Source organism: Zootoca vivipara, chromosome 1 (assembly GCF_963506605.1).
Source record: "Zootoca vivipara chromosome 1, rZooViv1.1, whole genome shotgun sequence".
NCBI lineage: Eukaryota > Metazoa > Chordata > Lepidosauria > Squamata > Lacertidae > Zootoca > Zootoca vivipara.
Genome location: NC_083276.1, coordinates 6,215,451 through 6,359,629, shown reverse-complemented (window position 1 = coordinate 6,359,629; position 144,179 = coordinate 6,215,451). Strand labels below are relative to the sequence as shown.

The following is a 144,179-nucleotide window of genomic DNA, read 5'->3' as shown; positions in this document are numbered from 1 at the left end:
TAAAGGTAAAGGTAAAGGGACCCCTGACCATTAGGTTCAGTCGTGACAGACTCTGGGGTTGCAGCGCTCATCTCGCATTATTGGCCGAGGGAACCGGCGTACAGCTTCCAGGTCATGTGGGCAGCATGACAAAGCCGCTTCTGGCGAACCAGAGCAGCACACGGAAACGCCGTTTACCTTCCCGTTGAAGCGGTACCTATTTATCTACTTGCACTTTGACATGCTTTCGAACTGCTAGGTTGGCAGGAGCTGGGACCGAGCAACGGGAGCTCACCCCCTCGCAGGGATTCGAACCGCCAACCTTCTGATCAGCAAGCCCTAGGCTCACAGCGCCACCCGCATCCCTGCCTTATACTGAAGCCATCTTCAAATATCTCAAAGGCTGTCCCATGGAAGATGGAGCAAGCTTGTTTTCTCTTGCTCTGGAGGGTAGGAATCGAACCCATGGCTTCAAGTTACAAGAAAGGAGATTCCAGCAAAACTTCAGGAAGAACTTTCTGATGGTGAGAGCTGTTTGACGGACTTTCTCTCTGCATTTTAATGTTGCATTGCTGGCCTTGAGGCAGAACTGCTCGGCCTCTGCCAACCTCTGGAGGGCCACAGGTTTCCCATTTCTGCTCTAGAGCCTCCCCTCGCACCTGGTCCCCATTAACCCCAAATACAGCCCTCAGCAAAAAACAAAAAAAAACAAAAAGGTGTTTTGCTGGAGCATCTCAGGAAAAGCTCCCTCTTCCAAGTTAGCAGTGACGAATACAGTGGTGCCTCGCTAGACAAATTTAATTCATTCCACGGGTCTTTTCTTATAACGAAAAATTCGTCTAGCGAATCCCATAGGAATGCATTGAAATTTTTTTGCATTCCTATGGGAAACCGCGTTTCGCTAGACGAATTTTTCGTAAAACGAATTCATCTAGCGAGGCAACCTCCACTAGAAAAAAAACTTTCGTTAAGCAGAAATTTCGTTAAGCAGGGCATTCGTTAAGCGAGGCACCACTGTATAGGATTTATAAAAGGGATGGCAAAGGCGACAAACTCCCATCTCAGAAAAACAGTGCAGGAGATAGTCATGCCTTGGCCTGACCACCAGAGGTCTCTGCCGTGCAGCAGGAGGTCCCTGCTGCTCCACCTACCAAATATAGCCCGCAAAGCTCTTAATCAGACTCTCGAGGGAGGCATTCCATTAGGATTACCGCGCTGGAAGTTAAGCACACGTTCTGGGGCTTTGCTGAATCAAGGCCTAAGTGCGCTCAGTCTTCGCCGCACGCCGACAATCTGGGAATACGGCAGCATCTGGAAAACAGACCCTATTTTTAACCACAAGTCTTTCTGGTATCGATATTCCAGATTATATATCGCAGAAATATATACCTTTCTTTCGCTTCTAGTAGGCCGCCAACCTGCGTCACAAGTGCCGGAAGCGGCCGAGGCGACTAGACGTCCCATGGACTGTCCCCCCTTGGCCAGGGCCTGTGTGCTGTAGTGGTTAGAGCAGGCATCCCCAAACTTCGGCCCTCCAGATATTTTGGACTACAATTCTCCCATCTTCCCCGACCACTGGTCCTGTTAGCTAGGGATCATGGGAGTTGTAGGCCAAAACATCTGGAGGGCCGCAGTTTGGAGATGCCTGGGTTAGAGTGTTGGACTAGGACCGGGGAGACTGGGGGTTCGAATCCCTACTTGGCCATGAAGTTCACTGGGTTAGCCTGGTCCTGTCCTTGCCTCTCCAGAAAGATATGGAGGTCTCATACACCCCAGGTAGTGTGGTTGCTGACCTTGAGCCAGACATCTTGGAGAGTGAAGCCAAATGGGCCTTAGTAAGCATTGCTAATAACAAGGCCAGTGGAAGTGATGACATTCCAGCTGAACTATTTAAAATTTTAAAAGATGATGCTGTTAAGGTGCTACACCCAATATGCCAGCAAGTTTGGAAAACTCAGCAATGGCCAGAGGATTGGAAAAGATCAGTCTACATCCCAATTCCAAAGAAGGGCAGTGCCAAAGAATGCTCCAACTACCGCACAATTGCGCTCATTTCACACGCTAGCAAGGTTATGCTTAAAATTCTACAAGGCAGGCTTAGGCAGTATGTGGACCGAGAACTCCCAGAAGTGCAAGCTGGATTTCGAAAGGGCAGAGGAACCAGAGACCAAATAGCAAACATGCGCTGGATTATGGAGAAAGCTAGAGAGTTCCAGAAAAACGTCTACTTCTGCTTCATTGACTATGCAAAAGCCTTTGACTGTGTCGACCACAGCAAACTATGGCAAGTTCTTAAAGAAATGGGAGTGCCTGATCACCTCATCTGTCTCCTGAGAAATCTCTATGTGGGACAAGAAGCTACAGTTAGAACTGGATATGGAACAACTGATTGGTTCAAAATTGGGAAAGGAGTACGACAAGGTTGTATATTGTCTCCCTGCTTATTTAACTTATATGCAGAATTCATCATGCGAAAGGCTGGACTAGATGAATCCCAAGCCGGAATTAAGATTGCCGGAAGAAATATCAACAACCTCAGATATGCAGATGACACAACCTTGATGGCAGAAAGCGAGGAGGAATTAAAGAACCTTTTAATGAGGGTGAAAGAGGAGAGCGCAAAATATGGTCTGAAGCTCAACATCAAAAAAACCAAGATCATGGCCACTGGTCCCATCACCTCCTGGCAAATAGAAGGGGAAGAAATGGAGGCAGTGAGAGATTTTACTTTCTTGGGCTCCTTGATCACTGCAGATGGTGACAGCAGTCACGAAATTAAAAGACGCCTGCTTCTTGGGAGAAAAGCAATGACAAACCTAGACAGCATCTTAAAAAGCAGAGACATCACTTTGCCGACAAAGGTCCGTATAGTTAAAGCTATGGTTTTCCTAGTAGTGATGTATGGAAGTGAGAGCTGGACCATAAAGAAGGCTGATCGTCGAAGAATTGATGCTTTTGAATTATGGTGCTGGAGGAGACTCTTGAGAGTCCCATGGACTGCTAGAAGATCAAACTTATCCATTCTTAAGGAAATCAGCCCTGAGTGCTCCCTGGAAGGACAGATCGTGAAGCTGAGGCTCCAATACTTTGGCCACCTCATGAGAAGAGAAGAATCCTTGGAAAAGACCCTGATGTTGGGAAAGATTGAGGGCACTAGGAGAAGGGGACGACAGAGGACAAGATGGTTGGACAGTGTTCTCGAAGCTACGAACATGAGTTTGACCAAACTGCGGGAGGCAGTGCAAGACAGGAGTGCCTGGCGTGCTATGGTCCATGGGGTCACGAAGAGTCGGACACGACTAAACGACTAAACAACAACTGTCCTTGCCTCTCAGGCTAACCTGTCTCACAGGGTTGTTGTGAGGATAAAACAGTGGTGTGGCATGGGTTTCCAGTTCCCGGGGCCACTCAGAGCAGGGTGGGGAGGGGAATGGGAGATCGCAGCTGCAGAGATAAGGAAATTTCATTGTCTGGAGAGGTCACTTCCTGGTTCACATGGAGAAGCCGTTTTCAATGGAGCCCAGCGACAGAAATGTGCCGCTATTTTGAGGCATCACTGGGTGTTTTGCGCCTGGGCCAACCCCCCACCCCAAGCTACGCCACTGGGATAAAACGAGGAGTTGGAGAACCATGTGCATCACCTTGAACTCCCTTGGACGAAAAAGTGGTATATAAATGTAACAAATAAATACACTGACTGGCAGCAAGGGTTTCAGGCAAGGGAGTCTTTTCCCAGCCCTACTATACTATAGATTATGCTATAGGGTGAACTTGGGACCTTCTGCAGGCAAATCAGGTGTCCACCGCTGAGCTGCAGCCCCCTCCCCATGATTGCAGCTTCCTGCCCACTCCCAAAGCTCAGTACAATGGAATCAGCGTTGGAAGTGCTGGGGTGCAACTCGGCTTGTATTAGGGCTGGTGGGTTTGCAGGGGGAGAAAGCAGATAGAGAGAGGAACTGCTGAGCTTCCTAAACTCAATAGGAGTATAGCATCTAGATCAAGAGAAGTAATAGTACCACTGTATTCTGCACCTGGAGTACTGTGTCCAGTTCTGGGCACCACAGTTCAAGAAGGATACTGACAAGCTGGAACGTGTCCGGCGTGCTATAGCCCATGGGGTCACAAAGAGTCAGACCCGACTAAACGACTAAACAACACAAAAGATTTGGCAGAGGACTTCCTGTCATCTCTTGTATGATGTTAGCCGCTCTGTGCCTGGCTTTGGCTGGGGAGGGCGAGGTACTACTACTACTACTACTACTACTACTACTACTACTACTACTACTACTTATTATTATTATTATTATTATTATTATTATTATTATTATTATTCCCGTTAGGGAGGGATCAGGCTACAAGTTTTTTAGGGATGCTTTGGTCCATACCTCATGCAATGCTTAACCTTCCCCACTAGATGGAACCAGATGGTGACATTTGGCTCAGCAGCAAGTGCAGAGTCTCAGCGCCAAAAGGAAAAAGAGATATCTGGGACAAACGGTTTGTTTGTTTGCTTTTGTCTGTCTGTCTGTCTGTCTGTCTATCTGTCAGTCTGTCTGTTTGTTCAACTTGTATACAGCTTTGGATTTCAACATATATCTCTAAGCTGTTTACATATATCAACAAAAATGTTGTTGTTGTTTAGTCGTTTAGTCATGTCCGACTCTTCGTGACCCCATGGACCAGAGCACGCCAGGCACTCCTGTCTTCCACTGCCTCCCGCAGTTTGGTCAAACTCATGTTCGTAGCTTCGAGAACACTGTCGAACCATCTCATCCTCTGTCGTCCCCTTCTCCTTGTGCCCTCCATCTTTCCCAACATCAGGGTCTTTTCCAAGGATTCTTCTCTTCTCATGAAGTGGCCAAAGTATTGGAGCCAGTGATGCCTCCAGTAATGTCTCTGCTTTTTAAGATGCTGTCTAGGTTTGTCATTGCTTTTCTCCCAAGAAGCAGGCGTCTTTTAATTTCATGACTGCTGTCACCATCTGCAGTGATCAAGGAGCCCAAGAAAGTAAAATCAACAAAAATAAAACAATACAAATTCTGCATTCAGTGCTATGATTAACAATGATGATTCTAAAATCATGGAAGGGTTCCCAACGGTCATCTAGTCCAACCCCTTGCAATGCAGGAATCTCAACACATGGTCTCCCATCTGATTTGAAACCATACCAGACACTACTTAGCTTTGCAACCGTGCTATCAGTTTCATTTCTGCACCACTCCAGGGGTGGGGTTGGGGATAATTATCCCCACATTTTAAGTAACATAATTGCACAACAATAAATCTTCAAAACAATGTACGGAAGGACATAAATAAATGAAAACCACAGAGGCAAATAATACACCAAACATCAAAACACAGCAGCATCAAAATGCAACGTAATTACAGCATAATCTCATAAATGGGTCGTCCGTCCCCCCATAGGATAGCATGTAATACAGCCAGGAATTCAGAAGCTGTGCTGTTACCCACAAGTGCTCAACAACCACATTCTCATTGCACCCACCATATCACCCCCTTCAATTCTCAGTTCTGCAAAACACACAACCAGTAATCATGTACAGAAAGATTGTCATCTACAGAAACGGTAACTCCAATAACTGTTAGAGGAGGGACCCCCAAACTCATAGCTGTCAACCCTCCCTTTTTTTGCAGGAAACTCCCTTACTCCAGCGCCGTTTCCACTGCTATCCTGGATTGTTAGATATACCGTAGACCAGGCATAGGCAACCTTGGCTCTCCAGATGTTTTGGAACTACATCTCCCACGATCCCTTGCTAAGAGTACCAGTGGTCAGGGATGATGGGAATTGTAGTCCAAAACATCTGGAGGATCGAAGTTTGGGGATGCCTGTAATAGAGGATTCAGGACAGATAAAAGAAAGAACTTCTTTAACCATGGCATAGGCAGCCTTTATAACAGGCATAGGCAACCTTGGCTCTCCAGATGTTTTGGAACTGCAACTCCCATGATCCCTGACCACTGGCCCTGTTAGCTAGGGATCATAGGAGTTGTAGTTCCAGAACATCTGGAGAGCCAAGGTTGCCTATGCCTGCTTTATAACTTGCTCTGTGTGTGTCATGATTGCCGCACCCAAAACCAGAGCTTTTCCAAACTTTTCAAGACGGTAACACACTTTTTAGCCATGCATCATTAATTACACAGTAATTAAGTTTTACTAGCAAAACAGAGGTTAAACCAGGGCCGGCTCTACATAGACCCCCGGTGCATAGCTGCCAAGTTTTCGCTTTTCTCGCGAGGAAGCCTATTCAGCATAAGGGAAAATCCCTGTAAAAAAGGGATAACTTGGCAGCTATGCCCCGGTGGCGCAGTGCACCACGGCGGGGGGCTGGCAAGCTGGGCGCCGGCCTGGTAAGGAGGGCGCCGCGCGGCAAAGCCGCGCGAAAACCAATTGCGGCCTGCGAGGGCGGGGCGGGCGGCGGAGCGATCTCCGCCCCTCAGCACCAGGGCGCGCGATCTGCTCAAGACGGCCCTGGGTTAAACTAACCCCTTTCCAGGCTTGGGAAGAGAGTGGGGAATGTTTGCACAACACACTGCTGAAGAGATTTCCCCACCCCGGTCCAAAGTTGGAATCTGCCATGCGCATTAGGGATGTGCACAGAGACATAGGAAGCTGGCCTATGCTAGAGCTGGGTGATAACTGGTTTTCAATATCGCGATATATCACCAGCTAAAGGAAGGTGAACAGGACAATGTCCTGGAAACTGCTACTACTTAGGGGTCTAAAATTGATAAATGATATCTCATGGTCACTTTCAGCAGCAGGCAAGCCAAAATGCATCCCAACAGCACTTTTGGTTTGGGGCTTGGCTACCAAATGGTGAGGGATGCGGGTGGCGTTGTGGTTTAACCACTGTGCCACTTGGACTTGCTGCTCGGAAGGTTGGTGGTTCAAGGCCCTGCGACGGGGTGAGCTCCCATTGTTTGGTCCCAGCTCCTGCCTACCTATGACCTGGAAAAACTGTCTGTGGAAGGGGACAAACGCTGGCTCCCTCAGCCTGTAAATCGAGAGGAGTCGTTCGCGACTGGACTTAACTGTCAGGGGTCCCTTTACCTTTACCTTTACCAAATGGTGGTATTCAGAACAATCCAGAGTATGGTGATGAGTCATAGTGAATACAAATAATCTGGGACATTGTGATTTGCGATATATTGCCAGCTCAAATATTATGAAACAGTTATCACAATGTGAACTTCAAACCGATTTTGGACAATATACTGATATATTATACTGAGTCAGACATCTGACTCAGCATTGTCTACACTGACTGGCAGCAGGCCTGCCTGGAAATGCCAGGGAATTGAACCTGAGGCCTTCTGCATGCAAGACAGATGCCCTCTGCCACTGAGCCACAGCCCTTCCCCAGCTTCCTGCCCCCGCCGGCGCAGCTTGAGAAGGCTGCTGTTCCCAGATCGATCTCACAAGCTCCAGCCTCCACAAGTCCAGCCTCGGAGAGAATCCATCTAAATGTCACGGACCAAATCCTCAAATCTCCAAATAACGAAAACAAGGCGATGCAAGTAATGCAATCTGCCGGAAGTTGGCTGCAAAGTGACTTGGATCTCCGCTGGCTTAGGAGAAAGTGTCCATTAACGAGGGATTAACATGAGTGCAAGGGAAGCGCATGGCCAGAGTGCTCCAAGTAGGGAAATAGCTGTTTCGTTTGCCTTTGGGGAGGGTGCAGGGAGGCAACGCTTGAGACGTGCTCCCCTGTGGCAGGGAACCATTTCCTGAATTTTGATGGGAGAAGCAGGGAGGTCCAAACTGATCTCTGCCTCACCGACTGCCATAAAACCATTTCGAAAAGTTGCCAAAGTTCTGCAGTCAAACAGCAGTCCTCTGTAAATGCCCTTCTTATTGTGCATTCATGGTGATTTGTGCTCCTGAAGCTATCAGGATGGTTATATGTGATCTAGCTTTAAATATTGTTTGCACCCGCAAAATGTTCAGAGCCAGACAAACACCCTTGTTTCCAAATTGTGCACGTCCTTAAATACTGCAACTTTCCAAACCCAAAATGTTCCTGGGTATGTGTATCTGAAGAAGTGCGCATGCATACAAAAGCTCATACCTATGACAAACTTAGTTGGTCTCTAAGGTGCTTTTCCCAGTCGTGATGTATGGAAGTGAGAGCTGGACCATCAAGAAGGCTGATCGCCGAAGAATTGATGCTTTTGAATTATGGTGCTGGAGGAGACTCTTGAGAGTCCCATGGACTGCAAGAAGATCAAACCTATCCATTCTTAAGGAAATCAGCCCTGAGTGCTCCCTGGAAGGACAGATCCTGAAGCTGAGGCTCCAATACTTTGGCCACCTCATGAGAAGAGAAGAATCCTTGGAAAAGACCCTGATGTTGGGAAAGATTGAGGGCACTACTAGAAGGGGACGACAGAGGACGAGATGGTTGGACAGTGTTCTCGAAGCTACGAACATGAGTTTGACCAAACTGCGGGAGGCAGTGGAAGACAGGAGTGCCTGGCGGTCTATAGTCCATGGGGTCACGAAGAGTCGGACACGACTAAACGACTAAACAACAACAACAACAAAAAGGTGCTACTGGAAGGATGTTTTTATTTTGTTTTGCCTGGGTATGTGTGTCGTTGTCCCCCTTTTGCTCGCCACCATGCCTTCCACATGCGCTGTGCCGGGAAGATTTTGGGATAGTGTCTCAAACACATTCCTAGCATGGTCACACTCCTGTCTCAGCAGTGTCACCGCTGGCTTGGTCCTGTCCACAGCGGGGAATGGTGGTGGGACAACGATGAGTGGTCAGAAGAAGAAGACTGGGAAGAGGAGGTGTTGGCAGCTGACGATGTAACAGGGTTTAGCGAGCAGGAAGAGTCTGTGGCAGAGAGCAGCCCAGAATCAAAAGTTGAAGCAGGCAAGGAGGGAGGCCAAGAGGCAGAGGTGAGTCGGGCTGGTGAAGAGTCCCAGACGTCTCTCCCCACCCCCCGTAGCATGCTCCCATCTCCCCTAGTCTCCCAGGACCAGGAGACGCATGAAGTGGGAAGAGCAAAGGCAGGCATGCTGGCGTAGTCTCCAATAGCTTGGGAAAGTCATAGAATCATAGAGTTGGAAGAGACCACAAGGGCCATCCAGTCCAACCCCCTGCCAAGCAGGAAACATCATCAAAGCATTCTTGACATATGCCTGTCAAGCCTCTGCTTAAAGACCTCCAAAGAAGGAGACTCCACCACACTCCTTGGTAGCAAATTCCACTGTTGAACAGCTCTTACTGTCAGGAAGTTCTTCCTAATGTTGAGGTGGAATCTTCTTTTTTGTAGTTTGAATCCATTGCTCCGTGTCCGCTTCTCTGGAGCAGCAGAAAACAACCTTTCTCCCTCCTCTGTATGACATCCTTGAATATATTTGAACATGGCTTAACCTTCTCTTCTCCAGTCTAAACATGCCCAGCTCCCTAAGCCATTCCTCATAAGGCATCGTTTCCAGGCCTTTGACCATTTTGGTTGCCCTCTTCTGGACACGTTCCAGCTTGTCAGTATCCTTCTTGAACTGTGGTCCCCAGAACTGGACACAATACTCCAGGTGAGGTCTGACCAGAGCAGAATACAGTGGTACTATTACTTCCCTTGATCTAGATCAGGCATCCCCAAACTTCGGCCCTCCAGATGTTTTGGCCTACAATTCCCATCATCCCTGACCACTGGTCCTGTTAGCTAGGGATCATGGGAGTTGTAGGCCAAAACATCTGGAGTGCCGCAGTTTGGGGGTGCCTGATCTAGATGCTATACTCCTATTGATGCAGCCCAGAATTGCATTGGCTTTTTTAGCTGCTGCATCACACTGTTGACTCATGTCAAGTTTGTGGTCTACCAAGACTCCTAGATCCTCTTCACATGTACAGTACTGCTCTCAAGCCATCCTGTATTTGTGCCTTTCATTTTTTTGATCCAAGTGTAGTACTTTACATTTCTCCTTGTTAAAAGTCCCAGGAGAGGAGGAAGCTTAGGCAGCTGTGGGAAGGCGAGGACCTTCAGACTCTGCAGCTGCCTCATAGGGGCCAGAAGAAGAGTTGCTGTGCTCATTAGGCATGGCACTCCCAAGCAGATCCTGTTTCTTCTAATGAAGAGTTTTCACTTACTCTGTGTGGTTTACTGCTGGCTTGCTTCAGACGCATAGGCGGCTGCCTATGTACGTAGCCAGACCATTGATCCAGCAGGCTCTGTACGGTATACACTGCCTGGCAGCGACTCTCCAGACTTTCAGGCAGGGTGTCTCTCCCAGCTCTGCCTGGAGATGGGGATGGAATCTAGGACATTCTGTATGCAGAGCAGATGCTCTCCCACTGAGCTGGGGCCCTTCCACAAATCACAGAAAACGGGTAGAAAGCACCTGAGATGGAAGGCTATTTTGAAAAGGGGGGTCCTTTAATTCTGTGCGCCTCCAGGTGCAGTTCAGAGAGCTGCTTCGCAGACACAGGTCTCCCCACCTCAGTGTGAATGAGGCCGTACAGCGAGTTGCTGACATCATCATCTCCCTCTCCCCACCCCACCCTGCCATTGCCCCTGGCTTTGTGGTGCCAAAGAAGACTTTTGAAAGAGCCTTGAGTTACAGAGAGAGAAAGAAAATATCTGTGGAAGAAAACTGCCTTGAGCTGTTCTTTAAGTTAATTATCACTTCTTTGGGTACCCCGAATGGCTGTTCAATGACAGTGTCAGCGAGTGGAAAGAAGCAAATTACTTTAATTATGGAGTAATTGCACAGAGTGATGGTAATTAAATCTTGATCAGTTTAAGTGAGCGAATTAATTGCTCCCAACTTGGAATGCAAATCACAGCGAGAGGAGTTGTTTTGTAGTTTAATTAACACCAGCCACTAAATTCTTATCATATCTAAAATGCAGCCCATTAATGAGTTTGAATCTGGGCTCACCTTAATAGGAACTAGGACAGAATCCCTGCTGTGGAAGGTAAGGCAGGCTGGGTGAAAAGGGATGGGAAACTTAATATTCTTGTCAGTTGTGCAGATATTAGTTGCCCACTCCACTATGCCTTCCTGTGTAATGTGCAAATAGAAATATTTCCATATAATTAGCTTTTGGACCCCTTTCTTTTCAAAATTCCCTGATCTGCTAAAGACTATCCGCTTTCAAATATGATGGGCCCCCTCCCACCAAGTCGCATGTTTGCAACAAGATCTCTTCTGCCTTCTATCCCTCTTCTGTAAAGAAACCCACCCACTCATTTCCTGATACCTGTCTCTCCACTTCCGGAATTTCATGCCATTGCAATAAACGTAATAAAGTTGATGTTGGCGAGGAGGGGCATGGCTACTACCTAGCAGCATCACCCAACCACCTCTGCCAGCTTCTGCCAATCTTCTTCCTGCCACCTTCCACAGGTCTGTCTCACTATAGGGCAGTTTGGGCAATCACTCGCAGCCGGGTAAGATTGTCTTCCATGAACACAGTCTTAACAGTGAGTCCATAAGTGACTATGGAGGCCAATTCTAGATCCACACATCCTTCCACAATGGGGACATTGGTTCCCGGGTGGGAGCTGATCACGGTGAGGGTTTGCCAAACATGCTTTCCTTTTAACACCTTTCTCCCTTTTGTCCTGAGTTCGTGCTTCTTCAAAGTCCATGACGCCTTTGGTAGAGACTGTTTTCCAATTGGAGCTCTCGCAGGCCAGTGTTTCCCAATTGCCATGTTTATACTAAAGGTAAAGGTAAAGGGACCCCTGACCATTAGGTCCAGTCGTGACCGACTCTGGGGTTGCGCGCTCGTCTCGTATTATTGGCCGAGGGAGCCGGCGTACAGCTTCCAGGTCATGTGGCCAGCATGACAAAGCCGCTTCTGGCAAACCAGAGCAGCACATGGAAACGCCGTTTACCTTCCTGCTGTAGCGGTTCCTATTTATCTACTTGCATTTTGACGTGCTTTCGAACTGCTAGGTTGGCAGGAGCTGGGACCAAGCAACAGGAGCTCACCCCGTCACAGGGATTCGAACCGCCAACCTTCTGATCAGCAAGCCCTAGGCTCAGTGGTTTAACCACAGTGCCACCTGGGTCCCACCAGGTGTTTATACTACATACATTGTTTTAAGATTTGCCTGGAGAGAGTCTTTAAACCTCTTTTGTTGGCTACCAGTATTACGCTTTCCATTCTTAAGTCCAGAATAGAGTAGTTGCTTTGGAAGACAATAATCAGCTTTGGGTGTACATCTGTTCCAGCTCCCCCAAAAACAATTATTTAATTTTTAAAAAGGTAAGGGAACTTAGTTCCCCCGAGTTCCTGCTAGAAAACCCTCGTGGGTATATAGATTTATTATGATTATTATATTTAGTCACTCCTCTATTGACTCCCGAGACAGACGGATGCCGCTGACAACAATTTATATTCCACCTTTTCCCCAGACTGGGACTCAAAGCTGCTTGCAAAAATTAAACCAACACCGGTAAAATGCAAAAGGCTAAACACTTATAAAAGAGACTCATCAAAAAGAATCAAATAGAAATCAAAACAAATCTAATAGAATCAAAACAATATAAAAAACAAATGTATTGAAATACAGATCATAAAAATAGCATGGCACTATTGAAGCACATTTCTTAAGAAAACAGTCAGTTCCCAAAGGCCTGGCAGAATGAAACAGTCTTCACTTGCTGATGGAAGGACAACGAAGAGCCAGCCTAGCTGTAGATTATGCCAGTGGTTCTTCAATGTTTTTTCTCTGGACCACACTTTCAGAATAAAAATTTGCTCATGCCACACCGATTTTTTTTATTGATAAGAAATACATTGGGAAACGAGAAGAAGCAACACCTAGCAGTGCTTGATTTATAACGCAGAACACAACTACTTTATAATACGACCGCGGAAAATCCAGAAAGTATAAAGCAGCTACATGAGTACACAAATCATTTCCAAAATATAATTATAAACGAGCCTCTTACATATGGACTTTAAGTATGTACACAAACTCAACGAAAGGTGTGAACTTGCTTTTGCCAGGTAATCTCATTTATAATTTGGGACAAAAAAAAAATGCATTTCTTCATCAACGCAAAGAAGGCTTTCTCTCTCCTGATCTTTCATATTTGTCAGAGTTGAAAAGCGCTGCTCACAGCAATATGTTGTGGAGAACTGCAGAAGAATAGCCAATGCTCTCGAAGAGAGGCATGGATCATGTTTTTGGTTGGACATCCAAAAAAATTATTTTGATGCTATGCTATACTATACTACACTACACTGACATAATAGAATCATAGAATTGTAGAGCTGGAAGGGACCACAAGAGTCTTCTAGTCCAGCCCCCTGCAATGCAGGAATCTTTTGCCCAATCTGGGGCTTGAACCCTGAGATTAAGAGTCTCATGCCTTGTTCAAGCGTTTCCTTGATTGTGCACGAATCTTGCCGCCACACCCTTTCAGAACCAGTGGACAATGCCCATCCCTATGGACCCAGCTCTGGACAGCTCCTGGCCCCAGCTCCTGCAGGTCCAGCGCCCCACTCCTTCTGGGCTGTGGCCTCTGGTCATTCTCCCCTCAGGGCTGGCAGAAGAAAACTACAGAGAAGGGTGGAAGCTCAGGGCTCTCCCCTCTGCTTTTCATGCAGAAGGTCCCAGGTTCAATCCCCAATGGCAATGTCTCCTGCATGAAACCCCAGAGAGCTGCTGGCAGTCAGTGTAGGCAATACTGAGCTAGATGGAGCAATGGTGCGATTCACTGTAAATCAGCGCCCTACGTTCCGGGACGATGAAAAGGTTCAGGGACGATGCACCTGCTTCTGTTCAGAAGTGCTCCAAACGCTCAGGACAAAGGGACCAAGACGTCATCTTGCTCTGGAACCGATCTCATCTTTGGGAAAGTGCCCATGTTTTTTTGGGGGGGGGGGTTGAGTAGGGGGCAAAACATCTGGATCCCCTCTTCCTTTTATCTGCCCATCTTTGAGAGATTTGGTAGCTTACTTTTTATTTTAGTCTCTTCCAACACATTTCTGCAAAGCTGCTTTGGGCTGAGTGCTTCTTAGTCTCCTTTCCTGTTTCTATTTAAACATATAAAAATGTTTTTAAAAGCACATTGAGGGTGGAGGGTGGGTGGGTGGGGGCTGCCTAAGAGCGAACTGGAGACGTGCCGCATTTGAGTCTTGTTTACAACGCAGCTCAGTGGCACAATAAATTGCAGTAGATTAAGATTTCCACTAAACTGCATATGTGTGCGTATATGTGTTCGGGTTATGTTGTTGTTGTTTTTTAAAAAAAACTCTTCTCAAAGTGCAGAATCTATTAGTTCACAACCTTATGTTTCACTCAGAAGAAAGTAGCTTTGCACTCCATGAAATGTGTTAATGCACGGATAGAACCCCTCTTATCCTTTCGCTTTCGCCACTTCCAATCAGCAGAATGGATTATGTTTTTAATAATCTGACATTAGTATTAAAAGTGATATTTAAGGCATTAGTCCCTGTAACTGGCACAGAGCGTGAGAGGGCCGCAGCAACCCCCTTTTCTCTTTGGCGACAAAACATATGTTTACGAAACAATGCATTAGCGAAAAGGGACCAGCCAAATACGCGGAGATCAACGGAGGAGACTAGATTACGCTCCGAACATCACTTCCCTTCTGCTCCCCCCCTTCCTCCAATTAGTGGAGAAAGAAAAATTTGAGAGCCATTATGAAACTGATTGTGTAGAAAAGGATTACAGAGACAGTTCGTGGCTGGTGGGCAGGGAGGCCATGGCTACGACTGGAGGACCAAAATTTGGTTCGGGGCGGGGAAACCCAAGCGCAGCCCTTTGGGAACTCCGTCTGTCCCTTGGGATTCTCCCCAAACTACATCTCCCCTGCAGCCAGCTTCCCCCCACTTACCTGGCCCACTCCTCACCCTCCTTAAGTGCCAGGCTAGAATGTGTCCTTGAACTCTGACCACACCTCTTGCCTGCCTGGATAGTGGATGGAGAGCTGTGTGCGTAGAAACAAACCTGCTTTAGAATGGTAAAATTAGCACCCGTTGCTTTGTCCACCTTTGCTTCTAGCCCTGCCCATCACTGGCACGTGTTCCCCGAAATGTTGCCCAAAAGGGAATGGTCAGGGGAGGGTGCCAGGAGAGGATCAGTAATAACTCACATTGTGTCCGTGAAGTTAACTTGTTATTCAAAGAAACAAGACAACTCAGGATGCCAGGCACAGCAACTCTTGCCCCAGATCTTGCCCCAATGAGGCAGTTGTGGAGGCTGAAGGTCCCCACTTTCCCACACCTCCCCATGTTTCCTCCTCTCCCAGGTGCTTTCTAAGCAATCTGAGATTCTGTCTCTGCTCTGCGCCCTCTCCATCCCTCTTCTGGTCCTGGGAGACGAGGGGGGAAGGGAGCTGGTCACAGCAGGAAGGCAACCTGGCATCCTCACCAGCCTGCTTCATCTCTGCTTCTTGGCCCCCCTCTTCTCCAGCCTCTGCTTCTGCACTGCTCTCTGCCACAGACTCTCCCTGCTCACTGCAACCTGTTACCACTTCACCTCCTCCTCCCAGTCTTCTCCCACTGAGCCCTTGGGGGTTCCCCAGCTGGTGCCTGCCTCCATTCCTCTGCCTCCAGCCAGTGCACAATAGGAATGTGGACCTTTGGGAATCTTTCCAGCTGCAAACTTCAGCATTGCCCAGTTACTACTGGCATTATAGCAGGGGATAGCCGTACGAGATGTTGTTGTCAGGTGGGAAGAAGACGGGCCTAGGAGCTGGCAACGTCATAACCACTCAGGGCATCTTCTCAACTGGATTTTAAAAAGAAGAGCAAGGTAGAGCTGAGACCAGTGGTTAGTTGGCAGCTAGTGCAAAAATTTTCAGCAGCAGCATAACATGACAATGATATTCGGCCCTGCTAAGCGGTTGGTTTTATATCCCCTTTTCTGTCCTGGCGTCCTCTAAAGAATCCTGGGAATTGTCATTTGACAAAGTACTAAACATTCTCCCGGAACTTGAGACGCTGGGGAATTGAAGCTGAGACCTCGTGAATGGGGCAAAGCGGGTCCACCAGTGAACCCTGGTCCTGTTAAATGCATTCAATATCTGTGTAAATATAATAAAAAATATAATTAAAAAATATAATTAAAAAATTCCTTCTAGTAGCACCTTAGAGACCAACTAACTTTGTCATTGGTATGAGCTTTTGTGTGCATGCACACTTCTCTGTAAATATAGGCACTGCTCAGTCAGTGTAATGTTAGAGGAGCAAGCGATAGAGCAAGCGATTAGAGATTAGAAACCCACAACCTCTCCTGATCAAGCTTGTAATTGAGAGTATGGTTCATTACGACCCCTGGAGAAGGCCGTTATGGGAAGATGACGGCACAGATCACATTGGAAGATGAGGGAGAGCTCTGCCAGTAGAGCATGAAACTCTTGATCTCAGGGTCGCAGGTTCGAGCCCCACGTTGGGCAAAAAGATTCTTGCAATGCAAGATTTCTGCATTGTAGAGGCTTGCATCAGATGGACCTCTTGCTGCTTCCCACAGGACCAGGTGGGCCATTGGCCTGATCCAGCAAGCCTCTTCATATGTTCTTATCTCTCCAAATAGAGGGCTGTTCTCTGCAGAGTGGGAAACATAGCCACCCTATTTCTTAAGCCAGTTTAAGTGTGTAAATACTGTTTTGTCTTATGATCAGCCTGTTAGTTCTTTTTAATGACTCGCCTGTCTCCTGCCCCCACCCCCCACCCCAAAAAGTGCCTCTGAGTGTTTTCCTATTAACCTTATCACCTGATGGGCGAAAGAAAAGGTTTAACGGAAGCTTAGGCCTAATTGGATGGCATTTCTTTATTTCCTTATGTAAAACTGGTTCTGGTCCATTGTTTTTATTTATTTGCAATAACTGTGCTCATTGGAGTTTGTAATGACAATGGCATGGGTGAAGAGAATTTGCTCTAAGTATTATTCTCTCTCCCTTCCCTTATCTCCTGCCTCTCCTCTAAACTAGGCCTCTCAGGAGAAAAACTGCAACCGAGCCCGGCAGGAGAGGCACCTCGCTGAGTACACACACAGTTGGTTTTGGAGATGCCTGTTCCAGCTGCGTTTGAGATTGCTTTACAAATATCTTGTTTATTTTCCCCTCCCTGCTCTCTTTCCACCTTGTGTACTTGCTAATACAGAGCAGGAAGGGGGAAAGAGGCAAAACAGCGAGAGAGAGAGAGTTGGGCATCCTACAGAGAGAGAGAGAGGCGTTGCCATAAAGCAGGAAGTCCCCGATTCAAATTTTGCTCACTTCTAAACTGCAGGTTGGAGACAATGCCGGATTTATGTATAAGTTAAACAAGCTATAGCTTAGAGCCCCACTCTCTTGGCCCCCCCCCAAAAAAAATGTAAAGAAAAACAACTGGATGTACATTTCCAAAATATAAGATAAAAAAACAACCTACCTACAGCAACAGTGCTTTGTGTTGTGTAGGCTCCTGTGATGTAAGTCATGGGCCCCGCCAGCTAGCCTGGTCCCTAAAATATCACTGGTTTGCTCATTTCTATATAAAGGGGGCCTACATTCTGCATGGACGGGTTGCATGGCAACAGGTGCAAATGGCTTTAGATACCTATTAAAGGGACCCCTGGCCATTAGATCCAGTCGTGACCGACTCTGGGGTTGCAGCGCTCATCTCGCATTATTGGCCGAGGGAGCCGGCATACAGCTTCCAGGTCATGTGGCCAGCATGACAAAGCTGCTTCTGGCGAACCAGAGCAGCACACGGAAACGCCGTTTACCTTCCCACCGGAGTGGTACCTATTTATCTACTTGCACTTTGACGTGCTTTTGAACTGCTAGGTTGGCAGGAGCTGGGACCGAGCAGCAGGAGCTCACCCCGTCGCGGGGATTCGAACCGCCAACCTTCTGATTGGCAAGCCCTAGGCTCTGTGGTTTAACCCACAGTGTCACCCGCGTCCCAGATACCTATTAGGTCCATCAATTACCATATATAGCATATATTCAACACAAAAACCAGCGACAACTTGTTGTTGACAAAGGACAGCTGGACATATAAAGGGCCCCATTACCTTCAGTAGCTGAGGGCCACATCAAACCTAAATCCGGCACTGCCTCCTACCCCTTCAAGTGTCCCTATTTTCCAGGGACAGTCCTGGATTTGCAGAAAGTGTCCCTGTTTCTGATTTGGTCCCGGAATATCCTGTTTTTCCTTAAGACATCCCTATTTTCATCGGAGAAATGTGGGAGGGTATGGAGTTATGCAACCCCTGATCCAGGGAGATAAGTAGCTAGACATTAGACAACCTTTAGAAGACACCTGAAGGCAGCCCTGTATAGGGAAGTTTTTGAATGTTTAATGTTTCATTATGTTTTTATATACAGTGGTACCTCGCAAGACGAATGCCCTGGAAGACGAATTTTTCACAAGACGAATGCGTCCTGCGATCTGATGGTGACTCGCAAGATGAATTCATTTTGAGAAAAAATCGTCCTGCGAATCGCGGTTTCCCATAGGAATGCATTGAAATTTAATTAATGCGTTCCTATGGGCAAAAAAAGAAATTTCAATTTATTCCTATGGGAAACCACGATTCGCAAGACGAATTTTTCTCAAAACAAATTGACTCGTGGAACGAATTAAATTAGTCTTGCGAGGCACCACTATATTTTGGAAGCCGACCAGAGTGGCTGGGGCAACCCAGTCAGATGGGCGGGCTGTAATAATAATAATAATAATAATAATAATAATAATAATAATAGGGATGTCCCTATTTTCATCAGAGAAATGTTGGAGGGTATGCTACCCTATGAAAGCGTTATTCAAAACAGCGGTTTACATGGCCTGTTAAGGAGCAAAATAACATCATAAAGTTCAAAACGGTAACAATTGCACGTTTAATCAAAATCCAGTTAAAACTCTTTGGTTTAATTAACCCAGCAAAGCTGATGCTGACTCAGTGATGCCAGCTTTCCAAATACCTTTTTTTTAACACCTCCAGGTCCCCCCTCTGCTGCCCCCTTGCCTCTTAGCACCCTCCCCAGGTAATCCTCCCCCCTCAAGGGGCTGTACCTCCCTCTTTGGGAACCAATGTTGCAGATTAATGGTAACAGCAGATGTTGCTTTAGAACAGGCACCCCCAAACTGCGGCCCTCCAGATGTTTTGGCCTACAACTCCCATGATCCCTAGCTAACAGGACCAGTGGTCGGGGAAGATGGGAATTGTAGTCCAAAACATCTGGAGGGCCGAAGTTTGGGGATGTCTGCTTTAGAACCAGACCTCCTGGAAGCAGAACTCTACTAATGGGATACTTCAGCTGGAGGAATGGAGGGGGCGTGAGATACAGTCCTACCACTTGCCTTGCACCTAGTGAAAGTTCCCATTTCTCATTTCCCTTTGTTCTCCACATTTAAAGCTGTAGGCCCTGGTCAAGCCAAAGGAAGTTGTGGCTAAGGCTGCATGCTCGCTAACCCATCTGCAGCACAGAAATGTATTTTTTTTTTCTAAGCCCAGGATCATTCATATGCCATCTTCAACCTGCTGCTTTCAATCTAGATTGATTCTAGACCCTGCCGTCCGTAAGGTTGGGTGCAATTATTTGATACATGCTGGGGGGAAACCCCACCCCTTGAGAAGGCTATCCACACCTTTCCCTCCTTGCACACGCCCCAGCTGAACGAAGAAGGATGCAGGGATGGAATTATTGGTACGGAGGTGGAATTAATGTTAGAATCGTTATTATTAATGGCGCCCCGTGTCACAAGCACAATAGCACAACCTGATCACACACAATACTGGTAAGAAGCAGTTAAGGGGGAAGCTAATGGCTGGCTGTTAAGTGAAAACCAACTCCACGTAAGGTGCAAGGAGGGTTCTGACCATAGCTGCCAAGTTTTCCCTTTTCTCGCGAGGAAGCCTATTCAGCATAAGGGAAAATCCCTTTAAAAAAGGGATAACTTGGCAGCTATGGTTCTGACATGCACCGTAAAATAAAATAAATATTGGGTTGAGTAAGTGGTTGAATGAGAGATTGCGAAGTGTTGGAGTGGCAGAAGGTGTTTGGGTAAATCAGGGGTGCCCAAACTTTCTTCAGAGAGGGCCAGATTTGATGAAGTGAACGTGTGTGAGGGCCAACCACAGTTGAACTTTTTTTAGGATTGAAGTGGTTGAGCTTTTGTTTTGTTTTGTTACAATTCCCCCCCCCCCAAAGTTGTCACAGAATCCTTGGACTCTGGCCCGTAATGCATTACATGGACCGATTGGAAATTTGGTGTGGGCCTCTGTGCTTGGACCCCCAATGGCAACTTCCTCCCTAGTATAAACCCACCCACAAGGTCACTGGACAAGTGTGGATGCAGCCCACCCCCCACCCCAAAAAAGTAGGACCACCTGCATCTGTTTTCAGTGCTTTTCAAATGGGCACAATGAACGCTAATGCAGAATCCATCTGCAATGGGCTTTCCTTTTTGGAATGAACCCAGTTTCTCGCGAAGTTCTTTTCAGGGGCAAGATAATACTCAATAGGTCTAGATTGTGTGCGGACTACATGGAATGCCCCCCCCCCAAAGTGCTCAGTCTCCACTGAATGAAATGTGTGTACGGTACATAGCCTGAGGTTGCTATAGCACGCCCACTTGGGAAGTCCCAACTCTTTGGGACTTCCTTCTGGTTACATATACAGGATTGCTCTGCAAGGCTCCAATCCTGAGGACATTACTTGGGAGTCAGTCCTATTGAACCCCACAGAACAGGCTTCTGAGTAAATGTGCTCAACTGGGCTGAGTGTCTCATGGACAACAGTAATCAGGCTTAAGTCAGCTAAGACCAGCTGCCCCATGGAAAATAGAGCAAGCTTCATTTCTGCTGCCCCAGAGGGTAGGGACTGAACCAGTGGGTTCCAATGACAAGAAAGGAGATTCCAACTAAAGATGAGGAAGTGCTTCCTGGTGGCAAGAGCTGTGCGGTGGTGGGACGGACAGCTTGGGAAAGATGGTAGACGTTCCTCCATTGGAGGTTTTTCAACAGAGGTTGGACGGCCATCTGTCAGGGATTCTTCAGCTGTGAGGAATGGCAATTCCACGATTCTATAAGAGGCATTGGGATGCGGGTGGCGCTGTGGGTTGAACCACAGAGCCTAGGGCTTGCCGATCAGAAGGTTGGCGGTTCGAATCCCTGCAATGGGGTGAGCTCCCGTTGCTCGGTCCCAGCTCCTGCCAACCTAGCAGTTCGAAAGCATGTCAAAGTGCAAGTAGATAAATAGGTACCACTCCAGTGGGAAGGTAAGTGGCGTTTCCGTGCACTGCTCTGGTTCGCCAGACCACATGACCCGGAAGCTGTACGCCAGCTCTCTCAGCCAGTAAAGCGAGATGAGCGCCACAACCCCAGAGTCGTCCGCGACTGGACCTAACGGTCAGGGGTCCCTTTACCTTTATAAGAGGCATTGGAAGGACAGAAGATTCCGCCTAAATAACAGAGTCATAGGATCACAGTATTGTAGAGTTGGAAGGGACCCTGAGGGTCATTGAGTCCAGCTCCCTGCGATGCAGGAATATGCAGCCGTACCCTACGGACATTGAACCTTCAACCTTGCCATTATCAGCACCAAGCTCTAACCAATTGAGCAATCCAGTCTTGTGCCATCTTACGGCTTATGCACATGGTCTCAAAGACCACCTTTCGGTTGCCTGTACCAGGATTTTTGGGGGTATGAATGAACCACATGGTTGATATCTGAGTTTTGCTGGAGCTAGAATCTGCTTTCCGCCTAACCAGTAGTAGTGAGGAAAGGTTTTCCAAATCTATTACATTCCGCTGTGCAATACAATGTGCATTTGGCATACCACGATTTTGAGTTACAGGTAGGTAGCCGTGTTGGTCTGAGTCGAAACAAAATAAAAAAAAAATCCTTCAGTAGCACCTTAAAGACCAACTAAGTTTTTATTTTGGTATGAAGAAGTGTGCATGCACATGAAAGCTCATACTAAAATAAAAACTTAGTTGGTCTTTAAGGTGCCACTGAAGGAATTTTTTCACAATTTTGAGGTTATACTGGGCTTCCTTGCTTTCAGAGCCTCCTTCTCGCCCCTCACCACCTCGTTTTCTTCCTGCTGTTGCCTTTCCCCATTTCCTACGCTCTCAAGTCCCCTCTTGCATCTCTTGCTGATTTTCTTAAAGATACTGTACTCGACTTTTTATTGACTTGTTCAGGGTCCTAGCTTTGGCCGTTCCTTAAACAGATCCTTTTCCCCCCAGATTCCCCCAGTTCTGTTTCGCTGACTCTCCACTAGAGGGTGCTCAAGTGTCACAAGTTTTAGAGTCACAGCGCAAGGTGAAGTGTTAGAAACTTAAAGCTTAATCTCAGGACTAGCACTATACCTAGAAGGTCAAAGTATTTTCCTGTTTTTTCTTCAGCTTATTTTATTTTATTTTAATGAAAAACACTTTAATTATAGAAAAATACAGAAAGCACCAATCCAAACCTACAGTAAAATATATTAATTGTATCAAATAAGGTTAACAAAAAAGCACACCTCTAAAAATGTCATCAGTCCATCTCATTTTCCAAAAACCTGCTAAATGCTGACTCAGGCTTCACTGACTGGGTGTCCTTCGGATCCTTTGGACTAGCTTTTGGACTACAACTCCCATCATCCAGTGCAACAGTATGATATTGGGGCTGACGAGAATTGTAGTCCAAAAGCTCCTGGAGGGAAGTGGATGTAGACAGATTGCTTCTGTCTCACTCCTCCCCAATGGTGTGTGTGGCATGTGTGTCTTAAATTTCCCAGAATGAAAGATTTTCCAGAAAAACTTGTAGTGCTTATTTTTCCACATAAAAATGTCCCTTTCATAAGATTGTTAGTAACAATGAATGGATGCAAGTTGCAAATACAATGCCAGGCAAGCCTGACATTTTCAAAGTTTCTAACTTTGTTTATCCTTTCAAAAAGTTTTCTAATGATAACCCTTAAGACTGTCACAAAAAACTCTCACAAAACTTAATTAATTTGATTTGTTCCATGGGGGGGGGGGGAGGGAATTACTGTAAACGTATCTGTTTCCATGTTAGATACTGAAAGTGAATAAACATTTGTTACCCCCCCCCCCAAAGAAAGTTTCTACCATTGTTTCCTAAATGCAAGTAAAACAAACACGCTAAATTAGATCACTCTATACGGCATCAGAATTTCTGTTGCAAACTGTTAATTACCCCATGCAAATGACCTGACTTGCACTGAAAATTGTTCAAGTCCAACATTTAATGGAAAACACACATGACTCACCATCTAGGTTGAATCTGACCCCCGTCAGCACTTCTAAATGCTTCACCCATTCATTTAAATGGAGGGAGCTACATTATATGCATTGAAATGAAGGTGTGTGTGTGTGTGTGTGTGTGTGGACACACAACACACATGAGCACCTGGGCACACCCAGACCTCTGAACCAGGGTGGCTACCTTAGATGGTCCACGATCGCCCACCTGCTCAGAATTCGATATGCAACATTTCAATCAAGCCATCCCTTAATCTTCTCTTTTTCCACTTCCCCCTTCTCTTAAATAAAAAATAAAAAAATAAATGAATGCAAACCTAATTTCCCAAACGTCTCTGCTTAGATTTAATCCACATGACTGTTTTATCATCCCGGTTATGTGCTCCTCTGCTATATCTCTCAGCCCTCCCCCTCCCCATTTGTATTCAAAACCCTTTCTTTAATCTCCTCCAGTACTCCAGGTACAGCTTCTCTAGTCTTTTGTTACAATCCCATAATGATTTCTGTGAATGTGTGTTTTATTCTTCTATCAATACTTCCCTGTACTCTATTTGCTTTCTAAACTACTGCCACGCGATGAACTACTGTTTTTTTTCTTTTTTTAATATCCTTTACTACAATCCTCGACCAGATCTCTCTCTCTCTCTCTCTCTCTCTCTCTCTCTCTCTCTCTCTCTCTCTCTCTCTCTCTCTCTCTGTGTGTGTGTGTGTGTGTGTTTTTCTTCTTCTTGGATATCCTTCTGTTTGGCATATAAACATCCTCCATACGAAGCACTAAGTCCAGTGTCTGAAAATGGGAATTTAGGTGAGAGAAACACACACACACACACACACACACAATCCCCCAACAGTTTTACATATTTATCACATGCATATGTTGTCCAAGGGAGCAGGGGTTAGTTGCAGGACAATTTTGCAAGAAGTTGAAGCTGGTCCATTAGAGAAAATGAAGCAGTGTCTCACTCACTTTAGTCCAAAGAACCTAAGGACAGCCTGCTGGATGAGGCCAATGGCCCATCTAAGTCTAGCCTCCTGTTCTCACTGGGGCCAACCAGATGCTCCAGGGGGAAGCTTGCAGGCAGGACCCAAACACAAGACAAGAGCCATCTCTCTTCCACTGACGGGTTTTCAGAAACATCCGTGGAGGCAGAGCACAGCAATGATGGCTAGCAGCCATTGACAGCCCTCTCTCCTCCATGAATTTGTCTAATCATCTTCATCTAAGCCATCTAGGTTAATGGCCACCACTGCCTCCTACGGAAGTGAATTTGGATATTGAACATTTGACTCTAGCCCTTTACTTCATGCTCTTTCTCTCTGTCTCTCTCTCCCCCCCCAATTTGCCTGAATTTACTTCCTGCTGAATTTACCTGTTTAACATTATTCTGTATAGTGACAGCTATTTCAGCTATGCAACAAAACTGGTTGTCAAAGGGGAAAGGGTCAGGGGACTGTGCACTTTCAAGGCTTGTTAATTCTCCCGGAAGAAGTCATAACTGTATTATTATTATTTTAATGTTCCCTTCCAAGCAATCCTTCACAAAGAACTTCCTGACAGTAAGAGCTGTTCGACAGTGGAATTTGCTGCCAAGGAGTGTGGTGGAGTCTCCTTCTTTGGAGGTCTTTAGGCAGAGGCTTGACGGCCATATGTCAGGAATGCTTTGATGGTGTTTCCTGCTTGGCAGGGGGTTGGACTGGATGGCCCTGGTGGTCTCTTCCAACTCTATGATTCTATATGATTCTATGAAATTTCAGCTTGTTTGCACTGAGAAGTCACATTAGATCTGCTCTTGGGTGCTTAGGGCAAGTCTTGTGCTTTGTCAAAAGGAGGCCTTAGGCAAGCCAGTCTCTCAGCCTCAGTCCTCCCATCTGCCAAATGGGTATAATGTATTGTAATACCATACTTTTACATACTTGTTTTAAGCATTACCAATCATTAGAACTAGACGAGGTATAGCCAATGGGACACCTTAAACTTGTGGGATGCAAAGGGTTAAGTGCAGTCAAGTCACAACAATCCCTAGATAGTCCACTTGGAGGACTGAGGAGGAGGATATGACTAAGCGTAGTTTCCTCTTCCTTCACATGCAAATGAGTTGAGGAAGTGGCAGATAAATCCTGAAGGAAACAGCCATTTTCCCTCTCTTGGACCAGACCTCTTGGACTACACACATCTTAGTGAGTCTCTCCCTCAAGGCCTCCAGCCTAGAGAGAGAGATGAGATGGAGTCTCACTTCTTATAAGTGAACTTCACAATGTATACATTACCTTTTAACTAAGCAAGTCTACCTCTTGAGTGTGCTGTACCTCGAGATGCTTGTAAGTAAACATCTTTTATACTTTTAAGAGCATTGTGTTGTGTCTTTTCTTTTAAGAGGGAAAAAGGGGAAATACCAGGAAAATACACTTTATTTTAGTGGCTTAAATCAAGCCTGCGCAAACGTTCTTCTGCTGTGTATTTTGCAAAAGGGGAATGTTTTACTCTGCTAAAGTTTTGTGCTTGCTAGCGCAAGCGGGGATAGGATATATTAAACAATATCTCCTCATCCACATTCCTGAACATTCCCACAAAACTACCATCAGCAGCCCTAGGCAGAAGGGCCAACAGTCAGTGATGTGGGGAGTTGTAGTTCAGCAAACCCTGGAGAGCATCACATTGGACTAGGCAACACTTGTGAACTGTTTTGAGATACACTACTAGAAATGCTCATTAATATTACTTGGGGAGTATTACATGGGAATATTTTTTTTCTCCATCCCCGATGCAACTCAGGTAAATATAAAGCTGATTTTCAGTAGATTGAGGGCAAGAAAATTGTACATGTGGAATAAGTGGCTGGGGAGTCGTTTTTTCTCCCTCTCTCATAAATATGTAGTAGATCTCGGGCCCAGCTGAATGTCGGAACACAAAAAGTGCTGCACTGGACCAGGCCAGTGGCCCATCTAGTCCAGCATCCTGTTCTCACAGTGGCCACTCAGAGATCTATGGGAAGCTGGCAAAGGGCCTGAGCGCAAGAGCAATCTCCCCTACCATAAAAGAGATTTGGTGCAGATGCGTGTACGCGCATGCATCCTCTCCCCACGTTACGTGCGCGCTGCACGAATTCGCGGCGATAATACAGGCCAGTTGCGGGCCTGAAATCAGGGTGTGGTGGTATAAATATGCCCCGCAGTGAGTTTTGCCATTGATAGAACCGCGCACCAGGCGCAATTGGGAGCTTCATTTGCGCGTTCTCAGTAGCAAAGTGATGCAGCTTGCCCCTGCGTGGCACGTGGGAAGGAGGTGCAAAGAAGGACTGCTCTGGACGCGGCGATCTGGGGCCTCGAGGAACCCCGCGTGGGAAACACGCCGCCGCAAAAGACTCCCCTTCTTAGCGACCCCGTTTCCCCGCAATCTCCCGGGTCGGCTCGTGCCTGCAGTACCGCTGCCCGCCGGGCGGGGGAGCGCGTCGCCGCAACCAGGCAAGGCAAGCGGAGAGAGCTCCGGCGTGGGCGCAACCACCGCGGCGCTCTGCGAAGGGGGTGCAGGAAGCTTCCCTCCTCCGCGTCCTCGGGGAATGGAACAGGCCCGCGTTTGCCGCGCCCACAACCCGGAAGCCAGCAGGCGAGCGGGCGGGAAGACTGGCTCGGCGCGCGCACGCGCGGCTCCGATCCATGGGGCCGCTGAGTGGGGCCGGCGCGGTGGGCGCGGGGGTGGCGGCCTTGTACGTGGCGGCCCTGCCCCTCTCCGTGCCCGGGGGAGACTCTGGTAACGTACCCGTCCCCTCCTCTCATCCCCATGATGCACCGCGGGGCAAGGGGCGGGACCATCTTTGCTAAATCTGCATATATTTGCATATTCTAATTTATGTTAAGATAGAGCATCCTTGATTTGTGCGGGTTGTTTCCCCCCCTTTGTCCTTCCCCCTCTAATTATTATGTATTACATATTTTATTATATATTTATTGGTTTCGTAAAATTTATGCATCTCAACTTTGGAACTCTCTGCCTATTGAGGTCCAAGCAGGCGCACTTTTCCTATACTGTAGTCAAGTTTTCAGCGCCAGCTAAAAATATTCCTCTTCAGACAAGCCTTGGTTCTTAGGAAGCAGAGGTGACCTTAAATCTGTTTCAATGCTTTAGCTTTTGCAAATTTAAAAGTAGAGTTGTGATTTCCCCCACCCCACTTCACACTCAGTTATTGCTGCTTTACCTTTTAGTAACCGCCCCCCAAAAAATAAAGGGGGGAAAAGCAGCGTATAAATTTTATGAAATATAAATGTGAAAATTGTAGGTGGGGGAAAACACGCACCTCACAGTGGTTTTTACAAAAATATAATGCAATCATAGTATCACAAAAAACCAACAAATCCCCCCCCCCCCGGGTAAATTAAAACAGAGAAAGTTAAAACCACATAAAATAGATTTAAAACTCATACACCTGGCCATAGCTGTCAAGATCTCCCTTTTTTAAAGGGAAATTCCCCATATGCTGAATAGGCTTCCTCGCGAGAAAAGGGAAAACTTGACATCTATGCACCTGGAATTGCTAAGTGGAGCTTTGCTTTTGCTGGGCAATAGTGGATTCTCTCTCTATATATAATTGCATGGTTATTATTATTATTTTAAGAAGAAACATTTGGGTTATTTCTTGTGACGGTCCCTTCCAATTCTACAATTCTATGATTCCGAGGTTCGAAAGAGCAGCGATGGCACTATTGATCAAGCGTTGGCTATGGATTGGAGCTGAGCTTTCCAGTTTTTTAAAAAAACACCCTCTCTCTCTTCTTCTCAGCCTAGCCTACCTCAGAGGGTTGTTGTTGTGAGGACTTCAGATGGAATGACCCTCCCCCCCAAAAATACAGATGCCCAGAGCTTTGTTTCAGAAGTGCACCTGCGTCCCTCCATTGTTTCTTTGCACTAACCAAGGAGGTTAGATTGTCCTCAGCCAGGGCCAGGGCCTTTTCAGCTCTGGCCCCGGCCTGGTGGAACGCCCTACTGCAGGAGATCAGGGCCCTGATTTGACATCTTTCCGCAGTGCCTGCAAGACGGAGCTGTTCCACCTGGCCTTTGGGCTGGACTCAGTCTAACCCCCACTATCATTCATTTATTTATTTGATGGAACCCCTTATATGGGATTTGCATATAAATTTTCCCTCGGCTCTTTTTGCTGGCCCATGTGGGACCAGCATGGATAGTTGGCCCCGGTGAATATTTGACGCCCCCCCCCCTTATGGCTTTGATCTATAGGCTACCACTAAAACGAGGCTGAATTTTAAGCTGCATTTTAAACTGTATTCTAACTTATATTTTAATCAACTGTTTTTTTTAGTTTTTTTTTTACTGTATTTATATTTAGTGTTAGCTGCCCTGAGCCTGGTCTAGGCTGGGGAGGGCGGGGTATAAATAAAAATTTAGAGGTAAAGGTAAAGGGCCCCCTGACCATCAGGTCCAGTCGTGTCCGACTCTGGGGTTGCGGTGGTCATCTCGCTCTATAGGCCGAGGGAGCCGGCGTTTGTCCGCAGACAGCTTCCGGGTGATGTGGCCAGCATGACCAAGCTGCTTCAGGCGAACCAGAGCAGTGCACGGAAATACTATTTACCTTCCCGCTGGAGGGGTACCTATTTATCTATTTGCACTTGACGTGCGCTGCAGCAAAATGTTGCAGTATGGCTTGTTCCTGTTCAGGATGCTTATATCTCCCGCCTTACTTGGTGTCCCTTTCTAATCTTCTTATTAGGTAAAGGTAAAGGGGCCCCTGACCATCAGGTCCAGTCGTGTCCGACTCTGGGGTTGCGGCGCTCATCTCGCTCTGTAGGCCGAGGGAGCCGCTGTTTGTCCGCAGACAGCTTCCGGGTCATGTGGCCAGCATGACTAAGCCGCTTCTGGTGAACCAGAGCAGTGCACGGAAATACTATTTACCTTCCCGCTGGAGGGGTACCTATTTATCTATTTGCACTTGACGTGCTTTCGAACTGCTAGGTGGGCAGGAGCTGGGACCGAGCAATGGGAGCTCACCCCGTTGCAGGGATTCGAACCGCCAACCTTCTGATCAGCAAGCCCTTGACTCTGTGGTTTAACCCACAGCGCCACCTGGGTCCCTAAATAAAATTTTATTATTATTATTATTATTATTATTATTATTATTATTATTATTCAATAGTTGGCAGTTGAATGTGTGTAATGGTAGCTCCTCCTCTGAAAAGCGTTGAGGTGAACCGAGGTGAGTCGGCCAAGGACCACATTGTAAACCCATCTCTAGATGTTGCAGCCGTCATGCGTAGGACATGCATGTTTGAAGCAGGCAGGTTTATAGCAAGTGACGGCCATGCGTTGAAGCTTTGGCTTCTTGGACAGCAGACAGGATGGCAGAATGCTGCATATTCAGACGTTTTGAAAAACAGTTAAATACATGAATTTTTCTTTAGTTTCATAAAATTTATACGTCGCTTGATTGTAAAAAACAAAACAAAAACCCAAAGCGTTTCCGAAAGGGTAAAACAATAAAATCAAGAATTCTCAACCCTACTTTGAAGCGTTTAAAGAGGTCACTATTAATGCCCATTTGGTAGGTTCAAAACTCTCACACCCACAGCATAGATTTAAAGCACATATTATTATTATTATTATTATTATTATTATTATTATTATTACGGTATTACCTGACTTCCACCTCTCAGAGTTGCTTGAAATAAAACATCATGTTAAAAACACGTTAAAACAGCTTAGAGTCACGGGAATAGGGTGAATTCTAAAATTATACACCTCACGTGTCAAAAGCCGGGGTGAATTTATAAGGAAAGTGCCAGAAGCATGTCTGTGGGGAGGGAGTGCCACAACTTTGGGGCTACCACAGAGAAGGCCCCGCGAGCTTCTAAAGGGCAGAGGAGAGCCGCTCCTCAAGAAAGTCTCCCTGTGTGGGATGATGGAAGTTTACAAAATTTGCATGGCATGGAGAAATTGGATAGGCAAAAGTTTTTATCTTTTCATAGCACTAGAACTTGTGGGCTTTCAACGAAGCTGGCTGTTGAAAGATTAAGGACAGATGAGAGAAAGCCCTTCATGCGGGACATAGTTGAACTGTGGAACTCCCTTCCACAGGAGGCAGTGGGGGCCACCAACTCGGATGGCTTGGATGATTAGACCAGGGGTCAGCAAACTTTTTTCAGCAGGGGGCCAGTCCACTGTCCCTTAGACCCTGTGGGGGCCTGGACTATATTTTGAAAAAAAATAAAAATGAACAAATTCCTATGCCCCCACAAATAACCAAGAGATTCTACTTATGTAAAAACACGCTGATTCCCCAAAAACACGCTGATTCCGCGGCCCAGATTTAGAAGGGGATTGGGCCGGATCCAGCCCCTGGGCCTTAGTTTGCCTGCCCATGGCTTGGATTAGACCTTCAGGGAGGAAAGAGCTTTCCACGCCTCCTAGCCATGATGACTCTCCTCTGCCTTCACTGTTGGAGGGGAGCAGTGTTTCTGGAATACCAGTCACTGGAAACCGCAGGAGGGGAGAGGGTTCTTGTGCTCGAATCCTGCTTGCGGTGGTCGGCCGCTGTAAGCCTGCTGGAGTACAGTAGGTGGGTCACTGGCCTGGTCCAGCAGGTTCTTTCTTATGCCCTTATGGTTGCTTCTCATTGGGCTGTTGGGGGAGTTCCCCGTAAAGGTATTTTGTGCTTCTGTAAATCTGACCTTGGGATTCAGCAATACTGACCTTGCATGCAGTGGGATGGGAGAAAAAAAGGAAGTGCTTCCTGTTTTGTGCATTCTGCACATCACTGAGCCATTGCCAAGTAGCAGCTGTATGGATTTCCTGGAAAAGTTTGAATCGGATTCTCCCAAAATCAGGAATTTTTCAGTTTGCACCAGGAAAATTTCCCGCTGCATCAGAGAGTGGTAATAGTTTAGCATTAGTTTGCTTCGCTCATGCTTAGTAAACAAAGAAATTTTGAAACTGATCAGCTTTTAATGATACAACCATTCATCTGTCGGGGTTGTTAGTGGGACTGTGCAAAGGTCAGTCTCCCTTAGCAGAACTTTGCTCCTCCCTGGTCCTTCCCCACTGCCCTGCCACTCTAAGATAAACCAAGGTTTGTCTCAGAGTGTCATCCGAACGGTACGGCTCTCCTCACCAACCAGATAACAAGCTTACTGCCTTTATAGGATTGCAGTTTAAGCTGCTGAGATACTTGAGCGTTAACGTCGCTGCCACAGAGTGTGGATTCGGCAAATACCGAAAATATAATTTGCAATTGTCTTTCTCAGTTCAGTCCTGCCCTTCCTACTCGATCTGTAGCAACGTTTTGTGATTTGCACGTACAACCAAGATGGAGCGGCGTTTAAGCAAATTGTCCCCCAAGTGTAGAAATGCATGACAGGCAAACAGTCTCTCAGGTACTCTTGCCTGGAATGTATTGGGAATCCAATAGAAAGTAGTACTAGGAGATTGTTGCTTGGCCCCATGGCGTTTGAGTTGTGGGCTCCTGAAAATTAGTCCATTCTGTTCCCCTTGGGAAACCCTTGGGATCTGTCATTTGGGGATTTGGAGCACGATGTCATCTGTATGTTGTGGACAAGCAGCTATTATCTCTCCATTCCCTCTGAATCAGGAGAGGCTGTCAAGGTGTTAGACCAGTCCCTGGAAGCAGTGGGGAGTGGCTGATTCCTGTGCCTGGAAATAAAGTATTCGGTGTGTTCTGGGAGGGGCTGCACAGATCTGGGAGTATTCCTGGATTCCAGATTGTGCACCAGACTCTCTCATGTCTCGCCAGAGTGGTGCATGCTCTGGTTATCTCCCGCTTGGACTACTGCAACACGCTCTACGTGGGGCTACCTTTGAAGGTGACTCGGAAACTACAACTAATCCAGAATGCAGCATCTAAACCGGTGGACTGGGAGCGGCCGCCGAGACCATAGAACACCGGTCCTGAAAGACCTACATTGGCTCCCAGTACGTTTCCGAGCACAATTCAAAGTGTTGGTGCTGACCCTGAAAGCCCTAAACGGCCTTGGTCCAGTAGACCTGAAGGAGCGTCTCCACCCCCATCGTCCAGCCCTGACACTGAGGTCCAGCTCCAAGGGCCTTCTGGTGGTTCCCTCCCTGCGAGAAGCGAGGTTACAGGGAACCAGGCAGAGGGCCTTCTCGGTAGTGGCACCCGCCCTGTGGAACGCCCTCCCATCAGATGTCAAGCAAATAAACAACCACTTGACTTTTAGAAGACATCTGAAGGCAGCCCTCTTTAGGGAAGTTTTTAATGTTTGATGTTTTATTGTATTTTTAATATTTTGTTGGAAGCTGCCCAGAGGGACTGGAGAAACCCAGCCAGGTGGGTGGGGTATAAACAATTATTTGTTTGTTTGTTTGTTTGTGTGGCCAGAGTATTTATGCCCAGCTTTGGCCGGTTTGACAGCTGTGGATGCCGCTGGACTGGGATAGCGTGACCTCAGTTCCCCATGCCGTAGTGACCTCCCACTTAGACTACTTCAGTGTGCTCTTTACGGGACTGCCCTTGAAGTTGGTCCGGACGCTGCAGCTCTGCACTGGCTGCCAGTGAGTGACCGAGCCCAAGGTGTCAGTGCTAGAGTCAAAAGCCCTAGATGGTGCGAGACCCAAGTACCTAAAATAGCGACTCCCCCAGTAACAACTGTCTTGGGCCCTACAATTGGCCAGGGGAGACCCAGTGGTAGTGCTGCCTTCTGTTACCGCACAGTTGGCATTGACCCATGGCAGGGCCTTCTCGGTGGTGGCTCCTTGTTTGTTCCCTGCCCTTCCCAGTGAGCTCCCTCATTATTGGCTTCCAGCGGAAATGTATAAAGGCATCTTTGCCTTGATGGCTGGTAGATGCTGGCCCGGGCAACCTTGAAATTAGCCACCGCTTTTAACGTTCTTGGTGCTTTTTAAGTGCCTTTAAACGTTTCAAGTTTGCTTTTATTTTATTTCAAACTGTATGTTTTTTTTTTATAAATAGCCAGCTTGATTCCCTCTACTGATGGACTCCAGGGGTTTCATTCAACATAGCACGAAGCAAAAATTCCATCAGTGCTAGGATTGGTATCCATTTCACAGCCAGTTAGCTCGATAAGTAGATAATCTGATTTCTTGCCGCTCTTCCCAGTAAGGTCCCAGGGCGGTTTGCAACAACTTTTTTTAAAAAATAAGTTAAGATTGGTTTACAACAAATGACAACCGAGAGGGTCCTAAAATGTATCTCATGTTTCAGAAGCCATGGTTACAGGTGTGTCTTCAGCCATATGATGAAAACCACCTAAATAATATGTCAGGTGCAGCTCCAAATATTTATTGGTGCCGGGCTCTGGAGCCTTGCTTTGGACGCTCGTGTTTAATTCAGACCTGCCCCAAACTACCATACTATCCTTCCTACAGTAATGTGAAATAGATTTGGCTAATGCCACCTGACATATCTTACAGCGCATCTGATCGCGTGTACAGTGCTTTGAAGATGCCACCGGCCGAAGAAAGTGCTCAACGAACATCCTTGACACCACTCTTCTCTTTCATTTTTTTAAAAAAATTGCAAAACAGACGGAAAAATAATTTGGAACAGGGCTTTTGGTACACAATAAATGGAGGCCAAATATAATCGCAACGCAGCAGAGAATTCACAAGTCCCTTGGGAATAAACCGCCACGGGTATACGGCCCTGTTAAGGTGGTCCCCCTGCTTCAAAATGCGAAGCTGCAGATATTTTGGGAGACAAGGAACGGTATCGGTAAATCGGTAATGAGCTGAGCTGCTGGGGAAATGAAGTTTGCATGGTTATTTCACATCCCCTCCTGCAATACTGTTTGCGTAACCCGAATAGTTCCAATATTATTATTATTATTATTATTATTATTATTATTATTATTATTATTACAACGCACCTTCATTTATCTGCTGATAGAAGTGTCGAGAAAAAAAACACGTAACAAAAGATATTTTGTGCAACGACATCAGAGGGGGAAGAAAATATTCTTGGAAAAATTTCATGCTGTTAAATCTCTACAGATTTACACTTTTATCCAGTCAAATTAATGCAAAACCCCCAACGCAAGGGTTTGGATTTTCAAAACTTGGGAGGAGTGTCGTTCCCTAATAGTAATTATTGGTTTTACATTATTTTTTCACAGGGGAGCTGATCACGGCCGCCTATGAGCTTGGAGTAAGTATTAGTTTTATTGTTTAATCAATGCTCTCATTAACAGTTTTAGGAATTAAGGAAGTTTAATTAAGCATGGAGTTAAAGTAGATTAATTTATTTTCAAACCACAGTTTTTGCTAACTTATAAGTACAGCACGCGACAATTTACTCCCAAGTTTTAAATCCAATTAAACTAAATTATAAAGCAAAGGCTTTACTGTATATACAGTAGTTGGCTTATTATCAACCCAAATTTTGTATAAGCTGGGGAGAATAAAATAAATCGGGTTAACAATTTTAATAAGTTTTGTTATTTAATAAACTTTTATTACGGCGTGTGATCCCCTTTAGGCGAGACCTTAGGACTGTCATCGCGGTGGTAATCCGATAGCAGTGTGGTCTTTCAACTTGCTAACCAATAAAATAGTTCAGAATCTGTTCTTTCTCTCTATTTCGGTCGTTTTGTATATGCATATATATATATATTTATATGTATGGAATCCCAGCCTTTTGAATGACCCTAATATACTATGAACCCAAACTTCAAGCCATTTAAAGGGACAATGGCGATGACTCCCACCCTATCTCTAAGTGGTCCATTCATCTCCTTGATGAGTGTAGCAAATCCACTAAGGCAAATATTTCTGCAAATTTTAGAACTGGCACTTTAGAGAGGCAGAGAGAAAGAGATGGAGAGGGGTGGGGGATAAAATCTGCTGCTTCTTTTTTTATTATGTGTTTATTATGAGGCTGATAAGGCACTTATTTCTCTATCAGTGTGTGACATCTTCACTGCAAAGCCTTCTCTGTTTGTTTACCCCCACTAGGTTGCTCACCCCCCAGGCTATCCTCTTTTCACTCTTTTGGCTAAACTGGCAATTGAGCTGCTCCCTTTCGGCTCGGTCGCTTTCCGAGTGAACCTGCTCTGCGCTGTGCTCGGAGCCGCCGCAGCTCCGTTTTTCTTTTACACCGTGGCCAGGTAAAGTAGATACTGCTGGTATATTTCCCCGCCCCCCTGCTTTCGGGGATCTGCAGTTAACGGGGGGGGGAGGATCTTTAATTGTGGAGATGAGCTTTTCCCCGAACACAAAAGTGGCGGCGGCAGTGGCTGCTGTCTGTGACAGGCTATGCATGCAGAACCTAATAAAATGCATAATTTTCCGGGCAAAGGCTGGGCTTGACAGGACATGACGCTAGCTCTGTGTGAGTCCAAGGGAGGACTCCCCCCCCCCCCCCGGCAGCACCTGCTTTCCTGGAGCGGCAAACTGCTTCTGAAACACAGAAGGAGTTTCAAGAACAGTTTGTAACATGGGTGTTTCGGGGATTCAGTTTTGGGAAAGCGGGGGGACGGACGGGGGACGTCAAAAATTGTGCAGGGCTAGCGCAGGTTCCGTGCATGAGTCTAAGCTGCCCTTTGGATCCCAAGCTCAGTCAGTTGTGGGAAAACCACAGAGCACCAAAGAACTAACATCGCTCTGCCCTGCCGCATCTCAGCTCTCGGCCCCATTCCAGAAGCGGAAGCTGGCGGATGCTTCCTCGTGGAAGGTGCCTGCTTGGGGTCATGGAACAAACCAGGAAGCCTTTGGGAAATGGAAAAGCACCGTATCAGTAGGGCTGGGCAATATATTGATACAGAGTTTTCCAAACTATCAGTGTGTAGGTGTGTCGTGCAAACGTTCCCGGCGCTGGAAAGGGAGCGAGCGGCCCGGCGGTTTGCTTGCAAAACTGAAAATTGCTGTGCTGCAAAAGGATGACACACTAAAAAGTGTGTCACCAGCACGAAAGGTTTGGGAAGCTCTGTATTGATATATCGTCCAAAACCGGTTTTTGAAGTCCGTACCGTGATAGAGGTTTCATCGTTTTTGACCCGGCAAGATACCGCGAATCATGATGGGCGTTGATTTTTGACCTGGCAGTATATTGTGAATCATGGTGTGTGGGTGCGTCTGCTACGCAGAAATCACAATGTAGGAAAAACCGTGAAGCCGGCCAATGTCTCTGCGTAGCTCCATCCTTATTGCAGACACTGTGATATATCGCAGTGTTTAGCTGGTGATATATCGTGGTGTTGGAAACTGGACATCGCCCAGCCCGTGTATCAGCATGGCAAAGTGTGTCATGCAGATTGTACAGCTTTTGCACTCATCATCCTGGTTGCTACTCTTTCCTGTGGGGAAATGGGTTATACTAGGCAGAGGACCCATTGCCTGAATTTGGAGGAACCACGCGCATCGGGATGCACGCTTGGAGTCCCTGCACTCGGACTGCTTCCCCGTGGCGTGTTCCACTTGCGTAAGCAGAGCTGGCCCTGCCTGCCGTATGAAGGAGGGGAGCCTTTGGGGGCCGGCAGAGCTCAGCATGCGCCCTGGATGTGCATTTAGCTGAGGCATGATGTGCACTTGCTGGCCCCGCAAATCCCCGAGCATAAAGCATTTCGTTTTTAAACATCTCTGCAAGAGCGTACCCCAGACTGAATTTCTGGGGGTGTTGGGGCATGATCTTCGGAACATAGGGGTCTGCTGAGTCCATGCAGCTTAGTATTGCAAACACTGGCTGGCAGCAGCTCTCCAGGATTTTAGGCAGGGAGTCTCTCCCAGCCCTACCTTTAGAAGCTTGGGGATGAACCTGGGACCTTCTGAATGCAAAGCAGATGCTCTGCCTCTGAGCTACAGCCCTTCCCCCTGATTTTAGAAGTATGCAGCTGATCTAGTTATTAATCTTTTATACCTTTCCTTTCCCCTCTAAATTTCCTACTTGTTTTTGCCTCCCTCCCTTCTGCACCCACTTCCTCTTTCTCTCTTTCTCTTAACCTTTTTGTAGTTCGTAGTCATATCCTTAGTGGGAAACCGTCATTCATAAATTGCCTTCTAAAACAATAATAATATCTGCGATCAATCTAAGTGAATTGGGATACATTCCGTGAACTGTTTTGCTTTAAACAAACGGCACGCACAAGGAAATATCTGCTATATGCTAAAAGCCCTTCCCTTCTTTGGTTTAGCAGTACGACTCTACATTAAAGGTAAAAAACAACATTCGGCTGAATCGTCAGGGTTGCTGAATTGTCCGTTTCCACCCCAGCGCTTGCTTCAAACTGCTAATTGATTCATCTGGCTACAGTTTATATAATTTAAATTTTGCATTGGGCCTTGGAGTCTTCACAAAAGTTAAAAGCACACGCGCAGACAACAACCCCCCCCCCCCCCCGGAAAAAAACCAACACTAATTTATTTCAAAAAGAGTGGCAACATTGTTCAGTCTCGTTGATGCTGATCAGATTTATCTAACCAGAAGTAACAATGTTTGTCATTACAAAAAGACACAGATGTCTTTTTTTTAATAAGTTAACAATGCATGCATCAACTGTACTGGCAAACTTTTAATTGCTAGCGTTACGAAGGGGAGGCAGCTGCCTGCTGATGGCTTCTTTTGCGTTATTCCACCTGTGTGGACAGTACAGTAACTTGAATACTGTACCGACCAAATAATATTGAGATGCGGCTTGGATTGGCAGGGGCCGCAGTGGAAATGGGAGATCATCAGTTGGAAGTGTGTGTGTTTGTGTTGGGAAATCTCCAGGTTATACCGACTTGCGAGAAAATATGAGCGATCTTTCCCTTTTATTGCATTCTCTGCTTTTAAGCATGTGCAAAAGAAAAAAGGATTTTGGGGTGGCCTGGCTTGGTTATTTCTTAAATTTATACCCCAGTCCTTCCTTCCAAAGGAGCCCAGGATAGCAGGCGCTACAGTAATTCAAAAATACATTTAAATAACGGTACTGCATTAGCTTCCCCCCCATCTTTCTGTATCCCAACTCACAGGTGAGAAATGGTATTTTGGATGGTTCAAACCATCTTTTTGGGCCGGCTTTGGCCAGCCCACTGGCCTCCAGAGAGTTCGGACTGCGCTGGCTGTGCTGTCAGGGGCTCACGGGAGTTTATATTAATTGTTTCAGTCTCAGGGTGACTCAAGAAGATAACATACAAACCGGTAAAATCGTCGAAAAGCCAGAAATGTAACCAACACACAAATTCCCCAAATGCTTACCCAACAACACAGTAAGGACAAGCCTTGCCTGACTCTGCTCAAAGATGACCACAGCTGTAGAGGCTAGCTTAACCACAGAAGGCCTGGGCCGATGGAAGTGTATTTGCCTGGCATCTAAAAGCTGTCACTGGCAATGCCAACTGTGTTCCCCTGGAGAGGAGGATTCCAGAATCTGGTGGACACCCGAATGGGTGGGAGACTGACCCCTTCTCCCTCCTTACCATGATCCCAGGCAATTATGATATGTTTAGGAGGGACAGCCATGTGGGCCTTCCCCAAAGGATCGCCGTAAGACTGCGAGTGGCCCCTGTTACGTACACATCAGCATGCAGAGGTATGGGTTGGGATGCTGGTGATAACTGATAACAAAGTGGTGCTGCAGCAAAATGTTGCAGCATGGCTTGCTCCTGTTCAGGATGCTTATATCTCCCGCCTTACTTGGTGTCCCTTTCTCATTTTCTTATTAGGTAAAGGTAAAGGGGCCCCTGACCATCAGGTCCAGTCGTGTCCGACTCTGGGGTTGCGGCGCTCATCTCGCTCTGTAGGCCGAGGGAGCCGCCGTTTGTCCGCAGACAGCTTCCGGGTCATGTGGCCAGCATGACAAAACTGCTTCTGGCGAACCAGAGCAGCACACGGAAACGCCATTTACCTTCCCGCTGGAGCGGTCCCTATTTATCTACTTGCACTTTGATGTGCTTTCGAACTGCTAGGTGGGCAGGAGCTGGGACCGAGCAACGGGAGCTCACCCCGTTGCAGGGATTCGAACCGCTGACCTTCTGATCAGCAAACCCTAGACTCTGTGGTTTAACCCACAGCACCACCTGGGTCCCTAATCTTCTTATTATCATCTTGTTATTACAATCAATACCATTTTTCTCAAGTGTTAAAAGCACTTTGAGCACACTATCTATTTGTAAGTCTTCCAGCAACCCTGTAAGATAAGTCAACATTGCCCGTGTTACAGTTGGAAGGACTGAGGGTTATCTGTCTATTTTTCTATGTGAGGGCATGCTTGTCTAAGGCCACCTGTTGAGTTAATGAGAGGTGACTTCCTGATTTGGAGCTGCAATATGCATCATTCTGACCACAGTGTTAGGGCCCAAGGCCAGTTATATCAGTCTTTCCTATCACCCATTCTCTCAGTTGGGCATCAGCCGGGTGGGGAAAACCCAAATGATAGGCCTCGCCCACCTGGGCAGTCCCATGCATGAAACAGACACACGATTGTATCATAGGAGAAGCAGCATCCACACCTCTGTGGCTTCCTGTGGAAGGATTGTTCTGTTTGACAAGGGTCAGAGAAATAGGGCTTTTTTAATGACTTGGGGATAACAGTATAGAGCATTTCAACAAACAATATACAGGGCAGTGATATACTGGCACGCTGCAAAGTCATACCAAAATTGATCACCAAAGCAACTACTCCAGAGTAGAATCATAGAATCATAGAGGTGGAAGAGACCACAAGGGCCATCCAGTCCAACCCCCTGCCAAGCAGGAAAAACCATCAAAGCATTCTTGACATATGCCTGTCAAGCCTCTGCTTAAAGACCTCCAAAGAAGGAGACTCCACCACACTCCTTGGTAGCAAATTCCACTGCCAAACAGCTCTTACTGTCAGGAAGTTCTAATGTTTAGGTGGAATCTTCTTTCTTGTAGTTTGAATCCATTCCTCCGTGTCCGCTTCTCTGGAGCAGCATAAAACAACCTTTCTCCCTCCTCTATATGACATCCTTTTATATATTTGAACATGGCTGTCATATCACCCCTTAACCTTCTCTTCTCCAGGTTAAACATACCCAGCTCCCTAAGCCGTTCCTCATAAGGCATCGTTTCCAGGCCTTTGACCATTTTGGTTGCCCTCTTCCAGCTTGTCAGTATCCTTCTTGAACTGTGGTGCCCAGAACTGGACACAGTACTCCAGGTGAGGTCTGACCAGAGCACTGATACAGTGGTACTATTACTTCCCTTGATCTAGACGCTATACTCCTACTGATGCAGCCCAGAATTGCATTGGCTTTTTTAGCTGCTGCATCACACTGAGTAAGGAGTGTGGACAAGCAAACAAATAAATCACAGAAATAAATGTGATTTCTTTCTGTGATTTATTTGTTTGCTTGTCCACACTCCTTACTCTGGAGTAGTTGCTTTGGTGATATATTTTTTTATCACTTTACAAAGGATTTTGCATTAATCCTGCCTAGCCACTTAACAATAGTATGTTTGCTGCCATCAAACCACGGTCTGAAACCATGGTTTGTTGTTGGCACAGTGATTTTTTTTGTGCCAATGAAATTTGGTTTGTTTTAACAGTGGCCTGGCCGCTGTGTGGAATCCAAGAACTTTCCTTAACCACTGCTCATTTTGCCACCTCATCATCCCTCACCAATGCAAGAGCAGCTGGAAAACAAACCAGATTTTTGGAGAAACAAGCATTCGTTTGTTTGATCATCTGTGGGACGTGATTTCTTAAACAAACCATGGCCTAGTGTTGCATGCGAACAAGACCAGTGTCAAGGCAATTTTTAAGAAACCCTGTCATGGGACTGTGGCAAATCAGCAAAGGCTGTTTCACCCACATCAATATGCAGTTTCTGTTTGGGCTATAACCGATAGCACTCTGCCAAGAGAGTTTTCTTGGACTAGGGGAGCTGGTATGGGTGTGCGTGTAAACCAATCATTTTTCCAACTGAAACTGAAGTTTTATGAGTATTTCCGTACAGGGGCTATTTAGAAGATGCTTCAAATAAAGTGTATCATTCTCTCCCCGCTCCCCAACCCTTATCATGCTAGCAAATTATTTAGTTTGATGGCAATGCGTCGGCCTTACCGAACTGATGGCACAACCCCATGGGCAGACGTTGTCAAGAGTGGCTCCTCTTATTTAGGACCCCAGTTATTCATTATTAACCATTCCTATCTTGCTTTCAAAGCTCAGGAGTGCTTTGGCAATCCTTATTCCATTCATTTTTCGGGGGGTGGAAACCACCCACCCTTAATAATCCCGTTTAATGGGTGTGGAAGTGAGGCCAACCGATACCAAGTTGCCCCGGGATATTCAATAGGAAATTTCATGGCTGGATGATGTGCGGGACCCAAGTCGCCCACTTCCGAATGCCAGCAGTGTAGCCACGCTCGTTTTTATGGCTTTGGGGCTCTCCTAGGGAAATGCCGAGCGCCACTTTCTGCAGACGACTTGCTCCGGAGGCAAACCGGGCACCTTAAACCAGCCGCCTTTTAATTCCTTACGAGTGAAATTTTAAGGCAAAGGGAATATTGCGGGGCTTGTGCGCTAGCCGCCTCCTGCGAGCGGAGAGGAGAGCAGCCGGCCTCTTTTGAAGCTCCTCATTACACATTTTCTTTTCTACCAAATAAGAATTAACATTGCTTGAAACCCAGACCTGCTCCGCCAAGCACTCCTGCCAGGCTCCCTTGAAAGAGATGCGAGGCTGTTCAGGGAGAAGTGCCTGGTGGACTCGGAGGCCGCTGCTCGCTCCTAGGCTGCGATAAATGTTTTACATACTGTGTGCCTCCGGGCAGAGCTTCCTTCAGTGCCTTATTTGCTTAAGTACACCTCTCTAATATTTTATGAATAGGGGCTTCCCCTATCAGATAATTCATCCTTAACTAATTTTCAGCGTCGTTAAAGGAGTAGGGTTAATAGCAATAATATGGGGGAAAGGGCCCCAAAGCTTTTCAGAGGAAAATATATAAAGCGCGAATTCTCAAGGCAAAGAGTGCTTTTGTCATATCGGCTGGGAGCAGCGTTGAGCCTAATGTTGGAGAAGAATAAATAATAATACTCCCAAGTTCCATTAGTGGTGGCGCAGGGCGAGGGGGGGGGCGAGGCGAGGGGGCAGAAATCCCCTCGTCTGTACATTTTATTTTATATTAATCTCTAATGCATTCCTAGTAATGCCTGTCTTTGTAAGGATACGTCCTCATCCTCTGTTTATTCTAAACATCACAGGATGAATCCTTACGAAGGAATTACATTCGCGTGCGGGGTTTTTTTTTTGGTTGTTGTTGTTGTTGTCCTACAGCAGAAGGAGAAAAATAATAAGCAGGTAAATTGAAAATAAAATCGCAACGGCCAAGCTAATTTTGGGAGGTTTTTTAAAAAAACATCTTCTTTAGGGCATTCACAGTTCATGCCTCAGATGCCAAGCATTTGAAACGCTGTATAATATTCGGGGATGTATTTACTGGAAAACAGTGGCCAAATGTGTCATTCAAACACCTTGAAGATCGGTTTTTTCTTCTTCTACACACCCACATCCATACACCCAGTCTTTTAGGAACATGTCAATAAGGCTCTTTTAACTGTCCTTTTTAGTGTGCATTCATGATTATTTCTGCTTATGACGGTATTTGGGGCAATCACTGTTTCGTTACTGTTTACTCTTGCAAACGTTTTGGGGCAGACCAACTGTTTCGTTTCCTTTCTTTTTTAAATACAATTTTTATTAATTTCTTTTTAACACAATATTTCAACATACCGATAACAAAGCAAATAAATTCTTTGCTCTACTGAGCTCGTGACTTCCCTCCATCCCTTCAGCAGGTTTTTTTTTATTTTCAAGTCTTTGTATCACACTTTATATCCTCTACGTCCAACCTTTATATCCTTATAGCCAACTCTGTCTCTTTGGTCAAAAAGTTTTAGAATTTACAATTTTTCGTTGCAGAATTCATATCAGTCCTGCTAGCGTCTTCACATTTTTACAAGAATTATTCATATACCCAATAAATCCAACTGTTTCGTTTCCAGTCTGTGTGTGTCCTGTAGTTTCCTGCAGAATTTCCATGAATGTTCCAGGTTTTTAATTTGTGTTGTTTTTTGGCCCACCTTCTTTGCGCTGCAGCGCAAGGGTGCCGCTCTAGACGTCAATCGTGCTGTGACATTGGGAAGCATTACCGAGCAACTCTTAACTCAGAAGGGTGCTTGGACTACCCACTACAAACCCGCTGATAGTGCACTTTTATTGCATCGGCGATAACGTTGCAGAATACACCCACGAAACAGTAGTGGAGGGGTGCAGTTGCAACTTCTTATACATCACCTACTCTGTCCCAGCTCGCTGCAGCTAGTAGGCCTTCTCTGGAGTTTTGCAATTTGAGGACAGCGCTTTCCTGCCACGTTGTGGGCCTTGCACACCAAAGGCAGGCATAGATCGCAACTTCATACCTCAGCTGTTGTTTTTATGCATTTCCTCCCCTGGTGATGCTCTTTTTCTTTTCTTTTTTAGTGAAAAAAAGTCTAGATGAGCTCTGTAGAAGAGCCACAGGAATGCTTGAAATCCCTTTGGGACATTCTTGCATATTTTTTTTTTATTTTAACTGCCTAAAGAGTTTGCCTTCTCCTCCTCTACCCAAAGAGATTCAGGAAAGAGTTAAGGCAGCTTTTCCTGACCTGGTACCATGCAGATGATTTTGGAATGCAACTCCCATCAGTCAAAAACATCTGGCCGTGCACCAGGTTGCCAGAGTCCAAGGTATGTCATTTCAGGGTGGTGGGAGCAGGTGATACCCCCCCCCAAGCCCTCTCCAAATACGAAATCAATCCCCTATATTTGCATACGGTAGAGTAGCCTTTAAAAAAAGTCTTCCGGGATCTGTTTTGGGTGGTGGGGCTCATAAACAAGAATATATATATATATATCAAAAACCTTCTGTAATCCAGTAGGTGCATGCAAATATACGAAAAGCCTGTCGCTTGTCTTTTTTCATTTTTTTAAAGGCAGCAAATAATTAATGAAGTGCCGATCCTCCAGGGAACAACCGCAGTTCAAGTGGCAAATCTGTTTCCCCCCGCCAGACAATAGGCACCCTTCAGAAAGGAGCAGGCCATCTCTATGGTAATCTGGAGCCGAGAGCGGCCTATTGATTTGGCAGAAGAAGACATTATACAGTGTCAGTTGGGGTTGTTAACAATTTCATTTGTTGCGTGACCTGAACTTAACCTTCTGGAAACCTTTTTCCCCCCCTTCCGTGTGCATATTAGCGCACGGAGGTCTGTCGGGCGTTTGCAGCGCCGACAGTTGAGTACAGTAAAGAATCGTTGCTTGGCTTCTCGTTGGCATTTTTGTTTTGTTTTTTGTGTATGTTATTTTAATTTGGTTCTGTTGTTTTATAACCAACCAACCAACCACCTCTCTCTTCCCCCCCAAACCACCACTTTCCACAATTTCCTCTCTGCATATGCTATGTAAATCAGTTCTTTTTAACAGATTCTGGTCCTTTGTCCAGCCTTGTGTTTTGAGGCATCTCCCCAAGTTTTCTCTTCGTTTGCAGGTCAAGATAGTTTCATTTTAATGCTTAATTGAAGGAGGCTTTTTGATTCGTACAATAGTTTCATTCATTCCCACTTAAGAGGACATTGTTCTACACGCAGGATTAGTGTTAACTGTATTCTGACACTTTGTTCTTCTAATCACGGTTTGAATTCTGCCAGGTATTTAGGACTCCTCCCCCCCCCCATTTTTTATGTGAAAAAACCAACAACAACCGTCTTCGTTTCCATCTATACTTCTTGCCTGAAATAGGTGTTTCCTCCCAGAAAAATCTCTTTCAGTTAGCTCCTTAATTTATATCAACTTCAATTTCTGTGTGAGCAGATTTGATATGAAAACCTCTGTTTTTAACAGCTGTTACCGATTAGGTTTAAAACGACTCAGCTCCTGAATTTGCTATCTTTTAACCTTTTGGTATGTTTTTTTTAAAAAAACAACAGCGCCGGTTTAATTTAAGATATCCTTTTGACAGAGTGGGTTTGGGTGGGTGTGCTGGCTCCCCAGCCCTTTTTCCTTTTGAGGAGGGGGCGCCTTTTTATGTTTTGTATGTTAATGTTTCAGCACTTTCCAAATTAGGTTGCAATGGTTGCTCATTGGAAATCCTTCACTCTCTCGCTTATTTTTATATTTTATTTTAAAAACATTTTTATTGATTTGTCAAGAAGTGCAAACAACGAAAATAAAGTAAGCAAAGAACCAGGAAATGTAAGCCATAAAGTGGAAGGGGGAAAGTGCAAAGGTAATAGCACAGCTCCAAAGAAATAATTGAAGTATTGACTCATACAAGGATTCCCTTTGCAAATAACGAAGAAGTGGAAAAACAAAAGTGTTATCTACCTGTGAGTTCCAACATCATTGAAAACAAAAGTTCTATAGAATCTTAGATGAACCGTAATATTTGCCTGTTCTTCCTCCTAAGTGAAATCCTTGCATTCTTTTTTATTACTCAGGGATGGAGTTGTAGGGTGTTCAGTAATACACATTTTAGCAGTTGTGAAACATGTGCTGCATTGCACATGGGGGAAGAAAGGGGGGGGAAACAGAAATCTGCAGACCTCGGATGTAATTCTTTCACAAAATGCCTCTTCCTGAGGTTTTGCAGCTGTACTGGAGAATGTGGCGTTCTCCCGAGACTGCCGAAAAAAAATAAATTCACATTAACCAACATTCCCAAAGTGGAAAGTTAACATTTGTTCCATCCAGGTTTGAAACTGCAGGATGGGTGTTAGGTTATAAGGCCACTCTCCGGTTTGTTTTGCCTGTGTGTATATTCAGAGAAACAAGAGCATAAATTTAAAGCAAACATAACTTTTTGCTTGTGTGTGTGAAGGGAGAAATCACTACAAAATTCTCTTTTGTTTATATTGCAGGAGACGTTTACATTTTCTTTTTCTAGGTAGAAATACATAGCGAGAGGAAGCTTTGCCCCCCTTTCCCTTAATTTTTAGCTTTCATTCTTGGCGTGTGGAAGCTCTTGAAGCAGAAGCCACGACATATTGGCTCATCTAAAATAAAAAGCAAGGCGTCCACAGGGCAGCTGACAAGCCACATCGATCCTCCTGCCTGTTTGCACCCGCAGCCGAAAGTCACAGAACAGCACTGACGTTTCCCCCTCTTACCCTGAAGTGAAAGGAATCTTAAATATGCTGGGGGGGGGGTGTTTTGAAGAAGGCGGCTTCTCCAAAGTTAAGCCGCAACTGTAGAAATCAGAAGGTAAATTTGGTTTCGAGGCACTTCCTCCCACAGTCTGCTGGGCTGGCAAAGCGAAAGGCTACCCCTTTGCTGCGAGTTTGCAATGCACCCATTTTGCAGCGCTCAGGTCCTGAGTTTAAATGGGATGATTTGACTCCCGGTTTGGAATTATTCCCAGGAATTGTTTGGCTTTCTTCGCAGAATATGAGGGTGCTTGCCTTTGTTTGACCATTAAGTTGCGACTCCTTCCTTCTATGGCCTGGTGAGGCCGCTGTATCAATTCCGCCCCCCCCCCCAGCAATCCCGAAAGAATCCTTACCTGCCTACTGTCAGGCAAATTAATTGATCAGATTTTCCACCTGCCCAGGTGCCTCCCTTGCTTTCATATGCCAGCCTGGAGCAGATGGAGACTTTACTCTTTAAGCTCAGAGCTTATTCTCTTCAAACATTGTGTCTCTGACCATCATCCCATTCAGCGACGAACAGAAAATTAAAACGCCGCGCTTTGAGAAGGGAGTGCGGAATCTTCCGATTTAAGGTATATTTGGATACATTTCTCCAAGATTAGACTATCCCCTTTGTCTGCGGTTCTTGCAAGGCTCTTTATAATTTCGGGAGCAGCTAATACTTAAGTAACAAGTAGCTTCTAAGTTTTAGCAAAGTGGGGGTGTGGAATAATAGGCTGTAGAAAGCTCTTGTGTTAATTTCCCTTTTAGGAGACTATCTACCATGACCCCTTGGCTAATTGATCTCTCTCTCTCTCTCTCTCTCTCTCTCTCTCTCTCTCTCTCTCTCTCTCTCTCTCTCTCTCTCTCACACACACACACACAGAGATTTTTTCCCCTCTCTCTTACTTGCAGCGAAGTTGCATTGAATTAGACTTTATAGGGACCTTAACAGATTTCCCTCATTTGCATTTGCTTAATTTTTTTTTAGCAGATGCTTTTTTTTTTTAGACTCAAGGATCCACGCTTCATTTTTGGGAGCGGGGAGGGGGGGTGTTGGAAAGAAAAAAGCAGGCCAGCGCACCCCCTCCCACCCTTAATTTTCTTCCCCCCCCTCCCCAAAAAGGAGTCTTTCGTGACAGCTAGTCAGAGTTAGAATTAGTTCAAGGAAATGTTAATAAAGCACAGCCTGGCCTAATCCTCTTGATATCGCCAGGTATCCTCCTGTTCACGGGTTAATTGCTTTAAAAGCGGAGGCAGTATTCTGAACGGTGGGCTGCTTCACCTTTTCACAGCTGTTCCCATTGAGTGACAACTAAATCCCATGTGTAAGATGGGGAAGAGCTCAATCTCCAATTGGGAGAAAATTTATGTAAACCGCAATCCCTTCAGAATGTGCGGAAGTCATAGACTTTCTTGATTTACTCTGCTTTTCCAAGAAAGCTCCATTGTCCCCGTCCCTAAGTCCCATCAACCCTTTGTAGCCGAATATCACAGCCGAGGCAGATAGCTTGAAATATATAAATGCTATCATAGCTCTGATTAATAGCACCGCTTATGAGTCAGGTCTGATAACGCGGCTGCTCTCCACTCAATTTCAGATACCGCTAATGGAATCTGTCTTCTGCAATTGTAATGTTAGAAGGTCTAATTTGCTATGGAGCTTGGATCTGTCACCAGTAGGGGATTGCGGGGTCAGAAGGGAGCTGGCAGGTTTTTGCCCTGAAGCTTGTATCTCTCACTTTGAAAGGCACAGCCCCCCGCCTGTTAGTGAGCTGATAGGCCCCTCTGTGGGGTTTATGCCACTTCACACAATAGAGAAGGGCTTCCTAGCCTGGCTTCATAATTGTGAAGCGAGCTCATATTTCCACAGCCCTCTCTGCTGCATAATTTCTAATAAGTGGGGTTCTTTTTTATTTTTTACAAATGTCAGATTATGAAAAGTTTCCTCAATTACAAAAAAACTTATAAAACATTTAAATTGCTTAAATCTGTTTCCTGCAGAGTTTCCTCTTTTTTCCCCTTCTTCCCACCCCCCTTCCTACCCCATACCCCTAACTTTCCTTTCCACCGCTTGGCATCCGGGCATCTCTACTTAAACTACACCAGTCGAAGCTGTAATAAAGTGCAGGTTGGTTTTTTTAATCATTAAAAAAGAAGAAGTATGTATAAGATTTTTGAAAAACGCGTGACTCGGAACGATAGATTGGGTTGTAACGTCAGCCCTGGCTGCCTTAAGGAGAGAGCTGCCCGCCGTAGAATTAGGAGCAACTTCTGATGGCACCATTTGTGCAACTTCTGGGAGAAAGTGCCCATCGGAGTGTGTTTGCACTGTGTGGCTGCTTTCACTTAATACTTTTCAGGGACTTCTCGCACGAGAGAAAGCTCCACCGCCTTCAAACATTCCGCAGAACCATCACTCCAAAGCAAGTGTTATCTAATCACTGGGCCTGCTGAAATTTCGCCAGGTTTCATTGATAGAATTGGAAAAGAGGGAGAGACTGACTTGTTCTAAATTCCATATGCAAATGGATTTGGCCTTGGCAATGGCAACTGCTCACAATTCTCAGCCAAGTTTCCATAGGACAAGAGGTTGGATGGTCATCTATCATGGATGCTTTAGTTGAAATTCCTGCATTCCAGGGGGTTGGACTGGATGACCCTCAGGGTCCCTTCCAGCTCTACAATGCTGTGATTCTGTAAGCTTCTGGGTTGTGTCCTTGTTCAGTTAGCCTTTGTCAGATAATGCATTGATTAAGTTAGCACACACACACAAACACGGGGCTGCCTCTGGAAGATGGCTTGGAAACTTAAGCTGGCACAGAATTCAATGGCCGGGTTGCTCACCAACACAAGATGGCTTGGGCACTAAACCTGGTCCAACTGCACTAGCTGCTAGTTAGTTTCTGGGCCCAATACAAAGTGCTGTTTTTGACCTAGGTAAAGGTAAAGGCACCCCATGACCATTAGGTCCAGTCGTGACCAACTCTGGGGTTGTGGCATTCATCTCGCGTTATTGGCCGAGGGAGCAGGCGTACAGCTTCCAGGTCATGTGGCCAGCATGACAAAACCGCTTCTGGCAAACCAGAGCAGCGCATGGAAACGCCGTTTACCTTCCCGCCGGAGCGGTACCTATTTATCTACTTGCACTTTCGAAACTGCTAGCTTAGAACTCCAGGGACCACCTCTCCCCATATGAACATACCCAGATCCTGCAATCATCACCTGAGGCCCTTCTTTGTGTGCCTCCTCCGTGAGAGGCCAGGAGGGTGGCAACATGAGAACGGGGCCTTTTCTGCAGCGGCCCCCCTTTTTGTGGAGCGCTCCCCCAAGGAGGCTCACCTGGTGCTTTCATTACATATTTAGGTGCCAGACAAAAAGGTCCCCCTGTAACCAATCCTTTGGCCTTTAACTATCTGTGGCCTTTTAGTAGTGGGTGGGATATTTAGACCTCTTGGTCTAATGCAGGGTTCCCAAAGCTTGGGTCTCCAGCTGGTTTTGGACTACAGTTCCCATCATTCCTGACCACTGCTTCGGCTAGCTAGGCATCTTAAAGGGGTCAGTGCTTAGGTGACCAATTCATCAGCCGCCTTCTCCTCCTGCCCCTGGTGCCCCAACCCAATGTAAAGTGGGCAGGAAGCATATTTTGGCCTGTCACACACCGTGCATTTAAAATGCATTTAAAGCACATTGCTCCCCCCCCCGAATCCTGGGAACTGTAGTTTGTTACAGCTGCTGGGAATTGTGGCGCTGTGAGGAGCAAACAAACAACAGTTCCCAGGAATCTCTATGGGCGAGGAAAGGTGCTTTAAGTGTATGGCGTGTACAAGGATTTTTGAGGAAGCAAAATCTGGTAGGGAAAACCTCGCAGAGGAGTATTGCACCATTGCCCTGTCATCCCAGTCGCCCCTTCTGGGAAAGGTCAAAGTTCAGTGGGTGAAGTGCTCCTCCTCTTCCTCCTCCAGCTTCCTGCCCAGCTTGTCATCACCAAGGCAGAATCAGGTGTGTGTTTTGTAACTTTCTGACACCAGTCAGCATACCATGGAAAGACTAGTGTAGCGGCAGAGGACACACACCTGGCATTCAGAAGGCTCCCAACATCTCCAGGTGAAGGGCTCAAGTAGCACACCTCTCTGGCTGGAACCCTGGAGAGCTGCTGCCAGCCAGTGCAGGCTCTACAGAGCTAAACAGTCTGACTCAGTGTGCATCAGCGTCCTATTTACCATGAGGGGGCCTGTTTGAGAATCATTGAATTGTAGAGTTGGAAGGGACGCTCAAGGGCCATGTTTTCCAACCTCCTGCAAAGCCGGAATCGCAGCTAGAGATGCCCGTCCAACCTCTGCTTAGAAACCTCCAAGGAAGGAAAGTCCACCACCTTCCACTGTTGGACAGCTCTCACTGTCAGAAAGTTCTTCCTGACGTTGAGTCAGCGTCTCCTTCCTTGTCATTTGAACCCATTGGCATTGGGTCCTACCTTCTTCCGGAGCAAGAGAAAACACCTTCCATGTGGCAGTGGCACTGTTGTTTGCATCCATCTGTCTCGAGAGACAGCGGAGTTCACCTCCGGGGCTGAAGTCACACTGCTGGAGAATCCAGTGCTTGCTGTGATTGAAGTGCCATATTTTTCGCTCCATAAGACACACCTTTTTCCTCCTAAAAAGTAAGGGGAAATGTCTGTGCGTCTTATGGAGCGAATGTGTGGTCGATCGCTGGCTCCCTTTCCGGCCCTGCCCCCTTGCCCAGGCCGCTATTGTTGAATGTTCTGCAGACGGGGGCTGTTTGTTTCCCCAGCAACATGTGACTGGCTGATTAGATTATCTGTCTGGAAACTGTAGAAATGGCTCCCTTTCCTTTCCTAAAGAAGCTGCAGAACTGTGAGTTGAACCCCATAAAAACAGATTTTTTTCCTTTGCAAAGTAAGCTCAACAACTTTGAGCTGATCCTCAAAAAAATGGGGCTTTTCCCCTTTGCAAAAGAAGCTGCAAAACTTTGAGCTGATCCTAAAAAAACCCCAGAGCTTTCCCCCTTTGCAAAGGAAGCTGCACAACTTTGAGCTGATTCCCCCCCCCCCAAATGGGGCTTTCCCCCTTTCCTCCTCTAAAAAACTAGGTGCATCTTATGGTCAGGTGCGTCTTATGGAGCGAAAAATACAGTAACTCATAACTGCTTCCTCCTGCATTGTTTTTGCTGCATTAGCAGCACTGAATGGTGCAAGCTCAGGCAGTGTGTATGGAGGTCCTGGGCTGCCCCCAGGCGACAAGACCCCCCCCCCGTCAGCCTCACTGATGGGGTCCAAAGGAAAGCAGAGCATGGCGTTTGGCACCAGTTGGGCTGTAGGAGTTGCTGGAAGGAGACATCCTAAGTGCCATCCAGCTGCCTTAGGGAGTCCACTCCTGATTTGTGTAGGGCTTACTCCTTAGCCCATGGGTAGGCAAACTATGGCCCGGGGGCCGGATCAGGCCCAATCGCCTTCCAAATCTGGCCTGCGGACAGTCTGGTAATCAGCGTATTTTTACATGAGTAGAATGTGTGGTTTTATTTAAAATGCTTTTATTTGTGGGGCATAGGAATTCGTTCATAATTTTTTCCAAAATATAGTCCGGCCCCCCACAAGGTCTGAGGACCGGCCCCCTGCTGAAAACATTTGCTGACCCATTTTTAAAGGGATCTCAGATGACAGGCGACTGGGAAGACTTTTCTGTGCCAGAGACCCTGGGGTGTTGTTACCTGTCAGAGTGGGTGACATTGGCTAATGTTGAGGAGGAGGCACACAAACGTAGTATAAAGTAGCTTCCTATCCTCACTGCGCAGATGCAACAGCCCTGCAAGGGAATTTTATCTGATGGCCCCACCAAATTTTAAAGGTTGGGGCCCAGTTCAACAAGTGAGAAGATGCAACGTGCAAAGAGGAGACCTCGGCTTGAATCTTCGCTTGGCTAGGATGCTTACTGGGTGACTGGGTCAATCATACTTACCCTAACTCACCTCTCAGGGTAGTTGTGAGTTCCGAAAACTTTTGTTATTGTGCAGGATATAAATTTATAGAATGAATAAATTAGTAATACATTAAATCAATGGTTCCCAATTGCTGGTCAGCAGAGGGGGCCTGTGGCACCGTTCACATAACAAAAACAACCCAACAGATATCAAAATTTTCTAAAGTTGGGGGTCCGTGGCTTGGCTTTTGAAAAATGGGGTACACAGTACTTACCTAATTGGGAACCGCTGTATTAAATAAATGGTGTCAGCTTTGCAAATAGCGATAAACATTTTATTTCAGCAAGCTTGCCCAGGCCTGGCATACAATTTTAGGCACCCATACTTATTTTAACCAATTTCTACCAATTTTTATCTGTGTCTTTTCACAGTAATTATTTTTGCTTGTAGGTTTCACCTGTGTTTGATCTGCAGTTTTATTCTGTGTGGCTACTTAGAAAGTTTTTTGATTGAGTGGTTAAATAAATCTTCCAAAACAGATCGAATAAATAAATGTGATTCTGGAGCCATCTCACATATTGGCCCACAGCGCTTCGTAGCTCTTGAGCTGGGGTCAGCAACCTTTTTCAGCCGTGGGCCGGTCCACCGTCCTTCAGACCATGTGGTGGGCCAGACTATATTTTTCCTATGCCCTACAAATAACCCAGAGATGCAGTTTAAATAAAAGGACACATTCTACTCATGAAAAAACACGCTGATTCCCGGACCGTCCGGGGGCCTGATTGAGAAGGCGATTGGGCCACATCTGGCCCACGGGCCTTAGGTTGCCTACCCCTGCTCTTGAGAAATGTTTCCTGGCTAACTTTTCCCGCTACTGCTCATTTTAGACTTCTGATATAATTTCTTTTAAATAATAATAATAATAATAATAATATTAATAATAATAATTTATTATTTATACCCCGCCCATCTGGCCGGGTTCCCCCAGCCACTCTGGGCGGCTTCCAACAAAACATTAAAATACAGAAATCCATCAAACATTAAAAGCTTCCCTAAACAGGGCTGCCTTGAGATGCCTTCTAAAGGTCTGGTAATTGTTGTTCTCTTTGACCTCTAGTGGGAGGGCATTCCACAGGGTGGGTGCCACTACCGAGAAGGCCCTCTGCCTGGTTCCCTGTAACTTGGCTTCTCGTAGCGAGGGAACTGCCAGAAGGCCCTCGGCGCTGGACCTCAGTGTCCGGGCAGAACGATGGGGGTGGAGACGCTCCTTCAGGTATACTTGACCGAGGCCGTTTAGGGCTTTAAAGGTCAGCACCAACACTTTGAATTGTGCTCGGAAACGTACTGGGAGCCAATGTAGGTCTTTCAGGACCGGTGTTATGTGTCTCAGCGGCCGCTCCCAGTCACCAGTCTAGCTGCTGCATTCTGGGTTAGTAGTAGTTTCCGGGTCACCTTCAAAGGTAGCCCCACGTAGAGCGCATTGCAGTAGTCCAAGCGAGAGATAACCAGAGCATGCACCACTCTGGAGAGACAGTCAGCGGGCAGGTAGGGTCTCAGCCTGCGTACCAGATGGAGCTGATAAACAGCTGCCCTGGGCACAGAATTGACTTGTGCCTCCATGGACAGCTGTGAGTCCAAAATGACTCCCAGGCTGCGCACCTGGTCCTTCAGGGGCACAGTTACCCCATTCAGGACCAGGGAGTCCCCCACGCCCGCCCCCTGTTCCCCAAAAACAGTACTTCTGTCTTGTCAGGATTCAACCTCAATCTGTTAGCCGCCATCCATCCTCCAACTGCCCCCAGTTCTGGTTGGTTTGGGTTTTTTTATACGTACAGCTGCTACTAATTGTTCACGTCAGGTGAGAAGAAGTGAATCTGTCTCTTTCAGGACATATAAAAAAAGGACTTCATCGCACAACAGCTAGTTAAACTGTGGAACTCCTTCCCGCAGGAGGGCAGTGATATCCTGTGACCTAGATGGCTTTAAAAGAGGATTAGACAAATGCATGGAGGAAAGGGCTATCGATGGGTTTTTCCCAGGATGGCTACGCTCTGTCCTCCGCAGTTGGAGGCAGAAATGCTTTCCAATACCAGTTGCTGGAAACTGCAGGAGGGGAGAAGGCTCTTGTGTTCGAATCCTGATTGCGGGTTTGCCACAGTGGGAACAGGAACCTGGATTAGAGGATCCGTTGGCCTGATGCATCTTCTGATGTCCTTATTAGTAACTGAATATAAGACATTCCAGCATTAGGCTACAATTGGTGACTAATCTAGAGGGACGTTGTCTGTGCATAGGGCACTTGTGTGTTTTAGGGATGGGGCGGAAGGCCCCACTGGCGTGTTCTAGTGGTTATAATGTTGGAACGTGATATTTAATTTTTTTTAAAGTGTTCTTATTACATATAGACATTGTAATTACATATAGACATTGTAAGCCCTAAATGGCCTCGGTCCAGTATACCTGAAGGAGCGTCTCCATCCCCATCGTTCTGCCCGGACACTGAGGTCCAGCACCGAGGGCCTTCTGGCGGTTCCCTCGTTGCGAGAAGCCAAGTTGCAGGGAACCAGGCAGAGGGCCTTCTCGGTGGTGGCGCCCACCCTGTGGACTGCCCTCCCATCAGATGTCAAAGAGAAAAACAGCTACCAGACTTTTAGAAGACATCTGAAGGCAGCCCTGTTTAGGGAGGCTTTTAATGTTTAATAGATTATTTTATTTCATTTTTCTGTTGTAAGCCGCCCAGAGTGGCTGGGGAAACCCAGTCAGATGGGCGGGGTATAAATAATAAATTGTTGTTGTTGTTGTAAACCTCTTTGTTATATTTTATGATATGTTGTTGTTTAGTCGTTTAGTCGTGTCCGACTCTTCGTGACCCCATGGACCATAGCACGCCAGGCACTCCTGTCTTCCACTGCCTCCCGCAGTTTGGTCAAACTCATGTTCGTAGCTTCGAGAACACTGTCCAACCATCTTGTCCTCTGTCGTCCCCTTCTCCTTGTGCCCTCAATCTTTCCCAACATCAGGGTCTTTTCCAAGGATTCTTCTCTTCTCATGAGGTGGCCAAAGTATTGGAGCCTCAGCTTCACGATCTGTCCTTCCAGGGAGCACTCAGGGCTGATTTCCTTAAGAATGGATAGGTTTGATCTTCTTGCAGTCCATGGGACTCTCAAGAGTCTCCTCCAGCACCATAATTCAAAAGCATCAATTCTTCGGCGATCAGCCGTCTTTATGGTCCAGCTCTCACTTCCATACATCACTACTGGGAAAACCATAGCTTTAACTATACGGACCTTTGTCGGCAAGGTGATGTCTCTGCTTTTTAAGATCCTGTCTAGGTTTGTCATTGCTTTTCTCCCAAGAAGCAGGCGTCTTTTAATTTCGTGACTGCTGTCACCATCTGCAGTGATCAAGGAGCCCAAGAAAGTAAAATCTCTCACTGCCTCCATTTCTTCCCCTTCTATTTGCCAGGAGGTGATGGGACCAGTGGCCATGATCTTGGTTTTTTTGATGTTGAGCTTCAGACCATATTTTGCGCTCTCCTCTTTCACCCTCATTAAAAGGTTCTTTAATTCCTCCTCGCTTTCTGCCATCAAGGTTGTGTCATCTGCATATCTGAGGTTGTTGATATTTCTTCCGGCAATCTTAATTCCGGCTTGGGATTCATCTAGTCCAGCCTTTCGCATGATGAATTCTGCATATAAATTAAATAAGCAGGGAGACAATATACAACCTTGTCGTACTCCTTTCCCAATTTTGAACCAATCAGTTGTTCCATATCCAGTTCTAACTGTAGCTTCTTGTCCCACATAGAGATTTCTCAGGAGACAGATGAGGTGATCAGGCACTCCCATTTCTTTAAGAACTTGCCAAAGTTTGCTGTGGTCGACACAGTCAAAGGCTTTTGCATAGTCAATGAAGCAGAAGTAGACGTTTTTCTGGAACTCTCTAGCTTTCTCCATAATCCAGCTCATGTTTGCTATTTGGTCTCTGGTTCCTCTGCCCCTTCGAAATCCAGCTTGCACTTCTGGGAGTTCTCGGTCCACATACTGCCTAAGCCTGCCTTGTAGAATTTTAAGCATAACCTTGCTAGCGTGTGAAATGAGCGCAATTGTGCGGTAGTTGGAGCATTCTTTGGCACTGCCCTTCTTTGGAATTGGGATGTAGACTGATCTACTCCAATCCTCTGGCCATTGCTGAGCTTTCCAAACTTGCTGGCATATTGGGTGTAGCACCTTAATAGCATCATCTTTTAAAATTTTAAATAGTTCAGCTGGAATATCATCACTTCCACTGGCCTTGTTATTAGCAGTGCTTTCTAAGGCCCATTTGACTTCACTATTTTATGATATAGCGACGTGCAAATATTTTTTATAAATAAGACCTTGAGCTGGCTCCCTGGGAAGAGCACAGAAAAATTACAACATATTACAGTACTTTGCTTTATCACATATTTTAATCAATGGCTGTTGCTGTTTTACAGTGTATTTTTAGTTACAGGTAGGTAGCTGTGTTGGTCTGAGTCGAAACAAAATAAAAAAATTCCTTCAGTAGCACCTTAAAGACCAACTAAGTTTTTATTTTGGTATGAGCTTTTGTGTGCATTAAAGTTGGTCTTTAAGGTTCTACTGAAGGAATTTTTTTATTAGTATATTTTTAATTACATATTTTGTGGGTCTTTTATATTTTAATGCCTGTGTAACTGGCTTGCATACTTTTAAACTGCTTAGAAGTCTTCTTCTTTTTTGCCATTAAGTGGTATATAAATTAGGTAGTTGACTAAACAAAGCAAAATGAAGCAAGTATTGCCCTCCACCCTTCCTTATTTTTTCCCATCATGGACTGACTCGACTTAACCGTCCAGAGGTCCTTTACCTTTCCTTACCTACCTGCAGCAAAGTCCATTAAACTGAGCCTCAGTGGTTGCTGCTGTCTGTGCTGTTGTGTAGTCCAGGCCTTAAAAAGGGTTATGGTGGGGGGCAACACGGTCTTATAGCTGACCCCCATTTTTTTGCCCATGCTTGTGTGAACAGCAGCATTAATGTGTGCCTGGGTCAAAAGTTTTGGGGTTGCTTTTTTTTAAAAAAAGCTAAACCTTTGGCTGATATTTGACGGGAGGAAGTGTGGTGCAAGGGGACCAAACTCCTTGCTTTACATCAATTTTTTTTTGCAGGGAGGGGGACAGAGAGCAACAATCACCAACATTTCAGCGAGTGGCTGCCGTTCTGGAACGCTCCAGAAGGAAGCTACATGTGGACACGTTATCAACTGAGTCCCTGTTGGTGTGGCGGTCCGCCATTTTGTTTCTCTCAGAATATCCATTGGGAGGAAGCTGTGTTAGCGTAGCTGGGAGGTGTCAGTGAATTTCGTCCTCGGGAAACACCGAAACACTACACCTGACAGCCAGCCTGCTAACAGGACCATAGGGCTATGGGGCTGGTTTTTGGCGCAGAGCCAGCCAGCCCATGGTGGAAAAACGGCCCCAAGACCCTGTTCTCTCATATAAAAATACTAGTAAACTATCATTAACTTTTGCACAGGCCTGTCAAGTCATGTTTGAATGCAACCTCAAGGCCTAAGGTTTTTTGTTTGTTTGTTTGTTTGTTTGGAAAAATAAAAATGAGACATTGCATTGGGAGGGCCTGAGATGGACCGAGATCGTGGTGAGAGGACTTTAAACCTTTGTCCGCTCAGCAGTCCCGGTGGAAATTGAGGCCTCTGTGTTTATAGTGTCAACCGGGCCAATGGGAGGTTCCCCCTTTGTATCTGAAGAAGTGTGCATGCACATGAAAGCTTATACCCAGAACAAACTTAGTTGGTCTCTAAGGTGCTACTGGACAATTTTTTATTTATTTCGACTGCATCAGACCAACACGGCTACCCACCTGAATCTAGAACCAGTTTCATCCTCAGTCCCCTCAACCACACTTTTGCTGAACCTGGGGCTGCTGCAGGATGCTTGGGAACTGATGTGAAAGCTATTGCAACGGGTGTTTTTGTGTGCGCGCGTGTGCATGGGAGAGAGAGAGCACTCCAGCTCTCACTTGCTCTCCCCGAACTCTCCACCAATGCATCCTTGCTTTCCCAAAGCATTTCAGAGACGAACGCTTGCAATCAAAAACGGATCCAGAAGTCCAGATTAAGGCATGTTTTTATAAAGACCCCAAACAAGAAAAGCTTTGCAGTGGGTGCGTTCCCCCAGAAAGGTGTATTTTGCGGCTGCTGTGGGCTTCAAAGTGGGTGGGGGTGGCAGCCCAGAAGGAGAGCGAAGCCGTCTCCTTTTTTATTTTTCCATGTGAAGGGTGGGATGTGTACTAAGAGTTGTTGGAGGAGAAGACACATTTTCTTGTTATCTGTGTTTCCAGGCTTTCTGGCAAGCGTGCTGCAGGAATCTTTGCTGTGGGGATGTTTTCGTTTTCTCGCCTCACATGGCAGTGGTCCATCACGGCAGAGGTTTTCAGCTTAAACAATCTGTTTGTGGGGCTGCTGATGGCTCTCTCCGTGCGCTTCCGGGAGGCTGCCACCGCCAAGGAGAGATCAAAGGTAGACCGCTCAGGATCGAAAAGCATCACGATAGATTATTTCTCTCCCCACCTCCACCATTAATGGAGGCAATCCGAGTCTACAATTTCAGCCTTCCTAGATGTTTTGGACTACAGATCCCATCAGCGCATGGCCGCGATGGCCGGGGGTGATGGGAGTCGTAGTCCAAAACATCTGGAAGAAGCTTAGTCTAGGAAAGTTTGTATCGGGCCGAACTGCACATGATGGTTTAAGACACCTGGAACAGAGGAAACTGTCTGCTACTGAATCAGACCATTGGACATCTAGCTCAATATTGCCTGCTCTAACTGGCAGCAGCACTTTCCTTGCCCTACCTGGAGGTGTTGCCAAGTTTTGAACCTGGGGCCTTTTGCATTTAAAACAGATGCTCTACCACTAAACCCGGATTTGTTCCTGTAGGAGCATGGGGAACTTCTTCTACCGCATAAGACTGCTTGTTCATCTAGTCTGCTCTGACGGGCAGCAACTCCTATGAACATGAGAAGAGCTCGGCTGCTGGATCAGGCCAAAGGCCCATCTAGCCCAGCATCTCTGCTCTTATTCCTGGAGACTTCCACAACACCTGCTACCCAAGCCTCTTTCTAAGCCCAGAGATGGCTGGGAGGTGGCACCAGTGCTGTAGAATTCCCTCCCTGCTGAAATACGAGAGACTCCCATCAGTGTCGGCATTCCGCTGGCCCATGAGGACGCAAGCATTCCCTTGAGCAGAATTTCTCGTTTTATTGTTTCAGCTGTTCGTTTTATTTTTACTTGTTTTACTTGTTACACTTTTTTTTTTAAAAAAAAATTGATTCATTGTTTATCTGAATTAAGTATCTTTTTAATGTCCTGGATCTTAGGCAAGTCAATAAAAAAATTACAATTTTTTTTGTATTTTTGTAACAAAAAGCTCAACAGCTTTTGGGGTGTCCTCGTTTTTAATTTTTGAAATATTCATACCAAAGGCCCATTTAGTCTTATTTCCCGCAGTGGCCAACTGGTAAAAACAACAGTCCTCTCCCTGTTAATACCATTTAACCTCAGTCCCTGGTTATTAGGGATGGGGGCAAAATTCAATTCAGCTCACCTCTGAAAGCGATTTTACCTAATTCCCACTTTCAGAAACACTATGGCATGGCTGCCCAACTGGTTGGCCGCAATCGACTGGTCGACCCCCGGGATGTTTGAGTTTATTGCGGTAGATTGCGGGTTCTTTTTTCTTTTTGGAGGAAAAAGTGCATGATCGGAAGATGGAGTTTGACTTTTGACTTTCCTCCCCCCAAAAAGCTCAACAACTTTATCCTGAACCCCCCAAAAGGTCAACATACCTCCCTACAAAAAAGCTCAACAACTCTGATCACTGCCAATTCTATTTTCCTGCGAGTAGATCGCAGTCCCTTGGGAGTTGAACGTCCCTGCACTATGGTAACCAAAACAAAGTGATCCTTTGAAATTTGCACTTCTCCGAAATGTGCAATGCAATTCTCCAGCAAAACGTAGTGTGCACAAAAATGCATATATTGGACTGAAGCGTGTATAAAAATGCACTGATTAGTGGCAGGGGGGAATTAGAAATGCATTGTATTAGGAAAATGTCTTTCCAGAAATAATAATAACAATATTGCTACTACTACTATTGATTTATTTATAGGCTACCCATCTGACAATTATATTTCTATATAAAATATTCCCACAAGCATCTGGTTGGCCACCGTGGGAGCAGGAAGTTGGACGAGCCAGATTCAGCAGATTCTTCTTACGTTCTGAAAAACCAATTTAAAAAGCCACGATTAGATGCTCGTTTCCTTTCCTTTTTGCAGATCTGTAAAGTGGGCGCCTTCTGCTGCGGCCTCAGCTTGTGCAACCAGCACACCATCGTCATCTATGTGATTTGTGTTGCGCTGTGGGTTTTCTCCCGCTTGCTCAGGGAGAGGGTGAGTACCCACAAGTGCACTTTGGAAAGAAGACTTGGGTGGCCGAGAGAGTCCAGGGATGAGCGTGGCTAGACCCTCTTCGCAGCCTTCTCTCTGTGGCGCTGTGGTCTATACCACTGAGCCTCTTGGGCTTGCCAATTAGAAGGTCGGTGGTTCGAATCCCCACGACGGGGTGAGCTCCCGTTGCTCTGTCCCAGCTCCTGCCAACCTAGCAGTTCGAAAGCACGCCAGTGCAAGTAGATAAATAGGTACCACTGCGGCGGGAAGGTAAATGGCGTTTCTGTGTGCTCTGGTCTCTGTCACAGTGTTCCGTTGTGCCAGAAGCGGTTTAGTCTTGCTGGCTACGTGACCTGGAAAGCTGTCTGTGGACAAACGCCGGCTCCCTTGGCCTGAAAGCGAGATGACCACCACAACCCCATAGTCGCCTTTGACTGGACTTAACTGTCCAAGGGTCCTTTGCCTTTTACCTTTTACCTGGGCATGCAGAAAGGGGCAGAGCTTGCCACCCAAAGTTGCAGGAGGGAGATTCTAATGGCTCAGAGGAGGTAACTTGGAACTGGTCCCGTGCAGTGCAACTGACCGACTGCAAAATGGAAGACATCTGTGGGCGGTCTAAGGAAGTGCCATTCTCCTTGGGGCCTCCCCATAGAAGCAAGCCTACAGTGAAGAGTTAGGGGGTTTGCTAGTTGGTTCCAGGAACCCCCTTTATTGTGAAGAGGGGGTGTTTTGGGGAGAGAGCCAAGTAGATGTGTGGAGTGTTGGGTGAGAGCCAGGAAGCTGGGAGGTGTCTCAGAAGGAGAAAGCACTGGGATTAATATGTATTTGTTAGTATTAATGGTTTTAGTCTGTGTTTTTGTAACGTTATTTGTTGTTTTAGTTTTCTATACACTGGTTGGAAATGTTTTTTTTTAACATATTCAAACCATATATAAAAATATAGCCTTTATGTTTCTATATTTGTTGGAAGCTGTCCAGAGTGGCTGGGACAACTCAGTAAGATGGACAGGGTACAAATAATAAAATCATCATCATCCCCATCATCATTATTATTTCCGACAGCAAAAATAGGTCTCTGTTCCCAAGGACCTTACAATCTAGAATGGGTTGCTTTTTATGTATTACAGTACAGTTTTTAAAAAACAAAAACGAAACAACAACCATGCAACCAGTCTTCAGAGGTTCGATGGATGGTGGCTAACAGATTGAGGTTGAATCCTGACAAGACAGAAGTACTGTTTTGGGGGGACAGGAGGCGGGCAGGTGTGGAGGACTCCCTGGTCCTGAATGGGGTAACTGTGCCCCTGAAGGACCAGGTCTGCAGCCTGGGAGTAATTGTCCATGGAGGCACAGGTCAATTCTGTGTCCAGGGCAGCTGTCTACCAGCTCCATCTGGTACGCAGGCTGAAACCCTACCTGCCCGCAGACTGTCTTGCCAGAGTGGTGCATGCTCTGGTTATCTCCCACTTGGACTACTGCAATGCGCTCTACATGGGGCTACCTTTGAAGGTGACCCAGAAACTGCAATTAATCCAGAATGCGGCAGCTAGACTAGTGACTGGGAGCGGGCGCCGGGACCACATAACACCGGTCCTGAGAGATCTACACTGGCTCCCAGTACATTTCCGAGCACAATTCAAAGCGTTGGTACTGACCTTTAAAGCCCTAAACGGCTTTGGTCCTGTATACCCGAAGGAGCGTCTCCACCCCCATCATTCAGCCCGGACACTGAGATCCAGCACCGAGGGCCTTCTGGCGGTTCCCTCATTGCAAGAAGTGAGGTTACAGGGAACCAGAAAGAGGGCCTTCTCAGTAGTGGCGCTCGCCCTGTGGAACGCCCTCCCAGCAGATGTCAAGGCAATAAACAACTATTTTACTTTTAGAAGACAACTGAAGGCGGCCCTGTTTAGGGAAGTTTTTAATGTTTGATGCTGTACTGTTTTTAATATTCGGTTGGGGAAACCCAGCCAGATGGGCGGGGTATAAATAATATATTATTATTATTTTTTATTATTTTTTGACTACGGCAGACCAACACGGCTACCTACCTGTGACATTATTTATTATTATTATTATTATTCGTTGCCCCTGAACATGGAAGTTCTGCTTTGCTAATAGTTATTGATAAGCATCTTCCTTCAAGAGCTTGTCTAACTTTAGCCTCAGAAAGGATGCAATAATCCTTTCAGTTGCCCTGTTGGCTGTGTTTACCTGTCACAGTAAACTGTGGTTTGCCAGTGTTAGGCTTAGTGGGATGTCTGAACCAGGGGTTGTGGTTTCCTCTGCTCCCAAAAAAGCCATAATGTAAAGTCAAGATTTGTTCTTTACTTACTAATTGTGGTGTGAGCAAAAGAAATGATAGTCAGTGCTTCAGACTAAACGCTAAGCTGCAGGCCGTGGTTTGTGGTTCCTCTCACCCAGTGGAGAGGAGCAAAGTGAGAACAACCTGTAAAACATTAACCATGGTTTACTGTGACATGCAAGCAGAACCGTTGTCTTTTACAGTTAGACATACACCCATTCTCTTCTGAAGCCTTCTGTGCGGCTGTGTCCTGGCACTCCAGAGCTAGAAAAATAAATGGGATCAAGCTATTGACGAAGAGCATGTTGGGGGGGGGGAACCTTAGTTATTTAATTTAATTATGGGCGAAGGGGGTTGTAGATGGAAAACCAGCCAAGTGTTATCATCGCAAAGTGGTTTATCTCCGCATTGCAGCGTTTCCCACCACCCATGGCACAGTTTCAGTGGCGAGACGTGCCACAAACATGATCTTTCGGGGAGCCTCTAATATTATTTGCTTCACTTCAAAAATTCATCCTGCCATGCAGAAGAGATCAGAGTGATGTCATTTCCCCCAAGTAATCCATGGAGACGGTGCTGTTTTCAACATCGCCTTTCGCGGAGACTTAACGTGCAAATTGAGAGATCAGTTCTGTGTGTCAATATATATATATATATATATATATATATATATATATATATATATATATATATCCCCATATATTTCCTTTGCCTTTCCTCCCCAACCCTTGATGTCCGATGGCGAAGTTCCGGCATGACCCAACCGAAATAATCATGTTGGTTTTTTTGGTGCAGGAATTGACCCCAGGCCACATGTCAAAGTTGACTTTCTGCTTCCTGGCTGGCTGCCTGCCTTATCTCTACCTGCCTGCCTCTTCCTACCTCAACAAAGCGCGCTGGACCTGGGGAGACCAGACGACCCTTAAGGGATTTACGACCCATCTTCTCAGGGAAGAATACGGAACCTTCAATCTGGTAAATGAGTGGGGGGGGGCCCTCTCTCTTCCGGAGAACAAGATTTCTCTGATGTATCTGAGTCCGCGTGGCTCCGAATCTTTTAAGACGCACAGTCTGGGATCCTAGTGGCAGAAGGGCTTTAAAAATTGTTATTTCTCAAATAGCAGTTTAGTAGCCCTTGTGCTTCTTCTGCAGGGTGGCTAAATCACTCGGTAGCTGGAGAAATAAATGTGATCTCCCTCGTGCCGCTTAATCGTAGTTATTTTGTTCCGAAGGGGAAATGAGCAGGCCGGCGAGGCCATCACAGCTGCTGTGTGACAGTCTGCCCTGCTCGTGTCAATGGAATGGGAAAGCTGAACGTACGCAATGAATTGGAGGTGCCGGGGAAGGAGGGGGGGCGGTGTCCAACTGATACCCAGCTGCTAGCAGTTTCCAAAAAGGTAGTGGATTCGGTCCAGAAAATGAGGATAAAGCTATCAAGGTCTAGTAGCCAGGATGGCTCAGCTCTGCCTCCACATTTGCAGGCAGCGATGGTTCTGAGTACAGTGGTACCTCGGTTTATGAACACAATTGGTTCCGGAAGTCTGTTCATAAACTGAAGCGTTCATAAACTGAAGCGAACTTTCCCATTGAAAGTAATGGAAAGTGGGTTAATCCGTTCCAGATGGGTCCGCGGAGTACTCAACCTGAAGCGTACTTAACCCAAAGCATGGGTGTAATTGGTTCCGGAAGTCTGTTCATAAACTGAAGCGTTCATAAACTGAAGCGAACTTCCCCATTGAAAGTAATGGAAAGCGGATTAATCCGTTCCAGATGGGTCCACGGCGTTCGTAAACCGAAAATTCGTAAACCGAGGTGTTCATAAACCGAGGTTCCACTGTACTGGTTTCTGGAAACAGCAGGAGGGGAGAGGGCTCTTGCGGTCGGATCCTGCTCCCTGGTTTCCCACAGGCATCTGGTTGGCCACTGTGAGAACAGGATGCCGGGCTAGATGGGCCATTGGCCTGATCCTGTAGGCTCTCCTTGTGTTACTGTGGCCAGCGCCAGTTGACTCTGAGGAAAGTCTGCGACAAGGGAGGACATGACAGTGGCGCAAAAAATGATGCGTGGAGAAAGCGCATGGGGATTTCCCCCCTCCCTCCTTCTTTTCTAAGACTAGAACTTGGGGCCCCTCCAACAAAGCTGAACGTTGGCAGATTCAGGACAGAGGAAAATAAAGCACTTCCGCCCATGGAGTTGGCTCCGACAATATGTAGCGATGGACTCCAGTAAAAAATCCTGGGGTTAACCTCTGGAAAAAGAGGGCAGGAACCTGTTGCGGCATTTGTTGAGTTTCTTCTTTTCTGTGCAGGCAAAATTAGAGAATGGATCGAGTATGGCTGATATATTGCTGTAAGTGAATGATTTGATTTCTTTCTTGGTCTGGGATGGCTCATAACAAAATCCTACATTGGTGGCTTATATTATTATTATTAGTAGTAGTAGTAGTAGTAGTAAAAAGATAAAGGTAAAGGGACCCCTGACCATTAGGTCCAGTCGTGACCGACTCGGGTTGCAGTGCTCATCTCGCTCTATTGGCCGAGGGAGCCAGCGTACAGCTTCTGGGTCATGTGGCCAGCATGAGAAAGCCGCTTCTGGCAAACCAGAGCAGCACACGGAAACGTCGTCGTTTACCTTCCCGCTGGAGCGATACCTATTTATCTACTTGCACTTTGACGTGCTTTCGAACTGCTAGGTTGGCAGGAGCAGGGACCGAGCAACGGGAGCTCACCCCGTCGCAGGGATTCGAACCGCGACCTTCTGATCTGCAAGCCCTAGGCTCTGTGGTTTAACCCACAGCGCCACCCGCGCCCCTAGTAGTAGTAGTAATAGTATTAATATTATAAGTATACCCTTCCTTTTTCACTGCTCAAGGCAATTGAAAAAAATAGGAGCTGCTAAAAACATAGGGGAAATGATTTAAAATCCAATTAAACATTGATAAAATTATATATATACACACACATCATTCAAATAATTTTTAATAAAAGCAGCACAGCACCAACCCTTTCATGAAAAACGGTCAGTTCCCAAAAGCACATTGGATAAAAAGGTCTCCATCTGCCGGCAGAAGGACAACAAGGAGGGAGCCAGACCGGCTTCTCTAGGGAGGGAGTACCAAATTTTTGGAGCAGCCACACAGAAGGCCCTGGGGATTATTTGGCTGCAGGAGGCAGCAGAATCTTGACTTCCCACAATATCCCTGACATAACATTGTTCCAGGGCAGGGGTGCTGGGGAGGAGGGTGATCTCTGTGAATTCTCACACAGCTGACCAGCTTCATACCTCGTGGAGCCAATGTGCAGATCAGAACTTCCTCTCTCTTGCACTTCCCAAACGTTTCGACATTTCAGACGTCATGCTTTGAAAGAAGATGCTTTTTTTTTAAAAAAAAAAATGTGTTTAACAATCTTTATCTAAACACATTTTTTTGAGAGGATTAATGTGCAGGTTAATATGGCAATTGGACGGTGCAGGCGTCTGAGGAACCGCAGTTGAATTTGACGCAGGCTGAGTCACTTCACCCTGAAACACCGTGGGAACCAGCGGCCAAATGTTGATTGGAATTTCAGGCAAAATATGTCTTCAAAGGGTGGCCCAGGGCAGGTGTCAACTGTAGCCTAGCACAGGCATAGGCAAACTCCAGCCCTCCAGATGTTTCGAGACTACAATTCCCATAATCCCTGACCACTGGTCCTGTTAGCTAGGGATGATGGGAATTGTAGTTCCAAAACATCTGGAGGGCCGGAGTTTACCTATGCCTGCCCTAGCAGCTGCCCAAGCCTGCCTTGTTGCATCAACTTAGTCTTCCCAATTGTCAGAATGGGACATCACAGTTTCCGAGACCCCATTATTTTTCTGCCAGCGGTTGTACTGCCGTGATTTGCGGATGCGTTGATTTGACGGATGTTGCGACAATCTGCTTTTATTTTGACTTTTGATGCCTTTGCAGTTTCCAAGTGACTGACATGAGGACGGAGCTCTCCGCCATCACCCAAGCCCTTGCGATCGCCGCCTGTTTGTGTGCTGCATTGAGGTAGCGGCTGGTTTTTGTTTGTGGGTTTACTCTTCAAAAAGTTGTGGGCCGTATTCTCCTCCATTGTGCGTTGCTAAAACCCAGCCTTTGTGGGGCGCTTGGACCCATCCCTTTTTGTACCGATTAGTGATTTTATGGCTGGGTAGCTCATTTATTTTATTTCACTGTAGTCTTTGTATTCCACCCTGGGAACCTCGTTTGAAGTGTAGTTTTAACGATTACGTTAAAAATTATGATTTAAGCCAACGGCAACCACCTTTTGCCTGCCTCTCTTTGGAATCACATCTCTGGTGTCCCTTTCGTGATGTTAGTTGTGTGGCCTGCATCATCTTCTGCTGTTCTTCAATTAAAATGCAGCTTTGCCTTTTGCATGTTCCCACCTTAATCACTCTCTTAATCACAGTCTCTCTCCCCTCTCTCCTCTTCTTCTAGGCCCAAGGTGGAGAAGCCACATTTAGTCTGGCTGTTCACTTCAATGCTCCTCGCCTATTCATTTTTCTTTGCTTGGAGAGCAAATCTGGACATTTCAAAGCCGCTGTTTAAAGGAGTGGTATGTTTGCTTCCGGAGTAGTAACCTTGCTTTCAAGGTTGCTATTTATGTTGTTGTTTTTTTTAAAAAAACAAAATACATACATGGTTTTAATTTTTTTTAAAAAAGCTTATTTCAGGATTTATAAATTGTTCTGTGATATCTAAGCAGAGAGATGAATGCCTGGGGGAGGGAGAGAAAAGTTCAGGACCTTATTCTCCAAGGAGGAAGGAAGCCTTGTTTCCTGTTCCTTTCTCTGTCTCTCTATCACGCTGCAAGGAAGGAAGCAGAAATACCTCAACCTTGTTCTCTGCCTCTCATATGTATCAGACGCTGCTTTGCTGTACAGTCATACCTCGGTTTGCGATCGCTGCGGGTTGCGTGTTTCCAGGTTACAGACGTGCCGATCTCGGAAGTACCGGAACGGGTTATGTCCGGGTTTCGGCGCTTGCGCATGCGCAAAAACGCTAAATTGCGCTTTGTGCATGCACAGATCATGTTCGCAACCTGAGGTTCCACTGTATATATTTCAACTAAGAACACTTACCTGCATTTTATTGTTGCTACTAAGGAAAATTCAACTCTAAGACCTAGTGACTGTAAGTAAAACATTTTAAAATTGCCTTGCAGTCTGTGGTCTTTTTGTTGAAAAGGGGGCCAGGTGCCTTAAGAGCCGGGGTATATTAAAAAGGTTTTAAAATCTATTCTTAGGTGTCAGTGCCTAACAGTGAGATTTAAACTCTGCTACTGGGTCTCTTTATGTGCAAGCCTTGTATTTTAAAAACAGACACAAGCCATTTTGTGGGTCTCTAGAGAATCTCCAAACACGTGGGTCTCTAGAGCAGTGTTTCTCAACCAGTGTGCCTCCAGATGTTTTGGGACTACAACTCCCATCATCCCTAGCTAGCAAGACCAGTGATCAGGAATGATGGGAGTTGTAGTCCCAAAACATCTGGAGGCACACTGGTTGAGAAACACTGCTCTAGAGAATCAGTTATAATTAATATATCCTTACTATAATACCTAGGATAGCTCAGTTAGTGGAGCATGAGACCCACGTTGTGCAAAAGATTCCTGCATTGCAGGGGGTTGGACTAGATGATCCCCGTGGTGCCTTCCAACTCTGCATTTCTATGATTCTAATACCCATCACATTAAGCATTCATTTCTACGCAGTTGGGGAAACACTGTCTGTCTGTCCTTCTGCAGGTCGAGCGATTCTGGATGCAGAGCAATGCGGTGGTTGCTGTTCTAGCTGGCCTCGGTTTCTCCTCGCTTTTCTCTTTTGCAGAGGGGGTAGTTGGAAACAGCCGAGTGCTTCGCTGCCTGGAATGGCTTCTTGCTGCCGTTCTGGTCACTGGGCAAATCTGCTCTAATTACAGGTAACTGCAAGAAAGATCACAGTGGGTTCAGCTTTGTAGATTGTGCTTAAAAGTCCAATTAGCGTTGTGTTCATTTCCCACTGTTCCCTCAAGTAGTTCAGGGCAGCCACACCTGCTTCTCGCTTCCTTATTTAGCACCCACAACTCGTGTTGTAAGGAGGCATCGTTTTCTGTTCTGCCTTGTATCCATCGCCTGCAGCGCCGCTTCCATTCCACTGCAGTTCGCCTTTCGCCAAATGCTACGTTATTCATCTCACTGCCCCGCTGCTACATACCATTCCACCCCGTGCAAAGGAAAGGCGATGCAAACAGGGAGGGGAGCGTAATCGGTTACATATCAGAAGGAGCAGCAACAACAACAAATCCCGAACTGGTTTGATTTCCATTCCAGACATGGGACATGTAAGCAAATATCAACCGTTTCCCCTCCCGTTTCCATTTCCACTGAAGTCTGATGTCCCTACTCACAACACCCTTGTCAGGTAGGTTAGGCTGAAAGATAGCGAGTGGCCTAGTACTACTACTACTGCTGCTACTACTACTACTATTTTTTTAATTCTTTTATTCGTACCCTGCCAATCTGACTGGGTACTCCCAGCCACTCTAGGCAGCTCCCACAATGGAACATCAACCATTAAAAACTTCCCTATACAGAGACATACCTGCCAAGTTGCTGTCAGAGAAATAAGGGACCGGGCCGGAAATAGCATACCGGAAGTAGCGCTGCCGCCAATTTGGAACTGGGCAGAGCAGCATCAGAAGTGACTTTTGATGCTGCTTTGCCCAGTTCCAAAATGGCCGCTGTGCCAGAATAAACCGGGGGGGGGGGACAAAAAAATCCGTTTTTTCAGCTAGGAACAGCTGGAAAAACGGGGATTTCCCGGGGAAAACGGGAGACTTGGCAGTTATGTACAGAGAGCTCCCTTCAGGTGTCTTCACAAAGGGGGGGGGCTCGGCTTCCCCAAGGGACCGGCTCCTGAGATCCAAATGTACCGTAGATTGCTTAATAAAATATAAGACACCCCCCGAAAAATGAGCCATAGGCTTATTTTCTTGAGGAGAATAAATATAAGATGGTGTCTTATTTTCAGAGAAACACGGTACTAGTTCCGCCATTGACCACCCCAAGCTGCCGTCTGCTGAATGAGATGATTGTGTCTATTTAGGCCAGGGGATCCTTGCCCCTCCCTATGTTTTAAATGCAACTCCCAACATCAGGTGCTGGCTGGACCTGCTGGGAGATGGACTCCAACAGGTCCTCCATCTCTGGTCGAGTTAATCTCTGCCTGCTGAAGAGATGTATGTTGCGGCTTGATGAAGAACGACGTGAAGACAGAATGGTTTTCAGTGGGAAGGCGACCCCGAGAATCCTTGGGTGCTGCCTTTTATTAGTGATTTTTACAAGCTGTTAAAGATTAACCCGCTAGAGCAACTTTTAGCCAATGACGGTAGCGCGACTCCATACAAGGTGATGTCCCTGGGCATGTCACTTCCTGGCAACACCCTGAAGCTCCCCCAAATGACCACCATTATGGATGTGCTATGTCACACGTACTCTGCCCATGCTCCTGTCACATGTCACTCTCCAAACACCCCCTCCTTGACCATCCCATTGTTTTCACCCCACAGCTCCAACCTGATCTTTCCTGTTTCATCCTGCCATGCCTTGCTTCGTCCCGTTCTGACCTGTCAAGCTGACCCGTGCATCCATCACTCTGACCTTTGGCTTGGCTTGCCAAAGCTGCCCTAACTTATGCAGAAGCAGCCTGGTATGCCAGCGCTATAACTCCCTACCTTTGGCACGGCATGCCAGTGCCAACCAAACCATGTCATTCCTACAGGTGTGGAGCCTTGTTCCTTTGCAAACTCCTTTCCAGAGGAAGCAGATGCCCAACAATTTGCTTGGCTTTTTTTTATTTGTTCAAAGGATTAGACAAATTCATGGAGGAATCATAGAATCATAGAGTTGGAAGAGACCACAAGGGCCATCCAGTCCAACCCCCCTGCCTAGCAGGAAACACCATCAAAGCATTCTTGACATATGCCTGTCAAGCCTCTGCTTAAAGACCTCCAAAGAAGGAGACTCCACCACACTCCTTGGCAGCAAATTCCACTAGCTCTTACTGTCAGGAAGTTCTTCCTAATGTTTAGGTGGAATCTTCTTTCTTGAAGTTTGAATCCATTGCTCCGTGTCCGCTTCTCTGGAGCAGCAGAAAACAATCTTTCTCCCTCCTCCATATGACATCCTTTCATATATTTGAACATGGCTATCATATCACCCCTTAACCTTCTCTTCTCCAGGCTAAACATACCCAGCTCCCTAAGCCGTTCCTCATAAGGCATCGTTTCCAGGCCTTTGACCATTTTGGTTGCCCTCCTCTGGACACGTTCCAGCTTGTCAGTATCCTTCTTGAACTGTGGTGCCCAGAACTGGACACAGTACTCCAGGTGAGGTCTGACCAGAGCAGAATACAGTGGTACTATTACTTCCCTTGATCTAGATGCTATACTTCTATTGATGCAGCCCAGAATTGCATTGGCTTTATTAGGAGGTGAGGGCTATCGATGGATACCAACCATGATGACTTATGTTCTGCCCTCCGCTGTTGGAGACAGCAATGATTCTGAATGCCAGTTTCTGGAAACCACAGGAGGGGAGAGGGCTGCTCTTGAGTTCAGATCCTGCTTGCTGGTTTCCCACAGGCAACTGTTCAGCCACTGTGGGAACAGGATTCTGGACTAGATGAGCCATTGACCTGATCCAGCAGACTCTATTCTCATGGAAATCAATGTAAGGGAAGTTTAGGAAATTTCTATTGCCTCCCTCTGCCCTCCACATTCCTTTTTCCTTGCCTGCCTGAGGGCAGGACCTGTGTCGTTTTTGCATTGCATGTAGAAAATGTCAGGTCCTTAATAAACAAACGCTAAGGCGCCCGGTGGCCTGTCATGGCTCTTGGAAGGGTTTGCAAATACCACAAATCCTGGAATTCAAAGCCTTGCTGTGTTTCTCACTCCTTTTTATCTAGCTGAGCTACCTGGGGATGGACTAAAAAAACAACACCAAACGGCTTTTTCTTTTCTTTCCGATTATCTCTTTTCTGCCCAGCGTCTGCGACCAAAGCCGCAACTACGTTGTCGACTGCTTTGCAAGGAACCTTTTGTCCTCCATGCCTCCGGATGCTATCGTCTTGCTGAGAGGGGACTTGCCCGGCAATTCTCTCCGTTATCTCCATTATTGTGAGGGAGTGAGACCTGACGTTACCTTGGTGGACCAAGAAGTAGGTGGAAAGCGAGGTTTGCATACTTTACAGAGTGAGAGATGACAGTTCCTTGTAAGGCATGGGAACATGAGAACGTGCTGTGCTGGCCAGACGCTGGTTCATGTGTAGTTCAGTCTTGCTGATGCTGAGAGCAGTTTAAACCAGTTTCAGGTCAGGCAGGCGACACTCCCGGCCAGGGCCGGATTGAGGTTTGATGAGGCCCTCAGCTACTGAAGGTAATGGGGCCCTTTATATGCCCAGCTGTCCTTTGTCAACAGCAAATTGCCACTGGTTTTTGTGTTGAATATATGCTATATTTATGGACCTAATAGGTATCTAAAGCCATTTAAACATAACAGAAAATGTATTTTATCAAAGTAATTGCTGAACTGAAATACAATTAAGAATAAGTATAAAAAGGTAAAGGGACCCCTGACCATTAGGTCCAGTCGTGACCGACTCTGGAGTTGCGCGCTCATCTCGCATTATTGGCCGAGGGAGCCGGCGTATAGCTTCCAGGTCATGTGGCCAGCATATATATATGAATGTTGTTGTTGTTTAGTCGTTTAGTCGTGTCCGACTCTTCGTGACCCCATGGACCATAGCACGCCAGGCACTCCTGTCTTGCACTGCCTCCCGCAGTTTGGTCAAACTCATGTTCGTAGCTTCGAGAACACTGTCCAACCATCTTGTCCTCTGTCGTCCCCTTCTCCTAGTGCCCTCAATCTTTCCCAACATCAGGGTCTTTTCCAAGGATTCTTCTCTTCTCATGAGGTGGCCAAAGTATTGGAGCCTCAGCTTCACGATCTGTCCTTCCAGGGAGCACTCAGGGCTGATTTCCTTAAGAATGGATAAGTTTGATCTTCTAGCAGTCCATGGGACTCTCAAGAGTCTCCTCCAGCACCATAATTCAAAAGCATCAATTCTTCGACGATCAGCCTTCTTTATGGTCCAGCTCTCACTTCCATACATCACTACTGGGAAAACCATAGCTTTAACTATACGGACCTTTGTCGGCAAAGTGATGTCTCTGCTTTTTAAGATGCTGTCTAGGTTTGTCATTGCTTTTCTCCCAAGAAGCAGGCGTCTTTTAATTTCGTGACTGCTGTCACCATCTGCAGTGATCAAGGAGCCCAAGAAAGTAAAATCTCTCACTGCCTCCATTTCTTCCCCTTCTATTTGCCAGGAGGTGATGGGACCAGTGGCCATGATCTTGGTTTTTTTGATGTTGAGCTTCAGACCATATTTTGCGCTCTCCTCTTTCACCCTCATTAAAAGGTTCTTTAATTCCTCCTCGCTTTCTGCCATCAAGGTTGTGTCATCTGCATATCTGAGGTTGTTGATATTTCTTCCGGCAATCTTAATTCCGGCTTGGGATTCATCTAGTCCAGCCTTTCGCATGATGAATTCTGCATATAAGTTAAATAAGCAGGGAGACAATATACAACCTTGTCGTACTCCTTTCCCAATTTTGAACCAATCAGTTGTTCCATATCCAGTTCTAACTGTAGCTTCTTGTCCCACATAGAGATTTCTCAGGAGACAGATGAGGTGATCAGGCACTCCCATTTCTTTAAGAACTTGCCATAGTTTGCTGTGGTCGACACAGTCAAAGGCTTTTGCATAGTCAATGAAGCAGAAGTAGACGTTTTTCTGGAACTCTCTAGCTTTCTCCATAATCCAGCGCATGTTTGCTATTTGGTCTCTGGTTCCTCTGCCCTTTCGAAATCCAGCTTGCACTTCTGGGAGTTCTCGGTCCACATACTGCCTAAGCCTGCCTTGTAGAATTTTAAGCATAACCTTGCTAGCGTGTGAAATGAGCGCAATTGTGCGGTAGTTGGAGCATTCTTTGGCACTGCCCTTCTTTGGAATTGGGATGTAGACTGATCTTTTCCAATCCTCTGGCCATTGCTGAGTTTTCCAAACTTGCTGGCATATTGGGTGTAGCACCTTAACAGCATCATCTTTTAAAATTTTAAATAGTTCAGCTGGAATGTCATCACTTCCACTGGCCTTGTTATTAGCAATGCTTTCTAAGGTCCATTTGACTTCACTCTCCAAGATGTCTGGCTCAAGGTCAGCAACCACACTACCTGGGGTGTATGAGACCTCCATATCTTTCTGGTATAATTCCTCTGTGTATTCTTGCCACCTCTTCTTGATGTCTTCTGCTTCTGTTAGGTCCTTACCACTTTTGTCCTTGATTATGGTAATCTTTGTACGAAATGTTCCTTTCATATCTCCAATTTTCTTGAACAGATCTCTGGTTTTCCCCATTCTATTATTTTCCTCTATTTCTTTGCATTGCTCATTTAAGAAGACCCTCTTGTCTCTCCTTGCTGTTTTTTGGAAATCTGCATTCAGTTTCCTGTATCTTTCCCTATCTCCCTTGCATTTTGCTTGCCTCCTCTCCTCCGCTATTTGTAAGGCCTCGTTGGATAGCCATTTTGCTTTCTTGCATTTCCTTTTCCTTGGGATGGTTTTCGTTGCTGCCTCCTGTATAATGTTACGAGCCTCCATCCATAGTTCTTCAGGCACTCTGTCCACCAAATCTAAATCCTTAAACCTGTTCCTCACTTCCACTGTGTATTCATAAGGGATTTGATTCAGATTGTATCTTACTGGCCCAGTGGTTTTTCCTACTTTCTTCAGTTTAAGCTGGAATTTTGCTATAAGAAGCTGATGATCTGAGTTACAGTCAGCTCCAGGTCTTGTTTTTGCTGACTGTATAGAGCTTCTCCATCTTTGGCTGCAGAGAATATAATCAATCTGATTTCGATGCTGCCCATTTGGTGATATCCATGTGTAGAGTCGTCTCTTGTGTTGTTGGAAGAGAGTGTTTGTGATGACCAGCTTGTTCTCTTGACAGAACTCTATTAGCCTTTGCCCTGCTTCATTTTGAACTCCAAGGCCAAACTTGCCAGTTGTTCCTTTTATCTCTTGATTCCCTACTTTAGCATTCCAATCCCCTGTAATGAGAAGAACATCCTTCTTTGGTGTCATTTCTAGAAGTTGTTGTAGGTCTTCATAGAATTGGTCAATTTCACTTTCTTCAGCACCGGTAGTTGGTGCATAAACTTGGATTACTGTGATGTTAAAAGGTCTGCCTTGGATTCGTATCGAGATCATTCTGTCATTTTTGAGATTGCATCCCATTACAGCTTTTGCCACTCTTTTGTTGACTATGAGGGCCACTCCATTTCTGCTACAGGATTCTTGCCCACAGTAGTAGATATGATAGTCACCCGAACTGAATTCGCCCATTCCCTTCCATTTTAGTTCACTGATGCCCAGGATGTCGATATTTATTCTTGTCATCTCATTTTTGACCACATCCAGCTTACCTCCACTCATGGTTCTTACATTCCAGGTTCCTATGCAATATTTTTCTTTACAGCATCGGACTTTCCTTTCGCTTCCAGGCATATCCGCAACTGAGCGTCCTTTCGGCTTTGGCCCAGCCGCTTCATCAGCTCTGAATCTACTTGTACTTGTCCTCCGCTCTTCCTCAGTAGCATGTTGGACGCCTTCCGACCTGAGGGGCTCATCTTCCAGCGTCATAACTTTTATATGCCTGTTGTCTTTGTCCATTGAGTTTTCTTGGCAGGGATACTGGAGTGGCTTGCCAGTTCCTTCTCCAGGTGGATCACGTTTAGTCAAAACTCTCCACTATGACCTGTCCATCTTGGGTGGCCCTGCATGGCATAGCTCATAGCTTCTCTGAGTTATTCAAGCCCCTTCGCCACGACAAGGCATTGATCCATGAAGGGGATATATATGAATAAGAATAACTATTAAGAATAAGTATATTAATAGTGAAATACAATGTTTCAGGGGTTGTTTTTAAGTCTGGAATGGATTAATCCGTTTTGCCTTACTTTCTATGGGAAAGCACGCCTTGGTTTAGGAACGCTTTGGTTTTGGAAGGGACTTCGAGAGCGGATTAAGTTTGAGAACCAAGGATCCGCTGTATGTAGAAATGAGCAAACAGTGATATTTTAGGGAGCAGGCTAGCAGGCGGGGCCCATGACGTAAGGGCTGGGAGCAGTGTCGGATTTACGTATAAGCTAAACAAGCTATAGCTTAGGGCCCCACTCTCTTGGCCCCCAAAGAAAATTTAAAGGGGAAAAAACTGGATGTACATTTTCAAAATATAAGATAAAAAACAAATAAAACCTACATACAGCAAGTGTTTTATGTTGTGTAGGCTCCTACGATGTCATGTGGCCAGCATGACAAAGCCGCTTCTGGCAAACCAGAGCAGCACACGGAAACGCCGTTTACCTTCCTGCTGTAGCGGTACCTATTTATCTACTTGCACTTTGACGTGCTTTCGAACTGCTAGGTTGGCAGGAGCTGGGACCAAGCAATGGGAGCTCACCCTGTCACAGGGATTCGAACCGTCGACCTTCTGATCGGCAAGCCCTAGGCTCTGTGGTTTAACCCACAGTGTCACCCGCGTCCGTGCCCTGCTTACTTGGGTGCAATTTCCCCTGTGTTCAGCTTACACCCAGGTAAACCAGCATAAAAAGACCGCCTTGGGCTGCAATCCAAACTTCACTTAATTTGGGAGTAATTCCGATTCGGTGCAACAGGACTTACTTCCAAGTCGACATGGTGAGGACTGCAGCCTTAGTGTCAGGTTTTAGGTATGTTTATTTACATCAATCGTGCTTCGGGTTGGAGAAGCCCACAGGCCTCGTCTTTAATTTCATCTCGTCTTGCCTGCGCTAGATGATGACTTACCACTGGTACTTACCGAAGATGTCAAAACATTTGCCGGGCGTCATCTTTCCTGGGAGCCGGTGGAATCCTCTGGAAGGGACGTTGCCTGATGGGACGGCCACATTTAATCTCCATCACTTTCTCAAAGTAAATAAACAGTAAGCATTCCTGTTCACGTAATAGCATTCCTTTTTGCATAAAAATCGCATCAGCTGCATTCTCAAATTCCTCTGTTAGGAGAGGCTAATCCCCCGCCTGGGGCCCTTATTGGGACCCCCTAAGCATTTTTGTGTGTCCCCAAAAACTGCTCACTGCAGCAGCAAAAAAAATTTTTTTAATACAAAGTAGACTTCAGGTGTCACCACACATAAAGCTCTGATTCTTCCTGGGCTCATTAAAAAAAAAGTTAATCACCCTTGCTTTCTATAGCATCTGAACCTGCAAGGCAAAGTGCATCTTTACTCCTGAACAGTCATGTTTACATCAAGAATGGGTGTAGGTGTGTGTTGTCTGTATGTATATATGTTGTGCATACACATACATTTTTGTTGTTATTAGAATTCATTACTGTCACAGGGGTGTTGATGGGCTACTTCAGAGTAACGACGCCACACCGCTCTGCATTTTATCTTTTATTTGGTGCTGCGTATTTACAGTGCTAAAGGCAGTGCTATTTACAGAGACACATCTTAACCGCTTGAGTCAGAACCTCCGAATGGCGTTTGGCGCGTCTTTCTCCAACATAACAACTTGGGGAGACCCAGCCTCTTCCCCCTACGCTTCCTGCGCAATTCCGGAGTTGGGGGGGATCGGTCTACCCCCCTTGCTTTCCCCTTCCTGTCCCACCTGGGACGATGGCTCCGCTACCTTGCCAGAGCCTCGGACACCACTTCCTGCTTCCCCACTTGAGTCGGAACTCTCCCTGCTTTCCTCCGTGCTCGGGGATGGGCTGGACCTCAAGATGGGAGGGACTTCGCGATATCCCTTGTCCCTCACAATTACCTACCTTCATCCTAATGTTCCAGGGTGGGTTACAACAAAACTAATAATAATAATAATAATAATAATAATAATAATAATAATAATAATAATAAATTTCTACCCCGCCCAGCCAGCCACTCTGGGCAGCTTCCAACAGAAGGTTAAAAATACATTAAAACAGGCACCCCCAAACTGTGGCCCTCCAGATGTTTTGGCCTGCAACTCCCATGATCCCTACCTATGAGGACCAGTGGTCAGGGATGATGGGAATTGTAGTCCAAAACATCTGGAGGGCCAAAGTTTGGGGATGCCTGCATTAAAACATCAGTTATTAAAAACTTGCATAAACAGGGCCGCCTTCAGATGTCTTCTAAACGTCAGATAGTTGTTTATTTCTTTGACATATGATGGGAGGGCGTTCCACAGGGCGGGTGCCACTACCGAGAAGGCCCTCTGCCTAGTTCCCTGTAACTTCGCTTCTCACAATGAGGGAACCGCCAGAAGGCCCTCGGCACTGGACCTCAGTGTCCGGGCAGAATGATGAGGGTGGAGACGCTTCTTCAGGTTTACTGGGCTGAGGCCGTTTGGGGCTTTAAAGGTCAGCACCGACACTTTGAATTGTGCTTGGAAACGTACTGGGAGTATTGAAAACAGTTTAACTTTAAAACAACTTAATATTTCAGAATTAAGGTGGGTCCTTAAAAATTCTTTTGTTGGTGTAATGTATTTATGGCCATGTTTTCTAAGTCTGTTGTCAGTCGCTTAGTTCTTTGCATAACAAAGAACTAAGAAGTCTAACAGAATCACAGAGTTGGAAGGGACACAGAGGGTCATCTAGTCCAACCCCCTACAATGCAGGAATCTCAACTGAAGCATCCATGACAGATGGCCATCCAACCTCTGCTTAAAAGCCTCCAAGGACAGAGAGTCCCCAACTTCCCAAGGGAGACCGTTCAACTGTCCCACAGCTCTTACCGTCAGAAAGTTTTTCCGTATGTTTAGTCTATTAATAATAACAGCTATATCCTTGCGATTATTGGTTTTTTTTGTGGAGGCTTGCGTACATACTGGTTACCAGTCTTTTTCTGAGCTCAATTCAAGGTGTTGGTTTTGGCCGTTAAAGCCAGAATGTGTCCAGAGTACCTTGCAAACTGTCTCTCTACCCTCTCCTCATTCCCCAATGTTCCTGAGATGGTACACGTTTTGACTGCACAGCAGAAGGCAAAACATATATTCTGAGTTGCTCCAGAGTGACCATTAAGTTACAGGAAGGTAGGTGTCAGTTGTGAACAGTATTGGAACCTGCAAGGTCCTCCGAGTCTTTAATTTTATGGTGAGAGCAGACTAAAGATTTCTCTAGTCCAGCAACATCTTCTCCACAGATGCTGTGGGAAGTCTAGCTTAATTAATCTCTCTCTTAACCGCTTTAATTGTTAAACTCTGCCTTCTGCATGTGGTGGTTTCCTTGTTACCCAGAACCAAGCTACATTGTTGACATACGAGAGGCCTCCATCTGTATTGGCATTCTGCCGGCTCTTAAAGTACCCATGTTTAGGCGGATACTGAGAAGGATACTGACAAGAAGGATACTGACAAGCTGGAACGTGTCCAGAAGAGGGCAACCCAAATGGTCAAAGGCCTGGAAATGATGCCTTACGAGGAACGGCTTAGGGAGCTGGGTATGTTTAGCCTGGAGAAGAGAAGGTTAAGGGGTGATATGATAGCCATGTTCAAATATATGAAAGGATGTCATATGGAGGAGGGAGAAAGGTTGTTTTCTGCTGCTCCAGAGAAGCGGACACGGAGCAATGGATTCAAACTACAAGAAAGAAGATTCCACCTAAACATTAGGAAGAACTTCCTGACAGTAAGAGCTGTTCGGCAGTGGAATTTGCTACCAAGGAGTGTGGTGGAGTCTCCTTCTTTGGAGGTCTTTAAGCCGAGGCTTGACAGGCATATGTCAAGAATGCTTTGATGGTGTTTCCTGCTTAGCAGGGGGTTGGACTGGATGGCCCTTGTGGTCTCTTCCAATTCTATGATTCTATGATTCTAGACGAGCGTTTCCCCCTGTTCTCTTAACTTTAACCTCCTGTTGTGAATGTTTTAATTGCTTATTTAACAGAGTGCATTGCAGTAAATCCAATCTTGAATATGAATTAATAAATAATATTGGTGGTGGTGATTTTTTTGCAGCTCCAGTCCCCATTTGTATTTTGCATTTTGTTTTTTTGTGGCTTGTTTGCAACAGCAAAGAAACCTTTGTCTGCATTGGGCTCCATGAAGGTGACCCCACCTGGAAGAAAAGCCACTCCCTTTGGCCGTGGGGCTCTTGCGAGAAGCTGGTGCCTTCGGAAACTCCCTTCGACCCCGGAGAGTGGATTGAGCGAACCAGAAACCTCTATAACTGGAGCGAGGAATATGGGAGGTGAGAACAGCAGAATTGGTGGCAGGGTTTGAAATGGGCAAAACTATAAAGGCGTTTTTTAAAAAATCAAGTGTCTAGTCCTCCTAATTGTGAAGATATCCCTGTGGGCATGTGGGTTGTGCTTGCTGAAATCTCATGAGCTGGAGGGGCAACTAAATAAGAATCAGAGGGAGGGGTATTTTTTTGTCCCGGGTTGCTCTTTGCTCTTCCATCATAACCAGAATGCTTTGCAGGATGAGACATGGTGTGCAAATGCGCTCAACATCCCATGATTCAGGCGCCCCACAGAATTCTGCTGTCCACAAGGAATCTTTGAGCGCCAAATTCCAGTGTTTGTACAGAGGTGACCCTGTTTAATACTCTGCCCTCTCGGTCTCTCTGTGACCTTCTCATGTCTGAGCCAGTTAATCAGCTCCTGTTGTTCACTTCTTAAAGGTTTGATTCATCTTCGTGGGAGTTAGTGGCAAATGAAGAGATGTGGCAAGCCAGGTGAGAGCCCCCAACACCCCTTCCCCCACTCCAACATTTCCCCTTCTGAATGGGTTCTAAAGGGAAGGGAGACATTGTGGTGTCCACACGGGCCTTCATTTGGGAAACAACTATCTTCTTCTTCTTTGGCGATCACTTGCAGCCGAGTAAGATTGTCTTCCATGAACATGGTTTTAACAGTGAGTCTGTAAGTGACTGTGGAGTCCAATTCTGGATCCACATGTCCTTCCGCAGTGGGGACATTGGTTTCTAGGCCGTAGCTGATCATGGTGAGGTTTTGCCAAGCATGTCTTCCTCTTAGCACATTTCTCTCTTTTATCCTGAGTTCAAGCATCTTCAAAGCCCATGACACCTTTGGTAGAGGCTGTTCTCCAATTGGAGCGCTTGCAGGCCAGTGTTTCCCAGTTGTCCGTGCTTATGCTACGTTTATTTTATTTATTTTGCCTTGAGAGTGTCTTTAAACCTCTTTTGTTGACCACTGGCATTACGCTTTCCATTTTTAAGTTGGGAATAGAGTAGTTGCTTTGGAAGACGATAATCAGGCATCTGAACAACATGACCAGTCCGACGAAGTTGATGTTGAAGAATCACTGTAGCTCAGTGGCAGGGCACCTGCTTTGAATACAGAAGGTCTTTGATTTGGTTCCCAATAGCATCTCTAGGTAGGGCTGAGAGTGCCCCTTCCTGAAACCCCCCAAGAACCACCACCAATCAGTGACAGTGATCCTGAGCTAGATTGACCAATGGCCCAACACAGTGTAAGGTTGCTTCCTTTAAGGGGAGGGCCATGGCTCAGCGGTGGAGCACACAGAAGGTTCCAGCTTCGATCCTCTGCATCTCCAGATCCCCTGTTCTGAAACTCTGGAGAGCTGCTGCCGCTCAGTGTAGATAGACCATACTGAGCTAGATGGGTCAGTGGTCTGGCCATAAGGCATCTTCCTATCTTCCCGTGATAATTGTGCCACAAGCTGCACCAGTAAAACTGCTTTCGCGTTTCAAATTGGGAGACCCACGTGTTGAGATTCCAGCAATGCAGGGGTTGGACTAGATGACCCTGGGGGGTTCTCCTCCAACTCTGCAATTTTATGATTAATAAGCAGGTGACACAATGAAGGCATTGGACGAAATATAGGAAGCATCGTTTGGTGACCTGCAATCAGATGCAAATAGTGTCTGCGTGAACCTTTATGAGTGCAAATAATCCTTTAAAGCAGTGTTTCTCAACCTTGAGTCTCAAATTATTTTTGGACTACAACTCCCATCATTCCTGACCACTGGTCCTGCTAGCTAGGGATGATGGGAATTGTAGTCCAACAACTTCAAATAGAGGAAGGCTGCTTGGAAGCCTCCTTTGCTTAGCCCTAACCTAAAAACTGCTTGCACATTTGCAAAGCTAAGCAGGGTCCTGTACAGTTTCAAATTGGATGGGGCCCCCTGTGTGTTGAGGTTCCAGCATTGCAGGGGGTTGGACTAGATGACCCTGGGAGATCCCTTCCAACTCTAGAATTTTATTATTCTTTACTGCCACCATCTTGGGCACCGCACCCCTGGCATAGTTTCTCTGGCTCCGTGTCCTCGGCCAACCCTGGTTCGTGGGCACTGGCTGGTATTTAAAGAACCCTTAACCCTGACTGTAATGTGCTTTCCCTTTTTTGCAGGATGAAGACAGCCTTCTTCATTTTTGACCTAGCGGAAACGGCTCGTGTGTCTACGGATGTAAAAGCCCAGCTTTATACATATGCTTACAATGTAGGTACCTTGTATTCTTTGGCTTAAAGAAGCAGAGAGGAAGCCTCTGAACCTTTGTTATCTCTTAGTGCGCATGATGGAGTGGTGGCCTGCTTTTTGATAATGGACCCCCAAGGAAACTTCCATTCTTCGCTCCCTTCCACTCTTAGCCCTGGCATCTTCCTTTCCAAAGCTCTCTCCTTTCCCCTCCTTTTCGCTCGGCTGGACCAGTCTTCCTGTGACATCACAGCAGCACAGCCAATTACTGCCTGAAGCTCTGTCAGCTGCCGGCACAAAACCTCAAAGGTTTCAATCCTTTGCACACTTACCTGGGAGTAAGTCCTATTGAATTCAGCGGGACTTCCCTCTGCATAGATACGCATCAGATTGAGCTGTGTCTTAACAATGTGTGTTAATTGTATTACTTTTCTGCAGTTTTGAACAAATACTTCTTTTTATGGATATTTGGTGCACCGGGCATGGCCTTTCAAAAAACGACAACTAAGTGAGCATTAGTTTAAAATTTTGAGAAAAACGAGGGCATGGTACGAACGTGTGGCATTTCTGTGGGTTTTCTGCAAATGTTTTGGAAGCAGGGTGAATAAAAATAAAATGATTTTTTTAAAAAAATGATTTTTTAAAAAAAATAAATCGGATTTTTAAAAATTTAAATCAGATTTTTAAAATAAAATGCTTTTGGAGGAAAAATCTTTCTAAAGATAGTTTTCTATTTAAGTTACATTATAGTCCAAAAGCTATTCATCAGGAAATAAGGATTTGTTTAATTTTTTCATGTGTGCTAAAACTCAGTCTTAAGTTTTTTTTTTTAAACCCACGTTAACAAATATAGATACATATGCTATAATGTTATAGTTTTAGTTAAATAATTTGTTTAAAGTGTTATTAAGGAAATGATTATTTTGCTCCTTCCAGTAAAGTACAGCAGAAAAGTTGTCCAAATATAAACAGTTAATTTATTAAACCTCACAATAATTTAATAATTATCGGTCTATGTATTTCTAATAGTATAACCAAATCAGTAATTTTTGATCTAACTGTAAAAACTACCCTGAAAATTTATTATTCCCAAAATGAAACCTTCATCTGGTTGTAAATATTAAGATTATACCAGGAAGAATGAGTCTTTCTGTTTAAAAAAAAGAGAGAGATTTAAATCGATTTGATTTAAATCCAATCCACCCTTTTCGGAAGTCCCTTCGAAACTGAGTTCTCCCCTCTCGTCTCTAGCTGTACAAGGAGATCGTCAGCACCCACAAACTGCACCCGGCAAACTGGCACAAGAACTACGCGATTGCTTGCGAGAGGATGTTGCACCTTCAGCCGGGAAGGGAAGACCCGGAACTGCTGCTGTCGGAGGCCATCAAGCACTTCCTCCTTTACACAGAGAAAGCGGAAGACGAGCCCCAGCAGAGCAGTATTTTGCAAGCTGTAAAACACCTGAAGAAGGAACTGAGGGGGTTGAGACAAATGAAAAGGGGCGGAGAGACTTTTCAGCAAGGCACAAAGTGAAGGAGCTGTGGGCAACACATAGAAAAGAACGCTTGGGGAGATAATGAAATATAAGAAGAAAACATAAGTTGAACCGTCTATGGGTGGAAGTGAAGTCAACCTCTTGGTTGCTTACTTTAAAAAATAAATAATTGCGGGGAGGGCAGGGCCGGATTTAGGTTTGATGAGGCCCTAAGCTACTGAAGGTCATGGGGCCCTTTATATGTCCAGCTGTCCTTTGTCAACAACAAATGGTCGCTGGTTTTTTTTGTGTTGAATATATGCTATATGGTCATTTATGGACCTAATAGGCATCTCAAGCCATTTGCACATAACAAAATATGTATTTTATCAAAGTAATTGTTGAACTGAAATACAATTAAGAAGAAGTATATTAGTGAAATAATTAATAAGCTCTAAAATGATTTTTTATATTTCAGGGAGCAAGCTTAGCAGGCGGGGCCCATGACTTACGTAATAGGAGCCTACACAACACAAAACACTGTTGCTGTATGTACAGGTGAAACTTGGAAAATTAGAATATCATCAAAAAGTGATTTATTTCAGTAATGCAACTTATTATTATTTTCTTTTTCTTTTCAGTTTTACAAATGCTTTCTTTTGGAAATTCCACAGTAATAAAACAAATAGTTACAATAAAACAAAAATAAACATCGCTATTACATTCCATTAATTACCTTCCATTTATAATTGACCCGCCTAACGATAAATAATTACAATTACAACAAATAAAGACTTGGCATATCTTGCTTTGCATGTCATGCATCTATCTCATATAGTGGTTTCACCTTTTAAGTTGCATTACTGAAATAAATGCACTTTTCGACGATATTCTAATTTTCCGAGTTTCACCTGTAGGTTTTATTTTATTTGTTTTTTATCTTATATTTTGGAAATGTACATCCAGTTTTTCCCCCTTTAAATTTTTTTGGGGTCCCCAAGAGCGTGGGGCCCTAAGCTTGTTTAGTTTATACGTAAATCCGGCACTGGGGGAGGGTCTAAGAAAGGGGTGAAATGACAGGAGCTTTATGGAATGGCATCAAACAAACAAACAATCTGCAAGCTGGGGAAAGTAGAGAAGCATTTCTCCTTCTGCCAATAGTACTGAAACCCTTAGTCGTTCACTGCCGTCAGTTTGTGCACAAATTTTAGGGCATGCGTTTGAAACAGACGGAAGTGTTCTGCGACCCAAGTGCAACAAACCCGCTTTCGAAAAGGAGCAGCCTTTTTGCAGTGAGGAAAGTGACAGGAAAATGCATTGAGAAGCGAAGTGAAGGAGAGACTTGATGGGAAGATGCGCCAACTCCCCGCAGCCAGATCAGGAGCAGGTCAGAGGGGGCCCCCTGCAAATGAGTCAATGGGAACTTTCAATTGAGTCTCTTGAGGGCTACTAAATCCAGCCCATTATTTGGAGGGCCAAGCAGCCTCATCGGCACAGTCCTCCTTTCAGCAGGTAAGGCTGTACACCATTTGCAGCCTCCGAACAAAAGTTACAAATTTTCTGGCGGCACCCCGGGATTATTGTAATTATCCAAAGGGCTGGGACCATAAATCAAGCAGTTGAGCGTCCACTTTGCATGCAAAAGGTCCCGGGTTTAATCCCCGGCATCTGTCGGGTGGGCTGGGAATGCCCCCTTGCCTGAAACCCTGGAGAGCTGCTGCCAGCCCGTGCAGACAATACTGAACTAGATGGACCATTGGTCTGACATGGTACGAAGCAGCTTATATCTTCCTATGAATTCTGGCCCTTCAGTCTTAATCAGGATTACTCATCATCAATACGAATTCATTATCCTTATGATGATGCATAAAGAAAGGATCGGGTGATCTGAAGACACCCTGGAGGGCTACTGCCAGCCAGAGAAGGCAGTACTGGGCTAGATGAACAAATAATATAACTCTGTATAAGGCAGCTCCATATGCTTATAATGCACTGAGTGTGGAGCTGTCGTTGAGTTTGGAAACTGTGGTTAGTACAAAACACACCTGCTAGGTTGCTAAGTGGGGCTGAGTGCATTTCGGCTGTTTTTAAGACAGCTGTACTAGAAGAAGAGTTTGGATTTGATATCCCACTTTATCACTACCCGAAGGAGTCTCAAAGCGGCTAACATTCTCCTTTCCCTTCCTCCCCCACCACAAACACTCTGTGAGGTGAGTGGGGCTGAGAGACTTCAGAGAAGTGTGACTAGCCCAAGGTCACCCAGCAGCTGCATGTGGAGGAGCAGAGACGCGAACCCGGTTCCCCAGATTACGAGTCTACCGTTCTTAACCACTACACCACACTGGCTCCCCATCCCTTTTGGGACCTAATTCAGGGCACTGGTTTTGACCCTTAAAACATCCTGCATGGTTTCGGAGGCCTGGCTTCTCCTCTTGCACGAACCTAGGAGGCCAGTGGAGGCTAGTTCTTCGTGACAAACGGGGTGCTGCCCCCCCCCCATCGGCCTCAGCCAGCCCCAACCTTCCTGACTTGTCTCTTACACCCATCTCTGAGGGGGTGGCAGTGCCTGTTAGCTTCCGCCTCCTTAATCTCAGAGTTGCCCTTGTAGAACTCAGCAGGGACTGAGGATGGAGACAAAACTAGAATTAGTTGAACCTGGTGCTACTTTTCTAGCAAAAGCGGTGCTGGGATCTCACTGTGAACACCTCCCTCCTTCTCTTGGAAGGGCAGTGGTGGCCTTTACCTCATTTGTTGCCACTACTGTTTTCTAATGCTTCTCTACATTTGCTTTTTTTTAATGTGTATATTGCAATTTTTTTTCGTTTTTTTGTTGCGTTAGATGAGAGTTGTTTTTTTAAAAAAAACCTGTGGATGCATGATCTTTCATCAAATAAACAGATAAATTACCCCATTTTCCTGCCCGTTTTGTAGCTTCCTCTTCCATCTGCAAAATCACAGAGAGTGAATGGGCTGTGTGGGAATCTCTTGTAGACAATTGCAGTGCCTGCAAATTTAGGTACGGTAGGTTGTTTATCCATAGCAGTGACCAGGGGAGGAATGGCTGCCATCTTTGTCCCTGCCTGTTGCCCTTGCATGCTGGAGCTGATGAGAGTTGAGGACAGGGACAATTCTGGTGCAAGGACAAAAGGCCCACCTGAACAGCCCCCCCTGCCCCGCCCTCTTACCCACACCCGGAAACTCCATGCCAGGGGCGAAGTGTCATTCTCCCATAACACTACCTGCGGGGAAAGGCCAGAGTCTCTTGAAACAGGGTCATTCAGAACAATAACAATAATATTTACATGCCCCCTCTTTCTGGCTGGGTTGCCCCAGCCACTCTGCGCAGCTCCCAACAAAATATTAAAAGCACAGTAAAACATCAGCCGTTAAAAACTTGCCTGAACAGGACTGCCTTCAGGAGTCTCCTAAAAGTCAAATACAGCGGTACCTCTGGTTAAGAACGTAATTCGTTCTGGAGGTCCATTCTCAACCTGAAACTGTTCTTAACCTGAGGTACCACTTTAGCTAATGGGACCTCCTCTCCTGCACCACGCCACGCAATTTCTGTTCTCATCCTGAAGCAAAGTTCTTAACCCAAGGTACTATTTCTGGGTTAGCGGGGTCTGTAACCTGAAGCATTTGTAACCTGAGGTACCACTGTACAGTAGTTGTTTATCTGTTTTTTTTAAATAATAATTTTTTATTAATTTTGCACAATAAAACAAGACATACATAACATATTCTCCCCCTTCTTCTACCCACCACCCACAAGCCCCCTCCTGCCACGAGAGAGTCCCATGCAAAGCGGACAGTTGAAGATGGTCCATTTTATAATTGGGTTTGTCCCCCCTCCCCTCCCCCCAGAGCGCCCTCCTGCCACCAGGAAGCTCCAGGATGGCTAGGAAGGATGGAGGAGGGTATTCCCCCCAACTATCTATCTATACATATCTTATATGAAAAGCAAAAAGAACCCCACCCCCACCCCCACCAAAAAAGAAAAAGAAAAAACAGAAAAAAACAAGAAAAATACCATGTCAAATCATTATCTATAAACATTATTTTAAACCTGTTCTCCCCCTTCCTCTACCCACCCTCCACGAGCCCCCTCCTGCCACGAGAGAGTCCCATGCAAAATGGATAGTTGAAGGAGGTCCATTTTATAATTGGGTTTGTCCCCTCCTCCCTCTCTTCCCCCCCCCAGAGCTCCCCCCCCCCGTAGTTGTTTATCTGTTTGGCATCTGACAGGAGGGCGTTCTGCAAGGCAGGGGCCACTACCGAGAAGGCCTTCTGCCTGGTTCCTTGTAGAATGTCGCCAGGTGCATGAGTCTCCCAGTAACTCCGACCCTTATTTTGTTACCAAACTGATCGCCCGACCCGGGTTGCCCTCTGGAAAGCAAAGACCAGCTTGCCATCGAACATCCACCCAGCACGTCCAGAGTGAGGCCTCCTCATTCCTTGCAGCATTCCTTGAAGGAAGCCAACGGGCAGAAGTTTAATTTCGACGGTCCTCCTGGGGCCACTGGCCTCCCCAAGTTTTTCAAACAGCCAGGGGCCATCCTTGTTCCCTTCGTCTCAGTTGCACAAACCGGTTGCCAAGTAAACACATTTCTGCATTTTCCTAATTACTTTCCTATTTGCGTTTCGCCTTCCCTATTTGTTCCCTTTGACGATCTGGTCCTTGTAATTAGCTGCCGGTCCTGCTGCTTAATATGTTGAAAAGGAGCATTTGTGGAAAGCGGGTAGGGGGAGAGTTTTTTCTTTTCACCCTCTCTTTCCCCCCCCCTCTCTCTCTCTCTTGTGTGCGTGTGCTGGGTTTTTTTTTTTTAAAAAAAATATATTATTCCTCCCCCCTTTAATTTTTTTTTGTTAAAAGAATCTCTCCCCCACCCAACGCACCGCCTCCTCGCTTGCGGACTAAAAGGGAACTGCGTTAAGAAATGCAAATAATGGCTCTTTATTTGATTATGACAGTTAATTAATAGCAACCTGTTTTAATGAATTAAGTCACTCACGGCCCTTCAGCACTTGGGTAAAGTAGTAGCCAGAATCTGTGGGGATTCTTAGCCCCCCCCCCCTGCACCCGGCTCCAATTGTGTAGCTGCTAGACTCCAGAGCACTTACATAGGCTCCTGTATAGAAATGTCCGCTTAATGAAGAGGGGAGGTTTTCGGAGCGCGCTTGGCATTCAAAGATCAGTGGTGAGCTATTCAGGGGCGGAGGGGGGAAGGAGCCCCCGCACCCCCACCCCAACCCCGACTATTCCTCCGTACGAGGAATAGTCACAGTTCCGCACCATTGTTCTAGCCAAGGTCCTTGATCAAAAAGGCCTCCCGGTGAACTCAACTGGGCTCCTTTTCAGACCACGGCCATAATTAAAACCACTAATTCTCTTTTAAAAGTGCTACAGGATGCCATTGCGGGCCTCTGTTTTGGAGTGTCCTTTGTGATGTCATAAGCCGTTGAGGGAAGGGAGTTGGGTTTGTATGATTGGGGTGGGGTGGGGAGCTCCCCCCCCCTCTTTTTCTTTTTTGGAGACCAAGAGATGCCCATCACCGAGGTGCTCTACAACAAGGGTTCCTGTGACAGCCGTTGACAAGGTCTTGACTACTGCACAATCCCCCAAACCCTCCATCTGCCTCCTTGTCCGCTGCGGCCAGGAAATAAATCTCAAAGGGGGGTGGGTGGATGAGAGGGCAGGGGGGCGGGTTGGGTGGTGGCAGTGGTGCTAATGGTGGGAGCTGGAGTTTCGTTGACTGATCTGCCCAGGGCTTTATTGGTCTTGGCGTCACACCAAGGGAGACACTCTTACGCAGCTCCTTTTCTCCTGTGGTTTGAAGATGCCCACTGGAGCCTGCCGAGCTCAGAGCACGGCCTTTTGAACAGCATCAATAGACGCAACAGTTCAGCTGTTAGGGGGACAAATAAACGGAGGAGGGCTCATTAAGACCTTTTTTTGGCTGTCTCGGTGCCTTTTGCCCTTTTATCACACGGCCTTATTAGTCTCCTACTCATCTTGAACCGGGAGGGGATGAATGGGAGTTGTCGAGCGCTAATTGGCAAAGACTTTTAATCATAGGGCTAAGGACTTTCGCTGACTTGAAAGTAACTTCTCCATGGGAAGGGGCCAAGAAGAAATCACAAGTCGGTTCCTCTTCCCCACCCCTTCGCTCTGTCTACAAAAGCGTTATCGGAGGGGGAGAGAGAGAGAGAAAGAAAGAAAAGAAAGAGAGAGCTTGCTTAGCACTTAGTAATAATAAAAAAATAATGCAAAGTTAAGCAACCGTTTGCCTTTAAAGGAAAATAATAGTTTTAAAAGGCAGCATTGCTGCTCCACAGCCTTCCCAGTTGCTCAATCCCAAGGAGTTTGGGCAGACTTGCTCGCGAGTAAGCATGCTGGACCCAGTATTGCAGCCAATATTGCTTCAGAAGATAAAAAACGGGTGCCTTTCTTTTACGGAAATGAAACACAAATAAATCCGGCACCAAGAGAAGTATGTTCATTCCCCCCCCCTGCCAAAATGTCTTGCGTTCCCCCCCGCCACTATGCCGTGAAAATCTGCTCTAAAAGTACTGTTGTCACATTTTTCAATATTCAGAATATAAGCTCACCGCTGGGCAAGCTGTTAGATTATTTTGCTCATTTTTCTTTGTAATAGAATACTATTTTAAAACATGTTATGGTATATAATGTAAACATATACGTAAAAAAGCAAAAAGTCTCATTGACTTTATTATCTTGTTAAACTAATTAGGCAATATAAAACACTATTTTCAAATGTTTAAAAACCATTTTACATTGAGAGTATAAATATATATTACAATTCACACAATGTCTTAATAGTTGATCCTTAGAGTACATAATTATGACAGAACAGTCACAATTTTAGCATCTAGGTGATAAGTGTGTGTGTGTGTGAAATAAAAAGTATTTGCACTTAAATTCTCACTGATCTTTCTATTTAAATAAAAAATTTCCTTCAGTAGCACCTTAAAGACCAACTAAGTTTTTATTTTGGTATGAGCTTTTGTGTGCATGCACACTTCTTCTGAAGGATTTTTTTTTTATTTGCTTCGACTCAGACCAACACGGCTACCTACCTGTAACTTTCTATTTAAGATATTTCTCAACTGCTTATCGAACCAAAGTAAAATCTCCAGCAACAGCATTTGAAAAGCAGACTGCTTGATAGATTAAAGGATGCCTTAGGAGAAAGGTTTACACCTGCCTTGTGTTAAAGCAACGCAATGTGACAGAGGTGTGTAAAATTATTCATGGTGTGTGGAGAAAGTAAACAGAGAAAAGTTTTTCTTCCTGTCTCTAATATTAGAACTCAGGGGGAATCCAAGGAAGCTGAATGTTGGAAGACTCGGGACAAAAAAGGAAGGACTTCTTCACCATGGCTATGCAATGGTCACCAACTTGGATGACTTCAGAAGAGGAGGAGATCCTTGGAGGAGAATGAGGCCAGCACTGGCTGGCAGCCACAATGTATATGTTCTGCCACCACTATCTGAGACTGGACAAGACTGAATACCAGTTGCTGGAAATAGGAGGGAGGGGCGTTTAGCTCCAAATTAAGGGCTTCCCACGAGCACCTGGTTGGCATCCGATGGGCCGTTGGCCTGATCCAGCAAGCTCTTCTTATGTGCTCCGTTGGGCGAGAGCCCACGCCAATAACCAATACACAGGCATTGTCTAAAAGGAAAAAGGGCCAACTCTTATAAAGCAGCTTCCTTTAGTCATTGGGTAGGAATCCTTCATTAGCAAATCAGGATCTGCACAGGCCTAATCAGCACAGCAACTCAGGTCTTGACCCCATGAAGCAGTTGCTGAGACTAAAGGTCCCTGCCTTCCCACAACTGCCTAAGCCTCCTGCTCCCCCTGGTCCTTCCCAAGCAATCTGAGACTCCTTCGATGTGTCTCTGCTCTTTTCATGCCTCTTCTGGTCCTGGGGAGACCAGGGGGAGGGGAGCCTCTCGCAGCAGGAGGGGGAGACACCTGTGCCTCTTCACCAGCATGACTCATCTCTGCTTCTTGGCTTCTGCTGCAGATTCTCCTCGCTCACTAAGCCCTGTTACATCTTCAGCTTCTGACTCCTCCTCTTCCCAGTCTTCTCCTTCTGACCATTCATCATTGTCCCATCACCACTCTCCGGGCTCTGAGCTGTCTTCCCTTGTGGGTTTCCCAGCTGGTTCCTCCCGCCATTCCTCTGCACCCAACCAGTCCATGACATGGACATAGCTGCCAAGTTATCCCTTTTTTAAAGGGATTTTCCCTTATGCTGAATAGGCTTCCTCACGAGAAAAGGGAAAACTTGGCAGCTATGGACATGGATGGGGACAAAGCTAGAAATAGCTGACTCACCCTGCCGATGGCTCTGGCGCCACCTGGTGTTGGGCTCCCTGCCTCCTGCCCTACCAGTTCCCCTGGGTACCAGCCAACATGGAGGAGATCGCTGGTTTTTTCCCCAGTGTCTCCAGTTGGAAAGATCTTGAGTAGCAGGACCTGGAAATAATATCTGCTTGGAGAAATTTATGCAACATCAAAGTAGACTGACTGGCAGCAGCTCTCCAGGGTTTCAGGTGAGACAGTCTCAGCCCTACCTGGAGAGGCCAGGGATTGAACTTCTGACCCTCCAGATGCAAAGCAGATATTCTGCAGCTGAGCTACAGCCTTTTCCCACAGGGCTCTTTAGACTGTAGCATTTATCCATTTGCCATGAGCTAGACCCAGACGAGTACAGCCCTATTTACAACAATGGGGCAAGTCAGTCATGAATCAACCTCAGTCCCCATTGATTTCAGTGGGACCTCAGTGGAAGTAACGTACAGTGTGATTCTACTCAGAAGTAAGCTTTATTCAATTCAATAGGGCTTCCTCCACAGGAAGTGGGGCTAGGATTGCAGCCTTTGTCTGGATCCTACCCCATATCTTCCCCATGGTTCAAAGCAGCGAGCAACCACATACATGCTCAAAGAACAACTAGGCAAACGCTCAATAGCTGGAGACCATCCCTCAGATGCGGGTTGAACACAATGTGAAAAAGGATCTAGGTAGGGTGTCTTAGCGGATCACAAACTTATCTTGAGTCAACAGTGTGATGGAAAGAAAGCTAATGCTCTTCTAGGCAGCATCAACAGAGGTATAGTGTCCCCATCAAGGGAAGTAATAGTACCACTCTATTCTGCCACACGAGTGGTGCTGTGGTCTAAACCACAGAGTCTAGGGCTTGCCGTTCGAATCCCTGTGACGGGGTGAGCTCCCATTGCTCGATCCCAGCTCCTGCCAACCTTGCAGTTTGAAAGTGCAAGTAGAGAAATAGGTACCGCTCTGGCGGGAAAGTCAACGGCGTTTCTGTGCGCTGCTCTGGTTGGCCAGAAGCGGCTCAGTCATGCTGGTCACATGACCCAGAAAAACTGACTGCGGACAAACGCCGGCTCCCTCAGCCTATAGAGCGAGATGAGCGCCACAACCCCAGAGTCGTCTGCGACTGGACCTAACGGTCAGGGGTACATTTACCTTTTTATTCTGCCTTGGTCAGACCACACCTGGAATGCTGTGTCCAGTTCTGGATGCCACAATTTAAGAAGGATGTTGACAAGCTGGACCATGTGCAAAAGAGGGCAACCAAGATGATCAAGGGTCTGGAAACTAAGCCTTATGGGGAATGGTTGAAGGAGCTGGGTATGTTTAGCCTGGAAAGGAGGAGCTGTGATAGCTGTCTTCAAATATCTGAAGGACGCAGATGTTGGAGCAAGCTTGTTTTCAACTGCTGCAGAGAGTAGGACCCGAATCAAAGGATTCAAATGACAAGAAAGGAAATGACAACATTAGGAAGATCTTTCTGACAGCAGGAGCTGTTTGAAAGTGGAACGGATCACATCGGAAGGTGGTGGACTCTCCTTCACTGGAGGTTCCTAAACTGGATGGCCATCTAGCTGTGATTCCTGCACCGCAGAGGGTTGGACTAAATGACCCTTGGGGGTACCTTCCAACTATCTACAATTCTATGACTCCATGGATGTTTTGGTCAAACACGGGCCGCCATGCTTACTGCATATTATCTGATGTCCACTGTCAGGTTAACCCTCGCTGTAGGAGATAAGTGCAAACCTCTACCCCCCCCCCCCCCCGGATACCATAATTATTTCTCAAGTTTCCTGATAAGAGCACACATTTTAAGTGGTATTATGCTAAGTAATTATTTGTACCGGATGGGAAATTAAACAAATTTTTGCACAGCCATGAAATTATGCCTGCCACGTATTTACTTTGGTGACACATTTTTTTTTTTTTTTTTTTTGAGTTTGGACAGGCTGGGTGGCAAGGGAACAAAAAAAAACACACGCAGAGAACCAAGAATAATAACTCCCCCCCCCAAAAAAAACCCCCCTACCATAGGTAAGTCCTTGTAGCGAAATTTTTTTGGCTGGATCAAATATTAAACCTGCTACTCCAAATTTCACGCTTCGGATTCCTAAAGCAGATGCGAGCGGAAGGTGCCAAATTTTAATTGGAGGCAGCGTGGCCTGCGCTTGCGGCCTCTCTCCAGCAGAGGGCAGGCCAGAGAAGACCTGGGGAGACCGACTCTCTCCGTTTGCAAAAAAAATACTTTGGGGGGGGGGTCATCTCTCCGACAGAGGCTGCTTTTGCAATTGTTTCCTTCAAAATATGTAGCCGCATGCTTGCGTGTGCGTATTTACATTTCGGAATGTGTTTCAGAATGCGGGCGTCAGATTTAAAAGTTCCCTTCTCCTCGAGGCGCTCTCTCCTCTGTTTACAGATGCTAGATGCTAAATGGCTGGATTTAATTGTCACACTAGAATGAGCCGTTGCATCCCCTTCCTCCTCTTCTTCTCCACCCGACTTTTCATTTTCTTTTTCTCATGGTAAGAAGGGGGAAAGGGAAATAGGCCACCTTTTAAAAACCCAGCAAGGAGAGGGGAAGCAGAAATGTCAATCCACACAGACAGCCGGTAGTTCCTTGGTTTCATCAAATACTCAACTCAGTGCTGAATTTACCTATGAGCTAAAACAAGCTATAGTTTAGGGGCCCCTCTCTTAGGGGCTCCCAAAAAATGTAAAGGAAAAAAAACCTGGGTGTACATTTCCAAAATATAAGATTTTTAAAAAAACAAATAAAATAAAACCTACATACAGCAACAGTGTTTTGTGTTGTGTAGGTTCCTATGATGTGAGTCATGGGCCCTGCCTGCTAACTTGCTCCCTAAAATATCCCTGGTTTGCTCCTTTCTATATATAGGGTGCCTACATTCTGCAGGGACGGGTTGCATGGCAACATGTGCAAATGGCTTTAGATACCTATTAGGTCCATAAACGACCATATAGCATATATTCAACACAAAAACCAGCGACAATTTGTTGTTGACAAAGGACAGCTGGACATAGAAAGGGCCCCGTGACCTTCAGTAGCTTAGGGCCTCATCAAACCTAAATCCGGCCCTGACCCAACTAGATATATGAGTAAAGAAACTTGGCATTTAGATTTTATGCATTTATTTATTACTGCAGTTATCCCCCCTGCTTTTCTCCAAGTTATTATTTCTTTTATTTTAATTGTTGCTATTATATTTAATTGTTGCTGTCCTCCAACCCATGGCTCATAGAATCTTAGAGTTGGAGTGATCCTAAGGGTCATCTAGTCCAGCCCCCTGCAAAGCAGGAATCTCAGCTAAAGCATCCATGGCAGGTGGCCCTCCAACCTCTGCTTAGAAACCTCCAAGGAAGGAGAGCCCACCACCTCTCGTGGGAGACTGTTCCACTGTCGAACAACTCTTACTGTCAGAAAATTTTTTCTGCTCAGTGGGTCAGTCCATCTTGCTGCTAAGTAGAAGGTTGGTGGTTCGAGCCCACCCAGCGCAGGATTCCTGCATTGCAGGGGGTTGGACTGGATGACCCTTGGGGTCCCTTCCAACTTGGATTCTCCTCCAAGGTGGCGTACATGGGTCTCCCCTTCTTCCTCTGATCCACACAATGATTGTGTAGGATAGGTCAGTCCTTTATGGCTGAGTAGGGTTTCGAACCCTGGTCTCCCAGGTCCAAGGAGGCAGAGGGAGGTGTGTACATGATTCTTCCACTCCCCATTTTATCCTCACAACAACCCTGTGAGGTGGGTTAGGGTGGGATGTTGTGACTGACCCAAGCTCAGCATAATGAGCAACAGTGAGTGTGAATCTGAACCTTTGAGTTCCAGGGCCTAGCTTGACACCCTAACCACTGCACCTCACTGTCTCTTTAGAATACAGGTAGGTAGCCGTGTTGGTCTCACGTAGTTGAAGCAAAATAAAAAACATTCCTTCCAGTAGCACCTTAGAGACCAACTAAGTTTGTCACTGGTATGAGCTTTCGTGTGCATGCACACTTCTTCAGATTCTTTAGAATACAGGCGTTTAGTTTGTTCATCCGCATTGCCTGAAGAATGAGGCAAGAATGACACAATAGCCCTGTAAAGTCAGTCAGTATTAGCCTGGAGATAGCTTCTCCCTCTTAGAGCTGAAGGCCTTTTGAAAGAAATGTTCTTGCTTGCAGTGTGTGCACTCATTCTACTTTCGCCTCTATTTAGTTAAAGTTTTGTGCAATTCAAAAATCAGTGATATATACTTTCCTGAAAGTCGCAACAAGACTACAGTGTACATTCAGGCAAAGTACCACTTTCAGTTCTTTTGAAAGCAATTATGTGTTTCTTATTACCCCCATGTTACAGATGGGGTGGGGGAGACTGAGGCTGAGATATAACAGGAACCCAGGTGGCGCTGTGGGTTAAACCACAGAGCCTAAGGCTTACTGATCAGAAGGTCGGCGGTTTGAATCCCCGTGACGGGGTGAGCTCCCATTGCTCGGTCCCAGCTCCTGCCAACCTAGCAGTTCGAAAGCACGTCAAAGTGCAAGTAGATAAATAGGTACTGCTCCGGCGGGAAGGTAAACGACGTTTCTGTGTGCTGCTCTGGTTTCGCCAGAAGCGGCTTAGTCATGATGGCCACATGACCCGGAAAAACTGTCTGCGGACAAACACCGGCTCCCTCGGCCAGTAAAGTGAGATGAGCGCCGCAACCCCAGAGTTGTTCGCGACTGGACTTAACTGTTAGGGATGCTTTACCTTTTTGAGGGAGTCCAATAGATTCTAAATAGCATTTTCTGTTGTATAAGTCTTGGTTTAAGATCTTAAACTTAAGCCCCTGCATTAAGCAGAATGAGGCGGCTGGGGTGGCACTGGGGTAATGGCCCCAGCCCCAGCCGCCTCTGTGATGATCCTCTTGAGAAGCAGAGCTTTGTGTGCTGGGCTTCCTCTCCCGGCTGCCCTCAGTTGTCCTGGTGGAGAATGCTGTCCTGTCCAGCAGTGCTGAAGTCAACTTGGACCGCGAGAGCGGTCAGTTTCTCTAACTTGCAATGGCTCCTTCTGGACAGGGCTACCAATGGCTACAAGCCCCCATGGCTATATGCAGTGCCGGATTTACGTATAAACTAAACAAGCTATAGCTTAGGACTCCACTCTCTTGGGGCCTCCAAAAAAAATTTAAAGGAAAAAAACCCTGAATGTACATTTCCAAAATATAAGATAAAAAACAAATAAAATAAAACCTATATACAACAACAGTGCTTTGTGTTGTGTAGGCTCCTAGTTGTTATGTGCAAATGGCTTTAGGTCCATAAATTACCATATAGCATATATGCTACACAAAAAACCGTGGCAATTTGTTGTTGACAAAGGACCACTGGATGAGGGAGAAAGGTTGTTTTCTGCTGCTCCAGAGAAGTGGACACGGAGCAATGGATTCAAACTACAAGAAAGAAGATTCCACCTAAACATTAGGAAGAACTTCCTGACAGTAAGAGCTGTTTGGCAGTGGAATTTGCTGCCAAGGAGTGTGGTGGAGTCTCCTTCTTTGGAGGTCTTTAAGCGGAGGCTTGACATGCATATGACAAGAATGCTTTGATGGTGTTTCCTGCTTGGCAGGGGGTTGGACTGGATGGCCCTTGTGGTCTCTTCCAACTCTATGATTCTATGATTCTATGAAAGCGGTCGACGACGTAGTTGCGGCTTTGGTCACAGACGCTGGGCAGAAAAGAGATAATCGGAAAGAAAAGAAAAAGCTGTTTAGTGTTGTTTTTTTAGTCCATCCCCAGGTAGCTCAGCTAGATAAACAGGAGTGAGAAACACAGCATGGCTTTGAATTCCAGGATTTGTGGTATTTGCAAACCCTTCCAAGAGCCATGGCAGGCCACCGGGCGGCTTAGCGTTTGTTTATTAAGGACCTGACACTTTCTACATGCTATGCAGAAATGACACAGGTCATGCCCTCAGGCAGGCAAGGAAAAAGGAATGTGGAGGGCAAAGGAAGGCAACAGAAATTTCCTAAACTTCCCTTACATTGATTTCCATAAGAATAGATAAAGATTCCTGCTTGGCAGGGGGTTGGACTGGATGGCCCTTGTGGTCACTTCCAATTCTATGATTCTATATAAAGGGCCCCATTACCTTCAGTAGCTTAAAGGTAAAGGGACCCCTGACCGTTAGGTCCAGTCGTGACCGACTCTGGGGTTGCGGCGCTTATCTCGCTTTACTGGCCGAGGGAGCCAGCATACAGCTTCTAGGTCATGTGGTTGGCATGACTAAGCTGCTTCTGGCGAACCAGAGCAGCGCACGGAAACGCCGTTTACCTTCCTGCCAGAATGGTACCTATTTATCTACTTGCACTCTGACGTGCTTTCGAACTGCTAGGTGGACAGGAGCTGGGACCGAGCAACAGGAGCTCACCCCGTCACGAGGATTCAAACCGCCGACCTTCTGGCCTCATCAAACCTAAATCCGGCCCTGGCTATGTCGCTCTTTCACTATCAGATGCAGAATGCTTTTGAATGCCAGCCACTGGTGGTGACAGTTTGTTTTTGTGCTCATGTCTGGTTTGCTGGCATCCTGCAGGTCTCGGCTCGGTCAATGTGAGAACAGGATACTGGACAAGATGTGGCCAGTGATCTGAGCCAGAAAGCTCATAGAATTATCAAATTGCACAGTGGGATCCCGAGGGTCTTCTGCTCCCACCCTCTGCAAGCAAGGAATCTCAACTAAAGCATCCTTGGCAGATGGCCATCTAACCTCTGCTTAGAAACCTCCAAGGAAGGAGAGTCTGCCACTTCTCATGGGAGACCTTTCCACTGTCGAACAGCTCTTGCCATCAGAAAGTTCTTCCTGAAGTTTGGTTGAAATCTCCTTTCTTGTAATTTGAACCCACTTGTTGGGGTTCTGCCCTCTGCAGCAGCAGAGAACAAGCTTGCTCCATGGGGCAGCCCTTCAGATATTTGAGAAGATGACTCTCAAATCACCTCTCAGTCATCTCTTCTCTGGTCTAAATATCCCCCCTCAACTGTTCCTGGAGTCCTTTATCGCCCATAGAATCGTAGAAGTATCTTACTTCTTAAATGGGGAAGTGGGTACAATCTTTTCCTTGGCCTCAACCAGCTAGATGTCTGGGTCCAGCCTTGACCACAATTCCTTCAGAGACATGAGAGGCAGGTGGAGGCAGGAATGGCAACTTTGAATTTTGGAAAGGCAGGCTCCCTGTCAGATAAAAACAGCAAAAAACAAACCAACCAACACAAAACCCTGCATGGATGATGGGCGAAGGGGGTTCCCGTTTGATGTCGAGGCGCTGGTGTCACAGGCCTTCTCCAAAATGTGGCAGTGATGTTTACAGGACAGTTTCCCTAGCAACAGAAGGGCAATCTGGACGAAAGACACAGTGGTCCTCTGCAAACAACATGTCTTGATGCGAAAACCACCTCTCAACAAATGTAGAGGGGAATCCGGTTTTTGTTTTTCTTTTTAGTTATATTTTATTAAATTTCAAGAGTTTCACATATACACTCCAATCCATAATAATTTTTTCTTCCATTTTGTTGAATTCCCACCCCGTTTTCCACGATATTTTTTATTTCTCCCCCTTTGCTGCACCCTATCTTCTATCTCTTACACCATTACAATAATCTCTAATTCCTTCTGTTGCTCATAGTTCAAATCCTGCATGCGAATTCATCATACTGTTGTTATTTCTTTAAGTCATCCGAATGAGTCCTTTTTTCTTCCTCAAGCCCAGTAAGTCAACCGAGCGGAAATGCTACTTCCATCCTTAACCGACAAATGAAATTAAAGTTGTTGAAAGATGCCTGTGAAACCAGGATCTTTCCACCCTTTCACAAGACTATCACCATTAGCTTCTCCAACATTGCCAATTCTGCATAGCCCATCACCTTGTTTATCCATTCTTCTTGGGTGAAAAATTCTTCCTTCCATTTTTGTGCATACAGAATCCTTGCTGCTGTTGTTATCAGAATCTGCTTTTTCCTTTTTGTCTCAGTCCTCTGCCCCGCCTGCCCCAAACCAACTCTGTCTCAGTTTCTCATGACAACAAGCCAGAGCTCTGAAGATTCACTACTTAAGAGATAACCTTTACCACGTGGGACTTTGCATCCCACTCATTCCCCGCTTTCTGGTTGAAAGGAGATTGGCAGACAGACCTCGGTGCCAAATAGCTAAAGGGCATCTTGCTTGCCTAGTGTATATGCGACTCCTTCCTGCTGCAGACTGCAATGTGCCTTCCAGTTCTGTCATCTCTTGCTGGGGACCTGGGATCTCCTCCTCTAACCGCATGGAAATGCCGCTCTTACTTCCTTGGCTCTGCACAAACGTCACGGATTGTCAAGCCTGCTTCATTAATGCGCCTCTTTTTTTCTCTCTCTCTTTCTCTCTTTTTTTGCACCGAAGAAACCTTTAAACCTCTAAATCTCCCTCCAGCGAGCCAACCTGCGCCTCTCATGCTCGCGGTGCGTGCTGCAAGCATGTGCTTAGCAACGATCCCACATATAATTGGAAATTTAATAAAGCTGCTAAAATATTTGGAGGGTTTCAGCTTTTCTTCTCCTCTCAGCAAGAAGCGAGGCCTTCCTGGTTTCGCAGGCATCTTTCAACAACTTTAATTTCATTTGTCGATTAAGGATGGAAGTAGCATTTCCACTCGGTTGACTTAACTGGGCTTGAGGAAGACAAAAGGACTCATTGTTTGCAACGTTCAGGAATCGGGTATGGTTGATAGTCGTCGTCCGTCCCGTCCCCCCGACTCTCTCTCTCTCTCTCTGTTGTATTTTCTAAAGCCAGACATTAAACTGTAGGTGACATTCTTTACATCTGACGTCAAAGCGCTTTTGTCAGGTGTTGAGTTGACAGGATTTACCACAAGCTCATTTTAGATGCGAGGAGCACTGAAAGAGAAGAGGAGGAGGAGGAGGAGAGAAAATGCTCCTCTCGTAGACTGGGATGTGCCAGTATGGTTGAACATCCCTAGCTTTTAGGGAAGCTTTTAATGTTTGATGGATTTCTGTATTTTAATATTTTGTTGGAAGCCGCCCAGAGTGGCTGTGGGAACCTGGCCAGATGGGCGGGGTATAAATAATAAATTATTATTATTATTATTATTATTATTATTATTATTATTATTATAGCTGGCTAACTGTTGCTTACCACATAGAGCACTGGCAGGTGTTCAAGGGAAATTACTTGGCAAATTATAGCCCCAGGGTGCAGTGGGCAACCAAAATGGCAAAGGCCGTTTCCTCATTCTTGACTGATGGACTTTCTTGACTCACTTATCGAGGAACTGATGCCAATGACTATATCCTGGCCGGCCTTGTGCATGTGATGTCGCTCCTGCGATTTCTATAGTTTACTTTAGCCACCAGAACTTTTCCTCGATATTCAGAGACCAACTGCTAAGTTCAGCAGCTTTTATCACCCTCTTGTGTGAGGCGAGCATTGCCTCTATGACTATGATTTATTCAACTTATACCCGGAGGTCTCAGGGAGGTTCACAACAAGACCATATAAAATCACACCAAAATCAATAACCCAATAACCCTCCCCACAAAGCCACATTCTAAAAGGATGTCAAATAAGATCAACCAAAGGCCTGGTTAAAAAGGAACGTTTTTGCCTGGCACCTAAAGGTGTATAATGAATGCGCCAGGCAAACTTCCCTGGGGAGAGCATTCCACAGATGGGGAGCCACTGCCGAAAAGGCCCCGTTCTCGTGTTGCCACCCTCCGGACCTCTTGAGGAGGAGGCAAACGAAGGAGGGCCTCAGAGGTTGGGTGGCCATCTGTTGTGGATGCTTTAGCTGAGATTCCTGCATTGCAGGTGGTTGGACTAGATGACCCTTGGGGGTCCCTCCCAACTCTACAGTTCTGTAATTCTGTGAGATGTCCAGAGATTTCGTATTGCATACTGTTTTCCACCTATAATGAGGTGATACCAGAAAAACAGATGCAGAATACTAGGTGCTATCAATGGTTTCAAACTGTGATATTTTCCAGGGCCAACCCTACCATTAGTATGAGTGAAGCAGCGGCCTGAGCTGAGTCAGCAGGTCCCAGGACATTGGGGGGTGGGATGGAGGGAGCTCAAGCAAAGCCCTGGAAGACCAGAGGGTGTGTGCGATGCTAAGCTCAGGCACTGGGATGCCCATAAGAAGGAGGGTGGTGTCAGGTGTTACCATGTGGAGGCTGTTTGCCTGTACATAGGTAAATTTAAAGGAACCCCCGACTCTGGGGTTGCGGCGCTCATCTTGCTTTACTGGCCGAGGGAGCCAGCGCACAGCTTCCAGGTCATGTGGCCAGCATGACAAAGCCGCTTCTGGCGAATCAGAGCAGTGCACGGAAACACCGTTTACCTTCCCGCTGTGTTGTTGTTGTTGTTGTTGTTGTTGTTGTTGTTGTTGTTGTTGTTGTTGTTTTGTTGTGTCCGACTCTTCATGACCCCATGGACCAAAGCACACCAGGCACTCCTGTCTTCCACTGCCTCCCAGAGTTTGGTCAGACTCATGTTCCTAGCTTCGAGAACACTGTCTAACCATCTCGTCCTCTGTCGTCCCCTTCTCCTAGTGCCCTCCATCTTTCCCAACATCAGGGTCTTTTCCAGGGAGTCTTCTCATGAGGTGGCCAAAGTATTGGAGCCTCAGCTTCACGATCTGTCCTTCCAGTGAGCCCTCAGGGCTGATTTCCTTCAGAATGGATAGGTTTGATCTTCTTGCAGTCCATGGGACTCTCAAGAGTCTCCTCCAGCACCATAATTCAAAAGCATCAATTCTTCGGCGATCAGCCTTCTTCCCGCTGTAGCGGCACCTATTTACCTACTTGCATTTTGACGTGCTTTCAAACTGCTAGGTTGGCAGGAGCAGGGACCGAGCAACGGGAGCTCACCCCGTCACGGGGATTCGAACCGCCGACCTTCTGATCAGTAAGCCTCAGGTTCTGTGGTTTAACCCACAGCGCCACCCGTGCTGCACATACCAACTCTTAAATATCAGCATTTCAAAACCTACTTTGTCCCAAGCACATCTGCGTGTAAGTCTTCTATTTTAAGTATTGGGGATGGTGCTCTCTTTCCAAAGTAGTTTTTCCCCCCAGCTTTGATGTCATCAAGGAAATAGGGTGGGTTGTTGTTGTTTTTTTAATGATGCAATTTACAAATTGAATATCCATTTAGAATTCCAGCACAGCTAATCCTCCCTCGCCCACAAAATAAACATTATTTTTTTTAAAAAAGAAAAGTTTATTGCACGATGTTGCCCATTTGAGTGTCCGTTATCTCCCCCTCGAAAGCCAATACAACCCAGCTTTCAAGACAAAACAGGATGATTTGCCTTGAAAGCAGGGTTGGGTTCATTGGTGGCCAGGAACAATGTTTTTGCAGTTCTCCAAAGTCCGATAATGAAGGCAATCAAGCCCCCTTGCTTCAGGGGGTAAACCGATTCTCCCACTGAGAGACCTCATCACTGGGCACTGTTATTGGGAAGCGAATGTGCTTAAAGTATCAGGTATTGGTTAGTGCTTCAGGGCAGGTCTCCGGGTTTGATTACCCAGTTTTCTGACTCAGTGAGCAGGATAGCTCTACCTGCTCTGAACCAGGGGAGAAAAAGCACAAAGGTTTGGGAAAAAGAAAACATCACCTTGACGATGCCGCCGTATGGCCCAACAAATAAGTAGCTTGCGCACGGAGGGCTCCTTTTGAGTGTTTTCTTTGTTTTATATAATTTTCCCTCTGAAAAAAGGGACAACACAGAAAATGTGTTGATGCAAGAGAACAAAAACACACTTGGGCAGTTAATTCCACCGCCCCTTTTGTTGTTCCACCACCCAGAGGAGTGGCATTTGCTACCGCGGGCTTTTGGCCAAAGCCATTGGTAAACCCCATTTTCCTCCGGATAAAATCATTTCAGATTAGCAGCCCCTGCGGTGGTGGCAAAACTGTAAAACGAAGCCCATCTTGTGTGTTATTGCTTAAACTATTCAGGTATTCTCTTTCTTGCATGTACTGCGAAGGTGCTCGCGGCGGAAATTCAATCTCTTTTCTAATTATTATTTATTTGCAGAAGTAGCCGCAACGGAAAGGACTTGGTCGCTTTCCAGATATTCATAAAGAGGCCATCGTTCCACATAGGCTTAGGTGGCTCGGGGTTTTATTTGTTTAGATTGGTAGCCCTCCCACCCCCCAAAGGCTTGGGGTGGGTAACGGAAGCCAGAATCAACAAAATGGAGCAGTAGGTCTTTCGATTTGTTCCTGGCTGCTGCACTGGCCAGGATAGGCAATATTGGTGTCTTCTGGATTCTGTTAGAATCCCATTCCCATCACCTGCAGCCAAAATGCCCAATGACTGGGATTGATGGGAGTTATAGTACCACTGTATTCTGCTCTGGTCAGACCTCACCTGGAGTACTGTGTCCAGTTCTGGGCACCACAGTTCGAGAAGGATACTGACAAGCTGGAACGTGTCCAGAAGAGGGCAACCAAAATGGTCAAAGGCTTGGAAACAATGCCTTATGAGGAACGGCTTAGGGAGCTGGGTATGTTTAGCCTGGAGAAGAGAAGGTTAAGGGGTGATATGATAGCCATGTTCAAATATATAAAAGGATGTCATATAGAGGAGGGAGAAAGGTTGTTTTCTGCTGCTCCAGAGAAGCGGACACGGAGCAATGGATTCAAGCTACAAGAAAGAAGATTCCACCTAAACATTAGGAAGAACTTCCTGACAGCAAGAGCTGTTCGGCAGTGGAATTTGCTACTAAGGAGTGTGGTGGAGTCTCCTTATTTGGAGGTCTTTAAGCAGAGGCTTGACAGGCATATGTCAAGAATGCTTTGATGGTGTTTCCTGCTTGGCAGGGGGTTGGACTGGATGGCCCTTGTGGTCTCTTCCAACTCTATGATTCTATGATTCTACCTTCCCAGGTTGACGAGTCCCATAGTGACCTTCATAGATGCCCAATGATAAATGCCTCTCTGTGTTGAGGTTACCTTATCAATACGTGCCTCTCACTTCCAAAACCCCTTTGTGGCAGGGGGTTGGACTGGATGGCCCTTGTGGTCTCTTCCAACTCTATGATTCTATGATTCTGTAGTTCAAGAATATACATATGGAGGGCACCAGATTGGACACAATCTGACCCAGGGGGATCTGGGTCTGCCTCAACCTGATCTGGCCAAATCCTGAGTTGATCTGAATCTGCAGCGCAGGATTTAGGGTAGTGCAGGCGGTTCTGCCACATAGGTGCCAAGCTGAGGGGGTGTAACATTGGGAAGATCCCATAACTGACAAGATCTATTTTTTTGCCTTGCACAGGGTGCCATGTTATGAAATATTACCCAAATCCACCCCTGAGTGCAGGATCTGGCCATATCTGGGACACAGCCCTACAGTTTAGTCTCTTGGTTGGTTTTATTGTGGCAGAAGAAAGCCAAACTGATGTGACCGGGGTGTGGGGTGTGGGGTTAGGGTGTTTTTTATGTGTATCTGCAAGCATGTCCTATATTCCACTTTCCTGAGGACAGTCCTCTATATGAAGTGCTGCCTGGTCCAAGTCTGATATATAAATAGAAATAACCATAATCATAATGGGAGACCCGCGGGGGCTATTCAAGTTGCCGATCAACTTGTGAGCACCTGAACTACAGTACAGGCTGAGAAGGCACACACAGGTCTCCTGGTCAGAGTCTTGCTCCCCAGTAGGGTGAGATCCCCACCCAGTTAAATTACAGAAACCAGTTTGCAGAAATTAGCATATCTAAATGTTATGAAAATGTGCCTTGACTTTGTTTTGGGTGATGCATATAGAATCATAGAATCGTAGAGTTGGAAGAGACCACAAGGGCCATCCAGTCCAACCCCCTGCTGAGCAGGAAACACCATCAAAGCATTCTTGACTTATGCTAGCCACCCTAACTGGGCTACAGGTCTCTAGTTATCATATCAGCCTACCTGAGGCATTTTGACTCATTTCCTCCACACCCAAACACATTCCCAGTGCGGCAACCCCCACCGAGCATCAAGTAGATTGTTTAGCAAATCATTTCATTTTCTTGCCATTGTCCAAAAAGGTAATCAAGTATATTGGATACAATTGTTCTCTGTAGGAAGGAAGCCCCCCCCCTCCGCCCCCTCTCATTTCTATTCATATAAATTTCATATATATGACTTCCCAAGCATTTATAAATATTAATACAGAATGCTCAGCAAGAACAATACATAACAATAATGAGAATCGCAAAATCCCATCCTATTGATTCTGGTGTCTCAGCAGCTTTAAGGATTAGCAGGTGAACTTTGGAGTTAAAATATTGCTTTGGGGGGGGGGACAAAAAAAAAACGATAATGTCAAAATGTTACAAGGGGGAAATAAGGTCCCTGTGTTGAATTCCCTGCTCTTGGGGCCTTGATCAGATATTCCACCACTGCTAGGAAATAGCTGGTGCTGAGAGATCGAAATCTACCCATGCTATTTCCCTAGGGTCTCCTGACCTTCTCCAAGCCCTGCCCTGCCCTGCCCTTCGCCCCCAGCCACAAGACAAGGTACACAACCCTTCCATGCAAGAGAAGAACCCTAGCTGAGTGGCAGAGCACCTGCTTTGCACGTAGAAGGTCCCATGTTCCATCCTTGGCATCTCCAGGTAGGTCTAAGAACTGCTGCTCATTAGTGCGGACATTATTATAGACACCACCTTATACCATAAACCAGCTGACCGACAAACATATCTACATGCTTCTAGCTACCATCCCCAAACATCCCAAACAATCCATTGCATATAGCCAGGCTCTACGTTACAGCCGCATCTGTTCCAACTCTACAGACAGAGACTCTCACCTAAGAGATCTACAGCAAACCTTTTTAGAACTAAAATATCCACCCGATGAAGTTAAACAACAGCTCAACAGAGCCAGACTGATACCCAGAGAGAACTTGCTGCAAGACAGACCCAAAAAAGAAAATAACAGAACACCACTAGTCATCACATACAGCTCCCAAGTTAAAACACTACAACGCATCATCAGAGATCTACAGCCTCTCCTGGACAATGACAGCTCCCTTTCTCAAGCTCTGGGAGGAAGACCTTTCATTGCCTACAGACAGCCACCCAATCTTAAACAACTCCTCACCCACAATAATACAACCACCAGACTTAACATGGACACTGGTACCAGAGCCTGCAATAAACCCAGATGCCAACTTTGCTGCCACATACACCCGGACAACACCATTACTGGCCCAACAACATCCAACATACCATCTCAGGACTATTTAATTGCTCATCTTCTAACATTGTGTATTCCATCAAATGCCAACAGTGTCCTTCAGCTCTCTATATTGGACAAACAGGACAAACCCTACGCCAAAGGATAAATAGACATAAATCTGACATCAGAAATCACAAGTCAGAGAAACCAGTAGGAGAACACTTCAATCTCCCAGGACATTCTATACAAGATCTCAAAGTACCTGTCTTATTACAAAAGAATTTCAGAAATAGACTGGAAAGAGAAGTTGCTGAATTGCAACTTATTACCAAACTTAAAACCCCACTGTGGGTTTATTTGTTACACATGTAAATAAGCAAATAGATTAATTCCCCCCCCCATCAACCCATCAATCACAGTTGCAACCAGGCTTCACAGATTGGCTGGGCACCCATGGCCAAGCCACCTTGACCACCGGCACCGAACTGTAGGTCAGGACAGAAGCCTGGGCAGCCGAGTCGATGGGTGGCGAATAAGACTGGTGTCGAAAGGGTAGGAGGAGCAGACCTGCTCTCCCTCAGCCGAGTTCTTCCCATGGTTGAGGAAACACCAGAGGTCAGCGGGGTTAGACAGCAATAACAGCTGGAATGGCAGCCCTAAAGAATGGGGAGGGGACGAGACAAGAGCCGGGATGAATAGCAGCCTGCAGGCCTTTTCATCCCTCCATTGAGAAAATGATGCTCTGGGTGGGACGCCTCCTCTTCCTGCCTCCCCTGCCTGCCCATCAAGTGTTCCTCCCGCCCCGACAACCCATTCATAAAGGGAGAGTGAAGGGAAACAGGGGTCTTGTATTCCCCGCTGGCTCTGGTAATGAGAGGGGAGTGTCTCAGGCAAGCAGTGGGCCTCTGATGTTGCAGGGATGAGCTCGGAGATGTGAGCTCCAGGCCTTGGCAGAAAGTGGGCCGGAGGCAGGTGGCTCAGGCTGGGGAATTGATGCCGGACCCAAAGGAAGATGGGTGGTTTTTAAAAATAAAATAAAATCCTGGGAGTGACAGGTGCCCCTTTTTTATCTACTTCTGTACTTGCACAAACAGTCGCCTGTCAATCTGAATGTGGCCGTCAGCAATGGCTTCACACACAAGAAGCACAATAAAATAAAACGGGAAGCACCCAGTGCAGTTTTTATTGCGGGACAAAACAGTTATTTTCTCGGAGGCTTTGCTACCCCGCCGCCACCAAAAAAGGGGTGGTGGTTAATCGTTAATGAACCACGCTTAAAACATGAAGCTACCCGGAAACGCAATATCAAAACTGTTCCCATTTCAAATTCATATATATCAAGTTTAGGGGAGGGTGGTAGCTCGGTGGGAGAGCATCTGCTTTGTATGCAGAGAGCGGTGGCACCAGTAATGGTTTGGAGGGCACAGAATCATAGAATCGTAGCATTGCAGAGCTGGAAGTGACCCTGAGGATCATCTAGTCCAACCCCTGCAATGCAGGAATATGCAGCTCTACCATACGGGGATAGAACCTAAGGGGCAAAATATATTTCTAGGCTGGTGAGATGTGTCCCACATGTTAAGATTGCTGAAGGAAAAATAGCAGTATATATGTTAATGACATGAATCCAGCAATGGGGAAGGCAAAGTGGAGAGGGGAGTAATCTCCTTGCTTTTTTGGGGGGGGGTTGCCCTCCTGGACCCCCTTACTTGAAAAATGTCCCCAGTTCAGTCCTCAGCATCTCCATGAAAGGCTGGGGGGCAACTCCCTTTCTGAAACTCCGGAGAGCCACAGCCAGTCGCAAATCACCCTGAAAACATATATAAACCCTAAAACACGACCTCAGAGGCCACATATCATAAAATAGAATGCAATCACAATTTTAAAAAATAATTAAAATATGGTGAAGCAAACAGGCAGGTGGCAAAAATATCCTTTGTTGTTGTTGTTGTTGTTGTTGTTGTTGTTGTTGTTGTTTAGTCGTTTAGTCGTGTCCGACCATAGCACGCCAGGCACTCCTGTCTTGCACTGCCTCCCGCAGTTTGGTCAAACTCATGTTCGTAACTTCGAGAACACTGTCCAACCATCTCGTCCTCTGTCATCCCCTTCTCCTAGTGCCCTCCATCTTCCCCAACATCAGGGTCTTTTCCAGGGAGTCTTCTCTTCTCATGAGGTGGCCAAAGTATTGGAGCCTCAGCTTCAGGATCTGTCCTTCCAGTGAGCACTCAGGGCTGATTTCCTTCAGAATGGATAGGTTTGATCTTCTTGCAGTCCATGGGACTCTCAAGAGTCTCCTCCAGCACCATAATTCAAAAGCATCAATTCTTCAGTGATCAGCCTTCTTTATGGTCCAGCTCTCACTTCCATACATCACTACTGGGAAAACCATAGCTTTAACTATACAGACTTTTGTCGGCAAGGTGATGTCTCTGCTTTTTAAGATGCTGTCTAGGTTTGTCATTGCTTTTCTCCCAAGAAGCAGGCGTCTTTTAATTTTGTGACTGCTGTCACCATCTGCAGTGATCATGGAACTCAAGAAAGTAAAATCTCTCACTGCCTCCCTTTCTTCCCCTTCTATTTGCCAGGAGGTGATGGGACCAGTGGCCATGATCTTGGTTTTTTTGATGTTGAGCTTCAGACCATATTTTGCGCTCTCCTCTTTCACCCTCATTAAAAGGTTCTTTAATTCCTCCTCACTTTCTGCCATCAAGGTTGTGTCATCAGCATATCTGGGATTCACATGGGATTCATCCAGTCCAGCCTTTCGCATGATGAATTCTGCATATAAGTTAAATAAGCAGGGAGACAATATACAATATACCCAAGAAGCAGGCATCTTTTAATTTCGTGACTGCTGTCACCATCTGCAGTGACAAGATTTACATAATTACAAACATAACAGAAGTCATATAAACAATAAATAAAACACATCAAAAAGTACACAACCAAATGGAAACAATTTCCACGTAAATCATAAGATCTAAAACTAAAGATACAACAATAATATCAATAACAGCAACAGCTCTCTCAACCCCACCCCACCCCGGTAAACAATAGCCCACCGCTTTGCTAAGCTAAACAATGGCTTACCTCAGCGGAGCTCAGCAGGAGGAGGGCAGTGGCCATGATCCCTTCTCTGGGAGTCTGGAGGCTCGCACATTTATGCTATGCCATGTGTGTCCATGGGTGCACGCATGTGTAAGAGAGGCTTGGTTGTTCATGCCTTGCTTGGGGCCACATTGCCTGCCGGCCTCTCAATCTTAAGAACATATTAAGAGCGAGCTGGATCAGGTCACATCTAGCCCAACATCCTGTTCTCACAGGACTGGATCTGGTCTGCAACCACTCGCAGGCCAGGCTTGGATAGATTCAGCAGTGTTTCTGGATATTCCTGGAGAATAAACCAAGCCTGCTTTGCCACCCCACCCCCCCAGTAGTGAATCCCAACAAAAATAGGAATGGGGCAGAAATTGCTGTGTTTGCTAATCTGTCCACTGTACAGAATGGAAGTCAGTGGGCACTTGCTGTTCCTTTCAGTCCACAAATTATATTATAATGATTATGTCGCCTCCACACTCAATTTGCATTACAGTGGATCCTCGGTTTATGAACACCTCGCTTTACGAATTTTCGGTTTACGAGCGCCGCAGACCCATCTGGAACGGATTAATTCACTTTCCATTACTTTCAATGGGAAAGTTCGCTTCAGTTTATGAACGCTTCAATTTTAAGTACTCCGCGGACCGTCTGGAACAGATTAATCCACTTTCCATTACTTTCAATGGGAAAGTTCGCTTCACTTTATGAACAGACTTCCGGAACCAATTGTGTTCATAAACTGAGGTACCACTGTATATTCAGTTTGCATTGAAATGGATGGGGTGGAATAATGTAACGACAATGTAATTCCTCTAATTAATTGGGTTAGTCGTGTTATTTTGCCGCAGCAGACAGCAAGACGAATTATGTGGTCTTCAGTGGAAGGAAGAAATGCAGCAGAATGGAAACACTGCTGAGGAAGAAGGATTGCCGTCTTACAGCCTTAACCCCAAGAAAGACTGCCTCTCTTTCTTCAGCTACACGGATCCCTTTTCTGCCTTTCTGTCAACGCTTTCTTAATGTGCTCTTCCCACCGTGAGCTAGGCCTGTTCTGTCTGCAGCCTGCCCCCTTTCCTAAAATGTGACAAATGCATTGGTCTTGTCTTGAAGTACCGGAGAAAAATGGCAGCTGGGACTCAGAAGTGCCAAGACATATTTACCCTCCGTGTGCATGTTGAACGATTGGTGTGTGTGTGTGTGTGTGTGTGTGTGTGTGTGAAATTGCACCTTCCCTCCTCCCCGATTAAAATTCATACCCTTTAACCCGCCGAGATCTCTATCATTAAGGCTGATTCCGCCAGGTGCCTTGATATTCTCAATTATTTGTATGCCCGGGAATCCCAAATAAACATTTGTGAAATTCATTCCGAAAGACGTTAACACTTGTGAAACCCGCGTGCCCCAGAGGGATTAGATAAATTTCCATGTCAAATATTTGAAGCGGGAACACTTCTACGGAAACAGTGGGCTCCCCCCCCCTCTTTTTTGGCCCTGTGTTTTGATGCCTTTCATTTCCATAAACTAGATTACTTTCTGAAATTACTTTCACACAGAGAACAGTTTCTATTGAATTCCAGTCAGTGAGCTCCTGGGAGTGTGAGGTGAATAAAAATATCAGTCGGCCGAGAGTCACTTCCAAGATTCACATGCGTTTGAGTCTCATGAAGAGGGCAGCACGAGTCTCAGATTTATATCTTGAAGAGAGTTCAAGATACGCCAAGAAGCCTGATTGTCTTAGAATAATTGCTAAACAGCTCCCTACTTTATTGCCCCCTCTCTCTCCACTTCTTGTGCCTAGCTAATAAGGACTTGAGCTGTGTACTTAAGGAGAGATTTTGCCAGCTCACACGGAAGCGATTTCCCTGGGACTGAGCATCACTGCTGGGAAATGGCAGGGAATGTATAGGCGCAGTCAAAAGCCTGGCCTTCCACTGCTCCTACCCTGACAAACTTCATCCAGTGCTTGGAGTTGAAGCAGGGCCATCTTAACCTTATCGGGCGCCGTGGTGCAGGGATCCCTCAGGCGCCCACCACCACCACACCCTCACATTTCCCTCCGGAGGGACGGAGACTCCATTTTCCAAAGGCGCCGATCCCCCCCCGCCGACACTGCCATGCCGTGCCTTCTGCTTCTCGCCCTCTGCGGGCAGCAGCAGCAATGCCGGACTCGTGCTCCCCCGGCAGTGCTAGACACGGTGGGAATCAAAGTTTAGTTGGCAATGCTTATTGCGCATGCGTATTCAACATGAAATGAGGTAATGATTTACATGATTGGTTAAAACTGAAATATTAAACATGAAACGAGCTAGTGATGTAAACGATTGGTTAAAACGGAAAACCTTTGTTTGAAATGTTATAAACACCCCTGCCCCGTGTTGGGTGGGGTTGCAGTTTTGCGAAAAGATTCGACTGTAACCTATTGCTTTGCAATAAACAACAATGGACTCCTAACTCCTTGTCTCTGAGTTTTATTGGCGTAACTCAGATGATAAGCCATTTTTGGCTTACAACAAGAGGAGCAGGAGCTGGATGAACGCTGACTTTTGTGGGATTGCAATAATGTTTTCAAAGCTGAAGTTGGGTACTTCTCTCCGCCCCCAGCCACCCCCAGTTTCCGGAATCCATCACCCCTGGAGATCATGGGCGACGCTCAGGGATGATGGAGTTAGAGATGTCAGACAAAACGGAAACAGAAGCGGAAGTTAGCAACATTCACTTATTCTTGCTACGTTTGGAATGGAGATCAATCCAGTGAAGGTCAATGGAGATTCACTGCTGCCATTTTCCTGTCCATAAATAATGTACAACGGATGGCACCCCACACCCCACTTACAACTGTGCTTCCTTTGCCTTTAAATGAATGGCGTTTTCATTGAAAAGAATGGTGCAGAAATAATGATATAATTAATTACTTTAAATTCTTAATTTACATAAATGATTATGCAAGATTCATAGAATCATAGAATCATAGAGTTGGAAGAGACCACAAGGGCCATCCAGTCCAACCCCCTGCCAAGCCGGAAACACCATCAAAGCATTCTTGACACATGGCTGTCAAGCCTCTGCTTAAAGACCTCCAAAGAAGGAGACTCCACCACACTCCTCGGCAGCAAATTCCACTGCCGAACAGCTCTTACTGTCAGGAAGTTCTTCCTAATGTTTAGGTGGAATCTTCTTTCTTGAAGTTTGAATCCATTGCTCCGTGTCCGCTTCTCTATGGACAGCCAGATGGATAATGTAGTATCTGGGCAGAAACTGAACTGCAGTGGAATGGAAACAGGGCTGGTTGCGATGAAGGCAGGTCAGAAGGGAAACTCCTGTCTTTCAACATCCCCAGCTGTAGTCCAGCACTATTTTGAGGGCACCAGGTTTCCCACTCCTGCTTTAGGGTTACATGTAGTTTGAGCCCATGTAGAGTTAGGGCTGGGGTAAGGAGAGCACAAAATATGGTCTGAAGCTCAACATAAAAAAAAAACTAAGATCATGGCCACTGGTCCCATCACCTCCTGGCAAATAGAAGGAGAATAAATGGAGGCAGTGAGAGATTTTACTTTCCTGGGCTCCTTGATCACTGCAGATGGTGACAGCAGTCACGAAATTAAAAGACGCCTGCTTCTTGGGAGAAAAGCAATGACAAACCTAGACAGCATCTTAAAAAGCAGAGACATCACCTTGCCGACAAAGGTCCGTATAGTTAAAGCTATGGTTTTCACAGTAGTGATGTATGGAAGTGAGAGCTGGACCATAAAGAAGGCTGATCGCTGAAGAATGGATGCTTTTGAATTATGGTGCTGGAGGAGACTCTTGAGAGTCCCATGGACTGCAAGAAGATCAAACCTATCCATTCTGAAGGAAATCAGCCCCGAGTGCTCACTGGAAGGACAGATCCTGAAGCTGAGGCTCCAATACTTTGGCCACCTCATGAAAAGAGAAGACTCCTTGGAAAAGACCCTGATGTTGGGAAAGATGGAGGGCACAAGGAGAAAGGGACGACAGAGGACGAGATGGTTGGACAGTGTTCTCGAAGCTACGAACATGAGTCTGACCAAACTGCGGGAGGCAGTGGAAGACAGGAGTGCCTGGCGTGCTCTGGTCCATGGGGTCACGAAGAGTCGGACACGACTAAACGACTAAACAACAACAACAAGCTTTCTCTATTCCATTCTACCAGGCCCTGACATAATGCTGGTACAAAGGGACTATTCCTTTTCTTGCCATGACTTCCACTATACTCAAGTGGACATCCTTGCCAGTTATGAGATGCCACCTTATCTACCTCTCTTTTTTTCCAGCTGCAAAAGGAGACGGGTGAGGCCATTTCAGCCTTCCTCCTTTCTGGGACAGTCAACCAGATAAAGGGTTGGGTTGTCCCACCCCCTCCCCTTCCCATGCCCGGTTGGATGTCATTTTCTGCCTGGCTTAGAACCGATCGATTGATTCATCAACTGATTAACCATAATATTACAGTATCTCAATAGAAGGTTTGGGATCATTTAATTATATGTCTCAGCGAAATAGCATCCCAGACACAAGTGACTTATTGTGAATAAAATCACCTGACCTCCCTGCCTGAATAAAGAGGGGGATGTAGAACGTCTACAACAATGCTATCAGTGCTGAACACCTCCTTTTATTTACGGGGCACAATTCTGATTAATTTCTGGTTAGTGCATTCAGCTCACAGTTTTGCTCCTTCCTCCATCTCTCCTGACCTCCAACCCCTGCTCTCTCCTTCCTCCCACCAAATATGCTGAAGTTCCACACACCTAACAGCAGCCATGGGGCAGAACCAGTAATATAAAATGTGGGGGAGGGAATCTACCACTGAAAAACCAATGAATTGTACAAACTGAAACAGCCACGTTTGAGAAGTAGAAATGTAACTTGGTTCACTAGACTCACTTTGGGCTCGTGTGAGATTCTCCCATCTGTCTTTTAGCATCTGTCTCGTTTTGCTTTTTCAATTAGATTTCTGTAGGGTTTCGCGAATAGGGTTTTACCAGTTTTAATTTATTTCAACAACTTAATGTGCTGCTCAACGCTGCTGGTTTCTAAGCAGCGTACAATGAAGCTACAGGAGAGATACAAAAGAGAAAACAATTTAAACGAGAATATGGCAACTAAAAATCCCTGCTGAATTGTTCTTCAGCAAGGTGCCTAAAATTCAACAGGAAGAGAACCTGCCATATTTCAGGCAGGAGGGAGTTGGGGGCCACAATAGTGAATGTACAGCTGCCACCGGTCGATGCAATCTGGGCCTCCGAGCCATGGGTGACCACTAACAGAGACTCCCCACAATGACCTTAGTGATCTGGCAGGGATATAAGGGATATAAGGAATCAAGTTGTCCTCAAGGACATACAGGTAAACAGGGTGAGCACCAGAGTTATGGGCTGGCATTAATGTGTCCCCGTCAACAATTTAGCCATAGTGTTTTGCACCACCACCAGACCAGGCCTAAGGAAAGCCCCATGTAAAGTGCATTGCAATAATAGAATATCCAGGAGTGCACAGAAAAGATCATACCGATTATCCCAAGCAGATTGTCATTTTGCAGCGACTTTTTATGCACCTATAACCCGGAGGTGTGGAAGGTAGCTAATAATAATAATAATAATAATAATAATAATAATAATAATAATAATGCCCATCTAACTGGGCTGACCCAACAGCCACTAGGTGCTTTCAGCATATATAAAAACTTAATAAAACATTAAACACTAAAAAGTTTCCCTATACAGAGTTGCCTTCAGATGTCTTCGAAAAGTCATGTTGTTGTTTAGTCGTTTAGTCGTGTCCGACTCTTCGTGACCCCATGGACCAGAGCACGCCAGGCACTCCTGTCTTCCACTGCCTCCCACAGTTTGGTCAAACTCATGTTCGTAGCTTCGAGAACACTGTCCAACCATCTCGTCCTCTGTCGTCCCCTTCTCCTAGTGCCCTCAATCTTTCCCAACATCAGGGTCTTTTCCAGGGAGTCTTCTCTTCTTATGAGGTGGCCAAAGTATTGGAGCCTCAGCTTCAGGATCTGTCCTTCCAGTGAGCACTCAGGGCTGATTTCCTTCAGAATAGATAGGTTTGATCTTCTTGCAGTCCGTGGGACTCTCAAGAGTCTCCTCCAGCACCATATACCTGTTTATTTCCTTGACATCTGACGGGAGGGCATTCCGCAGGGCAGGCACCACTACTGAGAAGGCCCTCTGCCTGGTTCCCTGTAACACCACTTCTCACACTGAGAGAACCGCCAGAAGGCCCTCAGCACTGGATCTCAGTGGGGGTAGAGGTGCTCCTTCGGGTATACTGGGCCGAGGTGGTTTAGGGCTTGAAAGGTCAGCACCAACACTTTGAATTTTGCTTGGAAATGTACTGGAAGCCAGTGTAGATGCTTTAGGTCTGGTATTATATGTTCTCGGGGGCCACTCCCAGTCACCAGTCTAGCTGCCGCATTCTGGGTTAGTTGTAGTTTCCAAGCCACCTTCAAAGGTAGCCCCACGTAGAGCGCATTGCAGTAGTCCAAGCAGGGAAAAACCAGATCTTGTACTGGAAGGGCTGATAGCAACTGAATGCTGATGCAGATGTTGCAAATCTTGGAATCAGCCTTAGAAAACTTCTGTCTAAGCTTCAAGTTGCAAGACAGAGCAAACAAAGGCAACAATAAGTGAACATGATTTGGGGGCTAGGGAACCCTCTCATCCCCACTGTAGACTACAAAGCACACGCTAGGATTGCTTTGCCAGGTTAGGAAAGATTTCGTTTCCAGCCCTCCAGATCTCTTCAGACACCAGAGATGCAAATTTGGCTCGAGGTAGTCCGTTTCCTTCTAGTTCCCGGGCCTTTAAACGTTGTTGGGGATTCATAAGCAGAGGCTTCCAGCTTCATTTTCTCTGATCTCCATCCCTTCTGCCCAAACTGGCTGCCTTCACTTACATTTGATCTTTACCCCCTGTGGACGGTGTGCTCAATATAATCTTCTGATAAAGAAGCACTTACTGGAAGAGGATGAAGTTGGCCCGTTCAACGCTGAGTGGAGCTCTAATTAAGAATTAAAAACAAAAAAAAACAGGGGAAAAAGGTTCCTGGTGCTTGCCGCTAATGATATGTTTGGTAAACTTGTTTAAAACAATACAGCATGTGTCCCTCCCCCCATATGCAAATTGGCAGTTCAGCGGCGCGTCTCCCGTCGAACAGCAATTAGACATAATTTGGTCCTGAGATTTCGACATTTGTCTTTATGTCACCAAGTTTACGATTAAAAACCCTTCATGTTGATTCAGGGCGTGACTTAGATCCTTAAGCCTTCCGCAGGCAATCAAGCCATTCAGAGGCGCAGCGGCGCCGAGACGCACCCGATCAAAACATTGCAGACGGTCCCTGGTTAGCCGCTTAATGGCCCAATCCAAGGCCTTGCTGCGCCAGAACATTTTGAAGAAGAAGAAGAAGAAGAAGAAGAAGAAGAAGAAGAAGAAGAAGAAGAAGAAGAAGAAGAAGAAGAAGAAGACAGGGGAAAATAAATGTGATGGAGGATCTCCTGTGCAGGGTCTGGGTGCCATCCTGCCCCATCTCAACCGGGGACAGGTAACCATTTGCGACATGAAAAGGAACAGCAACTCCAGGTTAACCGGGTTACTGATGGCTTCATATTTGTGAGTTTGTTTGTTGTTATTAATATTATTTTATTTATTTGTATCCTGCTTTCTTCCAGGCCAGGACTCAAGGCGGCTTACGCAAGTTAAAACAGCACAGATAAAATACCAAGAAGCTAAAATCGTATAAAAGATACGGTAATTGTTAAAAGGTAATTAAATTAAAAACAATATAAAGAAGAATCTATTGAAATACAGATAGTAAAACAGCTCTTCACTATTAAAATCCCTTTTCTTTTCTTTTAAAAAAGTCAGTTCTCAAAGGTCTGTCAGAATAAAACAGTCCTCACTTGCCAACGGAAGGACAACCAGGAGGAAACCAGTCTGGATTCTCCAGGGAGGGAGTTCCAAAGTTGCTAGGGAGCAGCCACCAAGAAGGCCCTCTCTCCTGCATCCCCACCAAGTGAGCCTCCTCCGGAGATCTCAAAGCCTGGGCAGGTTTGTGCGGGAGAGTATGGTCCTCCAGATAGCCTGGGGCCTTTCTCCCCAGATGTATCATTTAAAACAGAATCATAGCAAACATTCTAAAACAGACCAAAACATTGGCTCAGCTATGCACTGCAAATAAAACATTTTAAGTGTGTTGTGAAGTGCAATATACAAATGTGACACTAGATGGCGGTGGTGAGCTACGGAAAATTCGATATATTTTTCAAAACGTTTTTGAAAAAAGCATTTCCACAGTGTTTTTATATGTGTGTAGATTCCACCATTCTAATAACAATTACAATTCAAAACCACCAGCCAGCCTCACTTGCTGCTCATAGGGTTCGTATGTATTATGACTGAACTGAAACACCCCATCCTATGTTGCCATGGACAGCAAAGTAAAGGAAGGGCATTTCAGCTTTCAAGGAGGGACAAATTCTGAGTAACTCTGTACGCATGTGTGCAAAACTCACCAGTGCACCTTTGAGTTCCACTTCTGGTGGCCACCATCTTTAATTTCGAATGACAACGACAATAGCATACTGAAGAGTCCCACTGGATCAGGCTAAAGGCTTGTCTCATCCAGCATTCTAGTCCAGTGGTCAACCAGCTACATTTGGGAAGCCTGCAGACTGAAGCAGGGAGAGGGAATTAGAGTAAAAAGATGAAAGCCAGCAAATTGATGGATCTCTTATGTTTTGTAGCCAGCCTCCTCAACTTCCCACACTTCAATTAAAGCTCAGGGGAAGATGTCGTTGTGGGACTTTATTACAGTTTAACCAACAATTCTTGCTTTGCTAGATGGGCACATGAAGGGGCTGAAGCTCACAGAGCTTTCCTGTAAAATTTCCTAGAGAGAACTCTGTGAGATCACTTCCTTTGTCTGCCTTGGCAGGAAGCTGTAACACAACATCTTCTTTCAAGAGGCACATGGTTGGCCACTGTGAGAACAGGATGCTGGACTAGTTGGGCCACTAGATGGAGAGCTCTTCTTGTGTTTTTATGTAAAGCTTGAGAGGTCATAGATATGTTCTGCTTGCAAAAAAATTATTTCAGTTGCGCAGCAACACACCAAACTTCCCTTTGTCGTACACTTTTCTCCATCTTTTCATACTTTTTTCAGAAATGTGGGGAAAACATGCAGTTTTTAGAAACCCATCTTCAGCTCTCATAAACATGTGATCTGAAAGGTGTCCAGTTGTCCTAAGGGATTGATTTTTCCATACATTATGAAATGAGCCTGAGAATATCTAAGCAACGTACCAGATTCTATAGATGCATCTGAAATCAAGGTTTTCAGACATTCCATTTCACCCCACCAGGCCGCTATATCTGGGTGGTTTTTCTCATTTTCAGGCAAATGTCAATGTTGAGCATCAGGCTCTTGAGGATGGGGGGAGGGGGCTTGATTATGCTAATAATTTATAGTCGAATGATCTGTTTCCAGCATTAGGCAAGAGTATTAATAATTTCCAATCGCTGCATTCCAAACACCAAAATTAAATTAGGTATTGTTTAAAGTGACAATACCGCACATTTGCTCGAAGGGAATTTAGTGTCAGCTCATTGTTTGGAGTGCAATGGGTGGAAACATGAGTCAGGCAAGAAGTGTCAATATCTGCCGCTATTAATTGTATTGAAGCAGTAGATAGAGTTACACGGACCGTTTCTCTGTGTGTTTGGTTAATGTTTTTGCGGGAAATTGGTGTTAGCTTCGACTTCGGCAAACTCACACTTGCTTCACAAAGGGTGGCGCAGGGAGGGCAGAAATCAATTGAACAGCTCAATAACTCGTCAACCTCAATCAGTCTTGGATTCACCCCTTAAGCTACACCAACCGCCGAAAGAGCTGTATTGACTCTGCAAAATTAGAAGCCGGGATATTCTTTAGTCCTGCCCGAGAAAAGCTCCGTCCTGTGGCTTGTATAAATCAAGCAAATGATGAGAAGCTAGGCATATGTCGTTGGCGTAATTCCCTTCTGCAGGTTTGTATGGCTTTGCCTAGCTTTCTTGTGGTCACAGTGGAAGGAGAGGACCTCTGCCCTGGCCCAGGGGCAAGGCCTGAAGGCACAGAAAGCAAGCAGGTTGCTGACACAAAGGAAGTTTGGGTCTGGTCAGTGCCTGGATGGTGGACCTCTTACTACAAGAGGGAGGAACCTCAAATGCGGCCCTCTGGGCCTATATCCCTGGCCCTTGGCTCTCCTCAGGCCACACCTTTCACTGACCCTGCTCTGTACCATCCTGGAGTGTTTTTGCCTGACTGGAATTAATTATTATTATTATTATTATTATTATTATTATTATTATTCACATTCTAAACAACTGCCTCTGCTGTCATGCAACCCAAAGGGGCTTACATGGTCTTCCCAGGTGGCTTTTCATCCAGACATTCAATGCTACTCAGCTTCAGCCAGGATATCGCTGAGCTTAGCTCCCCTGAAATGTTGACATATCTAAACAGTCGCCTTGTTGCCTCTGTGGCTGAGCTGACTCCCTTATTCTGGTATTCACATAGAGTCCCTAGAAATGTATTCCCTGGGAATCGTGAGTTGGGCGAGCGTTCGCCTAACAGCTCCACAATTTCCATTGATTCTTTGAGAATCGGTGATCTCTCCTGCCATGGTTTCTTCCTAAAACGACCGCAGCCAACCAGCAAAAGACAGACAAAGGAAAAAACTGATTTGTCCGATCTCTCCTGCTCCCCGATTCGTCCAGTGTCTCCCCCCACGCCTTCTCTCCATGGTTTCTGTCTGAAAATGGCTGCTGCCAACCATAAGGAATATGGCTATCTGAATCTGCAGAGTGTATAGCAAGATTTTGTGGCAATGTTCAGGGAGGCAGGAGAGGATATATTGTTTAATAATAGCCTTCTCAACTTGTGTTAGCAAGTTCTATAATTTAGCAGAGTAACATTCTCTTTTAAAACTTATACAGTGGATAACTTGTTGCCAGGCTTGCTTAAGCCTCTAAAATAAGTTTCCTGGTAATTCCCCTTTATTCCCTCCTAAAAAGAATAGACAAGACACAGTTTTGTATAAAAGGTATAAAATAGTTTACTCACACATTCTGTTCACAGATGGATCCCAGAAGGCAGACTTAAGTTACAAAAAATATACACGTGGAATCTATCCCAAAATGAGATAGTTCCTTTGTCCTCTCTTGGCTGGAAGCATCTCAGGCTAAGGAGATGTGGCTTCTTCAAGGAATGGAGTCAGAGAGAGAGATGGCTGCCTGCCCTGTGCTATTTTGTTACCTGCACAGGTGAGGTCATGCCCACCTCTGGTCACATGTAGAGGAAGTTTGTCCCAGCCCAGGAGGAAACAGGAAGTTTATCTACTGGCTGGACAAACATCCTTTTCTAGGAATGTTGTATTTGACTGCTCTGTGTTTCACATCCCACAGATTTGGCCATAATTCTTTATGTTTGGATAAGTGAATTGGTGAATAATGAGTGCCTGGACAGCAGGACCTGTGTGTGCGTTAATCCTGAATAGGGGTGGGCAAATCCATCAACTTCAGTTTCTCTCTGTCTCTGTCATAGCCCAACATCCCCACTCAGGCAGGCACATGTCTGATAATTAATTGACAGGAGAATAATTATTGACAAGAGAAACACTTAGATGCACACATGCTTCTCACCTCCAGGCAGTTGGCCACAGGTCTGGGCACAGTGGAGCAGTTGCAGCAGCAGTGGGGCCACACCCCTCCTCTGGCTTATGGGTTGCATGCCTACAACTTGAGACTCCTTGCTTTTCAAGCCCCTCCTGGTTCTTGGAGGCAGTGGGTCAGGTGAAGGTGTGACTGGCCTGTCCCTTGCCTGAATAGCTTCTCCTTCCTCATCCTGCACACCTTCCTCTGTCTCGGACTAGCCCAACTCTTCCTCCCCCTGGCCTGACTCCTGCCTTGTGGGTGGCACCAAGGTCCATACATTTCTGGGCCCCTCTCCTGGGTCACAATTCTGGTCCCCGACCTCCACCAAACACTCTTCAGAGTCCTGCCAGTAATCAGTTTCGTTCTCCACATTTTCACATCAGCTTGAGGTTTGTTTGTTCATTTGTTTTAAAGTTATTGTGAAAATTCAGCACCATTTTAAAGAGAGTTTCTCCTAACATACACACCTGTGTATAACTTTACCCAATGCGCAAATCTTTACAAAGCAATTTCCTCCAACATAATGCATTTTCTGTATGTTATTCTCAATGCTACGCGCATCTCTAAGACCGCTTAGAGGTTTCTGAAATGCTAAGTCGCGGATAAATGATTTTAAATATAAGAATACACAAAAATGTAAGAACACGTTACGTCAGTGTACCCTAGTATATGAATTTTGTACATTTTACTTGGCATTGCAAAATTCAGAGAAGTGTGAACTTCAAAAGATGGTTGTGTTTCGGTTTCCATATTTTTTCAGGATGTGTGAATTAGGAAAGTCCAGCTATAACTGTGAAATGAATCAAATTCCTTCTGCACCCCCAATTTTGGAGGTAGCTTTTTCTGACTTAACTAGATTAGTTTTTCCTTGCCCATTTTGCTACTCAGGCCCAAGAGTAGGAATGTTTCAGCTTGACTTGGGAAGCGTTTGGGGTGGAATGATTGCCCGTGATGGAGCCTTTCCATAATGTTTACGTAACCCAGTTCAAAGGCGTTCAAAGGAGAGAAGTGCAAAGATTCGGAATCCAAGGTCATGTCAGGAATGGAGCGTCCAGGTCGCTTGTCAGAAGATGGATGTGATGGATGTGTTTTTGCAATGTTTCCATTCAGTGTGACTGTCAACACGGTCTTCACCTGCTAATCTGAAAGCAAACATTATGCCCAATCCCTGACAAGACTTCACAGATCAACTGAATTCTATTAGGGATCCGCTCCCCAACAAAAATATCGAATTTCATTTATTTGTTAACAGTGCTTTGAAGTTCTGGTTTCACACTGAATAGTAGAACTGTGGAACTCTCTCCTGCAGAAGGCAATGATGACCAACAACTTGGATGGCTATAAAAGAGGATTAGACAAAAAAAATTGGGGGGAGGGGAGGGCCACATATTGCTACTAGCTATGATGGAAGCAGCAATGCTTTTGAACACCAGTTGCTGGAAACCACAGGACAGGAAGAGTGCTCTTGTGCTAAAATCCTGCTTGCTGTTTTTCCACAGGCATCTGGTTGGCTCCTTTGAGAACAGCAGGCCTCTTCTTGTGTTTTTATGTCATTTTGAATCCATGCAAATAAGGCCTGGGCCACCCAGTAAGAGCTGTGCCACTCTGGGCTTGCAGGACAAAACATTCTGGTTGCCTGTCAAGCTTACTGGTGAACCATCGCAGCTCCAATTGCCCAGTGGCATCAGGGCAGGTAGTCAAAGTGCTCGTGGCCTTCCAGACCAAAGCCACTGATAGAAAGGTCAGAGGGCCCATAACTAGTCCCTGGTAAGGTAAAGGACATGGATGGCGCTGGGGTCTAAACCATTCAGCCTCTTGGGCTTGCTGATCGGAAGGTCAGCGGTTCAAATCCCCACGGCGGGATGAGCTCCGATTGCTCTATCCCAGCTCCTGCCAACCTAGCAGTTCGAAAGCATACTAGTGCAAGTAGATAAATAGGTACCACTGCAACAGGAAGGTAAACGGTGTTTCTGTGCACTCTGGCTTCCATCAAAGTGTCCCGTTGCACCAGAAGCAGTTTAGTCCTGCTGGCCACATGACCAGGAAAGCTGTCTTTGGACAAACGCCGGCTCCCTTGGCCTGAAAGTGAGATGAACACCACAACCCCATAGCCCCCTTTGACTGGACTTAATCATCCAGAGGTCCTTTTTACCTTTTTAACCAGTCCCTGGGGTAGTAATGGGCAAACCTGTTAGTTTTGGTTTCTCTCGATTTATCATTTCCCCAGTTTTATATTCAGTTATAAGCTCTTCTACATCAATTTGAAATGTTATTGTTTTTGGAGATTCACCACCATTTAAGTGCATTTTTTTCCTAAAACAGAACCATCATTTATTTTTATGCCACCTTTCCAAAGTTAACGCCATGCCCAAGGTGGCTTGCAACAAGAACAGATTTACATAATTACAAAAATATAACAAAAGCAGTCACAAGCGATAAATAATAACATATCCAAATGTACACAATGAAATTAAACAATCCCCCTGCAAGTTATGATAAGATCTAAAAATAGAGATATCAATTTTTAATACAAATAACAGCAAAATTATCACCTCCAAAATAAAATACCTGGGTTTGTATGTTACTTTGCTGAACGTACTGTTTTGCAAAGCACTTTTCCTTAAAATTATGCCCTTTTGTATTTTCACTGATAAACACATTTATATGCACACTTAAACCTAGTATATGCATTTTTGTGAACATGACTTAGACGGACCATTGTGTTGCAGAATCCGGAGAATGTCGGAGAAACACAAATTTCGAGGGATGGCTGTGTTTCTGACCGTGCATTGCTTTGGAAAGTGAAAATTCAGTAAGTTCTCATTTGAAAGTGAACTGAATCAAATTTCTCCCCATCCATACACCAGGCTTCAGAACCATAGCAAACAACTTCATACTGAGCCAAACCATTGGGCCATCTAACTTAGTATTGCTTGCACTGACTGGCAGCAGCTTTCCAAGGCTTCGGATAGGGAGTCCTTCCCACCCCTTAGTGGAGATGCCAGCGATTGTAACTTTAACTTGGGGCTTCAGATCAGGGTGTTCATTGAAATTGGAAATCTAGCTCTTCATTTATTTGCAGGACTGGCCACCCCCCCGCCCCCACTTGCTCCACCGTATTTACTCACTCTGTGAATTAATCTAGAATGTCTGGCTGTAAGCTTTCCTGAAGACGCGGTTAATTATGCTCTCGGATGTCCCCATCTGTCTAGTTGAGACCATGCTGGCTGCTGCTTGCAGAAATTGATGGCTTTAAAACTTTCCATAAAGCGTGGATTCAGTAGACACACACAGAGAAACATAAGAACATAAAAAAGAGCCTCCTGGATCAGGCCACTGGTCCATCATTTGGAATCATTTATTGCTTCGAACCATGGAGGCAAAGTTTATCCATGATGGCTAGTAGCCATGAATAGCCTTCTCCTCCATGGATTTGTCCAGCCACCTTTATAAGCCCTCCAAGTTGATGGTCTTCACTGCCTCCTGTCGGAGCTAATTCCATCGTTTAACTATGTACTGCGTGCTTTCTTTTGTCTTTCCAGAATCTTGGGTGTCCAAGAATTCTAGTGTTAGGAGAGAGGGAGGAAAGCTTTTCTCGAGCCACTTTCTCAGTGCCATCCATCAATTTAAAAACTTGTATCATGTCGTTCCCCCCTTAAACTCAGAATTTCCCAACACTGTAACATTCCGTCATAGAGGAGTTGCTCCACGCCTTTGATCATTTTGGCCACTTGTGATTAGGAATCATTCTGTAGCACTCCAGTCTTGAGGTTACCAACGCATAGACAACTGGGGTCGTGCTTTGTTTCAAAAGTGGTGTGTGTGTGTGTGTGTGTGTGTGTGTGTGTGTGTGTGTTATTGCCAACAAAGTTACATTTAAAGGAGGGATTTAGGAGAAAGCTGTTCTTCTGAAAGGAAGTTGCGGGCATCAGAGACAGGAAGGGAGAATGGGCTGAACCATTTAAGAAAACATCTGAGGGTGGCAGAGTTGGAAGGCAAACAGTTTCTCTTGCACTTCAATATAATTGCATGAATGTAGCTTTATTGGTCCACAAACAAATTTATGCCAAACAGGCCCCGTTTCTCCAGGACATGATCTAGTAGGGTTGCCATATTTCAGAAAGTAAAAACCAGGACACCCCAAAAGTTGTTGAGCTATTATTATTTTTTACAACCCCCCACAAAAAACCCCCCACAATTTTTCAATTGATCCAGGACAAAGCGCCGCCTTTCGAAAATCCCCCCCAGGCGTCAATTCTGCCTTTGAAATCCCGGTAATGTCCAGAAAAATCTGGACGTATGGCAGCCCTATCATCCAGATTAGGCATCCCCAAACTTCGGCCCTCCAGATGTTCTGGACTACAATTCCCATCTTCCCCGACCACTGGTCCTGTTAGCTAGGGATCATGGGAGTTGTAGGCCAAAACATCTGGAGGGCCGCAGTTTGGGGATGCCTGATCTAAATCTACTGAGTCGAGCTCCAAGGTTTCACAAGTTCTTCTTCATAGCTGCAGCAGAAAATCTAGATCATGTGTGACACACTTTTTTTAAAAAAAAACCCTCTTTGCACAGGTTAGGTGTGTACATCCATAACCCACTTCCAGCCCTTCCAGCGCTGCCCTAGATTTTTAAGGTCAAGCCATCTGTAGCATTTTGTGAAATGCATGTGACTCGACTTCATTGTTTACTCCAGGTTATTGGATGCCACAGGTGGGCTGCTGGCCTTGTACACCTCTCTTTGCGCGCGCGCACACACAAACGCACACAGGTTGCATGCTTGTATTATTTTTAGGAGCAATCTAATTTCGACACAAAAGTGACCCCGCCCTCCACTCTCAAGAAATGACACAATCAAAAGCGATTTCTTCTTCAGAGTAATTTCCAGCAACCTCCAGAGTAGGGGTTGTTGTTGTTTTTAATTAAATAAACTTCATCTTGTCTAGCTTTGTGGTCAGCATTTTGAACCCCCTGCAGATGGGTCTAGAGGATTAACCGCAAATCCTCCTCGACCCCAGCTCTAGCAGATGGGAGGCATGTGTCTGATAAATACTAGGACAAGGTCTGCTTCCTCCTGTTCCTGACAGATAGAGCGTACACCCTGCAAATTACATTTTTTAAAAAATGGTGGCCCTTTCACCCTTTAGAATAGTGGGGGGCGGGGAGAGGACACAAATGAGATGCTTTTCAGATGCCCACCATATTGTCAAGACACAATGCTCGAATCCAGTCTCACCTGTTGGGAAAATGGGACCTCTGGGCTTGGACCGCTCAAGTCTCGCTCAAAGGGATGCTATGGATAGTGTGTCTGTGTGAGCATGTGTGGCTCAGACTTGCCGCATTAGAGCATTTCCCATTCCCATTGAGTTCAATGGGAGAGGCATTAGCAAGTGCATACCGTTCCTTAGCGAAACGAATGGAACATGCTGAACTCTGGCAGGATTGTGCACAAGCTGGCAAGGAGGAAGGGCCTCAGCTCATTGGCAGAGTGTGTGCCTTGCAAGCAGAAGGCTGCAGGTTCGAACCCCAGGTACGGTTGGGAGAGAATCCTGCCTGAAATCTTGGAGTGCTGCCACCAGTCAGTGTGGACAGTATTGAACTAGGTGGACCAATGGCCTGGCTCGGAACGTCCCTAATCATTTCCAGTTTGGGGGGAACCTTTGCTTGACAGAAGAAGACAATGAGACCTCCAAGCATAGGGATATATATAAATTCGAAGAAGAAGAAGAATCAATAGGAGTATAGCATCAATACTATATCAATAGGAGTATAGCATCTAGATCAAGGGAAATAATAGTACCACTGTATTCTGCTCTGGTCAGACCTCACCTGGAGTACTGTGTCCAGTTGTGGGCACCACAGTTCAAGAAGGATACTGACAAGCTGGAACGTGTCCAGAGGAGGGCAACGAAAATGGTCAAAGGCCTGGAAACGAGGCCTTATGAGGAACGGCTTAGGGATCTGGGTATGTTTAGCCTGGAGAAGAGAAGGTTAAGGGGTGATATGATAGCCATGTTCAAATATATAAAAGGATGTCATATATAGGAGGAAGGAAGGTTGTTTTCTGCTGCTCCAGAGAAGCAGACACAGAGCAATGGATTCAGGCTACAAGAAAGATTCCACCTAAACATTAGGAAGAACTTCCTGACAGTAAGAGCTGTTCGACAGTGGAATTTGCTGCCAATGAGTGTGGTGGAGTCTCCTTCTTTGGAGGTCTTTAAGCAGAGGCTTGACAGCCATATATCAAGAATGCTTTGATGGTGTTTCCTGCTTGGCAGGGGGTTGGACTGGATGGCCCTTGTGGTCTCTTCCAACTCTATGATTCTATGATTCTCACTACCACCATTATTTGCTCGCTCAGCCCCTCTGGCCTAGAGCAGGTAAACATGCTGGTTACCATTGTAAAGAGGAAGTGAGGCTGGCTCTACCATTAGGTGGAATGAAGTGGCTGCCTCAGGCGGCAGACACTGGGAAGTAGGAGCAAGTTGCTGAACAGCAGAGATCTGTCCACCATGCCTTGCCAGCCCTGCACCAAGCTTGCCTGATGCCTTCAGGTACAGGGGAATAATAATAATAATAATAATAATAATAATAATAATAATAATAATAATAATAGTTTATACCCCACCCATCTGGCTGGGTTTCCCCAGCAACTTTGGGCGGCTCCCAACAGAATTAAAAACACAATAAAACACCAGACACAAAAAATTTCCCTAAATAGGGCTGCCTTCAGATGTCTTCTAAAAGTCAGATAGTTGTTTATCTCCTTGACATCTGATGGGAGGGCGTTTGACAGGGCGGACGCCACCAGCAAAAAGTGGAGTGGAGATGCTCCTTCAGATATACTGAGAGGATGTTGACTCATCTCCAGTGGTGAAATAAGTGTTAGGATCTCTTACACCTGAGTAGGCCCCTGGCAGAGACACATGCCCGGCTGGCATGTTCCCTCCCTCCTGATCTATCGTTCGGGAGCTTCAAAAGCTTTCTTCAGCCCGAACATCACAGCGACTGATGCCAGTACGTTTCCGAGCACAATTCAAAGTGTTGGTGGTGGCCTTTAAAGCCCTAAACGGCCTTGGCCCAGTATACCTGAAGGAGCATCTCCACCCCCATCATTCAGCCCAGACACTGAGGTCCAGTGCCGAGGGCCTTCTGGCGGTTCCCTCACTGCGAGAAGCAAAGCTACAGGGAACGAGGAAGAGGGCCTTCTCAGTAGTGGCACCAGCCCTGTGGAACGCCCTCCCATCAGATGTCAAATAGATAAAAAAACTACCTGACATTTAGAAAACATCTGAAGGCAGCCCTGTTCAGGGAAGTTTTTAATGTGTGACATTTTAATGTATTTTAATCTTTGTTGGAAGCCGCCCAGAGTGGCTGGGGAAACCCAGCCGGATGGTCACGGTACAAAGAATATGTTGTTGTTGTTGTTGTTGTTGTTGGTGTTGTTGTTGTTGTTGTTAACATCAGCAAACTAACAGGTCCGCAGAGTTTGCACAGTTGCGTAACAGAACTCAGCATTTTGGCTAATCTACTTTATTTACATATAATACACTCGGAGCACTGCAACATGGCTCCCTCTCTCTCCTGCATTTGACAGCAAAGAGAAAGAACAAAAGACAATAGTCCCACTTCAGGAAACACAGTAACACAAACATCCTGTCTTCATCACTTCCCACTGTGGAATGAAAACATATACCATCATGTGATAGACAACAATCCCATGACAGCAGACACGGGGAATGAATCTTCAACAATAAGATCCAATTGCTGCTCAAGTTAGGTATTGTACCTGGAATGGGAGGGCGGATGCTATCTTGTCTTGGGCTGGCTCCCGTTGAAGGAGCAGGTCCAAGGGACTCTTCGCTGAGGTGTGGCCACTTGCCAGGTGCCCAATCACGCCAACCCTTGACCCTAGCGCTATTTCAAACTACAAAAGATGAGCTGTTATTCATGTTTATAGGTGTTCCCTGGTACCGGTAAGGATGTACCTACCAAACCCAGGACAAATATTATAAACTTGTGTCGTCCAAAATAATTCATTGGGGCATTTCTGATCTTCGATCCAACCGCTTTGAACTTTTCGTTTGCTGCCAAATATTGTCCGCCTGTAAGCGCAACATACTAGAAACATAATATGGCATGGTTATGTGGGGGCAGGGGCACTTAGCGGCCTAACTATGCATCTCCATGGCAACAGAGATGCAGCCACAGCTCCCTCCATCTTTCACCTGAGCATCATTGCTCTAGAGAGAACCACACCTGCAGAGCCTAAGCCAACAGCTGCAGCTAATAGCATACTGGACAACGCTGTAATTAGTTTGATTGCAAAAGGGCTTGCATTTACAGGGTGTTTCAAGGGAAAGGCGGAGGGGGGGGGGACTGCACAATTATATCTGGAATATCCAAATATACTACGGTATTCCGATTGATTCCCAAGTTTTCTTGCCTAATCTGGTTTGGAGATCTGCAGGCTTAGGTGCCAAACCCGCAAAGCAAAGAAAAAACATTTTTTCTACTTATAAACCCAACTAGCTTAAAGTATTTCTTAACCAGGCTTCAAAATTGAAAGTTGACTTGAGTTCCTTGAAGTCAATGGGCTTAAGCTCCCTTAGAAGTTGGTGGAGTCTTCATCGTTTGAGGTTTGTAAGCGGAGGTTGAGTGTCAGGATCCTTTAGCTGTGATTCCTGCATTGCAGACCAGATGACTCTTGTAGCCCCTTCCAACTCTGCAATTCTATTATTTTATGATGACCGCAAATGCATAATGTTTGCCCATGTGTATATCTTTTCTACAAATAAAATGTAGACCTCGGAGTGGCCAGGATCTGATTGGTCAAGGGAGAGGGGACAATCACAGAGGGATGGTGGTGCTAATGAACAGGGGAGGCCCATTGATAATATGTGATCAAAACAGGCCACTAAGGAACCATGACAGGACCTGCTGCTATAGGACGATGGCAGTTGGCGCTTTACACCTTGTACTCCTATTGGTTGGGCAGAGGGAAGCCACCTCAAATCGACACAACACACTGGGGGGATTTTGGACATGGGTCTATACGTCATGAGGACAACACCTACTGTGGCTTCTGAAAGACCAGGTATACCGTAAGGACGAGGCCCAGCTCAAGACATTTAGCTGCATGAGGCAAAGGACAAGATGGCACGCTCTCCAGAGACACATGCAGAAGCCAGTTGGGCTGGTAGCTGAATCTTACTCCAGTACTGGTGAAAGGACAGTATCCTCCATTGCACTTGGAGGGCAGAAGGCTAGCATAGGGGATATAGGGCAGGCCACATGTTCTGTCCCCTCGCCACACCTCAGCATCTGCCGCCTGAGGCTGATGACTCACTCTGTCTCATTAGAGAGCCGGCCCTGGTTTTAAAACACAAAAAAGTTGGGAAAGTTCCATTGTGGAAGCAGAAGTCATTCCACTCACGCAATGGCTTCATTGAACACAACCTGCCGAAAACTTTTCTGCCCCGATCAGACCTATGCAGGTAATTAAGAGCACATCGCCAACAGTGGTATGTTGATGTTTGTTTGTTTTTTAAATCTTTTGCTTTTAACTTACTTTTAACTTTTTAGGATTTTACTGTATTCTTATTTGTTGTAAAATGCTGTGATATATTTTTATGATACAGCGGTGTTGTGTATGCCTGAAGAACTAGCGGCCAGCTTTGCTTTTCTCCCCTTCTCCCTCCTAACTCCCTTTCCTTTTGTGCCATGTCTTCTAAATTGTAAGCTTGAGGGCAGGGATGGTCTTACCGATATCTATAAGCTGTTCTGGGAGCTCTTCTTTCCCCCCTTTGTTTTCCTGCTGGTTAAAAGTCCTGCAAATAAATAATAAATTTAAGAACTCATGCTAGTTTATTGCAGCTTAATTCTGCACCCCACATCCCCAGCTGCCAACCCTAGCAATAGCACCTCTCTCCTTCCTTCCTTCCTTCCTTCCTTCCTTCCTTCCTTCCTTCCTTCCTTCCTTCCTTCCTTCCTTCCTTCCTTCCTTCCTTCCTTCCTTCCTCTCTCTCTCTCTCTCTCTCTCTCTCTCTCTCTCTCTCTCTCTCTCTCTCTCTCTCTCTCTCCAGTTTCTCCGCAGCTTCTGATCACTGTGCTCCCCCCCCCCGGAGTAATCGTTCAAGGTAGATGGTTGGTGTAAGCTGCCTTGCAAGGTCCATATCTCTTCGGCGTGTGGCTGGCTGCAGCCAGACGAAGGTCAGAATTATTATGGGGAGATTAAACGGCAGAATTTAATTATGCATCCTGTTGCTCCTGCTACATTTATTAATTCAGCAGGACAAACTTGACTGGGGCTAAACAAGCAAGGCCTGATTAATTTGCCAAGGCATCTAGGTAACAGATTGTGATCAAATAGGGAGGGGAGGCGAGGCGAGGCAGGGGGTGCTGTGGGGAGGAGGGAGAGAGAAAGAGAGACCTGATCCAGTGAGATTGCAATGTGTTCTCTTCTATCTGCAGCATGAAGGACATGGAGCAGCCCAGTTTATCTTTATCAACGCTTTCCTCCGAAGGGAAGAAACACGCTTGCAGATCCTAATCAGTGCTAAAGCAATGCCACTCAATAATTACCCACCATCTCCACATAATCCTGGAACTAAGCCCTCACCCAATCCGTTGGGGATACTTCCCTTGCCCATCACCCTCCTTGGGCTTACGTGTGTTAGCTATTACTTTGGCACACAGGCAATCTGTCCCTGGAGAAGAGATTCATAACAGAAACCAATTAGGTTGCAGTTGGGTTATCTATTCTCTCTCTCTCTCTCTCTCTCTCTCTCTCTCTCTCTCTCTCTCTCTCTCTCTCTCTCTCTCTCATTCATATATATATATATATATCCTCTGTGTTTGTCAATGACATTCCCCCCTCCCTGCCTTCCTGATTACACACACGTACACACAAAATGCCCACTTGCACTCCATGGATGGGAGCATAGGAGAGGAAGGTCTGGAAGGGACACGGGTGGCGCTGTGGGTTAAACCACAGAGCCTAGGGCTTGCCGATCAGAAGGTCGGCGGTTCGAATCCCCGCGATGGGGTGAGCTCCCGTTGTTCGGTCCCAGCTCCTGCCAACCTAGCAGTTCGAAAGCACCTCAAAGTGCAAGTAGATAAATAGGTACCACTCCGGCGGGAAGGTAAACGGCATTTTCGTGCACTGCTCTGGTTCACCAGAAGCGGCTTAGTCATGCTGGCCACATGACCTGGAAGCTGTACTCCGGCTCCCTCGGCCAATAAAGCAAGATGAGCTCCACAACCCCAGAGTTGGTCACAACTGGACTTAATGGTCAGGGGTCCCTTTACCTTTACACACAAAATGCCCACTTGTACTCCATGGATGGGAGCATAGTAGGGGAAGGTCTAGGCAGGTCTGGGAGTGTCCACAACCTGAAGCCTTGGATTGCTGCCGCCAAACACTGTAGGATTGCTGCCGCCAAACACTGTAGGCAATGTAGGCAGATCCTACCATAGCTGCCAAGTACCCCGTTTTCCCCGGGAAAACCCCTTTTTTAACTTACCTTTTCCCGGTGGTCCCCTGTATCACTTTGTCTCCCGTTTTTCTCTGTTATTTTCTCCTGCCAGCGGCCATTTTTTTTCTTTCCGATTTGCCCTTCTATGGGCACCCAAAATGGCCGCTGCCAGCTTCAAAAGTCGCATCTACGCATGTCCGGAAGTGCATAGAGGCGACTTCCGGTGTTGGCGGTGGCCATTTTTGGTGCCCATAGATGAGCGGAGCGACACCGGAAGTTGCGTCGGCGCACCTCCTGACATGCGTACAAGCGACTTTCGAAGCCGGCGGCGGCCATTTTTGGTGCCCATAGAAGGGCAAAGCGACACCAGAAGTTACATCGACACAACTTCCGGTGTCAAATGGCTGCCGGTCCCGGATTCTGCAGTCCGGAACTTGGAAGGTAAGGATCCTACAGACTTTTGGAAGAAACTGATTTTCTGGATCTATTTCAATCGGGGTTTAGGTCCGCTTTGCTCGCCCTGTTTGATGACCTCTGTCAAGAGAGAGACAAGGGAACGATGTCCCTGTTAATTCTCCTCGACCTCTCAGCGGCTTTCGATACCATTGATCACGGTATCCTTCTGAATGACTGTCGGAACGAGGGGTGGGTGGCACAGCTTTGCGGTGGTTCCAGTCCTACTTAGATGGTTATTCCCAGATGGTGTTGCTTGGGGAATGCTTTTCAGCCTCGTGGAACCTTCAATGTGGGATTCCGCAGGGCCCAATCCTATCCCCCATGTTGTTTAACATCTACATGAAACCGCTGGGTGGGGTTATCCAGAGGCTTGGAGTATGCTGTCAGCCGTATGCTGATGACATGCTGATCCAACACCGGTCCCTTTGCCCATTACGAAGACAAATGGCCCTTCTTCTAAGGCATTAATTTGGAGCCCCTTCTCTCATCAAGGCTGGAGTCAGCTTTAAAGGGCTTCATTTATATAAATACAAATGGCACACCACTGGGAGCCTGACAAGCAACAAAAACCAGCCCCATAAGGAAACCATTCAAAAGGAAGACACGTGAACCCCGATGGGGAGAAGAAGTCATATTATGATTTGACTCTGCTTTTTAATGCCCATTGCAGGAGAGCACACACCCCTCCGCTGCCGCTGCCCGGTGCTTCTTCCCCGCCCGCCACTTGCCTGGAAAGCTTCCCCGCAGGCAGGCAGGCAGGCAGGCAGGCAGGCAGTGACTGCAGCAGGGCTGACACCCGACGCGCTGCCAAAGAAGGAGGCAAGCTGCCCCATCCCTTAGGAGAAGAGGGGCCGAGCTGAGGCAGGGCAGCTCCACCATCACCACCAGCTCGCGAGGGGCTGGGCTGGGCGCCGTGTCACGGCTGCTGAAGGGTCCAGCGCGGCATGTTGGCCGCGTGCAGGGAAAGGGGAGGCTGCCAGCAAAGCCACACAGCTCCCCCGCTCACTGGGGCGCCCCTGAGAGGCGCCCCAGGGTGGGTGGCGGCAGCGTGGCTGCCTGGCGGGCGCAGTGCGGCACCCCCTGGCGGCCCGGCGGCCTGGCGCATTGCGGCACCCAGCCTTGCCTTAGGGCCGGCCCTGCTTGCTAACTCATGTTAGGAAGGATATTAATAAACAATATATCTTCTCCTGCCAGCCTGAACATTCCCACAAGAGCATGGTGCTGATAACGCCAAGGTTGCAGGTTCGATCCCCATATGGGACAGCTGCATATTCCTGCATTGCAGGGGGTTGAACTAGATGGTCCTCAAGGTCCCTTCTATGATATCCTGTTCTCACACCATACTGGCTCCATCATCTATCCAACAGCCAATTTATTGTCAATATGATCAGGTCTGGAGCTTCTAGATCATGAAACCGATTACTCGATCTATGACGTTGTTCTCTTACTAAAACGAGTGGAACCAAAATGAATGGATTATTATTATTATTATTAATTATTTAATGTTCTCCGGGAATTGTGTTTCACCCTCCAGAGCTTCAATTTTAACAGGAGTGGATGGTGATGTGGTCGGGCACATTACTGCTGCCCATCAGGAAGTAGAAGGGGAGGGGCAAGGCAGCAGCAATGAATTGCAAATATTATTTGTAACACTCACAATTCATGCTTTCTTGGGGGGGGGAGAGGAATATGTGAACCCAAACACAGCTGTCCTTTGAAATGAGCATTTCTCCAAATTTTGCACTGCAATTCTCCAGCCAAGGAATGTGTACCAAAATGTATAAATCCGTGTCAGTATCATATTAAAAAATGCATTCTATTAGGCAAAATTGCTTTGCAAAAATTGGTCTATTAGGCAAAATTGCATACGAAAATGTGTGCATTGGGAGAAATTTGCAGTAGAATGCAAATGAATTTTCATGAGGGTTAAAAAAAAATTAAATATTGTAAACTGATGTGGACATGCGGAGAACTGAATTTAGGCCTGGAAAAATGGGAAGTTGGGGGAAATTAAAATTGACCGATTCGCCCGTTTGTAATTGCCATACAAATACAGCAATTATATATGAACATTTAGTACACTGAGCAGATGTACCTCTGGCACATTGATGCTACATATGTATGAACCAGTGAATTATCAAGCACATTGAAATAGACACTATGTAGTACCATGGAATGCTTGGAATACTCTGCCATTGGTCACATTGTAATCAGGCCTTGGGGGTGGTGGGAGAACAGGATTGTACCAAATATTCTCACATTTCATATTTTGGACTAAAAGCCATGCTTTCATAGGGGGCAGAAGTACTTCCCAAAATATTGCTCTCGTTGAACTTTTCTGTTGCTGTTTGGGCTTCATTTCCCCTTTATTGTTCCCCTTCATCTTCTTCCTAGATTAACCACTTGGGCGATCCCAGCCAATCAGAGACTGTGCACTGAACAGGGCGACGACACCCTGTGACACTATGAAGTCAATTCACTTTGGCTGTGCGACGACATCACTGAGGGCAAAGTCACTTCAGAGAAAGGGCAATGCTTCCTGAACAGGCGGAAGTTTTCCAAGCGACCACTGAAAAATTAACGTTTGCAGAAAACAGTGGGTCCTTCAAAAAAATATGCTTGCCCTCCAAAAAGCAACCGAGAAGTATGAACCCACCCCAGCTGGCCCCTCCATTCCTGAGACATTCCTCCGACCAGCTTTTCCATACAGTCACGTTGGAAGTTTCTTGTTTAATTTAATTTCACTATCAGACATCATGGTTGAGGGATATCCATAAGTGGTTTATGATAATTTATCGGCTCGCTTGGGTAAAACTGCACATCTTGTATTTGGCTTGTTTGTGCCAGCATCCCATCTGCTCTGCTTGACTAATACACAAAACGATCTCTTCCCTTGAACAAAAATCAATATACGGTGCATATGCTTTTTCCTTGGCCCACAAACGTTTGCTGCAGGCCATTTTTTAAAATTAATGATGGCCAAATGCTTTAGCTCTTCTCCACTTCCCCAAGACCTTCGTCTTGCCAAGTCTGATGTATGAGCTGGTACTATTCTTTTTAACTGTTGCTATATGGCTTGGTCCATACAGAACCATAAGGTTGCTTCCTAAGTGTCCCCCCCCCCAAAAAAAACACCCCACATCTTCATCTTCATCATTATTTGCAATGCCTTCAAAATCCAGGTGCGTTAGACTTGCCTGCAACCGATTAAATGGCATTTTGGAAATGAGCAAATGACACACTGGGGTGAGAGGCAGAAGCTACCTTTGAGCTCCTCCTCTGGGAGCTATTTCAGACATTGCGTGCTTCACAGGGAGTTGTAGACATTGCTGGACTGTAAGAAGAGCCTGCTGGAACAGGACAATGGCCCATCTAGTCCAGCATCCTCTTCTCACCCTGGCCAACCAGATGCCTGTGGGAAAACTTCGAGCAGGATCCGAGCCGGTGAGCATGGTCCCCTCTTGCAGTTTCCAGCAACTGGTATTCAGAATCATTCACTTCCGCCAACCATCGAGGCAAAGCTTAGCCGTCATGGCTGGTAGAGATTGATAGCTGTAACCTCCATGAATTTGTCCAATCCCCTTTCAAAGCCATCCAAGTTGGTGGCCGTCAGCCAGTGTGGTCATGGGGGCGGGGGGGCGGGGTGCGAGGCTGGGGGGGCAGCAGGCTGGATGGGGGTGACCACCTCCGACAGCCGCCACAGCTGCTGCGAGTGCCCCTCGCCACCCATGTGGAGGCGAGGCTGGGGTGTGCTGCGGAAAAAGCTCCGGCGGCTTCTGAGCCCGGCTCCTCCATGGCGTCTCCTCCCTGTTGGAGGAGCTGCCCTCTGCCGGCAGCACAGCCCTCCCCCGCCTCCACGATGGCCCTGAAGAAAGCCAGGCAGTGGGTGAGCAGGAGCAGCCCCTGCGGAGCTAGCGCAAAATGGCTGTGAGGAGAACCGCTTCGAGCGAGGTAAGGACGGGCAGAAGGAGGGCCAGAGGGAGAGGGGGAGGCCTGCCGGACGCCGCCCACCTCTGCCTGCTGTGACGCTGTGTCGTATCACTCCTATGTGTGCATGCGTCGTGACGTGCGACGCAGGCGTGCGACGGACACTCCGCCCCCTCCCCCGGCGGGGTGCCTTTGGGTTTGCCGCCCCGGGCGGCCAGGCAGCTAACTACGCCGCTGGGTGTAGTGGTTAAGAGTGGTAGACTCGTAATCTGGTGAACCGGGTTTGCGTCTCTGCTCCTCCACATGCAGGTGGTGGGTGACCTCGGGCCACTCACCTCACAGAGTGTTTGTTGTGGGGGAGGAAGGGAAAGGAGAATGTTAGCCGCTTTGAGACTCTTTCGGGTAGTGATAAAGCGGGATATCAAATCCAAACTCTTCTTCTTCTTCTTCTTCTTCTTCTTCTTCTTCTTCTTCTTCTTCTTCTTCTTCTTCTTCTTCTTCTTCTTCTTCTCCTTCTCCTTCTCCTTCTCCTTCTCCTTCTCCTTCTCCTTCTCCTTCTCCTTCTCCTTCTCCTTCTCCTTCTTCTTCTTCATTGGGTGTAGACAAGGTCTAGTGTTAGGAGAGAGGGAGAAAACCTATTCTCTGTCTACTTCCTCCATGTTCTACATAATTTTATAAACTCCAATCACGTTGCCTCTTACTCTCCCCTTCTCTAAATTTAGAAAGTCCCAAACTTTGCAGCCTTTCTTCATTGAGGACTCACTCCACCCCCATTGGCTAATGCCATACTTACTGTGGCTGATGGTCAGTGCTTTTTTTCCCCCAGCCAGATTGTGCGGGAGCACAGTTCTCACACCTCTCAGATGGGCACTGTTGGGGCCAGCGCTCTCCCAGCCCGCTTCTTGCCTTTATGAACATTTCAATTCAAAGATGAAGCTGGCCAACGTGTGCAAGTCTACACTTTTTTAAACAAAAGATCTATGACTCCACCTAGCTCCTAGCCGTGATTGGTCAAGCTATGGGGTGGGGCCAATTCATATTTCCTTTTCTTCAATCCATCTCCCCTGTAGCAGTGGCAGGCTTTAAGCTTCAAGCCAGGACTCTACCATTGCACACGTCTGTGTATGTTTGAGCGAGGGCCCTTCCGAGCTGCCAAAGCCATCCGCCTGAATCTAAGAGAATGAGGGAAGCGGGGGCATATTCATTTGATCTGTACCAGAACCAGGGGCAACCCCCAAACCACTTAGGGGGACAGCTTGCCATAATTTTTAGCACCTCCGCGGGCAGTGATTGCGGCTGCTGTCAAACCAGCATCTGTTCAGGGCTGCCCCACGTCGGCCAGCGACTTACTGTAACAACTTCATGGTGAGTTCCAGCACCTATTTTTCTTGGGGGGAGGGGAAGAGACTGCCAATGGGAGCAGCAATTAAGCAACACCTGGAAGGACAAAGGTTTCCCACTTCTGTTGTAGACAAAACCGACTCTCATACGAAGATAATGTATACCCTGTTTCTCTGAAAATAAGACATAGCCATAAAATAAGCCATAGCAGGATTTTTAAGCATTCAAGGAATATAAGCCATACCCCGAAAATAAGCCATACTGATAGGCAGTTTAACCTTGTAGGTTAAACTGTACCATACTTAATAATAAAAAAGACATCCCCTGAAAATAAGCCATAGTGTGTGTGTTTTTTTTGGGGGGGGGAATAAATATAAGACGGTGTCTTATTTTTGGAGAAACACGGTACATTTTCTCACATTCACTTTAATAATAATAATTTATTATTATTATTATTATTATTATTATTATTATTATTATTATTATTATTATTATTAACCCACCGATCTGGCTGGGTTTCCCCAGCCACAATGGGTGGCTTCCAAAAGAACATTAAAATACAATAAAATATCAAACATTAAACACTTCCCTAAAGAGGGCTGCCTTCAGATGTCTCCTAAAAGTCAAGTGGTTGTTTATTTGCTTGACATCTGATGGGAGGGCATTCCACAGGGCGGGTGCCACTACCGAGAAGGCCCTCTGCCTGCTTCCCTGTAATTTGGCTTCTCGCAGCGATGGAACCGCCAGAAGGCCCTCAGCGCTGGACCTCAGTGTCCGGGCAGAACGATGGGGGTGGAGACGCTCCTTCAGGTATACTGGACCGAGGCCGTTTAGGGCTTTAAAGGTCGGCACTAACACTTTGAATTGTGCTCAGAAATGTAATGAATTGGTGACGATCACGAGCAATAAGAAATGGCACAAGAGGTGCAACCAGTGCTGGATTTACATATAAGCTAAACAAGCTATAGCTTAGGGCCCCACTCTCTTGGGGGGGCCCACAAAAAATTAAAGGAAAAAAGAAAACTGGATGTAGATTTCCAAAATATAAGATAAAAAACAAATAAAATAAAACCTACACACAGTTAGAGCGTAATAATTATTTTACTATTAATATACCTCTTCTTAATTGTAGTTCAATATTAATATACTTCTTCTTAATTGTATTTCAGTTCAACAATTACTTTGATAAAATACATTATTTTGTTATGTGCAAATGGAAATCAGCCCTGAGCGCTCACTGGAAGGACAGATGGTGAAGCTGAGGCTCCAATACTTTGGCCACCTCATGAGAAGAGAAGAATCCTTGGAAAAGACCCTGATGTTGGGAAAGATGGAGGGCACAAGGAGAAGGGGACGACAGAGGACAAGGTGGTTGGACAGTGTTCTCGAAGCTACTAACATGAGTTTGACCAAACTGCGGGAGGCAGTGCAAGACAGGAGTGCCTGGCGTGCTATGGTCCATGGGGTCACGAAGAGTCGGACACGACTAAACGACTAAACAACAACAACAACAACAACAGGTCCATAAATTACCATATAGCATATATTCAACATAAAAAAACAGCGACAGTTTGTTGTTGACAAAGGACAGCTGGACATATAAAGGGCCCCATTACCTTCAGTAGCTTAGGGCCTCATCAAACCTAAATCCGGCCCCGAGTGCAGCACTAGCTGATCAGAGAACCCCCCTGGGATCTCTTGATGAAGGGCGGTATATAAATGTAATAAATAAAATAAAAATAAATCAAAGAGATATTTGTTACCAAAATGACGTGGGACCAAACGCCACAGGAAAGCAGTTTTGCAGGGGCTACCAAGGTCTTTGTAGCATGGCTGGTTCAGCACAGGCACGGATGTTACTAGCTCAGAGATGGAAAGAAGACAAAAGCACTACCAGGGAGGAATGGCAAGTCAAGCTGTTGGAATACGCTGAAATGGCAAAACTGACCGGGAAGCTCAGGAACCAAGAAGACAAAAACATCAATAAAGAATGGGGAAAATTTATAATTTATTTAGGAGACCGCTGTAAGCAGATGAAAACATTAGCAGGATTTTAATAACACTTGTAATGTAGCCATTATAACATGGATAATATGGAGAGATTTAAAAAATGGATTATGAAATAATATGCAGCTAAAAAGGTTGACAACGGGACCCATGGAGGAGATGGTGGGAAGTCATGAGATTCAGAGAAATCTCTAAATCATAGCTGGCAAGTCTCCCGTATTCCCCGGGAAACCCCCATTTTTCCAGCTGTTCCCAGCCGAAAAAACGGATTTTTTTGTTTCCCCCCGGTTTATTCTGGTGCGGCGGCCATTTTGGAACAGGGCAGAGCAGCATCAAAAGTCGCTTCTGAGCATGCTCCGCCCAGTTCCAAAATGGCGACAGCGCGACTTCCGGTCTGCTACTTCCAGTCCGATCCCTTATTTTTCAGGCAGGAACTTGGCAGGTATGCTCTAAATATGGATATCTATTTTGTATTGTTATAACTTTGCACTAGTAAAATCAAATAAAAATTATTTCAACACAGGCATCGCCATCCATCCATCCATTGACCCGTGCGAAGGATTCACAGATCAAAACCCATAGATGCTATACATCACCGTGGAACTGAACACTGAAAAATAAAGTACTTGCATCAAGGGGTGGGCAACTCTGTCCATTCCAGTTTCCCAGTTTCCCAATCTTAAAATCAGTTTGCTAAATTCCCCCAATAGTTTGCAATTCAAAAATAACCCTCATAAAAAAGCCAATGGGTTTTTGCATTTATATCCCACCTTCTTCCTCTAAGAAGTTCATGGTAGCACACAAGGTTCTCCTCCCCCATTTAATCCCCACTACAACCCTGTGAGGTAGGTTAGGCTGAGATACTGCAAGTGGCCCAAGGTCACCCAGTGAGCTTCATGGCTGAGTGGGGGTTAGAACTCTGGCCTCCCAGGTCCTAGTGTTACGCTCTGACTCCATGTTTCTGACTGCAAGTGCTTTCCCCCAATAAAACGACTTTCTGTATGGTATTTTCATCAATGTATGCATTTGTCTTTGCTAGTAATTTCTGTACACCTTAGTCGGCTAGAGAACTGCCCCTGCAAAACTGGGAGAAAGGTGGATTTCAAAAGAGGGCTGTGTTTTGGGCTGCGTACTGCTTCGGAAACTGTGAGCTGCGTCGATCCGCTTTCAAACGCAAACTGGATCAAATTTCTATCCTGTTCCTACCTTGACATGGACCTTGCCCAACCATTTTGGCAGTTCGGCCATTTGGGGCCCGAGAGATCTTTCCACAAGCAATGCAGATGCCCTCGGAATGACTGTCTCATTCCATCGCAGAGAATTTCCAGCCGCGCTCCGGCTGCAGAAGAGAGAAACGGAAATCAAAAACTGTGTTGCTGAGTGCTGATGTTTCTCCTAAAAAAAAAAAAACACCTCTTCTTTTTAAGAGATTGTGCCGGCCAGGGAATTGACTGTCGGTGAAGGTGGTATTTAAACATGATGGATACATTTCAAGCCAACGTAGACTTAGCCTACAAATGAACAGCTTTTCAAAAGCTCTTTGATTAAAGTGCCACTTATTTATTTATTTTATTTATTGGGAGAGAAAAAGAAAGAAAGAGAGAGGGAGAGGGAGAGAGAATGGACTGTTACTGAGGCTACAGTACCCATCTTCCAACCGCTATCAAATGGGTTTGTAATTGTAAGGCTTGGCGATTTAATTAGACTCATTCTAAACACTTACATTTTTATCAATTAGTTAACAGGCTAAAGAGCAACTTATTGTTGGGGCCAGATCATTTGGAGGCTCCTGAAGCCTTCTGCGAGGGCAAGAAGCCAGGAAAAAGCAGCGTTAATATCTGTAATTAACCTCACGAGTCCTGGGCTGTTCAATTAGGGCCGGCTCCCCCCCCAAAGCCTTACCATCCATATGCCTTTTGTCAGATGGCCTTTTAATGTGAAATAATGGTTGGGGGCCAACGAACAAATATTAGCTTTAAAAATACTACAGATGCACACAGGAGACGCTTCCCCCAAGGCTGCTGCCGGGTGCATGTCTCTTGGGCTATTTAGTAAAGAGATATTAATTCATCGCTGCCAGCAGCAGCATGACATAATCACTCCAGGTTTTAAAAGATCAAGAAAGCTCTCTGCAACAGACAAAATGATCATCATCTGAGAAGACACGAGCTCCACTTCTTAAAACACCACCTCTGCCGCTGGACCCTTTTACATGTTTGATTTGTACAGGGAGCAGGGAGAGATCACGGCAACCCTGTCTAGATCACATGTGACAGGTGCAACATCTAAATGATCCAGGGGGGGTCGAGGAAAGGCTGAATAATAATAATAATAATAATAATAATAATAATAATAATAATAATAATATATTATTTATACCCCGCCCATCTGGCTGGGTTTCCCCAGCCACTCTGGACGGCTTCCAACAGAAAAATACAATACAATAATCTATTAAACATTAAAAGCCTCCCTGAACAGGGCTGCCTTCAGATGTCTTCTAAAAGTCTGGTAGTTGTTTTCCTTTTTGACATCTGTTGGGAGGGCGT

At 46.0% G+C, this 144,179-nt stretch overlaps 1 protein-coding gene across 2 annotated transcripts; it reads left to right on the top strand.

The window, feature by feature from the left end:
- Nucleotides 1-26,806: 26,806 nt before the first annotated feature.
- Nucleotides 26,807-87,007, top strand: TMEM260 (transmembrane protein 260). 2 transcript variants are annotated; one of them, XM_060271007.1, is made up of 16 exons: nucleotides 26,807-26,950; nucleotides 34,315-34,346; nucleotides 35,153-35,304; nucleotides 58,599-58,776; nucleotides 60,597-60,710; nucleotides 63,805-63,984; nucleotides 65,318-65,358; nucleotides 66,959-67,042; nucleotides 67,475-67,592; nucleotides 68,781-68,953; nucleotides 72,060-72,231; nucleotides 76,948-77,096; nucleotides 80,168-80,344; nucleotides 80,780-80,833; nucleotides 82,492-82,582; nucleotides 83,810-87,007. In XM_060271007.1, exons 1-16 carry the CDS (start codon nucleotides 26,857-26,859, stop codon nucleotides 84,089-84,091), a joined length of 2,091 nt encoding a protein of 696 aa, XP_060126990.1. In that variant the 5' UTR covers nucleotides 26,807-26,856; the 3' UTR covers nucleotides 84,092-87,007. The 2 variants fall into 2 exon arrangements, with proteins under 2 accessions (XP_060126990.1, XP_060126995.1); XM_060271012.1 differs by lacking the exon at nucleotides 80,780-80,833.
- Nucleotides 87,008-144,179: the final 57,172 nt, after the last annotated feature.

Bases quoted from the DNA above. Each gene is read 5' to 3' on its own strand.
- TMEM260 (XM_060271007.1), top strand. From the start codon at position 26,857: ATGGGGCCGCTGAGTGGGGCCGGCGCGGTGGGCGCGGGGGTGGCGGCC. The intron at 35,305-58,598 runs GTAAAGTAGATA...CTGTGTTTCCAG, and splicing joins TTCTTTTACACCGTGGCCAG to GCTTTCTGGCAAGCGTGCTG. The intron at 58,777-60,596 runs GTAGACCGCTCA...TCCTTTTTGCAG, and splicing joins CCGCCAAGGAGAGATCAAAG to ATCTGTAAAGTGGGCGCCTT.